Here is a 118,476-nt window from a genome sequence, read left to right as displayed (position 1 = left end):
TTGTAAGATCGCACCCATTGTTGTTGTTAAGCCAAGTTCAGGATAGCTGCATGCTCCTGCAAGTAAAGCTTGATGGAAGGGGAAGGTCTGGTTCACAAGGGAGCAGATACTTTGCAGGTTAATATGATGCAGCACGGGAACCCAGAGATTTGTCTGAGGAATCAGGATGATAAAGGGAAACTCACTGCAGATTAAGATCCAAAATACTAACAAGGTGTGCAATAGTTTAAATTAAAAATTTAAGGGCATTAATTTGAGGAAAAAAGACTGTTAATGTAATGTAAATCATACTAATCTTACTACAGTAAAAGAAGAACTGAAATTATTGGAACTTTTTTTAACTTTGCTGACATACTTCAGTTTTTTGGTGGTTACTGTTGCAGATAGGAAATTAAAAAGCTACTGGTTTTCAGAAATATATTGGTTGCAATTTGATGGTCACAATGTCTTTTCCATTTATTTGTAGAACGACAAATTTCTAAGTTAGATTCATGGCTGTAGATATGAGGGTTTTCAAATTAAGATTAAAGACTACCCAGTTAAGAACTATCAGTAGTAATAGCTACTTGGTTGGTATTAAAGTATGGAAACATGCTTTAAAGTTCCATTCTGTATATTACATTGCAACCAAGGTGAAGACATGCATGGTCCTGTGTATAATGAAATTCTTAACAAGTACTTGTTGCATTTATTTATCAATTATACTAAGTTCCTTCCCCAAATAATTGAATCAAAGAAACTTCACTCCCTGCATTGGTTGCACCCAAGTAAACTTGAGCAAAACATTTTTTTTCCTTGATTGCCATGCTAAATATTGTGGCCAAATGGGCCATCTAAAATGGCGATTTGTAAAGCACTCTGGGACAATTGGGCAAGAACTAAAACGACAGGCTGCAGCCTAAAAGACAGATAAACAGGCTGCAACCCAGGCGAATGAATACACAGGATATGGGTCATCTCCAGGACAGAAGAGACTTTCTGGTCAAACTGGGTTGTTTACCAGACATAGGGGTGCCGTCACCCCTTATTTGGGAGGGGGGTGTGTATTCTACATGCTCCCGGCATATACAGACATGGCTGTTGGGGACACACCCAGAGATTGGTATGGCAGCACCTGATTGGACTCTATCAATCAGGGTGATCAAGTCCTGATCGATTGATTGGCAATGGCCAAAAGGGGCGAGAAACCCAACGGTGTATAAAGGGTGCTGTGCAACCAAGAACCTCTCTCTCTCTGACCCCACAAACAAGCTACAACAACGGTGACCCTCGCCAGCAACGACCAGCACGAGGAGATCCACTACACCCGAGAAGGAAGGAAGACCAGAGCCAGAGTGCCAGACCAGAGCAAAGGACCAGACTACACAGAGAACGACTGAGACCAGCGCACAGATAAAGGCCAATATCTGCTTGGGTACTTGCCAGTCATGCAAAGTTAAGTCAAGGTCTTGTATTGGACTTGAACTTTAGTATTTTCTGTAAGATAACTTATTGTTGGTTGGGTGTGTTATGGTGGAATTAAAGTGATGGACACAAAATGGTTACCTGGCACACAAAATGGTTACCTGGGAAGGGACATTAAAAAGGCACTGGCTTTTAGCACAGAGAGTTACACAAAAAGTTAAAACCTGCAGTATCTGAATTGCTGCAGGAAGTTGTTCAGAGCTTGAGGCACTTTAGATAAGAGCGGACCCAGAACAATGAGTCTGATAATAAGGTCAACTCAGTAAGAAGTCTCACAACGCCAGGTTAAAGTCCAACAGGTTTATTTGGTAGCAAATACCATAAGCTTTCGGAGCACAGCTCCTTCGTCAGATGGAGTGGATATCTGTTCTCCAACAGTGCACAGACAGTTGTCTGTACCCACATTGTCTGTACCTTTAAGACCTGGCTGGCTGTAGAGATTTGCATTCTAATTAGTATTCTGTAACTTGATTTCTGTGTCTGTGCACTGTTGGAGAACAGATATCCACTCCATCTGACGAAGGAGCTGTGCTCTGAAAGCTTATGGTATTTGCTACCAAATAAACCTGTTGGACTTTAACCTGGTGTTATGAGACTTCTTACTGTGCTTACCCCAGTCCAACGCCGGCATCTCCACATAATAAGGTCAGCCACAGGTGGGGACATAAATACATAAATGTAATAAGATCAGCCACTGAATGTATATATCAAAACCAGTCATTGATAGAGGACATAACTGCATAAATGTATCCATCCTATGAACAATGATATGTTAACTGTCCATGTCCGTACCTGTCTGCTTGTAACGATGTGTTAACTATCGATGTCCGTATCCGTCTACTCAACTTGTAACGATGTGTTAACAGCTAATGTCTGTACTGCCTATTGTCTAAAAGGTATAAAAATGATCAACTACCATTGTGTAGTTGAGAAGGTAGCTGCCAAGTACTGCGGAGTACCAATGTTTTCTCCCAAAGCTTTGTGTCCGAAATAAAACTATTATTGAAACCTCCAAGTCTGACTCCGAAATGGTAAATTTCCCACAACAGGTGGGTGATTATTGATTGTGTGTTTTAAATAAATATTGGTTGTACTAACAAGACGTCAACTCGCAGTTCTTTGTCCACCGTATAAGGTTAAAACAGACTGTGCCGGGACATCGACAAGAAGTAACTTTGTTGCTCCGATATCGAATCGCGCAGAATCTATATTGAACGATTATTTCAAGTTCAGAGCTAGCAGGTGTAAACTTCTTATTGGACAAATAACTGCTTTCGAGAAATTGTTTATTGTGCATGCATTGATACTAACAAGCAGGATAGGGTAAACTCCGTAGGTTTACATTAGAATCCGAAGGAATTAGGACTGGAACATAGCCCAAAGCCGTACCCGCAGTCCGATCAACTCCATACCCCTTGTTGTTGAATATAGAATGGCAGGAAACAGCACAGAGACAGAGAAGTGTCCCATATGGGAAACAAAAATCAGAGAATATATTAAGAAAGGGTGGCCCCTATGGCCAGAATCTTGTGCCAATACTGAGATGGGACTGGGATCCCTAGGGTAGAAGTATTGGGATGATCAAAGGAAAGTTCAGGGAAAATGGGCAGACAAATGTGAGAAAGAAATTGCCATTGTGAGCTGCTTAGGACAGCTGCTAGGAACAGAAAAGGAGTTAAACACAGTTCGTAAGGAACTGGAGGAATCGAAGCGGGCACAGGAGGAAAAGGAGGAGGAGATTAAGAAACTAAGGGAACAGCAGTAGGAGAGGATAGAGCAGATAAGAGCCAAAAAGGACAGAGAGGTAGATGAATTAAGGAGAGCCAACCAGACAACTTTATTACATCTGGGCAATTTTCAAACCCAGTATGAGAGAGCCTACCAAGACGCTGTCTTGGCCAAAGGTGAAGCCAGTGGGCAGTAGCACGATTGGAAGCTAAGTGCACTGATCTGCAGGCGACAATAAAAGTGCTACATCAAGCCAGTAAAGAACAGAGACAGGCAACCGCTGACCACTCCAAATGCCAGCGAGACGTTTCATGGCTGGAATCCCTATTATCAGTTCAAAATGGATTTATGTGTACCTTCGGGACAGTAGAGGAAGAGGAGATAGAGAATGCGGATTGGGGAGAGTTAAAGGAGAATTCCCAGACTTTACGTTATGCAAACCGAGGATTGGGGTCCACCACCATCTTTCCCAGGGGAAGTCATACCCACCGGGCCCCCAGATTCACCTCCAGTACCGATGCACCCAGTGATGACTGAATGTCGGGTAGGAGAGTCTCAGGGCCCAGCTGTTACATACACGACCCCATTGATTGTGGCACAATTGACCGAAATCACAAATAAAATCTCAACCTTTGAGCTATCGGCCAATCCACACAGTTTCTTTGAGGATGTTAGGCAGCAGAAGATAATTCATGGGCGATATGAAAGGGAAGAAATTAAGCTGATAGTCATGTGCTTAAGCAAGTCTGTACGGTCTGCCCTGCCAGCAGGAACCTTAACAAAATTAAGGAAGTGATATTGACCGCGATAGGGTTTAATAAAGGGGATCCTGTAGATGGGTTAAATAAATGTAGACAGAGGAAAGGGGAACATCCGACTGCCTTTGCCGGTCGTTTGTGGATCCACTTCACGGGAGTAGATGGGGAATTGGATCGGGCTAGATTAAATGAAACTGATTCATCCAAATGGGCTAGGACATTAGTCTCACACACCCCAGAGGCAAAAAAGCCTGCGCTAATTTTGACCCCGCAGAGACCACACACAATGAAGCATGGGTTCTTCGACATTTAGCTCGAGTCTGGGAACAGGAAGTTCAGGGAGCCTCAATGTCACAGTCAGAAAGGGAGGCGAGAATGCTTCCGATGAGGGCTAACCAGGGTCCAGTATGGAGAAACGAGGGTAGGGGATCACCAATATTAGGGAGGTACAGCTCCACGTTACACAGCAGCCCCGGGAGAGGTAGAGGGACATGTTTTAATTGCGGGCAGCCAGGACACTTTGTCCGAGATTGTAGGAGACCCCCGCCACCATATATACGGTCCCCGAGACTACCAGGACCACCGGCTCCACCAATTAGGCCAGCTCCTAGGTACGAGAAAGAACACCGCCCACCACCGATGGAAGGTCCCGGTCACCCCATGCATACCATAAGCTCAAGCCCATCACTGTATCCAACTGTCCCCGCCAATGGAACTCTAGATTGACGGTACCCGGCCTCCCCAACCTGGGTCTGTAGCACCAGGTGGGACAGCGTAGGGAGGCCCCTAGTTAATGGCGAGGTAAGAGGCCACCTCGTAGAATTCCTTTGAGATACCAGAGGCTCCCGAACTACCCTGAATGTATCAAAATTAAAAACAGACATCCCTTGGCCAACTACGGGCACAATTACACTCAGTGGATTCACAGGGCACATGCAGGAGGGACGCATTACAGCCCCTGTACAGCTCTGCCTAGGTAACCTCGTGTGTGACCATCCAGTGGTGTTAGTTGACCTTCCCCCAAATACTGAACACATCCTTGGGTCCAATTACATGAATAAATGTAATCTTTCATTTGATCCATCTAATCAATGTATTTGGAAGATGGCTACGATTAGCAGAGCGCCATCAACCATTCCAATCGGGACATATGCTAATAGGGTTAGCACAATAGAGGAATTCTGGTTTGATCCCTTAACGATTAGTAGTGATCCAGCCATCAGGGAGGTGCTTCAAAGAAACAATGGGGTGGTTTGCGCGGCATAAACATGATTGTGGCCAGATACCTGGGGAGGTGTTAATTGAAGGGCCGGACCCGAAACTACAGAGACAATACGGTTTCCCCAGACAGGCAGAGGGGGAGGTGGCCAAAGTAATTGATAGTCTATTACAGCAGGGGGTGTTGAGACGAGTGGCTTCCACAAATAATGCGCCGATATGGCCCATGAAGAAGGCAGATGGATCATGGAGGTTAACGGTCGATTATCGGGAATTAAATAAGGTTACCCCACTCACGGCTCCCACAGTAGCCACAAGCCCTGTCACCATGATGAGACAGGGAGCCCAGGCAAAGTTTTTCACGGTACTAGATATCAGTAATGGCTTCTGGTCCAACCCTTTAAATCGGTCTTGCCAGTACAAGTTTGCCTTTACCGTACAAGGACAGCAATACACTTGGACTTGCCTACCACAGGATTTCCATAATTCCCCGTCCATCTTCCACAGGCGACTAGCTACCGGACTAGAAAAGTTTTCCCGACCCGAGTGCTTGGTCCAATATGTAGATGATTTATTGTTACAAACTAACACCAAAGAGGAGCATATAACATTGCTGGATGAGTTATTCGCACTGCTCCACTCATTAGGCTGCAAAGTCAACCCGAAAAAGACCCAGATTTTACAACCCAAGGTTATATACCTAGGCACAGTGATTACCCATGGGAAGAGGGAGATCGAACAGAAAAGGATAGACTCCATAGTGCACCTCCCACTGCCCCGGGATGTGAGTGCCCTCCGATCTTTCCTAGGTCTAGTAGGGTACTGTCGGAACCATATAGACGGCTTCACCACCAAGGCAGCCCCATTGTCCGAATTGATAAAGAAAAACGCAATCTGGAAGTGGACTGTGCAGCACACAGCTGCAGTAACCGATTTAAAGCGCGCCCTCGCCACAGTGCCAGCCTTACTAATCCCTGACCCAGATCTACCATACGCCTTAGAAGTTGCAGCCACCGACCACACACTTTCAGCAGTATTATTACAAGAAAGACATGGCCAGTAGCCTCTGCCTCACGAGTATTGGACCCAGTCGAACAGGGCTTCTCCGGGTGTGAACGACACCTGCTCGCGGTATTTTGGGCTGTGCAGCATTTTGCCTATATCACCGGACTGAACCCAATAACCATTCTCACTGAACACACCCCAACCCAGCTTCTGCTGGATGGCCGCCTTAAAGACGGCTCAGTAAGCCAGGTCCGCACTGCCCGTTGGACACGACTACTGCAGGATAGGGACATCACCGTAAAGCGAACCAAAGTGCCCACGTTCCTGGGGAATTATGGGGGAGATCCGCATGCGTGTCAGGTCATAGCCACAAAGGACCCCACAGGTCCGTTTATCCCAAAACAACAGGAGACACGATCAGGGACAAAACAGACAGCCACCCAACGGACAGACTCAGCCATGAGAATTTATGTAGACGGTTCATCCACCACAGAGGATGGGACCAGAATCACAGGATTTGGCATTTATGTGGAAAATCAACAGGGACAACCACTAATAGAACTCACCCTCAAACTACCCAGCCATTTGAGTGCTCAAGCTGCTGAACTAGCAGCAGTCGCATACGTAGTGAGCCACCCAGACCTATTTCCAACCCCCGCCAACATACACTCCGATAGTATGTACATCTGCAACAGCCTGACTGAGTTCCTACCGTTATGGGAAGCCAGAGGCTTCGTATCTGCGGACGGAAAGCCCCTACCATCAGCCCCCTTATTAAAATACGTTCTGCAGGCCACCAAAGGGCGCACATATGGGATCATTAAGGCTAGAAGCCACCACAGGACCTCCCCACCTGGTAACTGTAAGGCTGATGCACTAGCCAAGGCCGGTGCTCGTACGGGACAGTTTTGGCAGCCACAGCGAGTAGACGCTGTGACCATTTGCCAAACTAATATAGCCGACCTGGTCCAGGCGCAACGCACTGACAGTTCCCTAAAACAAATTTTAGACGGAGTCTACCCAGCCCCATATGAGAAATGGAAAGACAAAATACAGATTCAGGAGGGTTTGATATTAAAGGCAGGCATGTACGTAGTCCCTGCCCAGGACAGAAATCAGCTCATCTACCAGTACCATGATGGACATGGCCATCAGGGCATAGAGACAACAACCGAGCGATTAAAAGAATTATGTTGGTGGCCCGAACTGCACGATGACGTTGCCCATTATATCGACAATTGTTTAATTTGTGCCCAGAACAACCCCGATAAGTATGCCAGAAAAGCGGAGCTAAGACGCACACGCCCAGTAGAAGGCCCCTGGACAAATCTCCAAATTGATTATATCAGCCCACTGCCGCCGTGTAGGAATGGATTTAAATACGTCCTGGTAATAACAGACACTTTCACCAAATGGGTCGAGGCATTCCCCACTAGATCCAACACAGCTAAGGCCACCGCAAAGATATTAGCCCAGCAGGTGCTTACACGATAGGGTCTTCCCCGCAGCATAGAGTCTGACCAAGGGACACATTTCACCGGGCGGGTGATGCAGAACGTTATGGCTATGTTTGGCATCAAGCAGAAATCCCATATCACCTCCCATCCACAATCCAGTGGAATTGTAGAGCACATGAACCGAACGCTAAAAGGGACCATTAGAAAGACAGTGCAGCAAAACAACACAACATGGGATACAGTACTTCCCTTTGCCCTCATGATGGTATGCAACACCTTTTCCAGTTCTACTGGATTCGCCCCCCCCACCCATTAATGACTGGCCGAACTATGAGGGGAGCTGAATATTTATTGGGGTTTGATTTAACTGAGCCTGCTATCACAGCGCTCACCCACGGAAAAACCGTCCAGCAGATAACCGAAAACATTTTAAAATACATTAAAGCAGCCCAGTTAGCCACGGCTGTCCGATTAGGAGTTAAAAAGAAACAGAGCAAGGCATATTTCGATAAAAGGGTACACCCGGTAGAATATACGGTTGGCCAGCAGGTAATGATTTCTCTCTACAACCCCAATTCTTTCTTATCCCCGAGATATGCAGACATCACTGACAAAATAAGCCCCTCTGTGTATAAAGTCCTAATCGCCAATAGGAAAACTGGTTGGTTCCACGTCAATCAACTGAAAGCTTACGGGACTAAGAATAATCACTTCCACCATCTCACATTAGAGATAGGGGAGGATGACACTAGGCGACCGGAATGGCCTCACCCAGGAAATGTATTTCCAAGGACACCTTCTCATCCACTTTCAGGTTCAGACCCGACCCTGACGCCTACCACACTACAGTCCAGAGCCTCGTCCACACCTGGAGTGTCCCTAGGGGTACTGATCGACCCAGACATAACAGGAGACTTGCGCACCCTAGAGGACTGGCGCGACTCGCCAGATATCGGCCCTCGCAGCATTGTGGATTCTCCCATAAACATAAGCCTTAACAGCACCAGACCCAACGGTGAGGTCCTGACTAAACGACACCGGGTTATTTTGATGGGGACACCCGACGCTGCATCCCCCACATGGATAAGGGACCAGACACATAGATTAATTAGACTGGGACACGAGGGTGAAGGACCCCTGAATCCTGATTCAAACGCAGATCCCACAGTGCAGTTCAACGAGCAGACACGGATATGGAAACTAGGTGAGGAGATAATGATGGAGCCCCATGAGACGAATGATTCAGAAGATGAGTCTCTGTTGGGCGACTGGTTAACAGAAATGCTGAATGAAGGAATCTGAGGTGCTCCAAATGATGAAATTCAGCCTACAGTACAGACCAATGCAAGGTACAAGAATCTCTGATGGAAGCACCCACTTAAAATGGGAATGGAGGGATACAAAAGAGTGGTCTAGTTTGGACCAGGGAGCGGCGCGGGCTAATTGTTCCTGGTTTCTCGTTTCAAGGCTTCATTCTATGATCATCTTGCTGGTGCCAGTACAGAGTGAGACTGCGGATAGTTGGGAACCTGTCTCGGGGGCAGGGAATTCATATGGTGTTCGTGGAAGTGGAAATGACTAGGGTTGGGAAGCATTTTCCGATCGGGGCCATTGTGATCTCCTGGACTCGTTTCGATCGCCTCAGGGGGTCGGAGAGGAATTTCCCAGATTTTTTTTCCCCATATTGGCCCTGGGGTTTTTCACTCTGGGTTTTCGCCTCTCCCTGGAGATCACATGGTCTGGAATGGGGGGGTGGGGGTAAGTTAATAGGTTGTAATGAACAAAAGCATCGTAGCTGTGAGGGACAGCTCGGTGGATAGGATATTGGTATGTAGATAGGCTGGAAAATTGGGCGGGGATCCTGGATTCAGGATTCAATCCTGGACCGGGGAGCGGCGCGGGCTTGGAGGGCCGAAGGGCCTGTTCCTGTGCTGTATTGTTCTTTGTTCTTTGTTCTTTGTTAAAAGCATTTGTATACTGCTAGTATGAGTAACCAGGTTATCTATACGATCCGATTATGGATTGCCCCACCTGACGCGGGGGAATGTGAAGAGGGTGTGTTATGGGTGCACCCCGAGAAGAATATAATGTTTGGGTGTAACAACATGCGGCTGGTATACAAAAAACCAAATGGCAGTTCAACTGAATGTTATCTGAGTGTCACCATAGAAGGGGATTGGTGGGGATTTTCAAATAATGGGTGCCCTGAAATTGGATGTCTGGCCAACAGCCCAGAAAAAGGATTAGAGCTCGGGCAGCGGTGCCCCGGGATACTCATAGAGGGGAACTTTACATTGTATGAAATAAGAACTGGGCCGAAGCCAACCCCAGACCCATCCCACTCGATTTGTCCTGAAGCCACCCTCGGATCACAGAATGGATTGATACTAAAACACACAGAGAAAACCCTATATGACAACATTCACCACGAATTGGTATCTGTGGTGGTGGATATAGCTGGGACTCAACTGCCAGAGTGGTGCTCTCCCCAATTTAAGAGACTGTACCTCCACTTAACTCACAGACTGTTAGGATGGAAGATAGGAATGGATGAAAGACAGGAAAGATCCAGAAGGGAGTTAGTCAATGACATGGCCACAGCATACGGGGCAGGGGTAGTGACCATCAGCGTCCTTGATTTAGCTGACCTGGACAATAAACTTGGGGTTCTGACCCAACAGGTTAAACAGACACTAAGTTCGACCAATGGGGCCAATCAGCAAGATGCTGAAGGGGAACTGACTGGGAACACAGCCAGCAGCCAGATGGTAGCTGTGCTAGAAGGACACGCCAAGACAATCAATCAAAATATCAGGGAAAAATTAGAGGATGATGACCGACAACAGAACCGGACTTTATGTAGTGCACATGGACAGTGGATGATAGAACAGCTAAGGGAAAACCTAGAACAGGTACGCACAGTTTCCATCTTGGATTAGTGACGAACAGATGGAACACCTACTTACGGGTAAGAAACACCCCGAGTTATCTGGCTGCCAGATGCGACAGTTGACCCAAGTCTGGTTCAATGACGACTGCAAAGGGACTCCAGGGAAAGCCCTGGGAATGATATTAGGGCTCCCCATAATCACTGACGACCGGGTCGGACTGAGGGTTTTTGAAGTGGAGAATATAGAGACTATCCATGAGGATATCTGGATAGGGCACGACGGCACTTTACCGTACGCAGTGGAGAAAGAAGGGAGTCTCATAGGCACTATTCTGGACAGATGTCAGCAAACTGACGAAATAATCACATGCCCGTACCCAGTTTACTTAAATGAGCATGCACTGTGTGGCTTCAGAACAAACACTAGCCTAAATTGCTCAGTAGAAGCTCGTAGCCTGGAACAAACATAACTCGGGTGGCTTACAAGGGAGCAGGGAGATACTGTCTCACCACCTCCCTGAAACAATATCAGTATGGCGCGACACATTGTAACATTACTAACAGTACATTCTGCATCAAACCAGACATACCAGCCAGGGTGGGCCTCTTCAACTAATAGATATTCATAAGAGGGAGAGGGTAGATTTGAATGCCACTGATCAGCTCCGACAGACTCTCGGGGAGCACCATGAGAAATATGACACAAGCCTAAAGCTCCTGCCAGAGGAATTGAACCTGATTCGGGCAAAATTGGCTACAGCTCACAGAACCTTCACCAAAGTAGTACAACAGACCCAAGAGGTGAAAAGGAGAATTAAAGAAATCAAAGTCACCTCTTGGTGGGATGACCTTTCGAGCTGGGGCTCAAACATCCAAATCCATCCATTTGTTCGCGTAATGTCACACTTGGCGATATTACAGATTTTGTTCACCCTGGTATACCTAATCATCCTCACAGTCCAATTCAGCCGATGGAAAAAGAGGATCACCCGGAGGCAGGATGTAGGGTCCGCTCTTGAACCATGGTCCCCTCTAATTCAGTAGAGCAATGTTTACATGAAGCCTGTCATTTTGCGATTTGTACTAATGAGCCATTGGAAATCCTATTACAAAATGTGCCTCAGATCTGCGAATACTTTATTGTAATGTTTGTTTGAATGTTGGTTTATAATTAGCTTATTGTAATAATGGTGTTTAGAATATGTGATTTTCTGTATTTGTGGGTAATTAGCTAATTGTAATAATGGTGTTTAGAATATGTGGTTGTTTGTATTTGTAGAATGTTGTTGTCTGTAGCTTCTGGAATATGTTGTAGGGATGTATTGTTACTGTGCATGCCAATACCTGGGCCTTACTTGACTGTTGAGTGACTGGGGAATTCCTGATGGGTACTGGTCCTGAGTTTGTGATCCATCACGCTTCGCGTTCAGGATCAAAGGGGGGACGGTAGCCAAACGGACCATCTAAAATGGCGATTTGTAAAGCACTCTGGGACAATTTGGCAAGAACGAAACCGAGCCTAAAAGACAGAGATAAACAGGCTGCAACCCAGACGAATGAATATTCAGGATATGGGTCATCTCCAGGACAAAAGAGACTTTCTGGTCAAACTGGGTTGTTTACCAGACATAGGGGCACCGTAACCCCTTACTTGGGAGGGAGGTGTGTATTCTACGTCCCCCAGCACCTAAAGACATGGCCGTTGGGGACACACTCAGAGATTGGTGTGGCAGCACCCGATTGGACTTTATCGATCAGGGTGATCAAGTCCTGATCGATTGATTGGCAATGGCCAAAAGGGGCGAGAAACCCAACGGGGTATAGAGGGTGCTGCGCAACCAAGAATCTCTCTCTCTCTCTGACCCCACGAACGAGCTACAATAACGGTGACCGTCACCAGCAACAACCAGCACGAGGAGAGCCACCGCACCCGAGAAGGAAGGAAGACCAGAGCCAGAGTGCCAGACCAGACCAAAGGACCAGACTACACAGAGGATGACTGAGACCAGCGCACAGATAAAGGCCAATATCTGCTTGGGTACTTGACAGTCATGCAAAGTTAAGTCAAGGTCTTGTATTGGACCTGAACTTTAGTATTTTCTGTAAGATAACTTATTGTTGGTTGTGTGGGTGATTATTGATTGTGTATTTTAAATAAATATTGGTTGTACTAACAAGACGTCAACTCGCAGTTCTGTGTCCACCGTATAAGGATTAAAACAGACTGTGTAGCAGGCACGACAATATCTTGACTTTTAAACTGAAAACTTCAAATAGTGGTGTGAATGAAACAAATCTTTGTAATATGGAACAGCTGTGGCAAGTTTGTAGCATGAAAATGTTGTTTGAGTTATACGTGAGTTATAATAGCAAAATTAATCCAGCATGAGGGTGAAATAAAAGCAGCTACAGTGGATGCTGAAGATCTGAAGTCTGGTCCAAAGAGGAGTTATATTGACCTCAACATTAACTCTGTTTCTCTTGCCACAGCTGCTGCCACATCTGTTGAGCTTTTCCAGCACTTCTGTTTTTAATTGAAGCAGAAGGGTGATCTGAAGTCCCACATATAACTAGAACCAGAACTAAAGGCTGTGCGTGTTGCGAGAGAAACATGAGCGGGTATAGCTCAATGGACACCAATAAGCACCAAGGATGGCTGGCCAAGAATGTCTTCCACTTGCCATGGGTCTCTTGGAAGCAGGTTAATTATCAATCTGTTTGGCTGTGTCATCGAAGCTTGAGAGTGAGGGATCACACCAGAAACTACACGACTTAAGAGCCAATCTCCAATGCAAATGATAAGCACTTTAATGCGAAAAAATAAGGTATTTCTGTAGCAATCTTTGATGACGGTAAATGGGATTATAATAAAACAAAAATGCACGAGTTGGCCTTTTAGGCTTCTTTGTTAGGAACCTACTCAGGCATCTGAGAATAGTCAGGTTTTGAACCTATTGTTAGTCTACAGATATGTAAATGCATTTAAATTATGCCAGTTAGTAGGAATGGCCTACAATGACTGCTGTTTATCATGGAACTTGTTGGTGCTTTTATTTTGTTGCCAAATGATTGAGTGTTCAAACATTTGATGCTGATCTTTAGTTTAATATTGCATATGTTGGTGGTGAAACTACTTCAAATGAAGTCTAGATTGCTGATCATTAGATTAGGGCATTATTCTATAGTTCTTCCTTATCATTATATTTGACATTGAAGGAGCAGATATATTTGGTTCAGAACAAGTATGTTCTCAAGAAGAAAAAGGGCGGAACTCACAAATCCAGAACACTTAGATGTCAAGAAGCATGCATGGTACAGTAGGGTATAAAAGGAAAATTAATATTAAATACCAAGGACTTAACACTGAAAACAACTTGGTGTCATTCAGGAAATGTTGATTTATTTAAAAAATAAACAGTGAAGGAAAGGAGAGGAAGTGAAAAAATATTAGCAAGTAAAATCAAAGACAACCTGGTGGTGTTTAGTAAATACACAAAGAGCAAAAAGGTAGCTAAGCAACAGGTGTGCCTATTAGAGTCCAAAAAGATAAGCTGTGTGTAGCGACAGAAAATATGAGGATAGTTCCTAATGAAGAATTGGGCCCAGATTTTCACTCTCTAAGTGGGAATTGTAAGTCAACTGTTTCCTCATGTCACAGTCCCACTTCCTGCCTGGTAATGCCCGTGCATGATAGATTTTTGGTGGGGTGAAGGAGATGGGCTAAAGTCAGGGTCACCATCTGCTGATCAGGTGGGAGGTGAAATGGCAGGTGCAGTTGCAAGCCATCTATCCTGTGCATGATTATTAGATAGACGAGCCCTCTTCCTCTACCCACCCTTATGCCTACTCTATACCCCTGTGCCAGCTTATCCATTATGAACATAACCTGTGAGCTTTATTATAACATTGAGAAGTCTTTGAGATGCTCATGAAACTCAAAATAAATAAACAGCTATTCAAATCCTCTTAAAAACAATCTTCACTCATAAAACTGGCATTCAAACTCCGCTTGAAAAATAATTTACTCTTCTAAAGCAGTCATGAAATTGGCAAAATAAAAAAATTGCCAAAATATAATTTTACAAATTGCTCATATACCTGCCAATCACAACCAAAGTTCACAGTTCCCTTGACAGTTGTTGCAACAACGCCTGCTGAATGAATCCATTGTGGGTTTGGAGTTCAGCCAAGCATTCATAACAGGATTCCATTGCATGACTATCTCAACACAGCCTCCAGAGCTGAATGTATTAAGTCTTTAAGCAGTGAAACAGATGGCCAACTGTTCCACCACTTCAAAGGCTCAACAGATGTCCAGACTGTCAATCACAGAAATGGTCAAATCACAGGAGGATGTTGACACATTAAAATCTGAATTCCAATATTGTGAAATGCTGCAGAGCATGTTATCCATTTGGACACTTTCATAATGCTGGTCAATTGAATGGTCATGTATCTTTTCTGAACAAAGCCCTATCATTAATTACTGAATTGAAAGCATATTTATCTTGTGCACTATTATGTTATGACATGTGAAGTCAACACCTTTTGAACTTACCTGTTAAAAGGTTCCTGCTTACAGTCTAGACTTCCTTCATGGTTCATGACTCCTCCTGAAATGCTTTCTACCATATCTACCAATATGGTCCTGACTTTATAGAAATATAGGGATGGGGGAAGGGGATTAAAATGTCCACCCCCTACAATGGCAAAGGCAAGGGTAGGATTGCTGCATGCAGGATCGCTACCCACACCCTCATCCTGCATACTTTAAAAAACTAATATGATGGGAAACATTTTTTTGGCTGGAAGCGATGTAGCAGCTGGACAGGACAACATGGCAATTGGCCGATTAATGTGTGGCACATGATGGGATGGCAGCAAGAAACCAATCTTGGTGTCAGATGACAGGAAGGTGCTAGCACCATTTTGAACAGCAGCCAGATCCAAATGCTGTACTCCTTGCTTCTTCCAGATTGCCAGAACAGCTAGTGTAAAGTCCCCCTGTCTCCAGCAAAACACCTCTCACCCTATCTCTACTGCAGGTCCCTTAGCCCCTTGTCTCTGGTGCAAGACCCCTCATCCAACTCCCACACTGCCTCCAATGCAAGATCCCACAATTCCCCCTTCCTCCGCCTCCAACTCAGAAGACGATCCAAGGAGTTGAGCATGGATGCATCAAACAGCAACCTGTCTGAGGGAAGATGCATGTGACCCCCTTGGTTTAGCAATGCATCCCCTTAAGGCCTCTTCCAGATTCGACAGTAAAGGGCAAAGGTACTCTTCCCTAGGGATGAGATCTTCCTGCCTGAGCAAGGAAGCCTGGATGAAGTTTGCAGTTGAGTTAGCAGCTGTGAGGTCTGGCAACATTCATGGGTCCAATGTCAAGTCAATGACCTCCTCTGCACATGCAAGACTAAGTCTAACTTACTGCTAATGCTGTTATCACTATAAATGCAGATAGATTACCGTATGGGGAGAGATTGCCCAGGTGTGCTCTGGTATTTGGGATCACCAGAACCATCTACCTGATGATGCATTGCTGTTTCTAGATAAGTATCGTTTGTCAATTGGCTGCCCGCTCCATGTCTCATGACAGTAAACAAATAGAGTAGAAGCATCCTGGAGTCCTCACTCTGGACCAAATGGATGCCAGCAGAATATGTGTTCAGCAGATCATTGTGTGCAGAGTCAGGCTAGGCTCACTCCTTCAACATGCAGGAGAAACAAGAAGACAGTTTCCAAAAGGGCTCCACAGGCCTCAGTACTAGGTGCATTGCTTCATGTGGTATAAATATATCCTAATATATATCTCAATGATTTAGATTTAAATGTAGGGTCTGGATTAAGAAATTTGCAGTGTAACAAAAATATGTCAAGTAATTGATAATGAGAAAGACCTATACCGCAAGAAGGCAGCAATGGACAGGACAGCCGGCAGAAAAGTGACAAATGGAATTCAACACGGAAGAGTGAGATAATGCATTTGAGGAGGACAAACATGGCAAGGGCCTACAGAATAAATAGGATACCGAGAGATGTAGTGGAACAGAGGGACCTCGGTGTGTCTGTCCACCGATTGCTGAAAGTAGCAGGGCAGGTTTAAGGTGGTTATTAGATTTGTTAGCCGAGGCATAGTGTACAAAGAGCCCAAGCAAAATGAGTTAATGAGAATTGGGAGGAAACTTTCTGCTAGTTGGAGTCATGCCCACCACAAAAGAAGATGGTTGTGGTGGTTGGAGGTCAATCATCTCAGCTCCAGGACATCACTGCAGGAGTTGCTCAGGGTAGTGTCCTAGGTTCAATCACCTTCGGCTACATCATCACTGACCTTCTTTCCATTATAAGGTCAAAAATGGGATGTTCGCGGATGATTGTACAATGTTCTGCATCATTCATGGTGCCTCCGATACTGATGAAGGGCATGTCCAAATTCAACAAGGCCTGGACAATATTAAAGCTTGGGCCAACAAGTGGCAAATAACATTCACACTACACAACTGTGAGGAATGACAATCTCTAACAGGAAAGAATCTAATCATCTAACCGTTGACATTTAATGGCATTACTCTTGCTGAATCTCCCTCTTATCAACATCCTGGGAGCTACCATTTACCATTTGATGGCATTATCATTGCCAAATCTTCCACTATCAACACCCTGGGAATTGCCACTGACCAGAAACTGAACTGAACTGGCCATTTAAATATTGTGTCTACAAGAGCAGCTCAGAGGCCAGGAATCCTGTGGTGAGTAACTTTCCTCCTGATTCCCCAGAGTCTGTTCACCATCTACATGGTACAAGTTAGGAGTGTATTGAGATACCCTCCATGTGCCTGGATGAGTGCAGCTCCAACAACACTTCAGAAGCTTGACACCATTCAGGGCAAAGCAGCCTGCTGGACTGGATGTTCACTCCCTCCACCACCGATGCACAGTGGTAGCATTACCATCTACAAGGGACTTACTAAGCTTCCTTAGCCAACACCTTCTAAGCCAATGATCACTACCATGTAAAAGGACAAGGGCAACAGATACCTGGGAACACCATCACCTGGAAGTTCCTCTCCAAGCCACTCACCATCCTGACTTGGAAATATATTGCTGTTCCCTCACTGTCGCTGTGTCAAAATCCTGGAACTCCCTCCCTGACAGCACTGTGGTGTACCTACAGCTCATGAACTGCAGCAGTTCAAGAAGTCAGCTCACCCCCACTTCTTCAAAGGGAATGGGATGGGGCGGGCGGGGGGGGCGGGTGGGGTGTGGCAATGAATGCCGGCCTAGCCAATGATGCCCAAATCCCATGAATGAATTTTTAAAAAGACCAGGGAGATCATACTAGAACTGCAAAAGATACTAATTAGACAACAACTAGAGTACCTTTAACAGTTCTGGCTACCATGTTACAGGATGGATGCCAGCATACCAGACAGGGTACAGAGAAAATTTATAGACGTGTAGCCAGAAATGTAGAATTTTAGTTGTAAGGAAATATTGTATGGGTTAGGAATATTTCATTGAAACAGAAGAGGTTGAGAAGAGATGTACTTGACATGTATAAAGTTATGAGGAGCCTAGATAGAATGAATAGGAAATATCTGTTCTCCTTAGCAGTGAGATCAACATCCAGGTAGCAAAGATTTAAAGTGAGCGATAGAGAATTAGAGGAGTCAAGGAGAAACCTTTTCACCCAAGGTACAAGTCAGGAGGGTGATGGAATATTCTCCACTAGCCTGCATGAGTATTGTTCCAACAACGCTCAAGAAGCTTGACACCATCCAGAACAAAGCAGCCTGCTTGATTGGCACCCGATCCACCACTTCCAACATCCACTCCCTCCACCAACGCACATTGGCATGTATACCAGCTACTAGATACATTGTAGCAACTCACTAAGGTTTCTTCAACGGCACCTTCCAAACCTGTGACCTCTACCACCTAGAAGGAAAAGGGCAGCAGATGCAAAGGAACACCACCACCTGCAAGTTCCCCTCCAAGCGACACACCATCCTGACTTGGAACTATATCATTGTTCCATCAGTGTTCCTAGGTCAAAATCCTGCAGTTCCCCTCAAACAGCACTGTGGTTGTACCGACACTACATGGACTGCAGTGGTTCAAGAAAGCAGCTCACCACCACTTTCCCATGGGCAATTAGGGCAATAAGGCCAATAAAATGCTGGCCTCACCAACGAAAGATGGAAATCTTTCCTCATCCTATGAAATATTTTTTTTTTAATCCAGAATCGGTAGGGGCCTAGAGTTCACTGTCTGAAAGGGTGGTAGAGATAGACACCCTCATTGTATTTAAAAAGTACTTGGATATATACTTGAAGCCATTGCCTACAAGGCTACAGAAAGATGGTTGGGTTTTTTGCCAGCACAAAGGGTTGAATAGTTGCCACAGATGTAAAATTCCATGATTCTGTGACATTTGCCTAGCAAATTTGAAAAGTGCGATGTACGTCTGTGAGTCATAGTATTTACATTCTCTGAAATCTGTAGAAAAGGGGATCCAGTTTATAAACTTAGCCCCAGTACTGGAAGGAAAGGTAATTCTAAACAGTGAAATGGCTTGTATATGCACTGTGTTTTGCCACTTTCCAAATATTGTTAAGCCTTAGGAATGAAGGGGTTCATGATAGTAGCACATTTATATAAAGATTAATTATGATAAGAATATGCATTATTGTTTCTTTCAATTTTTGTTTGCTGACCAAATCTCTTGGGGATTTTGAGTTAAGAATAATATGGTTAATAATTAATGGTACTGCTGGTTCACTGGACATTTCCTGTTTCTGTCGAAACGAAACAAAAATACTTTGGAGAAGTACATTTTGCCCACATTAGTTGCAGAGAAGGTAAGCTGATCACGGTAAAAGACAATGCTGTCCTTACTTTGATAGCTGCAGTTTATTTAGATCTATAGTTCATAAAAGTAAGCATCAGAACTGTTTGTGCACTGTTTTTGTACTGTTAGCCTGGCAAGTTTAATGCCTTCAAAAAGTATGCCACATGTTTAGAAAGCAAGTTTCAACTGAAGTTGATCATTTTTAAATTGTTACTTTATCTTGAAAATCTTATTATCTCAGCAAAATGCATGAAATCCTGCAAACCATAGGTTTCTAATACACAAGAAATTATAACTTATGGCAGTCTAATATGGCAGGTGATTGTTGAGACCATCAGTTTTGGATGTTACCAAGCAGAATTTCCTTTGGCAATGTAATCCTGAATATTTTGTTAGTATTGCTGATGCATGTGTGAACTGTAATAAACTTAAATAACATCTAACATAATAACAGGAAATTTTTGTTATTCAATGGAATATTTTGCAGCTGTATCCTGCTGATTCAAACAAAATGTCCATAGCAAAAATGTACCTGTCAACCTGGGTCACTCTTGTTTTGATTGGAACTGCGCTTGGAAAGACTGGCCCCAATCCAGGAATACAAAGTAAAATTACACAAAAAGCTTTGGAATATGGTGCGTATGCTGTGAATACTGTCTCTCAATGTTTCCTGTGGCTTTCACTTTGAGTCAGAGCAGAATTCTCAAAATGTAAAATGGCACAAATTTATAACCTTCCTATTTCAAACTTACATTAGAAATGTATCGTAAAATGGATGCAATGTTTCAGCCAAATCAAATGAACAAGAAAGAGAACAAGCCATGAAAGAAGGTGACAATAAGTTTGTAATGTCATTTTCAAACTCTTGTCAAAGGGTAGGACATTCTAGTTAAGTACCTATGCTGTAGATTTTAAGAAAACCCAGCTCAGGAAATTGGACAGGCACTTTTGTAATATGAGTTTGGTAAATTATGGGTGCTGTGGGATGCTGATGTAGAATCATGGAATGATTACAGTACAGAAAGAGTTTTTTTTGTCACAGAGTTATCGAGCAATACAGCACAGAAACAGGCCCTTCAGCCCAACCAATCTCTGTCGACTATGGTGCCCTCCCAGCTCATCCCAATGCCTGCATTTGGCCCTCTAAGCCTTTCCCATCCATGTATTTATCCAAATGCTTTTTAAATGTTGCTATTGTACCTGCCTCAACCACTTTCTCTGGTGTCCATACTAACACTCTGCAAAAGAGGTTCACTTAGTTCAACTCCATCTTGCCCCATAGATCTGCTAATTTTTTCTCTGCAGATAATTATCAAACTTCCCTTTGAGAGCCATGATGGAATCTGTCTCTACTACACTCTCAACCAGTGTCTTCCAGATCCTAACCACTCGCTACAAAAAAAGGTTTTTTATGTCGCTGTCACTTTGTTGCCAAATACTTTGAATGTGTCCTTAGATTCTTGATCCTTCTGGCACGTTTTTCCCTATCAACTCTATACAAACCCTCATGATTTTGAACACTTTTATCAAATTTCCTCTTAATTGCCTCTTCTCTAAGAAGAACAGCCCTAGCTTCTCTAAAGTTCCTTATCCCTGGAGCCATTCTTCTCAATCTTTTCTGCACCCTCGCTAAGGCCTTCACACCCTGCCAGAAGTGTGGTTCCAGAATTGGACACAATATTCCAATTTAGGACAAACCAGTGTTCATACAGGTTCATCATAACTTCACTGGTTTTCTACTCTGTGCCTTTACTTATAAAGCCCACACTCCATGTGCTTTATTAACTGCTTTCGTTATCTAACTTGTAACCTTCATTGATTGTTTACAAATGCTCACAGGTCATTCTGCTTCAGGATTTAGAATTGGACCTTTGGTTTATAATGTCTCCCCATCATTATCCTGACCAAAATGTATCACCTTACATTTCTCGGCATCAAATTTCATCTGTCCTGTATTCACCCATTCCACCTGTCTGCCTATGTTTCCTTGAAGTCTATCGCTATCCTCTTCGATGTTAACAATACTTCCAAGTTTTGTGTCATCTGCAAATTTTGAAATCGTAACCTGCACACTCAAGTCTCAATCATTAATATCGATTAAGAAAAGCATTGATCCTAACACTTACATACATTAGAGCAAGTGTAGACCATTTGGCCCGTCAAGCTTACTCTGCCATTCAATGAAAACATGGCTGATGATCTCCTGAGGAACCCCACTTTGTGGTACAGTGGTTAGTGCTGCTGTCTCACAGCGCCAGGGATCCGGGTTCAATTCCCAGCTTGGGTCACTGTCTGTGTGGATCTGCATGTTCTCCCTGTGTCTGCGTGGGTTTCCTCCAGGTGCTCCAGTTTCCTCCCACAGTCCGAAAAGACGTGCTGGTTAGGTGCATTGGCCATGCCAAATTCTCCCTCAGTGTACCCAAACAGGTGCCAGAGTGTGGCGACTAGGGGATTTTCACAGTAACTTCATTGTAGTGTTAATGTAAGCCTACTTGTGATACTAATAAATAAACTTTAAACTTTATACCTTCCTGGAAGTTAGTCAAACATGATTTGCCCTTAACAAATCTGTCTTAGAGACATATATACTAAATTGAAGAAATAGATTAAATTAAGGTATAAAAATCAGGAAATTGTCCAACAGGGAAATATCTAACCACTTCTCCTTGACATTCAATGTCATTATCATCATTGAATCCCCACCATCAACTTCCTTAGGGGATGGGATCACCATTGACCACAAGCTTAACTGGACCAATTTAACGTAAATATTGTGGTTACAAGAACAGGTCGGGGCTGGGCATTCTGTGGCAAAGGGCCTGAGTCCCCAAGTCCTTTTCAACATCTACAAGGCACAAGTCATAATTGTGATGGAATACTCGCCACTTGCTTGGATGAGTGCAACCAACATCTCGGACAAAGACACCTGTTTCACAGGCACCTTAAACATTGATTCCCCCACCACCGCTGCACATTGGAAGTAGTGAGTTCCACCTGCAACAAGATGCACAGTAACAACTCATCAAGACTCCTTCAATAGCACCTCCAAATCTTGTGAGTTCAACCAACTAGGAGGGCAGGAGCGGCGGTTGCCTGCAAACACCACCACCACCATGGGGATGATGTTCTGTTGGAGAGTCGATGCAGACGCGATGAGCCAAATGGCCGCCTTCTGCACTGTAGGGATTCTACAGGGTGAAAGTCTAGAACTGGGCTTGATGAGTGAAGCCTATTAAGGCGCCAAATGTAGTAATCTCAATCTGAAAAGCAAGGCACTGACATATTGAAATGAAAGGAGCAGCTTTATAATATTGGGCTGATCCAGTCTTCCACTGTCCATAAATATATACAGACTTAAGCTGAGGTGGTTTCATCACACAAGCACATCAAGGATGATGGACAAAAATCTGATGTTTGATCTCACATTTAATTTTGACGACTAGGTAAAAGAAGGTATTGACTGAGATTTTGCAGTCAGCAGTAATTGAATGACATCAGCCAATTAATGCATTTACATTTGCCCATGAGTGCTTGAACTTCTGTGAATGTTGCATTGGAATGTCCTGCAATTCGGAAGTCAGTGCAGCATGGCAGTCATTAACATAACAACCTGTGTGAACAGACCAAGTACCAATGTATTTAATGAACCATTCAGGTTGTGGAATGTTTACTGGGGCAAACAGAGGCCGGGATTTTACTGGCTCGCCCCGCCTATCGATGGGTGGAGTGAGCCGGTAAAATCGTGTGACAGCCGAGAAATCAGGACCACACCAGTTTTACTTAGAACTTAGAAACCCTACAGTACAGAAAGAGGCCATTCGGCCCATCATGTCTGCACCGACCACAATCCCACCCAGGCCCTACCCCCATATCCCTACATGTTCACCCACTAATCCCTCTAACCTACGCATCCCAGGACACTAAGGGGCAATTTTAGCATGGCCAATCAACCTAACCCGCACATCTTTGGACTATGGGAGGAAACCGGAGCACCCGGAGGAAACCCATGCAGACACGAGGAGAATGTGCAAACTCCACACAGACAGTGACCCAAGCCGGGAATCGAACCCAGATCCCTGGAGCTGTAAAGCAGCAGTGCTAACCACTGTGCTACCGTGCCGTCCAAGGCCCTCGCGATATTACGTGAGCTGTATTTCCGGCGAGGCCAGCCTTTCACCAGAAGTGGGCAAGTGGCTGAATAACTTATTTAAATTTATTTTAATACTTATTTACATTTGTTTAGTTTGCCTTTGACAAGGTACTGCATGGTAGGTTGTTGCATAAAGTTAAATCTCACAGGATCAAGGGTGAGGTATCCAAATGGAGACAAAATTGGCTTCTTGACAGAAGCCAGAGGGTGGTTGTAGAGAGTTGTTTTTCAAACTGGAGGCCTGTGACCAGCGGTGTGCCTCAGGGATCAGTGCTGGGCCCACTGTTATTTGTCATTTATATCAATGATTTGGATGAGAATATAGTGGGCATGGTTAATAAGTTTGCAGATGATACCAAGATTGGTGGCATGGTGGACAGTGAGGAAGGTTATCTCCAATTGCAGTGGGATCTTGATCAATTGGGCCAGTGGGCTGACGAATGGCAGATGGAGTTTAATTTAGACAAATGCGAGGTAATACATTTTGGTAGATTGAACCAGGGCAGGACTTACTCAGTTAATGGTAGGGCGTCGGGGAGAGTTACAGAACAAAGAGATCTAGGGGTACATGTTCATAGCTCCTTGAAAGTGGAGTCACAAGTGGACAGAATGGTGAAGAAGGCATTCGGCATGCTTGGTTTCATCGGTCAGAACATTGAATACAGGAGTTGGGACGTCTTGTTGAAGTTGTACAAGACATTGGTAAGGCCACACTTGGAATACTGTGTGCAATTCTGGTCACCCTATTATAGAAAGGATATTATTAAACTAGAAAGAGTGCAGAAAAGATTTACTGGGATGCTACCGAGACTTGATGGATTGAGTTATAAGGAGAGGCTGAATAGACTGGGACTTTTTTTTCTTGAGCGTAGGAGGCTGAGGGATGACCTTATAGAGGTCTATAAAGTAATGAGGGGTATAGACAAGGTAGATAGTCAATGGGCCTGATTTTACCGAAATTTCGCGCCCGTTTTTGGGCGCGGAATCATGGTAAAGTTGGGCGTCGGGCCTAAAACGTGGTCCAGACCCGACCCAAGGCCAATCGCGCCTTTACCAACGGCCGATCCGGGTGCCGATCCAGCGCACACCCGAATCGGCCAGTGGGCCAATTTAAATGCATTTGCATGCATTTAAATCGGCATAATGAAGCCCGCGCCCAACTTACCCAAGGATTCCCACTTTACGAGGCTCCGATCGGCGCCCGCGCATTTACCGTGTTGATGAATTCAAGTCCGATAGGGCTTCAACTCAGCAACTGAACCGCCGAATCGCCCCCGACCACCCTTCATGGACCGCCCCCATGAACCACCCCGGCAGCCCACCTCACCCCCCCGATCAGACCATCCTGGGACGCAGGCCCTGCCAGCAGCCTGCCCCCCCCCCTCCCCCAACCCCAGGATCGGACCCCCCCCCAGGCCCCCGACGTACCTTGATCGCTGGTGTCCGTCAAATGCATCTCTTGCGATCCTGGATCCTGGCCTTGCCCCGGGGGTCCTGATGAGTAGGATGACGTTTCTTCACTGGGAGGGGGGGTAACGGGGGGCGGGGATGTGACATCTCTTCCCTGAAAGGGGGGGGGGGATGTGACGTCTCTTCCCTGAGGAGGGGGGGATGTGACTTCTCTTCCCTGCGGGTGGGGTAGGGGGGTAGGGGAGGATGTGACCTCTTCCCTGAGGGGGGGGGGGGGGGGTGGGGTAGGGGGGGTGGGGATGTGACGTCTCTTCCCTGAGGGGGTGGGGGGGGATGTGACGTCTCTTCCCTGAGGGCAGGGGGGGATGTGACGTCTCTTCCCTGAGGGCAGGGGGGGATGTGACGTCTCTTCCCTGAGGGGAGGGTGGAGGGGGGTGTGGGGGGATGTGACGTCTCTTCCCTGAGGGGGGTGATGTGACATCTCTTCCCTGAAGGGGGGGGTGGTAGGGGGGGGATGTGATGTCTCTTCCCTGAGGGGAGGTAGCGGGGGGGGGATGTGATGTCTCTTCCCTGAGGCGGTGGGGGGGGGGGATGTGACGTCTCCTCCCTTTGACTTTCGCGCTCGGGCGCGCTGAGTGCTGTCGGCCCCGAACTGCGCATGTTCAGTTCGGTGCTCCGACAGATGCAAATGCGCTAGGCCCCGCCCACTGGACCCACACTGAAAAAAGACGTATGGGGGCACTGGAGCGCAGTTGCCGGGCGCGGGTCTGATTTACCACTGCACCCGGCACTTAGAGCCGATTTGGCAAAATCAGCCCCAATATCTTTTCCCAAAGGTAGGGGAGTCTAAAACTAGAGAGCATAGGTTTAAGGTGAGAGGGGAGTGATACAAAAGTGTCCAGAGGGGCAATTGTTTCACACAGAAAGGTGCTGAGTGTCTGGGACAAGCTGCCAGAGGTAGTAGTAGAGGCCGGTACAATTTTATCTTTTAAAAAGCATTTAGATAGTTACATGGGTACGATGGGTATAGAGGGATATGGGCCAAATGCGGGCAATTGGGATTAGCTTAGGGATTTCAAAAAGAAAATAAGGGCGGCATGGACAAATTGGGCCGAAGGGCCTGTTTCCATGCTGTAAATCTCTATGACTCTAGGAGCCCGGCGCTCAATCATCTGGTCTCACTTGCCTTTATGCACTTGCCAGAGAGATGTTCTCTCCAGTGAGGAAGACGCCTGCTCCCCAGGAATGTGGAACAGTCGTGAAATTTCAATGCCAGAGAGGTTGTTTGGTGATTGTTAAGACCTATCAAGCTTTTGAAAATTAATTTACACTGAATTGTGTGAAGTTGCTGTATTTACCTGCTACATGCACAATAAACTCACCACAAAATGTTCCAGTGTAAATTAAGTTTTTTTGTATTTCAATGCTATGTTGTTTGATGAGATGCCCATATAGTATAGCTTCTGGAGAAACAAAGCATTTTGGCCACTAATTTTCTGATTTCCACATTTAACTGTGCATGTATAGCTGCTGCAGATTGCTGTCTGATTAAACTTTAACTGATAACCTCATTGTTACTTTTCGCACAAAATCTGGGCCCATTTGAAAATTACGCTATTGAAACAAGATGAAATATCATACTGTCCAAAAACTTAATTTCAGAAGAAAAAATCTGTTGACATGCTTAACATTTTCTAATAAAACAAAAACTGGTCATTAAAACTTGAAAATGCCCCTTGACCTAAGATAATGCTTGTTTTCAATAAAAATATTAATTGACTGCAATTTAATGTGGATAAACTGTAAGTGATAATTAGGGAAAAATAACAAACTAATTTATTATTGTTCATTAGTATTTTACAGATTAATCTGTGACAGGTTAAAATTATGCGTATCATTGGTAAATAGTGACAATGAATCATATAATCCCTACAGTATAGCTATATAAGACCCTCGTCAGACCCTACTTGGAGTACTGTGCTCAGTTCTGGTCGCCTCACTATAGGAAGGATGTGGAAAAGATTGAAAGGGTGCAGAGGAGATTTACAAGGATGTTGCCTGGATTGAGTGGCATGCCTTATGAGGATAGGCTGAGGGAGCTCGGTCTTTTCTCCTTGGAGAAACGAAGGATGAGAGGAGACCTAATAGAGGTGTATAAGATGTTGAGAGGCATAGATCGGATGGACTCTCAGAGGCTTTTTCCCAGGGTAGAAATGTCTGCTACGAGAGGACACAGGTTTAAGGTGCTGGGGGGGTAGGTACAGGGGAGATGTTAGGGGTAAGTTTTTCACACAGAGGGTGGTGGGCGAGTGGAATCGGCTGCCATCAGGGGTGGTGGAAGCAAACTCAATAGGTTCTTTTAAGAGACTCCTGGATGAGTACATGGAGCTTAATAGGATGGAGGATTATAGGTAGGTCTAGAAGGTAGGGATGTGTTTGGCACAACTTGTGGGCCGAAGGGCCTGTTTGTGCTGTAGTTTTTCTATGTTTCTATGTTTCTTTGTACAGAAGGAGACCATTTGGCCCATCGAGCCTGCACTCACAACAATCTCACCCTGACCTTATTCCTCATAACCCCACCTATTTACCCTGATAATCCCCCTGACACTAAGGGGCAATTTAGCATGGCCAATTAGCCTAACCTGCACATCTTTGGACTGTGTGAGGAGACTGGTGCACCCAGAGGAAACCCACACAGACACGGGAAGAATGTGCAAACTCCACACAGACAGTGACCCAAGGCCAGAATTGAATCTGGATCCCTGGTGCTGTGAGACAGCATTGCTAACCACAATGCTAACCACAGGAAGTTGAGAAGATTTGGAAATGTCACCCAGTATTACGCTTTGAATATATCCAGAGAAAGCTTCTACTATGTTTAATATGTGTAAATTTATAATCTCCAATCAAGTTTATGTTCTCTAGAAATGCCAGTGAATCTCCCTTCTGATTGACCTTATAGCTGGCAGTCTTTACAGTGCTCATTCACATTTTGCAGGGTAGCTTTCTGATGCTATGTCAAATAATAAAATCCACTGCAGAAAGCAAGAAGTTGAAGTTATAATATTTTGCATGTGTTTGACACTCTTTATGTATTGTGCTCCTGTTTCAAAATGATTAGCCAGGCAAATTGCCATCATTGATGCTGAGAAGAAGGTGATGGAGTTTCAACCACCAGATTTAAGTGGGACAATAGACCTACTTGGCTGGCTGCAGTATCGTATCACAGGGTATGTATGATAAGAGGTAAACATGTTTTTATTGTATAAACAACTCTTACTGTATTACAGTCTGCTGAGCTTGAGTCCCTTTGTAAAGTCATGAGGTGGTTACAGAAATGGAAAAATTGCACCCATTATCTCTGTGCTGGATCCAATAGAGTTAATTACCTACCCATTTTCCATCTCTTGGTCCTGTAGGGAATTACACTTCCAAGGGAACTTTCCCATTCCACCTGCCATGAGAATCGTAGTGGGCGGAGGGGGCAAGGACCATGCAAAGGTTCGTTGACCTCGGGTGGAATTTTTCTATTTTGGGCGAGCGTGGCCAGAATATCCCACCCTTCAAGTGCATTATCCAAATATTTCTATACTTTAGCAAATGATGAAGTACTAACTGATTTAATTATATTACCATACGTCTATTACCACATACCAGAAAGTGCCATGAAATCTAAGGAAATAAAAATCTATTTTTGCAAAGAAAAATTCTGCCTGTCCACATCTATTCCTTGGCATAATCACTGTGCCTGTTTGTATCTTGGCTGTGGCATCAATCTCCTTTTCATTGGAAAAATGTTTGCACTCTTTTATCTTCTGCTTTCTAATTGATTATGTCTATTTTTATTATCCCATCAATTAATTCGTTTGCAGAAAATCATTCTTCATAGATTGTTCAAATAAAAACAAAATATTGTGGATGCTTGAAATCCGAAGTAAAATCAGAAAATGTTGGATAAACTCAGCAGGTCTAGCAGCACCTATGGAGAGAGAAATTTCTCCATGGATGGTGCCAGACCTGCTGAGTTTATCCAACATTTTCTGTTTTTATTTCCTAGCATGTTGTTTTTCTGAACACTAAGCAATTTGAGATTAAAGGATGAATTTGGTAAAATAGGAGGAAACCCACGCAGACACGAGGAGAATGTGCAAACTCCACACAGACAGTGACTCGAGGCTGGAATTGAACCCGGGTCCCTCACAGCGCCAGGGATCTGGTTTCAATTCCGGCCTCGGGTCACTGTCAGCGTGGAACAAAGAACAAAGAACAAAGAACAATACAGCACAGGAACAGGCCCTTCGGCCCTCCAAGCCCGCGCCGCTCCCCGGTCCAGGATTGAATCCTGAATCCAGGATCCCCGCCCAATTTTCCAGCCTATCTACATACCAATATCCTATCCACCGAGCTGTCCCTCACAGCTACGATGCTTTTGTTCATTACAACCTATTAACTTACCCCCACCCCCCCATTCCAGACCATGTGATCTCCAGGGAGAGGCGAAAACCCAGAGTGAAAAACCCCAGGGCCAATATGGGGAAAAAAAATCTGGGAAATTCCTCTCCGACCCCCTGAGGCGATCGAAACGAGTCCAGGAGATCACAATGGCCCCGATCGGAAAATGCTTCCCAACCCTAGTCATTTCCACTTCCACGAACACCATATGAATCCCCTGCCCCCGAGACAGGTTCCCAACTATCCGCAGTCTCACTCTGTACTGGCACCAGCAAGATGATCGTAGAATGAAGCCTTGAAACGAGAAACCAGGAACAATTAGCCCGCGCCGCTCCCTGGTCCAAACTAGATCACTCTTTTGTATCCCTCCATTCCCACTCCGTTCATATAGCTGTCTAGATAAGTCTTAAACGTTCCCAGTGTGTCCGCCTCCACCACCTTGCCCGGCAACACATTCCAGGCCCCCACGACCCTCTGTGTGAAATATGTCCTTCTGATATCTGTGTTAAACCTCCCCCCCTTCACCTTGAACCTATGACCCCTCGTGAACGTCACCACCGACCCGGGGAAAAGCTTCCCACCGTTCACCCTATCTATGCCTTTCATAATTTTATACAGTTTGTACGTTCTCCAAGTGGCTGCATGTGTTTCCTCCGGGTGCTCTGGTTTCCTCCCACAGTCCACAGATGTGCGGGTTAGGTTGATTGGTGATGCTAAATTGACCCTAGTGTCAGGGGGATTAGCAGGGTAAGTATGGGAATAGCAACTGGGTGGAATTGTGGTTGGTGCAGACTCGATGGGCTGAGTGGCCTCCTTTTGAAGTGTAAGGATTCTATGATCCTATGATTCTATGACACCTGTTATCAAGCAATCCACTAACCACAGCTGTTCAATGATGTGACAGCTTTTGAGAACAGGAGTCTATTTTGGAGCATGCAGCAGCTCATAGGCAAGCCTTTCTCGATCTGATTCTATGCACTGCTATGAATAATTTTGAAATACTCTAACTAATTCTCTGGACAGTATCCTAGTGTGGGCTTCAACAACTTCATTACAGCACTGCAGTTTTTTCTAATGCAGATCATTGCACTTGCTGAGGGTGCAAACAAAAGCAGTAGTATGAGGAGGATTGGAACAGATCAGTTACTTGCCACTCAAAGCCGATAAAACATCTACATCACTCAGCCAACCCACTCCAATGATTCATGCAAGTATAACCATTCACTCCTAAAGATGACTTAGGCAGGGAATGGCACTATGTCATGATGCTCATTTGGAGAGCTGCTGCAGACATGATGGGCCAAATGGCCTCCTGCACCGTAATGATTCTGTGATGTGATGCATTTGATTTTGAGACCTTTCTATGAACTTACACAAGAAAGTGCATGGCCCCTGCTATCTTCAAGAGCCATCCTTTTTCAATCAACCAGCCTGTCTTCAACCTTCCTCATTCTCTCTTAGATGCAAATCAAACACAAGCAGCATGGGGAAATCATAAGAACACAATAATTAGGAACAGGAGTGAGTCATGTCACCCCACAAGCCTGTGGGTCACCCCCACCTTGCCCTCGACTTTCCCAGAGGGGCCTCAGCGGCCTGCGGTTCCACCAGTGAAGCCAACACAACTACTCCACATCCATGGGGAGCAGGTGTTTTCCTCACCAGAGAGAACCTCTCCCAGCGAGGCCACAAAGGCAAGTGAGCCCGGACGATTGAGTGCTGGGCTCACTAAAAAGATGTAAATAAGTATTTAAATAAATTTAAATAAATTATTCAGCCTCTCGCCAATTTCAAGCGAGAGGCTGACCTCGCTGGAAATCCGACTCACGTAAAATCGCGAGAGCCGAGAGATCGGGGGTGATCCTGATTTCTCGGCTCTGGCACGATATCATAGGTTGCCATCAACCCAACAGATTGCTGCTCAGACAAAAATGATCCCGTTGGTCTCCAAAAAAAAAGATTTTTCATGATTTAACATCTAAGTACTCTGAAGAAGAGTCTTGAAACGTTCAATCTATTTTCTCTCTCCACTAATGCTGCCAGAGCTGCTGAGTTTTTCCAGCATTTTCTATTTTTGTTTGTGATTCCGGTATCTGCAGTATTTTGCTTTAACCTCAATGCTGTCATTGGGTGTCAGTGAAAATAAGAGTGTAGGAAGCATTTGTAATACACTTTTACCATGATCTCCTCGTTCCTGAACTTTGGAATAAATGGAGTATACTGACTTTATTTTCTAACATTGACTATATTTTACAGTCAAATTAAAAAGAAAAGGTTACTTTTCTATAGTTTGAAATGGACTGGTGTTTCTTACTGTTAACTTTTGCAACAGTTGTGTTCTAACAGATAAATAGTCTATTGTGCAACTTAAATCTTCAAGAAAATATTCCTTTGCGCATGCCAGAGACTATCTCTCTCAACTATATAGTGCTTATCAGTGGTGAGTCTTTCATGAGAGTGTCTGAACAAATCATCACCAATGCAGTGTTTTGAGTATGCACTGCGATCTCTTGGTTACAGTTGTGGCTGCGGTCCTAGTACACATTAAAAGTTACAATCTACATTTCGAAGGTATTGAAATATTTTTGATAGTGTATATTGAGCTTGTGGTAATATCTTTTGGAGCCGACTTCAGTGTATCTTGAAATCAATCTACAAATAATATTTTTCCATCTTTATTCATGAAGGTACAAAGTTAATGTTTGTCTGTATTTGCAGGATGTACATAAAGAGTTTTGGATTGCCTAATTCTGACATAGGATTCATCCCCAATTCGGGTGTCAAATTTTCAATGGATAAGGCCCACATTGACATTGGTGGGAAATGGCATGTGACATTTGGACTGATGTATGTTTTCGTTCTATATTCCTTATAGCGTGGTGAAGGATTAAGTATATAATATTCTGTTAAAATAGCAAATGTCCAGTTTCAAATGTTTACCATAGACAAAGGTAGAAAATATACTGTCAAAAGTACAGTATTTTGTACAGTTTTTTTTATACAGTATAATTGCTCCGGCTGAGAAGTATAAGAAAATCAAAGTTGTGCCTCAACTGTGCACCCCAACTCCCATAACTCCAATATGAAAACTGTTTCTGATTTATGCATTTATCTTAACAAATTATATTTTAACAAATCTGTAAATTTATTTGTTAAAAGTAGCACAGAGAGCAAAAGTTTGGGGTTACCTTTGAAGAATATTATTAAATTTGAGAATTTCATCTCCAAAAAGCAGATATTGGATTACAAGTGTCAGCTGTGGCTCAGTGTAGGCACGCTCACCTCTGAGTCTAAAGGTTGTGGAATAATGTTCCAGTGCAGTACTGATGGAATGTTGCACTTCAGACCTGCCATCTTTCAAATAAGACTTTAAACCTAGACCCCATATGTTATCTCAGGTGAACATTAAAAAATCCCATTACGTCATTTTGAAGAAAAGCAGGGGATTGTTCCTAATGTCCTGGCCAATATTGATCCTCCAACCAACATCACTAAAATAAAATGTAACATGACATTACTATTTGTGAGACCTTGCTGTCTGCAAATTGACTGCTGCATTTCCTATACTCCAGGAGTAGCTAAAGAAGTTGATTGACTATAGAGTGTTTTGTGGTGTCCTGAGGTCACACAAGACACAGTCTGAATGCAAATTATTTCCTTCATGCATTGGGATTGTTTGGAGACACACTGGGTAGGGTTCTTGTCTTCTGATGGAAGCGGGAACGCGGTGAGTTAAGTAAAAAGTTCAGAGTTGTTTGAAGTGAAATTCCAATTTTCAGTCCCAACCTCGCCTATTTTTGTGTAGCCTTTCCATGGGCCATGAAGTTCTTGATCTTCTGAGGTTGGACTCGTCTTTATGAGGACAATCAGAAACCTGAATTTCCTTCACCATGCTATTCCACGTGCTGGTCCCGGTCTGATAATTGTTGCCATTCCTCTGAAGATTCAGCCCTGAGTTTTGGTGGCAGCACTTCATTGCTGATTTAAGACTCCAATATCACCCTTGGTACCTTGTTCCAAGCTTGCTTCAGTGCCTTTACCTTCCACAAATATGCAAACCAAAACAGCTCTCAGCACTGCAAGTGAGGTCTCTTTAATTTATGCTCTGTGGTCATGTTTATAAACCCAGATCTCTGCCTATGCTGTCGCTTGTGGCCAATGATTGGTGCAGAAAAATATCTAAGGGCAATTGACCTTTGTCTTTTCAATCACTACATGTGGCAAAGCCCATAATGCGAGCCATAGTGTGAAACGTTATCCAATACTGGAATTAAGAATGGGGACTCTCAAATTAGTAATTTGGTGACAATTGTTTTCATTAGTGATATTTCAGCATTGTAGTTTCACAATGTGTTAACATGCCTAATTAATTTTATGACTATAGTTAAATCTTCTATATTTGACAGTGCTCTAATTTTTAAATAAGTGCTTCAAATTTACTTCCCTGTTTTGTATCTACCACAGAATCCATTCTGTAATATTATGCATTAAATAACAAAACTTGGACTTAATTTCACAAGTAAGGAGGACTTGAATAGTTGTCAACAGTGGCATCGTGCACCTATTATCATTAAACCTATGGACAGGGGTGCAGGAGCAAATGCTGCAAGGGAGATTCCAGTTCAGATGGCAGACAAAAGACTTTTATAACATTTAACAAGTCAGTTAATCATTTTGGTGTAAACAACATTGGGAAGGTAGAGATCTGTCTAAGACAGCAGCCCTGCTCATTACTCCACACATAGTGGTTTTGCACTTTACCCTTGAGTTACTTATAGGACTGTCTCATTTTTCAAGTTCAATTTGTCTAATATTATCAGTCTCTTTCTCCCTGTTTGTCTACACCCTTCTAGTCTTCCTTCAATCTTCTCCTTCAGCTAGTTCTCATGCCCTAGGATACGACCAATCCAACCTGATTGCCTTTTTTTCATGATATCAAGCTTTCCTTCTCCACCATCCTGAGAACTTTTTCATTAACCTTGTGTTCTTTCCAACTGACCCACTCGATCCATCCTTCTCCAGAACTACATTCCATAACTTTCCAGTCCTTGGATATCTATTTTTCTTAAGGTTCAGATCAGTCTTGATAATCCTTTGCTTTCCTACTCTTCCTCTGCTAAGCAATTCTTTATATTTGGAGAGTGAAGTCTTTGCTATTGCTAAATTGGGAGCTAGAACCAGCCATTACATCAACTGCGATTAATTCGGTTTTAAGAAGGGTTGTGGGACTCAGGAGGTTATAACAGTGATGGAATTATTAAGAGAAAGAAGCATAGAATACCAGCAAGAAATATACACTTGCTTTGTGGATTAGGAAAAAACTTTCAAGTGGGTGAATTAACAAAAGCTGAAAGTGCTGGAGGCATTCAGAGTCGACTGGAGAAATAAAAGAACGACTTAGTTCTGTACATGGAACAGACTGCTACAATTGGAATAGTATTTGAAGAACATGTGTAAGATAATACATTCATCATTATATGTGCCAACATTATTAGCTACTCTGTACTGATGCTTTGTTTAGGGCACAAGTAGCAGTTTAGAAAACAATGCTGCACTGACGAGCATTAAGTAATTTATTTGTGATTGTAGCAGATGTATCAGCAATTGTAACGTGTGCATTACTTTCAACAGAAAAGATGGAGGAACCTTTGAGCTGAACATTAACGATCTTTCAGCTGCATTCGTTGTCAATGTTTCTCAGGACAACGCTCGACCAGTTCTGAGTAACGAAGACTGTGGCGCAAGGTTAAACAGTTTTGAGCTTCATCTTCATGGAGGAGGGAGGTAGGCTCACTGGGCAACATGGAAGGTATATAGAATGCAAATTCCTTCTGTAAAGGAATATATGTTGTGAAACACACAAGGTATACATATTGTGAGACATTCGAGCATATGCATTGAGACATGTATAACATTAAAACAATTCTCATGACAGTCAGTTTCACAGTAACTAGATGCTTCAGGTTTCTTCACAATAGGGGGTAATTTTCTTTTACTGTGCAAGCAGTAAACTGGTATTTGTGGATCAACCATCTGTTATAAACCTCTCCTGCTTTTACTTTTCAATGAATGCAACGGAGAGAAATTGGGCAATTTATGTAATGTGTATCTCCTTACTATGTTGAGCAGAGAATATATTGCAGAGAGATTAGAAGTCAAGAAAATAGGTAAATGTGGAAGAGTTACTTTCCCATCCCGAAGGTGTGGAGTCATGTTGTTGTTGGAAATGTCCATTGACCTCAGGAGGGATTTTCCAGTCTCGCTCAAGCAAGGATGTAAAATCCCGCCAAAACTCCTGTCTGGGAGCTGTATTGCCATCCCTTCACTATTGCTGGGAGATGCCGTTGGTATATGCGATCTTCTTGGAGATCCTCTCCACTTGGAGCCGGCAGTTTGTGGATGGTAGCCATGATGTGGAGATGGACTTTAACCTAGTGTTGTGAGACTTCTTACTGTGCTGGGTCAAACAACACAACAACTGTCCTAACAGCACTGTGGGTATATCTACTCTAAATGGACTGCGGTGGTTCAAGAAGATGGCTCATTGCCTCTCAAGGACAATTAGGGATGGGCAATAAATGCTGCCTGAGCCAGCAGTACTCAGATCCCAATGACAAATATAAAAAAGGACATTTGGATTAACCAATCTTTTTACAACCAGCTTAATGTAAAGTCCAAAAACCTGGTTCCAAATTCAGTCACTCTTAGAAGCAAATAATGGATTAGTAAAAAATAATGTAACTGCCTTGATTCATGTTACTGTACTTCTGAAAACATTATTTTTCTTTTCTCAAAGCTGGTTTTACAATATGTTCCTTGCTCAAGTGAAAGATAAAATCAGATATATTGCTCCGCAGAAGGTAAGCTGAGACTATTGTTCTTTTTCTTTTTGAATCCAAATTGGTAGAATAGATATGTTTGTAAAATGCAAGAGATTGTGGCGAGTTAGTCATAGGATCATGTGTGCAATGAGATAGATAGAACTGAATGAAAACGCTTAGAAAGGATTTAGGTTAGGCGGTCAAATATGTGGGGGAAAGAGGAGGCAAACGGGAGGATAAGGAGATCAAGGGGAACATTGTTAATAAGGCAAAAGTTAATAATAATAGACATTATTTGTTGCTGAGATGTGACACTGACAAGATAATACTTGTTGCCCTGAGGATTTCAGTATTTACATTCAGGCCTCCAACAGGACAATTTTGAATTTGTGGATTTTTACAATTATTCAGCAACCTTTAAGTGACCATTATCTAGTGCGAGCCCGCATATTGTTAGATTTGACTCTGGGCAACATGAGACCCAAATCAGTCCAAATGAAACCTCTGGAATCACAGGAAGAAAACGGATTTCTGGCAATTCCTACAGACCACTGACAAGGAGGAGATTGATGCCTATTCGTCTGGATGACTGAAAATTGCATCAGAAACAGGCGTGGGATGAAATTATTCTTCCCATAACACAAAAAACAGCCATAGTGAATTGACAATGTGGCTGGCTCTGAAATGGCTTAGCAAGCCACTCAGTTGTATCAAATCACTACCAATATAGACTGCAGTAGTTTGAGAAGTAGGCCGATGACCAGCTTTTAATATTTAATGGCCTTCTCAGCCCTGAGAAGAAAGGTAAAAGAAGACAAAATTAAAAAAGATGAGGCAATAAAAATATCTAGATATAATAGTTAGTGGGCAGCACAATGGCACAATGGTTAACACTGCTGCCTCACAGCCCCAGGGACCTGGCTTCAATTCCGACCTTGGGTGCCTGTGTAGAGTTTGCACATTCTCTCCATGTCGGCATGGGATTCCCCCAGATGCTCCAGCTGCCTCCCACTGTCCAAAGATGTGCAAGTTAGGTGGATTGGCCATGGTAAATTGCCTCTTAGTATCCCAAGGTATATAGGTTAGGCGATTAGCAGGGTGGAAGTGTGGGGTAAGCCTGGGTAAGAGTTTGTGCATACTCAATAAGCTGAATGGCCTCCTTCTGCACAGTAAGAAGTCTCGCAACACCAGGTTAATGTCCAACAGGTTTATTTGGTAGCAAAAGCCACTAGCTTTCGGAGCGCTGCTCCTTCGTCAGGTAAGTGGGAGTTCTGTTCACAAACAGGGCATATAAAGACACAAACTCAATTTACAAAATAATGGTTGGAATGCGGTAATCAAGTCTTAAAGGTACAGACAATGTGAGTGGAGAGAGGGTTAAGCACAGGTTAAAGAGATGTGTATTGTCTCCAGCCAGGACAGTTAGTGAGATTTTGCAAGCCCAGGCAAGTCATGGGGGTTACAGATAGTGTGACATGAACCCAAGATCCCGGTTGAGGCCGTCCTCATGTGTGCGGAACTTGGCTATCAGTCTCTGCTCAGCGACTCTGCGTTGTCGTGTGTCGTGAAGGCCGCCTTGGAGAACGCTTACCCGAAAATCAGAGGCCGAATGCCCGTGACCGCTGAAGTGTTCCCCAACAGGAAGAGAATACTCTTGCCTGGTGATTGTCGAGCGGTGTTCATTCATCCGTTGTCGTAACGTCTGCATGGTCTCCCCAATGTACCATGCCTCGGGACATCCTTTCCTGCAGCCAGGTTGCAAGAGTATGTACCGTGTACCTGGTGGATGGTGTTCTCACGTGAGATGATGGCATCTGTGTCGATGATCCGGCACGTCTTGCAGAGGTTGTTGTGGCAGGGTTGTGTGGTGTCGTGGTCACTGTTCTCCTGAAGGCTGGGTAGTTTGCTGTGGACAATGGTCTGTTTGATGTTGTGCGGTTGTTTGAAGGCAAGAAGTGGGGGAGTGGGGATGGCCTTGGCGAGATGTTCGTCTTCATCAATGACATGTTGAAGGCTCCAGAGAAGGTGTCGTAGCTTCTCCGCTCTGGGGAAGTACTGGACGACGAAGGGTACTCTGTCCGCCGTGTCCCGTGTTTGTCTTCTGAGGAGGTCGGTGCAGTTTTTCGCTGTGGTGCGACGGAACTGTCGATCGATGAGTCGAGCCCCATATCCTGTTCTTATGAGGGCATCTTTCAGCGTCTGGAGGTGTCTGTTGCGATCCTCCTCATCTGAGCAGATCCTGTTCATACGGAGTGCTTGTCCGTAGGTGATGGCTTCTTTAACGTGTTTAGGGTGGAAGCTGGAGAAGTGGAGCATCCCACGTACTCCCCGCGTTGGTGATCTCTACTGCCTCCCGAAGCTACACAAGGCAAACACACCCGTCCGTCCCATCGTATCGGGCAATGGGACCCTGTGCGAGAACCTCTCAGCTACATCGAGGACATCCTGAGACGCATTGTACAAAGAACCCCCAGCTTCTGTTGCGACACTACGGACTTCCTACAGAAACTCAGCACACATGGAGTAGTTGAACCAGGCGCACTCCTCGTCACAATGGATGTCTCGACAATTTACGCCAGCATCCCCCACGATGATGGCATTGCTGCAACAGCCTCAGTACTCAACGCCGACAACTGCCAGTCTCCAGATGCAATTTTACAACTCATCTGCTTCATCCTGGACCATAATGTCGTCATCTTCAACAACCAGTTCTTCATCCAGACACACGGAACAGCTATGGGGACCAAATTCGCACCTCAATATGCCAACATCTTCATGCGCAGGTTCGAACAAGACCTCTTCACCACACAGGACCTTCAACCGATGCTATACACTAGATACATCGATGACATTTTCTTCCTTTGGACTCATGGTGAACAATCATTGAAACAACTATATGATGACATCAACAAGTTCCATCCCACCATCAGACTCACCATGGACTTCCCTCCGGAATTGGTTGCATTCTTGGACACACGCATCTCCATCATGGACGATCACCTCAGCACTTCACTGTACCGCAAGCCCACGGATAATCTCACGATGCTCCACTTTTCCAGCTTCCACCCTAAACACGTTAAAGAAGCCATCCCCTACGGACAAACCCTCCATATACAGGATCTGTTCAGATGAGGAGGATCGCAGCAGACACCTCCAAACGCTTAAAAGATGCCCTCATAAGAACAGGATATGGCGCTCACCTCATCGACTCACAGTTCCGATGCGCCACAGCGAAAAACTGCACCAACCTCCTCAGAAGACAAACACGGGACACGGCGGACAGAGTACCCTTCGTCCAGTACTTCCCCGGAGCGGAGAAGCTATGACATCTTCTCCGGAGCCTTCAACATGTCATTGATGAAGACGAACATCTCGCAAAGGCCATCCCCACACCCCCACTTCTTGCCTTCAAACAACCGCACAACCTCAAACAGACCATTGTCCGCAGCAAACTACCCAGCCTTCAGGAGAACAGTGACCACGACACCACACAACCCTGCCACAGCAACCTCTGCAAGATGTGCCGGATCATCGACATGGATGCCATCATCTCACGTGAGAACACTATCCACCAGGTACACGATACATGCTCTTGCAACTCAGCCAACGTTGTCTACCTGATACGCTGCAAGAAAGGATGTCCCAAGGCATGGTACATTGGGGAGACCATGCAGACGCTACGACAACGGATGAATGATCATCGCTAGACAATCACCAGGCAAGAATGTTCTCTTCCTGTTGGGGAACACTTCAGCGATCACGGGCATTCAGCCCCTGATCTTCGGGTAAGCGTTCCCCAAGGCGGCCTTCATAACACACGACAACGCAGAGTCGCTGAGCAGAGACTGATAGCCAAGTTCCGCACACATGAGGGCGGCCTCAACCGGGATCTTGAGTTCATGTCACACTATCTGTAACCCCCATGACTTGCCTGGGCTTACAAAATCTCACTAACTATCCAGGCTGGAGACAATACACATCTCTTTAACCTGTGCTTAACCCTCTCTCCACTCACATTGTCTGTACCTTTAAGACTTGATTACCTGTAAAGATTCGCATTCCAACCATTATTTTGTAAATTGAGTTTGTGTCTTTATATGCCCTGTTTGTGAACAGAACTCCCACTTACCTGACGAAGGAGCAGCGCTCTGAAAGCTAGTGGCTTTTGCTACCAAATAAATCTGTTGGACTTTAACCTGGTGTTGTGAGACTTCTTACTGTGTTTACCCCAGTCCAACGCCGGCATCTCCACATCATGACTCCTTCTGCACCACAGGGATTCTATGAAAAACTTAACACAGCTTTGTCGCAGTAAAGCCCAATAAATATTGGGGATTATTATTGGGTCATCAATATAATTGCAAGCAAGTAATATGTTCAATCTGTAAAGTATTGGCATAACCACGCGTAAACTGTTATATCCTACTATCAGGGTCTTTAAGAAAAGCTACAAAGGCATTCGGAAATTCTGAAAGGGTCACAAATGATTAGAGAAGGCTAATTTCCCAATTCTCCTTGCATGACCCAGAGTGCACATCAGAAAATTAACCTTCTGTCCTTGGGGAAAATCATGGGGAGCAATAACAACTTACATTTATATCGTACCACAAATATAAAAGAACATTCCAAGGCACCCAAGGAACTAATTGGACAAAAAATTGATACCAAGCCAAGGAAGCAGACATTAGGGCAGATGACCAAACATTAGTCAAATAGGCAAGTTTGAGTTCAATTCTAAAAAGGCAAGTCAAGTGAAGAGGTAAAGAAGTTTGGAAAGGATTATTCCACAGCTTAGGGCCTGGGTGGCCTAAGGCATAACACCAAGAAAGAAATAGGGATGAAGAAGTCAAATTTGGAGGAATACAATATCTGGGAGTGCTATAGGGTTGGAAGAAGTTAGACATAAGCAAAGGGTGAGGAATTGAAAACAAGGATGGGAATTTTAAAACTGACACATTGGTGGACATGGAGCCCACTTGTAAGTCAATGAGCTCGAAGGTGAATGGGACTAAGATGCAGGTTAAGATACGGGGAGCACAAGTGTGATTTCCTGTGCTGGGAGCATGCATTCACATACCGTTCATCAGATTTAACAAGAAGCTAAGGAACTCAAACTTATCTTAAGGCAGAAGCAAATTAGTGTTATTTCTTGTTCCATACTTTCTTATAAATCCGTGGCAGAATGCTGTTGCACTAAATTCAAAACCTGAAGTTATTTCAAAAAACAGTCCTGGAAGAAATGTTGGTGAATTTCTCCGTCCATCTTTTCTCCTTATGATTTTAGTTTTTCGTTGTATTTATTATGCAGCTGTGCTGGGAGTTTAAAAATATAATTGGAAAGCTTGATACCTTCATTCAGACACTGGGCAGTAAGTACACTTCATAAGGCAATCAGAGGAAATATTCAGCTATTGTGTTGTTGACTTTCGCTGGTTTTACAGCTTGTGTTATTTTATTTCACAGTTTCAAAGCAACTGGATAAGTATGTAGAACTTGATTATTCATTAGTTGCAGAGCTGGAAATCACAACGAATTCCATTGGTTTTCCCATTAAGGTAGGGTTTCTACAACTGACAAAAGTCATAATAATATGCTATCAACATTTGATTAGGAAATAATTTTCTTGAGTCAGGTTCAGTTTTCTCTGACCTATATTTTCAAATGTGCTGCCATTTATTTTAAAACATATTTTTCTGCAGAGCTTCCAGATCATTTAAAATAGCTATAAATGTATTAGCTCCATGGACATAACCTGGACAAAACCAACTGTTTAAAAATTCCATTGTATAATCTTGACATTTTGAAAGTATTTATGGGGCCAAAACTACTTGGTCCTTCTCTTGTTAGAATAGGATCCAGAATAGATGAGGAAATGGTAATCCCTTGCCCTACACTGGAAGTTCCCACTCAATGGAACATCAAGCCACAAGGACAGTAAGGTAAAGAGAGGATTAGATATGGACGAAGGTACCCTCAGGGGGATATAAGTTTGAGAGTCATTACACCTAGTGTGATATGATGTACAATCTTCAGGGGGGATTGTACAAGTGATGGCCACTGAGGGAATCCAAGCCTGACTGCACTATTTTGTAGGGGAGTTAACCCTCAATCAGAATCACAAAAACCAGATGATCTGGTCATTATCACGTTGCTGTTTGTGGGAGTTTGCTGTGTGCAAATTGACTGCTGCATTTCCTACATTATTACAATGATTACAGTTCAAAAGTACTTCTTGGTCACAAAGCTCTTTGGTATGTCTGGTGATTACGACAACCACTATGTGAATGCATGCCCTTCTTTTCTCCTGACTCTCACTCTGATTTCTCTGTTCTTGACCTTCGACAGAGTTCTAATGTGATAGCATCATAAGCCCCTCATCTTGCGATTAAGTACAGACTTCCAGTTCTGGATCATGTCTGTGGCTCCTGAAAACCTGTCTTTTTACGTGATGATAGATTTCCCATAAGAACTGCACTTCTACAATTTATTGTGCATTCCTGCGCAACTGAATCATTTACTGTGCCTTGGATTTGCCTATGACTGCACTCCCACATTTAATACTGGTTTGTGAGCACTCCTCCTAGTTGCCTGTTCTTTTTAGTCTGCCTGGTGGTTGCCCCTTCTTAACTGAACTGTCAGTCGCTGTGGTTGACTACCATGTGAAACCTGTTACCTACAAAACTCTTAACTTCCTGGAGCAAGACCAGCTGAAGTTCAAAAATACTCAATTTGACCTCAAGCAGTTGGGGAACTTCCTGCATTATGTGGTTTTCCAGGATGCACAAGGATGCACACTTCTCACATGGTGCGTGATGTTCACACGACAGCTGTCCTGCTAAGTTAGTTCATTAGTTCTTTATTTTAAACTGCTTTTTTTCAGCTTTAAGGCTATATAACTGTTTACAACAACACTAAAACCCTAACCACTAACACTAAACAAACTAATAAACTAAATACTTGTGTTAACCATCAAAAATATAACCAATACTAACACGATCTCTCAAAAACATGAACCAACCAACAGCAAAATATTTACCTGTAACAAAGTGTGCTGTTCCACATTCTCTGTTGACTGTGACGGCACTTTTTCAGTTTCTGGCTATGTGAATTATCTGCCATTCTGGCTCTTTCAATCTACTCTGCATTTAAAAGGATGGCAGTGCCATAAGTGGTATTGTTGCTAGACTAGTAATCCAGAGACCTGGGGTAATATTTTGGGGATCATTGTTCAAATCCCAGCCATGGCACATAGTGAAATTTGAATTTAATAAAAATCTGGAATGATGACCACGAAACCATTGTCGATTGTCATAAAAACCCATCTGGTTCACTAATGTCCTTTAGGGAATGAAATGTGTCGTCCTTACGGGCTCTGGCCTACATGTGACTCCGGATCTACAGCAATGTGTGTGGTGACCCACTGTAATTACATGTTGTATGCCTGGACACACCCCTGCTGCACCTGACCCGAGACTCCTTCCTTTCCACCTGAACGAGGTATAAAGGTGACAGTTCCTCCCCTCTGCCTCAGTCTGGGCCAGGTTAGCTACAAGGGTGTGTTCCAGTTCTTTGCGGTTAAAAGACTGTTATTTTCACTCACTCACTGGAGTCCTCGTAAATTGATGGTGCATCAATGTGGTTGACTTTTAATTGCCCTCAGGGATTGGCAATAAATGTTGGCCCAGCCAGTGATGCCCTCTATTCAAATTATTATTAGTTTTTGTCTGTGGTAAAATCCAGTTTAAAATCACGAACATGCAATATCAATTATGATTGTTGCTACTGTATTCAGTATTTGCAGTGTAATTTATAAGTGTAATGCAACACATTGCTCTCATGTAAATACTGTTTTGATCTTTTTAGCTTCGAAATACATAAGGTATTTAGAAAGAAAGTCAGAAAATCCCTGCTCTGTGGTGTCACTCCTGCACCCTCTAGTGACTATTGGTTCTAAGTAGCATGAGATGGCTATTCTCCATAAATGACTATGAATTTGTTGACTCCATGTCACTTCTTCCTTTCTATCCATTAATTCCCTGTCCCTCATTTCATCCCCTTCCACCCTTCTTTACCTTCTATTCTCTCCCTCTCACTATCTTATCCCACTTTCCTTTCACTCCTCTTTACTTCACTCCACCCCTACTGTCCTCCTGCCTTTCTAATTGTTCCTTTAAGTCCCATTCCATATTGTTAATCAAGGATAGTTTAACGGCTGCGGAAAAGCACTTTGAGGGGGATATGCACGCTGAGGTAATATGGGCTGCAGTTAGAAACAGGAAAGGAGCGGTCACGTTGTTAGGAGTTTACTATAGGCCCCCAAATAGTAATAGAGATGTGGAGGAAGAAATTGCTAAGCAGATTATGGATACGTGTGGGGGTCACAGGGTAGTTGTCATGGGGGACTTTAACTTTCCAAATATTGATTGGAACCTTTGTAGGTCAAATAGTTTGGATGGGGCACTTTTTGTGCAGTGTGTGCAGGAGGGTTTCCTGACACAATATGTGGATAGGCCGACAAGGGGTGAGGCCACATTGGATTTGGTACTGGGAAATGAACCGGGCCAAGTGTTAGATTTGGTTGTGGGAGAGAACTTTGGAGATAGTGACCACAATTCGGTGTCTTTTGTTATTGCAATGGAGAGGGATAGGGCCGGACGGCAGGGCAAGGCTTACAATTGGGGGAGAGGTAATTATGATGCGATTAGGCAAGAATTAGGGGGCATAAGATGGGAACAGAAACTGTCAGGGAAAGGCACTGATGAAAAGTGGAACTTTTTCAAGGAACAAATACTGGGTGTCCTTGATAGGTATGTCCCTGTCAGGCAGGGAGGAAATGGCCGAGTGAGGGAACCGTGGTTCACAAATGAGGTGGAATGTCTTGTGAAAAGGAAGAGGGAAGCTTATGTAGGGATGAGGAAACAAGGTTCAGATGGCTCGATTGAGGGTTACAAGTTAGCAAGGAATGAGCTGAAAAAGGGGCTGAGGAGAGCTAGGAGGGGACATGAGAAGTCCTTGGCGGGTCGGATCAAGGAAAACCCCAAGGCTTTTTACTCTTATGTGAGGAATAAAAGAATGACCAGGGTGAGGTTAGGGCCGGTCAAGGACAGTGGTGGGAACTTGTGTATGGAATCAGTAGAGATAGGCGAGGTGATGAATGAATACTTTTCTTCAGTGTTCACCAAGGAGAGGGGCCATGTTTTTCAGGAAGAGAAGGTGTTACAGGCTAATAGGCTGGAGGAAATAGATGTTCGGAGGGAGGATGTATTGGCAGTTTTGAATAAACTGAAGGTCGATAAGTCCCCTGGGCCTGATGAAATGTATCCTAGGATTCTTTGGGAGGCGAGGGATAAGATTGCAGAGCCTTTGGCTTTGATCTTTGGGTCCTCAATGTCCACGGGGATGGTGCCAGAGGACTGGAGAGTGGCAAATGTTGTTCCTCTGTTTAAGAAAGGGAATAGAAATGACCCTGGTAATTATAGACCGGTTAGTCTGACTTCGGTGGTTGGTAAATTGATGGAAAAGGTCCTTAGTGATGGGATTTACGACCATTTAGAAAGATGCGGATTAATCCGGGATAGTCAGCACGGATTTGTGAAGGGCAAATCGTGCCTCACAAATTTGATAGAATTTTTTGAGGAGGTAACTAGGTGTGTTGATGAAGGTAGGGCGGTTGATGTCATATACATGGATTTTAGTAAGGCGTTTGATAAGGTCCCCCATGGTCGGCTTATGATGAAAGTAAGGAGGTGTGGGATAGAGGGAAAGTTGGCCGATTGGATAGGTAACTGGCTATCTGATCGAAGACAGAGGGTGGTGGTGGATGGAAAATTTTCGGACTGGAGGCAGGTTGCTAGCGGAGTGCCGCAGGGATCGGTGCTTGGTCCTCTGCTCTTTGTGATTTTTATTAATGACTTAGAGGAGGGGGCTGAAGGGTGGATCAGTAAATTTGCTGATGACACCAAGATTGGTGGAGTAGTGGATGAGGTGGAGGGGTGTTGTAGGCTGCAAAGAGACATAGATAGGATGCAAAGCTGGGCTGAAAAATGGCAAATGGAGTTTAACCCTGATAAATGTGAGGTGATTCATTTTGGTAGGACAAATTTAAATGTGGATTACAGGGTCAAAGGTAGGGTTCTGAAGACTGTGGAGGAACAGAGAGATCTTGGGGTCCATATCCACAGATCTCTAAAGGTTGCCATTCAAGTGGATAGAGCTGTGAAGAAGGCATATAGTGTGTTAGCTTTTATTAACAGGGGGTTGGAGTTTAAGAGCCGTGGGGTTATGCTGCAACTGTACAGGACCTTGGTGAGACCGCATTTGGAATATTGCGTGCAGTTCTGGTCACCTCACTATAAGAAGGATGTGGAAGCGCTGGAAAGAGTGCAGAGGAGATTTACCAGGATGCTGCCTGGTTTGGAGTGTCGGTCTTATGAGGAAAGGTTGAGGGAGCTGGGGCTGTTCTCTCTGGAGCGGAGGAGATTGAGGGGAGACTTAATAGAGGTTTATAAAATGATGAAGGGGATAGATCGAGTGAACGTTCAAAGACTATTTCCTCAGGTGGATGGAGCTATTACAAGGGGGCATAACTATAGGGTTCATGGTGGGAGATATAGGAAGGATATCAGAGGTAGGTTCTTCACGCAGAGAGTGGTTGGGGTGTGGAATGGACTGCCTGCAGTGATAGTGGAGTCAGACACTTTAGGAACATTTAAGCGGTTATTGGATAGGCACATGGAGCACACCAGGATGGTAGGGAGTGGGATAGCTTGATCTTGGTTTCAGATGAAGGTCGGCACAACATCGTGGGCCGAAGGGCCTGTTCTGTGCTGTACTGTTCTATGTTCTATGTTCTATGTTCTATGTTCTATGTTCTCGCTCGTCCAACCTGTCATGGTTCAGTTATCCTCCAACCTGAAAACTAAACTCAAAAATTCCCCTTAGGAGATCAGTTGGTATTTTAAAATTATACAAGTATGAGTTCATCAAAAAGTACAAATATATATTGAATAAGATAGCAGTACATTTAATGATGAAAAACTTTAAATTGTTAAAGTATACTGCAAATTGCCTTGAATATTATGCAATAATTCCATGTCACCTTGTAAAATAGTTCGGTGAGTTCAGTTGCAACCACCATCATTGTAGCATTATATTTGGGGACTCAATTATTTGGTTGTTTGGGGATTCAGTTATTTGGTAAAAAAGTAAAGTTCCCATCGTTCCAGATGAAAAAGGCTGCTCTCCCCTTTAAGGGAGAGACTGACTGGTGGTGATTTAACCTGAGGCTCACCACATCTCAGACAAGGGGCACAGTTGAGAAGGCAGGGCCTTCACAAATAACCTCAGCTAGTACAGGAATTGACTGCGCACTGTTGGCATCGCTCTGCATCACGAATCGGTCATCCAGCCAACTGGGCTAACCGATTATTTGGTACAGGCTAGCCTGAAAACTTCTCATGTCTTTCTGCTGAGTTTATAATCAATCAATTCTGGAATTACAGAGAATCTTATGTGATGTTCCTTAGGGTGAATTGTATGATGTCGAACACCACTTGAAGTCTCCATTTACTGCACAATCATTTAACCTCCCAAATTCCACCAACTATATGTTGATCCTTGGACTGTCGGAGTATTTTGTTAACACGGGAGGATTTGCATATTTTGCAGCTGGAGCTTTGCATTTCAACATCACAGATGATATGGTAAGTGATTTATTCTTTTGGAGAATACTGGTTGCAAAGAAAATCTGCAATGGTCAAACAACCCTTCCCCCTCCAGGAAATACAAGTTACACTCCCAGCCCATGCTTTGTCATTGGAAATCGCTTGCCCTCTTTTGACGCCAAGGGCAGATGCAGCTCACCTTTAGCTGCCAGTGGGATCTTGTGGTCCCCCAATAGCTACAGTATTTTGCATGACCCATCCCACCGTGGGGAAGGTTCATCTTCAACCTTGGAAGATCCTGCCGGCGGGAAGAACTGTAAAATTCTGCCCGAACATTGAGATGTATTTTTCGTAATGCTGGCTGAGATTGTACTCCAGCCAGTGTGAAACTCTTCTCCAGGTAATCTCATGCCACTGGCCAGAATTTGGTGCAACACTGGGAGTTTGTACCCCTGATTTTATGTCAACGTAACATGCAGATCACGGGCCTGCAATTTCCCACACTTCTCCACTATAGTGTAACTGTGTCAATAAACTACACAACATTGAACAACAAGAACCACCTGAAGTGAGTTACGCAGTAATTCTTCAACTCACACAGTTCTTCCTGTAACATTCTTTTTTTTTGGTTGGATTATGGTCTGCCCTGTAATCCTCTTGCTGGCATCCATTCTAACTGCACCAATCACACATAGAAAATGTATTAGTGAGACAATAGCCACTTTGGTTAAGAATTGGGGAAAATTAAGATTTAAAAAATGAAATTGGTATAAAAGAAGATAAAACATGGGAGTTGATCAAGATGGATGTTTGAAGAGATATTGAGATGCAAATTGGCATATCAGTGAGAAAAGCATGTGTTTACCTAAGTGACTAGATGAAAACAATGAGGGCATGGAAAAGACAACTTCAAAGTGGAGAGATAAGGAAATTGACATGTTTATGTCAAAAATCAACTCCAGAGAGGGAATAGCATCAAAGGGGAAGAATAATACATCCATAGCCCAGTGACTGGGGAAAGAGGCACTTAATTTTAACTCACACACCTCCTCACTTGGTTCTACTTAGAGTCAGAGAGGTTTACAACATGGAAACAGGCCCTTCGGCCCAACTTGTCCATGCCACCCTTTTTTTAAACCCTTAAGCTAGTCCCAATTGCCCGCATTTGGCCCATATCTCTCGACCCATCTCAACCATGTAACTGTCTAAATGCTTTTTAAAAGACAAAATTGTACCCGCCTCTACTACTACCACTGGCAGATTGTTCCAGACACTCACCACCCTCTGTATGAAAACATTGCCCCTCTGGACCCTTTTGTATCTCTCCCCTCTCACCTTAATGGAGAGAAGGTTCATGTCACACTATCTGTAACCCCCACGACTTGCCTGGGCTTGCAAAATCTCACTAACTGTCCTGGCTGGAGACAATACACATCTCTTTAACCTGTGCTTGACGCTCTCTCCACTCACATTGTCTGTACCTTTAAGATTTGATTACCTGTAAAGTCTCGCATTCCAACCATTATTTTGTAAATTGAGTTTGTGTCTTTATATGCCCTGTTTGTGAATAGAACTCCCACTCCACCTGATGAAGGGGCAGTGCTCTGAAAGCTTGTGGCGTGAGCTACCAAATAAATCTATTGGACTTTAACCTGGTGTTGTGAGACTTCTTACTGTGTTTACCCCAGTCCAACGCCGGCATCTCCACATTCTGTCATCAAGCCAATTTGACTACCTCACCCTGGATTCTATGAGATTTAACTTTATGCAACAATCTACCATGTGGTACCTTGTCAAAGGCCTTGCTAAAGTCCATGTCGATAACATCAACTGCACTCTCACTCTCCTCACTCTCATTTGTTTAAAAGTCACAAATTCCCCTACACCCAAGGACATCTGCTTTTCAAAATCCCACTAGTTCTTAGTGGTGTATATCTTCAATGTGGTTTACTTTGAGAAAGATATGTGAGCCTGGGAGAAATAGTTCAGTCATTGTGTGAACAATTAATAATGAATATTTATCAATATAAAAAAATACACACACACACCAAGGACTATAATACACTACAATATTTAAGTACACTGATGGCTGTATATACAGAGTATTACATGAAACTGCCACTTTGTTCCCAACTACCTACATTCCCGAACTCTGAGACCCTACCCCCCCACCCCCCCGACCCCCCTTGTTCCTAAACAACATCCAATATTACGTAACTCTCTGAGTTAAATTCAGCAAATAATTACCACGACAGGTTATATGGCCATATTACTCCCCTCCAACCACCCCACCCCTTCAACACCCCCCGCCCTCAGTAGGGCACCCTCTGATGCGCAGTTTGTCGGAGATTCATTCTGGAAAGCCTGCTAAAAAAAGCCGGTGGGATATACTCCAATTTCCCGTTCATTCGGAACTTAGAATCTTTTGGGGAGAATCCTGACCCATATCAGAGAACCTATTGAACCAGAGGAGAGCCCATAGCGTATTAAGGACATGTGCAGAAATACTTTTTCCCCAATCGAGAGTCCCAAAACCCAAAATAAAACCTGAGGAAGTGATACAACCGCCAGAATTCTACCAACCCGCCTGCCACGGGGATCAGAGTGGGCGAGGGGCGGACAATGGGAAGGTCCGTTGACCTTGGGCGGGATTTTCCAGTCTCAGGACTTCCGAGGCCGTAAAGTTCCACCCAACATTTATTGTACGTAAATAATGTGCCAAACAAATCTTGATGCAGTGTGACTTCACATGCTCTTAACAACTGAATGAATCAAATGTTAAAAATGTGCGCCATCCATCAGGACGATTGATAGCTAAAACATCAGGGTCAGAATCCTAACCCAACTGCACAGTGGGAAGAATTCCTCATCCATTCTCAGACTGTATCGATACCTCAATTGGATGTTACATTTTTCTATCTCTTTGCAGATTCCAAAGGACATACCATTTCGGCTCAACACATCCAATCTGGCATCTTTGATTCCCAAGGTACCAATTAAATATTTTGATTTCCACGAGCAGTAATGTAAAATATTTGTGTTTGTATCTATTCAAATTATACTAATGAATATTAACGCTTTTCTGGATGTATGAGTCCTTTCTACAAATCTATACATTACATTTTTCAAATTATTATATATTACAAATATTTTTGCACTCTTTGAAGTTATTTATTCTTCACGTTGTGAAAACAACTGTTTTCTTGCTCATTCCTCCCTCACACTTGGAAAGTTCACAAAAGCTAACGACCTAAAATTATAAACATAGGCAGTACCTCTCACCATCGTTTTCTAATACGCTTTGAAACATCTTTCTTCCATGTTCAGGACTGCACCATAGTTTCACTGGTCACTGTGTAATCCCGAAAACAGCATCATTGACTGCTGGGCTGCAATCAATTCATCAACATTTTGCTTTTGCTATCAAATGATGTTTAATAGCAAAAAAATGACTTTAATTACTGACTGGGCTGAACTACAGGATAGGCTTCAAAGAGACTGACAATAGTATTCTTCAGTGACCTAAACAGCAGTTGTAAAAGTGGTTGAAAATTTACATTACATCATCTTGCAAATTACAAAGCTATCAGAAAGGAGTGCCTGGAAATAGCCCACCAAGGCAAATCAACTTAAATGAATGTGAATGGCCCATCCCCGAAGCTTCTCACAGAAACCCATATGTAATCTGTTGTTACAAACCCCACTGATGCCCAGTGCGAGGACTTCCCAAATCTCAGAAGGGAAATTTGGAACGCTGGTTTTTAACTACTTTTGTGATTTGGAAAATAAATGTTAGAAAAGAGATGAAATCTGGTGAGGAAAAGGGTTCAGTCTTATTGTAAGTTATGGTGGCCCAGTGGTTAACACTGCTGCCTCGCAGTACCAGGGATCTGGGTTCGATTCCAGCCTAGGGTCACTGTCTGTGTGGAGTCTGCACATTCTCCCTGTGTCCGTGTGGATGTCCTCCAGGTGCTCTAATTTCCTCCCAAAGTCCGAAAGATATACTGGTTAGTGCATTGGCCACGCTAAATTCTCCCTCAGCGTAACCAAACAGGCACCGTAGTGTGGCGACGAGGGGATTTTCACAGTAACTTCATTGCAGTGTTAATGTAAGCCTACTTGTGACATTATTAAATAAAAAAAGTAACAAAATGGTTATTAGACTTTAAAACACACAAGAATAAAGGCAACAGTAAAGTACAATATTTTCAATTAAATAAATAATGGTTACCCAGAAACTATAATCCACCCCTACCCTCCCCCAATCTAAATCAAATTTCACTGTGGGCACAGGCAATTGGCTAAAATGCACTTCTGCTTAGTCACCCAAATTTTGGCATTGCCAGAAGTTGCTATGACCATACATTTAACAGGAGTGATTGTATTTAATTGTATGTGACACACTTAGGAATACTTTCAAGGAAGACAGTAAACAGTGAACATACTTTATAATGGCAGTGAATTGGATAGGTTCCAGCCATCACAAGGCTACTTGCCTACTTTGCTTTTCATATCTGGAAATCTCTCCAACTTTTTCCAATCTCTCCTGAGCAGTGACAACCTTCAAATTCGCACCTTAAATATATAAATAGCAATGTCCTGGAATGTCATCACCGTAAACAAAATCTTTACAATCGAAACAAGCAATTAGTGTCTTAGATTTACCCAGCTTATAATCGCTCCGCCAGCATGTTACTTAGCAGTTTGGCTTTGAGCTTATTCACACTTCATAAAAAAGCTCCATGCACTTTTAACCTTTTCACCCAAACAAATCCATATTCCTCTTTCAACAAATTCAAACCTGCAAAGCATTAATCTGTGAAGTAGCTCACCAGCTGACTGCCTCCCACTCCCCACGTCGAATTAGTATTGGGCAGAATTTTAAGGTCTCCTCCTATTGGTGAGAATTTCCTGTCCCCATGAAGTCAATGGACATTTGAAAGGCTCGCCACATTTTACAGCCCCACCCCTGTCACAATGGGACAGTAAAGGTCCACACATTGTGTTTGAAACTTGACCACTGATGATGTAGGAAATCAAACCCTTACAGTTAGGCTCTTTCCCTCATTTGTAATCCCTTGGAGATGGTGAAACAGGTATTTTAAAATGAATCTCGAGAGAAATCTTCCAATTTCTGAAGATATTTTGGGACCAAGATGAATGAAGATTTGAGCCACCGTACGTGGCTCAGGTGTACAAAACCTTTTGTCTGGATAAATGGATTTGCAAAAGGAGAGTTTGTGAACAGCAGGAGTTTACTGTATAAGTTACTATGCGGGTGGGGGGATGGGGGGAGTAGATTTTCTATCGCCATTTTTGGTGAGCAGAATAGCCAGAAAGAGCAACAATCCAATGGCAGTCCTCAAATGGCTTTATGCCGATGGGCTTTTCCATTGACATTGTCTCTGCCCCTGCCAATGACGCAATGGGGTCCCTGCCATGAAAGGGCGGGAACCCTATTAACATACATTTAAATGCCATTAGCAGGCTTTCCCGCTGTACCACTCCCCATGTAAAGAATTCCCCCCTTGCCAGCATGACATCCCGTTGGTGGGTTTACAACAAGCCTTGACCAATGGTCACCACCGGGGGCACACAAGTAAGTACAGCTCCCGGGGCGAGAGAGTTAGGCTTGACGCTGCCCCCTGGAACTTTCCCCATAGGTGTTGGACCCCGGGGGTTTCCTTGTGTCTTGAGGGAGGGGGTTTCTGTATTTGGGGGCAGGATTTTGTTTTTACACATTGGGGCGTCCTTTGAAAATGCTCCCGATCTGTCAGGGGCTAAGGCTGCTAGTGTGCCACCAGCATGGTGTCGTGGGACCCATCTCCAGGATCTTTAATCTCTCCACCAGCCAATGGCGGCCACCTTGACCACCGCAAAACACATCATGGGGGTGGGTAAAGGGTTTGGAAAATCCACCCATTGTTAAAATAAGAGAAAATTCTGCCCTATTTGTATCTCACTTCCTTTCCTGCTTTGGAATGCAGTCCTGAACAAGGGTAAATTCTCAGATTGCCTTACTGGCATTTTTTAGTAAATGGTTGTGTCTCAGATCTGATTTGCTTCCCCTAAGGTATGCTTAACAGCAACCAATCTGAAGACAAAAACCCACCCATCACGCCTTTTGTGAGTCAATCACAGCAAGTTATTATTAATAATTCATTATTTTAGACATACAGAAATGACTCTTTTGCACAAAGATGAAAAACTGTGACCTCAATGTGCAGACTTATGGAGCTGGAACTGTCTGAGAAACATTCAGAAAGGAAACAAGTGCATTAATTTGCTCTTTGCCACTTTCGTTTGAGATGCTGAACAAATAGATATTGCCATAAATTCTACCAATATCAATTTTTAAGCTGGTGTAAGGTGATTTTGGCTCCTTCCAGGTTGCAATGCTGTACCCCAACCTGCTGATGAAAATCGCGATGAGCGCTTCGAAGCAACCAATAGTGAGGCTTGTTCCGGGAAAACTCAGAGCTGATGTGTTTGCTGCAACTGAAGTATTTGCAATCCTTCCGAACAAATCCCTCGCGGAACTATTTGTGCTGGGCATTGTGAGTGTTGTTACCTTTGCTCAATTTTCCTATTAAAAGAAAAATAAATAGCAGTGAAAGATTATAAGAGAAAAATACAGTGGTCAATCAAGCTTTTTATGTATATTCATGTTTGTACAGACCTAGTTTCATTTATGATTTGGACCCCGTTTAAAACCAAAACACGCCAGCTTAGTTTCCTTCTAAGTTTGAGGTATGATATTTATTTCACAGAAAATTATACTATATTTGAAGCAGAAAAATAATTTTAGGGTAGAATAGCAACATTTAAAAAGCATTTGGATAAGTACAAAGGATTAGAGGGACATGGGCCAATCAGGGGCAATTGGGACTAGCTGGGAGGGCACCATGGTCAGCATGGACCAGTTGGGCCAAAGGGCCTGATTAGCTGACCACAATTTTCTTTCAAGCTGCTAGCCATTGTCTGGGGTTGGCATGGTGGCACAGTGGTTAGTACTGCTGCCTCAAAGCACCAGGGGTCCGGTTTCGATTCCAGCCTTGGGTGACTGTCTGTGTGGAGTTTGCACGTTCTCCCCGTGTGTGTGTAGGTTTCCTCCAGGTGCTCCAGTATCCTCCCACAGTTCAAAGGTGTGCAGGTTGCGTGCATTGACCATGCTAAATTGCCCATTAGTGCTCCAAGATGTGTAAATTAGGTGGCTTCGACATGGGAAATGTCCAGGGTTAGGGGGATTGGGCAGAGGGGTGCACCTGGGTGGGGTGCTGTTTCGGAGATTCGGTGCAGACTCGATGAGCCGAATGGTCTCTTTCTGCACTGCAGGGATTCTATCATTCTATGGTCTGGCTTGACCACATCACAATCTACCAGGCCTGACACTCCCCTTCCAAAATAACCCACATCTCTAGGATTTTCCATGATAACAAGAATAGCCTCAGGCTCCTTTTCTCTACCCTTAATTACCTCTTTAATCCTTTTTTCCTGATGTACAGAAGAAATAGTAAACTGTATCAAAATGTTCACAGATAATAACCCCTTCTCACCCTCCTGCCCATCCCTCACCCCACCACCATACAATTTCACAAATGCCAAAAGTGTTTTTTGTTTTGTCAGCATTACTAATATTTAACTTTGCCACAGGAAGTGGTGGCAAATCTGGCCGTCAGGTAAATAGTATGCTTTTGTGATCTCTTAAAATAGGATTGTGAAACCAGTAACAAATGTAGTATATTTTCTATTTACAGATGCCTGTTTACGAGAAAACACCCCAGTTCATTTTACTTCAACAATTTTATTCCAATAAGAGTTGTCTAAAGGTGTAAACTTGTCTGAACTTAATTAAGTCCAGCACTGTAATTGCAACAACGACTTTACAATCTACTTCACTGTTTCCTTCAATCTATTCGATTACTTCAAAGTTGTGGATTTCTGTTTTAAGTCATTTGCAAGACAATTTTAGAAGAGCTTGATCTTGTAATATTCAGCAAGTTTGGCCCATTCCTTGAATAATGAATGTAAGACCATAAGACATTGGAGCAGAAGTGTGCTCCGCCACTCAATGGGATCATGGCTGATCTGATATGGCGATGTGGAGATGCTGGCGTTAGACTGGGGTAAACACAGTAAGAAGTCTCACAATGCCAGGTTAAAGTCCGACAGGTTTATTTGGTAGCAAAAGCCGCTAGCTTTCAGAGCGCTGCCCCTTCGTCAGGTAAGTGAGACCACTTATCTGACGAAGGGGCAGCGCTCCGAAAGCTAGCAGCCTTTGCTGCCAAATAAATCTGTCGGACTTTAACCTGGTGTTGTGAGACTTCTTACTGATATGACGAGCCAGATTTTATGGCTTTGTTCATCCCGAAACAGTAAAGTCCCACCTGAGGTCAATGGATCTGCCAATGCTCCGCCCCTCGCCTGCTCCGATTCCCAGGCCGGGCGGCCAATAAAATTCCAACTTTCCGCTTTCCCTCCTTATCCCCATAACCCTTGATTCCCTGACTGATTAAAAATCTGTCTATCTCAGTCTTGAACATACTTAATGATGCAACCTCTACAGCCCTTTGCGGGGAAAGAATTCCACAGATATATAACCCTCTGAAAGAATAAATTCCTCCTCATCTCTGTCTTAAGTGGACAATCTCTTACTCCTGAGATTATGCCCTCTGGTTCTAGACTTCTAGACTCTCCCTCTCAGTATTTACCTGTCAAGCCCCCTGAGAATCCTATGTGTCTCAATAAGGTCAATAATATGTAAGATCATGGGCGGCACGGTAGCGCAGTGGTTAGCACTGCTGCTTCACAGCTCCAGGGTCCCGGGTTCGATTCCTGGCTCGGGTCACTGTCTGTGTGGAGTTTGCACATTCTCCTCGTGTCTGCGTGGGTTTCCTCCGGGTGCTCCGGTTTCCTCCCACAGTCCAAAGATGTGTGGGTTAGGTTGATTGGCCAGGTTAAAAATTGCCCCTTAGAATCCTAAAATGTGTAGGTTAGAGGGATTAGTGGGTAAAATATGTGGGGGTAGGGCCTGGGTGGGATTGTGGTCGGTGCAGACTCGATGGGCCGAATGGCCTCCTTCTGCACTGTAGGGTTTCTATGATTTCTCTATGATCATAGATATCAGCAAGAACTTTGCTCAGTAAAAAGTGCCTTGGTTCAATACAGAAAAGTAAAGACAGGACGGTTCAAATTGTTTTTCTTGTGAACAGGCATCATATGTTAACATTATTAAAATAAATTGTGTTGATCACAGACAGTCAGCATGTGTGGACAGATCTTCACTTCAGACATGAAACTTTATGGATCAATATCTTTGAACAGGTAAGAATTAAATAAGAAGAACATTTTTATTTCTTTATAAATAGATTCCAGCTTTATTATTTCAGGCTACAAACTACATTATTTTGTTCCATGCAGAAAACAGTAGTGATAATTGACAAATAGCAAGGATTTAGTACTCTATTCCAATTAGTACTTTGCTCCTTTGCCTCAGATAGCGCAACGCATATGTATAAAGCTTCAAAGATCCGTCTGTTTTTGAAGTAAGCTGCACTTCAATTTATCTGTATGAATGGAATCTTCACAGCAAAAATATGTTGGCCGTTTTCACCAGGAGTACAGTGAGAAAGAGGTGATGTTAATTATTCCCACACATTGGAGATCTCAATCACAAGAGAAATCCTCCACAAATCATATTTGTTGAATATAAATTGCTTAAAGTAATAAATGGGGACAACTCGGGGATTGTACTGTTCTGATTCATTCTTGGAATATAGACATTTCTGGCAAGGTTAACATTTATTGCCCATCTCTAGCTGCCCTTGAGAAAATGGTGGTGAGCCACTATCTTGAACTGCTCCCACTGCACTGTTAGGTAGGGCATTCCAATATTTCAACCAAGGAACAATGAAGAACAGCAATATAGATCCAAGTCAGGATGGTGAATCAACTAGTTTGAATCATGATGGAAGAAAGAGGCATATGGAAAGACATGAGGTTACTGATTGTAATAGTTTACTATTCTTCTGATGCTAATGGTCCAAAGCGTCTTAAGATTGCCCCACTGCTGGAATGGTTTTTAATCTATCCCAATTTTCATTTTGGTCGTACCACACAGTACAGTGGAGGATAGCTTGAGTGTGAAAGTGGAACTTGCTCTCTACAGCAGTGGTCACTTTTAACAATGCTGTTGGGTTTGTAAGGAAGAGGAAAAACTGATTATTCCCTCATGTTAGAACATAGAACAGTACAGCACAGAACAGGCCCTTCGGCCCACGATGTTGTGCCGAGCTTTATCTGAAACCAAGATCAAGCTATCCCACTCCCTATCATCCTGGTGTGCTCCATGTGCCTATCCAATAACCGCTTAAATGTTCCTAAAGTGTCTGACTCCACTATTACTGCAGGCAGTCCATTCCACACCCCAACCACTCTCTGCGTAAAGAACCTACCTCTGATATCCTTCCTATATCTCCCACCACGAACCCTATAGTTATGCCCCCTTGTAATAGCTCCATCCACCCGAGGAAATAGTCTTTGAACGTTCACTCTATCTATCCCCTTCATCATTTTATAAACCTCTATTAAGTCTCCCCTCAGCCTCCTCCGCTCCAGAGAGAACAGCCCTAGCTCCCTCAACCTTTCCTTATAAGACCTACCCTCCAAACCAGGCAGCATCCTGGTAAATCTCCTCTGCACTCTTTCCAGCGCTTCCACATTCTTCTTATAGTGAGGTGACCAGAACTGCACACAATATTCCAAATGTGGTCTCACCAAGGTCCTGTACAGTTGCAGCATAACCCCACGGCTCTTAAACTCCAACCCCCTGTTAATAAAAGCTAACACACTATAGGCCTTCTTCACAGCTCTATCCAGCTGAGTGGCAACCTTTAGAGATCTGTGGATATGGACCCCAAGGTTTCTCTGTTCCTCCACAGTCTTCAGAACCCTACCTTTGACCCTGTAATCCACATTTAAATTAGTCCTACCAAAATGAATCACCTCACATTTATCAGGGTTAAACTCCATTTGCCATTTTCCAGCCCAGCTTTGCATCCTATCTATGTCTCTTGATTTTTTTCACCACCTACCATAACCCAGTTCTTAAGGATTGCTTCAGATCAGACAGTATAAACATTATGCTACTGTATCCTTATGGAGTTGTGTGGTAAGGTGTGGTAAGGTATGTGTTATAAAGATAGATTTGTGAGTAAACAATTTAGAATGGTCAGGTTCTATTGTCATGATCTCCATACAACATAAATTACTGTCTACATTCTCCTAGCCCTTCATCAATTCCTGAAGGGAGAAAGTGAGTATGAAACTTATCTCTAGAATGCTGTTAATGCAGCTACAGAAGAGGTGTCCTTGTAGGCAAGTGTTGGACTTTGAATGAGGGCTTTTTTTCCTCAGAAGCCCAGCTGAGATTTGATAGTTTCATCATGTAAAACATCCATAACCAGCCATTCCATCAGTCCCAGTATGATTTGTCAAGGTTTTCCCTTTGTTTGTTGCAATTCATTTGTTTATGTGACTTCTGTGGTTTATCCATATAAAACAGGATAATTAAAAACAACTTTCTAACTTTTAAATCAGCATGCACCTAACTGTGGAAGAATCCAAAGTGGGGGGAATCCCAGTAAGTCTTTTTATTTCTTTTATGTCCATGGACACTTTAAACTGACTGTTAATATTTTACAGTGAAATGTCAAATATTTTTGGGGAATATTGTGTTATTGTACAAGAGTGTGTGTGTGTGTATACATGCATGTGTGTGTGTGTACATGCGTGCATGTGTACATGCGTGCGTGTATGTGCATGTGTGTGGGGTCTGGGAGAGTTGAGAGATGAAAAGGTAAATGTTCTAAATACATACAATTGTAATATGCCATGGTGAAGTGGATCTATAAGTAAATAGATTAAGTGTAAAAATTTGCATTAGAGGAAATTTCAAAGGAGAATAAGGAACATTTATAACTTGCAAAGGTTTTGTAAGGAAACAAGTGAATCTTTTAAATTTTATTTGACTCGTAAAAGGGTGCGGGGGTGGGGGGGAGGCATTTGGAAGGCTTGATTTTCTTTGTTTTTGGTAAAGCTGAGTTCAAAGAGGTGCTGAGGATATTGGAATTCAAGATGAAAGGGATATTTAAGGAGAGATGTTGAGTTGAATTTTGTTGGTTGTGTGAGGAAGAGTGGAAATGAGTATGAAGCCTTTACTGAAGTGACAGCAGTTTTGCCTTGGGAACATTACTGCACTTTGAGTTAAAAATCTGTAAGGGAATGTTCCAAGAAGATGTTTACTTTTGTGTTCTGGCTAAGTGTGCTTTTTTGGCTGTTTTAGCTGTTTAATTTCAATTTTGTGTGTTTAAGTTTTTTTCATTTTTCAGGGCATACATTCCAGGGGATACAATGTTCCAAAACAATAGGTCAAAGGGTAAAGGAGGTGTGGTGCCGTCGTTTATCAAGGAAGGTTTCAGAGCAGTGCTGAGTCGTGATACAAAGGCAGTAGATAGTGATGGAGAATTGGTTTGGGTTGAACCCATGGATAGCAGGGGAAGGAAGACAAGGGTGGGAATAGTCTATAGACCCTCAAAGTGTGACCTCTGAGAGCATAAATGGGGAAATATCAAGGGCATGTTCGAACCTACCCGGGAATGGGCTATTTTAGATTTGGTTTTGTGTAATGAGGGGGGATTAATAAGGGTTCTTGTGGTTAAGGATCTCCGAGGGGATTGAATTCCAGATGGTCCATTATCAGTGTCTTCAACTTATGGTATGAGGAAAGAGTTGTCTAAGGTGAACTGGGTAAACAAGCTAAGATACAGATCAGTAGATGAGCAGCAGCAGCTATTCAAACAGCAAGTCTAAAATGCTCGGCAGGAGTTTATCTCAATCAAAAAGAGGGATTCCATGAGAAAGAGGCAAAATCCGTGATTCACACAGGAGGTCAAGGATAATGTTGAAGTTGGGAGTTGGCGGTAGGGTGTTAGCGTGGATTGGGGATTGGCTATCCGACAGGAAGCAGAGAGTCGGAATAAATGGGTGCTTTTCTGGTTGGCAGATGGTAACCAGTGGCGTGCCGCAGGGATTGGTACTGGGGCCTCAACTATTTACCATTTATATAGATGATCTGGAGGAGGGGACTGAGTGTAGAGTAACAAAGTTTGCAGACGACACAAAGATAAGTGGAAAAGTGAATCGTGTGGAGGGCGTAGAAGGTCTGCAGAGAGATTTGGACAGGCTGAGTGAGTGGGCGAGGATCTGGCAGATGGAGTATAACGTTAACAAATGCGAGGTTATTCACTTTGGAAGAAATAATAGCAAAATGGATTATTATCTAAATGGAAAGAAATTACAACATGCTGCTGTGCAGAGGGACCTGGGGGTCCTTGTGCATGAGACGCAATAACCCAGTCTGCAGGTGCAACCGGTGATCAAGAAGGCAAGTGGGATGTTGGCCTATATCGCAAGGGGGATAGAATATAAAAGCAGAGATGTCTTGCTGCATTTGTACAGGGCACTGGTGAGGCCGCAGCTGGAATACTGTGTGCAGTATTGGTCCCCTTATTTGCGGAAGGATATATTGGCCTTGGAGGGAGTGCAGAGAAGGTTCACCAGGTTGATACCAGAGATGAGGGGTATTGATTATGAGGAGAGACTGAGCAGATTGGGTTTGTATTCGTTGGAATTTAGAAGGCTGAGGGGAGATCTTATAGAGACCTATAAGATAATGAAGGGGCTGGATAGGGTAGAGATGGAGAGATTCTTTCCACTTAGAAAGGAAACTAGAACTAGAGGGCACAGCCTCAAAATAAAGGGGGGTCAGTTTAGGACAGGGTTGAGGAGGAACTGCTTCACTCAGAGGGTGGTGAATCTCTGGAATTCTCTGCCCACTGAAGTGGTGGAGGCTACCTCGTTGAATATGTTTAAATCACGGATAGATGGATTCCTGATTGTTAAGGGAATTAGGGGTTATAGGGATCAGGCGGGTAAGTGGAACTGATCCACTTCAGATCAACCATGATCTTATTGAATGGCGGGGCAGGCTCGAGGGGCTAGATGGCCTACTCCTGCTCCTATTTCTTATGTTCTTATGTTCTTATGAAAAGCAAATATACAAAGTGGCAAGGAATAGTGGTAGCCAAGAGGACTGGGAAGTTTTTAGGATCCAGCTGCAACAGACTAAAAAGCTTATAAAGAGGGAGAATATGAATTTTGAGAAAAAACTTGCATGCAGCATAAAAACGAACAGTACGAGTTTCTATGGATCTATAAATAGGAAGCGGGTGGCTAAGGTAAATGTGGGACTACTACTGAATGAGGCAGGCGGATTGATGGAAGCAAACAAAGAAATGGCAGATATGCTAAATAATGTTTTTGCACCAGTCTTTACTGTGGAAGATACTGCAAATATCAGATGGGCTGACTTCAAAGAACTTACAAAAATCCCAATCACAAGGGATTCAAAAGGCGGACAAGTCGCCAGCACCCAATGAACTACAAGCTAGGGTTTTGATGGAAGTGGTTGCAGTGATAGTGGACCCACTGATTGAAATTTTTTATAACTCGCAACATTCCAGGAAGGTACCAGAAGATTGGAAAACAGCTAATGTGATCCCTTGCTCAAAAAGGGAGAAAGGCAGGCAACTATAGGCCAATTAGTTTAACATCTATTATTGGCAAAATGCTGGAGTCAATAGTCTAAGAGGAAATAGCTATTTCATTTAGGAAAGCTGAATATAATCAAAGCTAGTCAACATGGTTTTATGAAAGGTAAATCATGTTTGACAAATTTGCTTAAATCTTTTGAAGATGCAACAGGGAGAATAGATAGAGGGGTCCTGTAGATGTAGTGTATTTATCTTTCCAAAAGACTTTTGGCAAGATGCCGCATAAGAGGCTGGTGCATAAAATAAAAGCCCATGGAATCAGAGAAAGTATGTTAGCATGGATTTAAAACTGACTGTCATATAGAGTTGGATAAATGGTTCCTTTCAGAGTGGAAAGATGTAACTCGTGAAGTACCGCAGGGCTCAGTTCTTGACCGCAATTGTTCATTATTTACATGATTGACTTGGAGGAAGGAACAGAATGTAAGGTTCCCAAATTTGCCGATGGTACGTAGGTTGGTGGAAGGGCATGTTGTAATGAGGATATTGTGATTCTACAATGGGATATGGATAGATTGGGTGACTGGGCGAAAACCTGGCAAATTGAGTTTAATGTGACGAAGTGTGAGGTCATGCATTTTGATAAGAGGAATCAAAAGGCAGAGTATTATCTAAATGAAGAGAGGCTGCAGGTGAGTGAAGTACAGACGGATCTGGGTTCTAGTGCATGAATCACAAAAGTCCAACAAGTAGTTAAGAAGGTAAACAGATTTTGGCCTTTATTGCAAAGGGATTAGAGTTTTAAAGTAGGGAGGTTTTGTTGCAATTGTACAGGGTGTTGGTGAGGCCTCAACTGGAATACTGCATACAGTTTTGGTCCCCTTACCTTAAAAAGGATATAATAATATTGAAGGCAGTGTAAAGGAGATTCACCAGGCTAATTCCAGGGATGAGGGAGTTGTCCTATCAAGAGAGACTAAATAGTTTGGGTCTGTATTCCTTGGAGTCTAGAAGAGCGAGGCTTGAACTTATTCAAACATATAAGATTCTGAGGGGGCTTGACAGGGTAGATGGTGAGATGTTTTCACTAGTGGCAGAGTCTCAAATAAGGTGACATAGCTACAAGATAAAGGTCCGCTCATTTAAAACTGAGGTGCGTAGAAATGTCTTTTCACAGAGGGTGGTGAATTTCTGGAATTTTCTGCCCTAAAGGGTAGTGGAGGTTGGATCATTAGAAATTGATCATTAGAAATGGAGGTGGTTAAATATTGATCGATCTCGGAATAGAGGGTTAAGGGGAAATGACACAGAAAAGGATTTGAGGCCGGAATGAATCAGCCATGATTGTATTGAATGGTGGGGCAGGCTTGAAGGGCCTGGTGGCCCTCTACTGCTTCTAATTCTTATGTTCTTGTATGAATAAATCTTTTAATTTTTAAAATCCCAAAGGTGTTACTGGAATTCTATGCCTCTGGGACCAGTAGGTTTCTCCTCATTTTCAGCATACATAAAAAAGGATTATGATCAGTAAGACAAGTTTCCCTCTGGGATATGTCTTGCTCAGCAAATTACATCTGCTGTGGCCATAACAAATGTAAATGCTGCAAAGTACAGCTTTTTTGTTTACACAGAAATGTTTACTGTTTAGAGTGACTCCTGATTTTATTACTCATTCTAGAACTGGCAGTTGCTCACTCTTAAGAGCCTAAAAACTTACCACAGACTAAATGTTGTGTAAAATTAATTGTTACTATAATGACATTTGTTATATCAAAGACACAAACAGTGGAAGACATGCTGAATCTTGGGTTACGGACGATGGTGATTCCAAAGATAAATGGTAGGTCTGTCTAAAGATAACAAACTACTGTTTAAACTGCATTTGTACAGTCAAAATGTCACATTACAGTCTCTCTTATTTATTCAAGTGGCCCAATGTCTCTGCTGTCATTTGTTTTTTTTATTCATTCATGGAATGTGGGAATTTATTGCCCATGCATAATTGCCTTTGAGAAGGTGGTGGTGAGAGGCCTTCTAGAATAGCTGCAGTCCATGAGGTGTAGGTGTACCCACAGTGCTTTTAGCAAGGGAGTTCCAGGATTTTGACCCAGTGATAGTGAAGGAACGGCAACATGTTTCCCAAGTCAAGATCGTATGTGGCTTGCTGAGGATCTTGCAGATGGTGGTGTTCCCATACATCTGTTGCCCTTGTCCTTCTAGATGGTAGTGGTCATGGACTTAGAAGATGTTGTCTAAGGAGTACTGGTGATTTCCTGCTGTGCATCTTGTAGATGGTATACACTGCTGCTAATGTGCGTCAGTGATAGAGGGTGTGAATGTTTATGGATGGGATCTCAAACATGTATGGTGTCAACTTTTTGAGCTGCACTCATCCAGGCAGGTGGATATGCGTGCAGAAGCATTAGTAATTATTAGTGAGTAATTTAGATTCAAAATATGAGAGAAATTACTGGATGATGATGCGATATTGTAATGTAAAACACTGTAGGGTTGATCATGTGAAGCTGAGGTTAGTCTGTTGCAAGGAGTTGGGGTAGGGTGGGGTTAAGTCTAAATATTCCACTTTGGACAATGTCAGCAAATGACCTCCTCAGAAACCATCATTTAGGGCGGGATTCTCTGATCTCGTATGTCCCGCCACAGCTGCCAACAAGAACGGAGAATTTGGCACTCAGCTGCAATGGGACTGGAGAATCCCAGTCACAGGTGAGATTGGAGAGGGTTCCCACAGAAATCCTACCCATAGAGACCTTACATGCCACAACGTTGGAAAATGGCTAGGGGATATCTTCAGTCCCATATTAATATTAAAATTGAGCTGCTACCATTTGTTAGGTGGTTGCATTTATTCCCCTTACTTCATAAAATACCATGCAATGTGTAATTGGATCTTGAGTAATTCATTTTGCAAAATTGCCCCTCCAAAATCAGATTATGCAGTTGGAAAAACTATGGCTGACATCTCCAAATTCTTCTCTGCGTACATCCCATTCTGAGAAAATGGCAGCCTTGCAAAGCCTACCACGAGAGACATGGGAAACACTGAACCACTAAATTCCCATCGTATCTTGTGGTTCAGACCCTCAGGGAAATGTGTAGATCACATTAAGACCAATGTCATTATGCAAATAATCCTTCAAGCATTCTTTAACAATTTGTTGGACTGCATGAGGTTTTTTGAACTCCATCCAAAATATTGAAATTGAGAATTTTTCATTTTCCAAGATCCTATTAAATATATGTTATTGTGTTATTATATGTTATTATATGTTATTAAATATATGTTATTGTGACTTTACCAGTGTAATCAATTCAAAAGCGGCTGCTGACCCCAGTATGATTACAACATTGATAAAATAGTTTAGCTTGTAAATGGGACATATATTCAAACTATCTCCTAATGATTAAGGTGTGCCAGTTATTTGCAGAAACTAATTTTAATAGTTTGGCCTCACATTCTGGACATTGTGCTGTGGGACTAATCTTTATATAGGGCTGAACTGAGGGCAAATTACTGTAATGGCTGGGAAATTGGTTGAGTGGCAGGTGACAGAAAGTAGGGATAATAGGTAGGTACTCAAATTGGATGGATGTGACAAGTGGTGTCCCACTGTGATCTGTGTTGGAGCCTTGATCGTTCACATTATTTATTAACAATGGCATAGAAAATCACGTATCTAAATTTGCTGATGACACAAAGTTAGGCAGCATTGTGGACATTGTAGATGATAATGTAAAATTATCAAGATAGACTAGGTGAATGGGCAAAACTGTGGCAGTTAGATTTCAATCGAAGCAAGTGTGAGGTTATTCATTTTGGACTGAAAAATGATATATTAGGGTACTTTCTGGATGGTATAATGTTAAATACAGTAGATGGCCAAACATCTGGGTGTTCAGGTGCACAGATTTTTAAAATGCCACAAATAGAAAATAATGCAGGAAATAATCAAGAAGGCGTATGGAATGCTGGCCTATATATCTAGAGGACTGGAATGTAAGGACACAGAGGTTATGCTGTAGCTATACAGAACCCTGGTTAGACCCCATTTGAAGTACTGTGAGCAGATTTGGGCACCACACCTTAGAAAGGATATATTGGGAGTGCAGTGTAGGTTCAGAATCATAGAAATCATAGAAACCCTACAGTACAGAAGGAGGCCATTCGGCCCATTGAGTCTGCACTGACAACAATCCCACCGAGGCCCTATTCCCATCACCCCACATATTTACCCCGCTAATCCCTCTAACCTACGCATCCCGGGACACTAAGGGGCAATTTAGCATGACTAATCAACCTAACCCGCACATCTTTGGAATGTGGGAGGAAACCGGAGCACCCAGAGGAAACCCACGCAGACACAGGGAGAATGTGCAAACTCCACACTGTCAGTCACCCGAGCCAGGAATTGAAGCCAAGTCCCTGGAGCTGTGAGACAGCAGTGCTAACCACCGTGCCACCGTGCCGCCTACAATGATACCTGGACTTCAGGGATTTAATTATGGAGGCCTGTTTTCTCTTGAATTTAGAAGACTAAGGGGTGATCTGATTGAAGTCTTCAAGATACTAACAGCAAAAGACAGGGTACATAAAGGTAAACTATTTTCACTAGTTGGAGATTCTAGAACTAGGGAACATAGTCTAATAATTAGGGACAGACCATTCAGGAAAGATGTTAGGAAGCACTTCTATACATGAAGGGTGGTAGAGGTTTGTAACTCTCTTCCACAAACAGCAGTTGATGCTAGATCAGTTGCTATCTTTAAATCTGAGATAGGTAAATACTCACTAAGCAAAGATGTTAAGGGATATGGGCAAAGGCCATAGATCAGCCATGATCTATGGCAGCACGGTAGCATAGTGGTTAGCACTGCTGCTTCACAGCTCCAGGGACCTGGGTTCAATTCCCGGCTTAGGTCACTGTCTGTGCGGAGTTTGCACATTCTCCTCGTGTCTGCGTGGGTTTCCTCTGGGTGCTCCAGTTTCCTCCCACATTCCAAAGATGTGCGGGTGAGGTTGATTGGCCATGATTAAAATTGCCCCTTAGTGTCCTGAGATGTGTAGGTTAGAGGGATTAGTGGGTAAAATATGTAGGATATGGGGGTAGGGCCTGGGTGGGATTATGGTCGGTGCAGACTTGATGGGCCGAATGGCCTCTTTCTGTACTGTAGGGTTTCTATGATTCTATGATTTCTATGATCTCATTAAATGGCGGAATAGGCTCAATAGGCTGAATGGCCTACTCTTGTTCCTATGAACTTAAATTCCCAAAAACAGGATGGTTTAGGGTTGTGAGATTTACATTGCTTTTTTTTCACCCAATCCCTATCTGCTCACTTCCAGGTAGAGTAGGAGAAGGGGCTGAAAGCCAACTTTTCCCCAAGAGGCAGGTTGGAACTGTCATTATTATATTGAGACTGCCCTTATAGATTTAACCCTGGCCAGCTGAGTTTCCCAAGTCTCAAGGTATTCAGCAGCTCAAGGGAGAAAGTTAGGTGTTGCTACAATGCTGCTTGTGGGCCTGAAGAGACAGCAGCACCCTCCGGGCTTACTGTTTGGATTGGATCCTCTGATCCCACCAGCCTCACTCCCCCCACATCTCCCAACCCATTCCCACCAAGCATGGCTTCTGCCCTCCCCTCTCAATGGGGGACTAGTACAATGGGGGAAGTGCTCCCAATCATCAAAGGGGTAAATATATCCTTAAAATATCTTTTTTTTTTAAAGCAGTTAACAAATGTGTTTCTCATTCTAAATGTCATCTAGCAAAGCTGAAAAAGGGATTCATCATACCAACATTGGACAAAGTATCGCTGACTGCTCCAGTTCTTAAAATTGAACAGGTAACAGATTCACATTTATAATGTTCTGTGGAAAGAGAAAGTGCTGATTATTCTTTTTTTCTCATTTACTCAAGCAAAAGATTTAATTGTATAAACCAACACAGATGCATAAAAATGTACAGTGGAGTACAGATTAACTTTTTGCCCAGAATTATGCAGTTGTAGTGATGGTGAAACTATTCGCTGTCCCTACAACTGTGAAACTAACAACAACTTCTGGCAAATACACAGAAACAGTTCATCACACAAGTTCAGTCCTGACAGTGATTCCCTGCTCCTCCACTAGGTGCAATATTGACGCCCCACAGATCTTTATGATTACTTAAATTGAAATGAACTGAGACTTTTACACTACGGGTGGGATTTTCCAGCTGCGTTCGCCCCAAAACCGGAAGAATCCCGTCCAAGGTCAATGGACCGTTGCATGGTCCATCCCCCTGCCCGCTACGATTCCTGTGGCGGGTGGGACGGGAAAACTCACACGTATTAGTCTTGATATAAAATCTTTCTAAAGGTTACACCTTGCTAAATGAGGTTTAAGTGAATGTTAATGGCCCACCGAGTCATGACTACCGCTAAATATCCTCTCTAGCTCTGAAAAATTGATTTTATATTTGGGGAATGTTCAATGTTTCCATTACAATAAATGTTTGATATAAAAACATTTTTTTAAATTTTCTTTGGTATTTCAGCTTCTGCTTTATTTCCATGTCTATGCTCCAATCTTTATTTTGCTGCCTGTAAAGTATTTAAATGTGAATGATAGTCAGTGCATTTTACTTCCTGGTTTGCTGTCCCTAAGAATTCTTCACTATGATTGGCTAGTTAGCCTATTTGATGACATCACCATTACTGGATACTAGACATCGCCTAAAGTTCCCACCCACCAGAATCAGATTAATGCTGGGATAGATGGAATCTACTCTACTCCAAATAGGCTGGGGGTGACCTTATAGAAGTCTATAAAATAATGAGGGGCACAGATCAGCTATATAGTCAATATCTTTACCCAAATGTAGGGCAGTCCAAAACTAGGGGGCAAGGTTTAAGGTGAGGCATTTTGGTGGGAATAATGTAGGGAGGAGCTACACGATAAATGGAAGAACCATAAAGGGTGTAGAGACGCAGAGGGACCTGGGTGTGCAAGTCCACAGATCTTTGAAGGTGACGTCACAGGTGGAGAAGGTGGTGAAGAAGGCATATGGCATGCTTGCCTTTATAGGACGGGGCATAGAGTATAAAAGTTGGGGTCTGATGTTGCAGATGTATAGAACGTTGGTTTGGCCACATTTGGAATACTGCGTCCAGTTCTGGTCGCCACACTACCAGAAGGACGTGGAGGCTTTGGAGAGAGTACAGAGGAGGTTTACCAGGATGTTGCCTGGTATGGAGGGGCTTGGTTATGAGGAGAGATTGGGGAAACTGGGGTTGTTCTCCTTGGAAAGACGGAGGATGAGGGGAGCCCTAATAGAGGTGTATAAAATTATGAAAGGCATAGATAGGGTGAACGGTGGGAAGCTTTTCCCCGGGTCGGTGGTGACATTCACGAGGGGTCATAGGTTCAAGGTGAAGGGGGGGAGGTTTAACACAGATATCAGAAGGACATATTTTACACAGAGGGTCGTGGGGGCCTGGAATGTGTTGCCGGGCAAGGTGGTGGAGGCGGACACACTGGGAACGTTTAAGACTTATCTAGACAGCTATATGAACGGAGTGGGAATGGAGGGATACAAAAGAGTGGTCTAGTTTGGACCAGGGAGCGGCGCGGGCTAATTGTTCTTTGTTTCTCGTTTCAAGGCTTCATTCTATGATCATCTTGCTGGTGCCAGTACAGAGCGAGACTGCGGATAGTTGGGAACCTGTCTCGGGGGCAGGGAATTCAGATGGTGTTCGTAAAGCAGAAGTGGAAATGAATAGGGTTGGGAAGCGTTTTCTGATCAGGGCCAGTGTGATCTCCTGGACTCGTTTCGATCGCCTCAGGGGGTCGGAGAGGAATTTCCCAGATTTTTTTTTCCCCATATTGGCCCTGGGGTTTTCACTCTGGGTTTTCGCCTCTCCCTGGAGATCACATGGTCTGGATTGGGGGGGTGGGGGTGAGTTAATAGGTTGTGATGAACAAAGCATCGTAGCTGTGAGGGACAGCTCGGTGGATAGGATATTAGGATGTAGATAGGCTGGAAAATTGGGCGGGGATCCTGGATTCAGGATTCAATCCTGGACCGGGGAGCGGCGCGGGCTTGGAGGGCCGAAGGGCCTGTTCCTGTGCTGTATTGTTCTTTGTTCTTTGTGAGAGGGGAGAGATACAAAAGTGTCCAGAGGGACAATTTTTTCACACAGAGGGTGGTGAGTGTCTGGAACAAGCTGCCAGAGGTAGTTGTAGAGGCGGGTACAATTCTGTCTTTTAAAAAACATTTGGACAGTTACATGAGTAAGATAGTTATAGAGGGATATGGCCAAATGCGGGCAATTGGGATTAGTTTAGGGGTCTAATAAAAAAGGGTGTCATGGACAAGTTGGGTCGAAGGGTCTGTTTCCATGCTGTAAACCTCTGTGACTCTATGAATGAATATAGATCAGTAGATCTTTGAGGGTTGCTTTCTTCAAGATCAGAAGTGCCTTCATGTTGTCACTAACTGGGCTTTTAGAGCAACAACAGCCTCATTTATATAGTGCATTAAATGTAGAACAACATTTCAAGGCATTTAGCAAGAGTGATATAAACAGAAAACGTTTTTGACATATTTTGACACTGAGGCATAAAAGGAGAAATCAGGAAAGATGATGATAAAGCTTGATCATTGAGATTATTTTTTAGCAGCATCTGAGGAGAGAGAATTACTTTTTCTGGACACAATATTGGATGTCCGAGAAGCAGTGTGACAAAGCAGAGAGGGTTGATAGGATCCAAAGAGTGGGTGATGTGATAGAGCTGAGTGTCGTCAGCATATATGTTGAACCTGATGTCGTGTTTTTAAATGATAGCGCCAAAAGAAAGCATCTAGGTGAGAAATAAAAGGGTAGTTGCTTGGGGAATTCCAGAGTTCGCAGAGCAAGAGTGGACAGAGATCAGGAAATTCTCTCAGATAGCTAAGAAGGGAACCAAATTAGTGCAGTTTTAATGATCAAGCTGACAGGGATATACAAGGGAAGATTATCTGAGGTCAGAGTAAAGAAAGGAGGCTTAATGGTGGGAAAGGGTAAAGGGGAATGGAAGCACAGAGGGGAATTAGAAATGATGGACTCAGGTTTGGTTATGAAATTCAATAACATATTAAATGTTGAATTAATTTAAAAATATAATTGAACCTGAGATCACCACTTGAAAGAGTTTTAAGATAAAATTCTGAAGTAACAGTGTAATTAAGCTTAATTATTTTTCTATTAGTCATTAGTTTGTGAATTTAGCTGTCATATGGCCTTCATATGTCCAAATACTTGTATAATGGAAGTGTGCCTTAACCAAAAATAATCAAAATAATTCGAGAATAAAATCAATATGTTCTTGCATTTAAAAATACATTGGAAGAATTTGTATCTAAGGTACTTGAGAAAAATAAGAAGGCTCATATGCATGAGTAATAAATTCCTTTACATTGAAGTACAAACAGAAATGCAGCATATTCAATAAGTATCATCAATAAATGAAGCCAGTTTATTGCCAACACAAGCCTTGAGCAAAACATTCAGCAGTAAGATCCAATTTTCCTGACCAGAAAGCATAATATTCTACTTAACGCTCCCTGCAAGTGCTGTTTCTTGATGCACCAGTCACTCGAGGAATCAGCCCTGTCATTTTACAGCCTAATCCATCTACTTTGTAGGAGGATTAATGCCAATAATCAAGTTGATTTTACAAATCCACACCATTGGCAAGGAGATTCACCCTTGATTTTATCGCCTTCACATGTGATCAATATTTGAGGTCTCGTCTGTGCTGCCAACTCCGGTTGGATGAAGCTTTCATAGAAACATAGAAAAACTACAGCACAAACAGGCCCTTCGGCCCACAAGTTGTGCCGAACACATCCCTACCTCTAGACCTACCTATAACCCTCCATCCTATTAAGCTCCATGTACTCATCCAGGAGTCTCTTAAAAGACCCTATTGAGTTCGCCTCCACCACCCCTGACGGCAGCCGATTCCACTCGCCCACCACCCTCTGTGTGAAAAACTTACCCCTAACATCTCCCCTGTACCTACCCACCAGCACCTTAAACCTGTGTCCTCTCGTAGCAGACATTTCCACCCTGGGAAAAAGCCTCTGAGAGTCCACCCGCTCTATGCCTCTCAACATCTTATGCACCTCTATTAGGTCTCCTCTCATCCTTCGTCTCTCCAAGGAGAAAAGACCGAGCTCCCTCAGCCTATCCTCATAAGGCATGCCACTCAATCCAGGCAACATCCTTGTAAATCTCCTCTGCACCCTTTCAATCTTTTCCACATCCTTCCTATAGTGAGGCGACCAGAACTGAGCACAGTACTCCAAGTGGGGTCTGACGAGGGTCTTATATAGCTTCATCGCATGACCTCTGACCTCTCCCACCTCATGTTTCACCATCAAATCTGCCATGATTTTGTTGAATAGCTGAGCATTCAAGGGGCCAGATAACCTTGTTCCTATTCCATATATTTTTATCAAGCATCTAAAACACCCATCTTTGTGGCTTACTGTCTTCCCCCACTAACAGGAAGGCAAACAGACTCTTCATTGGTTGATTAATTGACTGATCCTGACTCTGGTTAGCTGCCTTTTTTTCCAATGTTTTTATAACTAACAAAGGAAAATGTTCAAAGAAAATGAAAAGTAATCACGTTCTTTTTTACTACCACTAGGAATTTTCTCTTGATTGCTTGCATAGTCATGGAGATGTGCCTGATATCCCCAGGACAATGCTGGGGGATTGGCAACCCTAAGTTTCCTACCTGTAATATGCATTCATCAACTCATCAGGTGTTTTATAATTGTAGAAGCATAAGTAATGTTGGACACTATGGCCAGGATTTTCTGGTTCCCTGTGGCGAGTTTTCTGGTGGTGGAGGTGGCTCGCCCTGGACCGCTGGCGGGACTTGAAGTCAGTGGCCATTTGTGTTATTCACTGGCTATTCTGAACCCACTTAAGGGGGTCACCTTTGGCAAAACTGGAAGATCCTGCCAGTAGAAAGGGCTGGAAAAACTGCCCTATGTTTTGGGTTATGCAAGCACAAACTGGCTGGTAATTTGCCTGTTGCCAAGGGATACAATCTGCTAGTTACTGGGTGTATGGCCTACATACCTGGCATCAAACTGGCACTGAAATTCACGTACCACATTAGTCATTTGTGTGGCAGAACATCTTTTTGGTTTGACCGCGGTATCCTGTTGGTGGAGAAGACCACTTGTATTGCCAATGCATAGTTATAGGGTGCATTGGCAGCTTCACCTGTTGCTCAAATGTTTGAGACACCGTACCCTCCTGATGTAGACTGGACACGCGCCATTTTCTCAGCATGTAAGCTTGATGCTGAAGTAGGCTGTACCAAAGTTATCTCGCAGGATAATGGCTAACCCCAAACAGCACTCATGCTCTGCTACTTGTCTCTTTTATCAGCAGTAATTTAGTTTTTAGTTTATTTATTAGTCACATGTAGTCTTACATTAACATCGCAATGAAGCTACTGTGAAAATCCCCTAGTCGCAACACTCTGACGCCTGTTCGAGTACACTGAGGGAGAATTTAGCATGGCCAAGGCACCTAACTAGCACGTCTTTTGGACTGTGGGAGGAAACCAGAGCACCCGGAGGAAACCCACGCAGACACAAGGAGAACGTGCAGATTCCGCACAGACAGTGACCCAAGCCGGGAATCGAACCCGGGTCCCTTGCGCTGTGTGAGACAGCAGTGCTAACCACTGTGCCACCTTGCCGTACTCAAGTACTGTACTACCAAATGACTATTATGTTAATTAAAGTGTATTTTTTTAATTTTAGTTTATTTTGTAAAGAGGTTGCATATTGCAAGAACCAAAAGAAAACTGCTGAAGATGTATGGGGTGAGCTGATGCTCAAGAATCTGGGATATAGCAAACATTGAGTCACCGTTTTCACTGTGGCTGTGAAAACCAATCTATCATAATTGAAGTGAGGAGCTTCCACACACTGGGACTGGAAGGAATTGGGAAAGTGGCGCATGTCTCTCCCAAGCTACTTTTTAACACACATTAAAAAATAACTTCAGTAGAGACCTAGCAAATGTTTGCCCAGTCTAGCTTTCCTATTTTAAAAGCTGGGCGAGGGAATGAGAGGAAAAAAAAGATACAACAGATAGTACCCTCAAAGTCTACAGCTGCATTCAGCACCTAACAATGTTGGGTATGAAAATGTGAACATAATTTTAACCTCATTATTCATTTGTCTATCTTTCAGGGTTTAATTCTGATCACAACTGATGTTCAATATGGAAACTGAAAACAAATATGCTTCAAAATGTAACAACAAACTGCTGAAAACCTGTTACATTCATCTGTAATGAATAGGCAACAACTGCACATTTCTTACAGTACTCTAAGGTGCTTCATCTGAATGACAACAGAAATTGAAATAGCTTTGCACCATTGTGAAGCTAGGATGAGAAATGTGTCTCTTTGGACTAATGCTATTAATCAGAGCTTCGCTAATGGCTCAACAGACGGAAACAATAAGCAGATGCAGAATGCAGACCGGGAAGGGACCAGATTCAGTCTTAGGTTCACTGGCTGCACAATAATAACGAGTCTACAATTGGCTTCCTTGAGATAGGGAAATAAAAATTGCTCCGATTTATGATCACTCTGGAAGCAAATGTTCACAGACAGCACACGAGGGCAGAATCGAGCTTGCCTGTGATGCGCTCACTGAAGACAAACTACAAGCTGGCACAACCTCAAACAGACCATTGTCCGCAGCAAACTATCCTATCCAGCCTTTAAGACCATAAGACCATAAGACATAGGAGCGGAAGTAAGGCCATTCGGCCCATCGAGTCCACTCCACCATTCAATCATGGTTGATTTCAACTCCATTTACCCGCTCTCTCCCCATAGCCCTTAATTCCTCGAGAAATCAAGAATTTATCAATTTCTGTCTTGAAGACGCTCAACGTCTCGGCCTCCACAGCCCTCTGTGGCAATGAATTCCACAGACCCACCACTCTCTGGCTGAAGAAATTTCTCCTCATCTCTGTTCTAAAGTGACTCCCTTTTATTCTAAGGCTGTGCCCCCGCGTCCTAGTCTCCCCTGTTAATGGAAACAACTTCCCTACGTCCATCCTATCTAAGCCGTTCATTATCTTGTAAGTTTCTATCAGATCTCCCCTCAACCTCCTAAACTCCAATGAATATAATCCCACGATCCTCAGACGTTCATCGTATGTCAGGCCTACCATTCCTGGGATCATCCGTGTGAATCTCCGCTGGACCCGCTCCAGTGCCAGTATGTCCTTCCTGAGGTGTGGGGCCCAAAATTGCTCACAGTACTCCAAATGGGGCCTAACCAGTGCTTTATAAAGCCTCAGAAGTACATCCCTGCTTTTGTATTCCAAGCCTCTTGAGATAAATGACAACATTACATTTGCTTTCTTAATTACGGACTCAACCTGCAAGTTTACCTTTAGAGAATCCTGGACTAGGACTCCCAAGTCCCTTAAAAAGTCCCTTTAGAAGAACAGTGATCACGACACGACACAACCCTGCCACAGCAACCTCTGCGAGACGTGCCGGATCATCGACACGGATGCCATCATCTCACGTGAGAACACCATCCACCAGGTACACGGTACATACGCTTGCGACTCAGCCAACATTGTCTACCTGATACGCTGCAGGAAGGAATGTCCTGAGGCATGGTACATTGGAGAGACCATGCAGATGCTACGACTACGGATGAATGAACACCGCTCGACAATCACCAGGCAGGAGTGTTCTCTTCCTGTCAGGGAACACTTGTCGTGAATGCAGTCACGGACATTCAGCCTCTGATCTTCGGGTAAGAATTCTACAAGGCGGCCTTCACAACACACAACGCAGAATCGCTGAGCAGAAATTGATAACCAAGTTCCGCACACATGACGACAGCCTCAACTGGGATCTTGGATTCATGTCACACTATCTGTAACCCCCACGACTTGCCTGGGCTTGCAAAATCTCACTGAAGACAAACTACAAGCTGGCACAACCTCAAACAGACTATTGTCCGCAGCAAATTATCCAGCCTTTAGTAGAACAGTGACCACGACACGACACAACCTGGCTGGAGACAATACATACTTCTTTAACCTGTGCTTAACCCTCTCTCCACTCACATTGTCTGTACCTTTAAGATTTGATTACCTGTAAAGACTCGCATTCCAACCATTATCTTGTAAATTGAGTTTGTGTCTGTATATGACCTGTTTGTGAACACAACTCCTCACTCACCTGAAGATGGAGCGACACTCCGAAAGCTTGTGCTACTAATAAACTTGTTGGACTTTAACCTGGTGTTGTTAGACTTCTTACTGTGCTTACCCCAGTGCAACGTCCGCATCTCCACATCATGAGAATCATGTTGTCATCATTCAAGCAGCTGAAGTTTGTAAGGCGGTCTGGAGAAGCAATTACCTGATTTTCCAGGGATATACACACATTCCTGGAGAGGGAAACTCATCCCCTGGCTGGTGTGTCTAGAACCCAGGGACACTGTCTCAGAATAAGGGGTAGGCCATGTATAACTGAGACTGAGGAATTTCTTCACTCAGGGAGTGGTGAATCTCTCGAATTCTCTAAACTGAGAACTATGGAAGCTCAATCATTGATCAGATTAAAAACAGAAATGGACGAATTTCTGGAGACTAATGATACCGAGGGATATGGAGATAGTGCTGGAATGTGGCATTGGGTAGATGATCAGCCATGATCTAATTGAATGATGGAGCAGACTCGATTGGTCGAATGGCCTGCTCCTATTCCTATATTCTTATGTTAAAAAACTTGAGGTTATGAAGAGGCTTGACAGGGTAGACAGTGAAACATTGTTCCCCCTGCCTGTGGTATCTGGAAAGTGGGGGCATAATTTCAGGATAAGGAGAAGATGATTTAGGACTGATATGAAGAGACTTTTCTTCAAAAGGTGATGGATCTTTGGAATTCTCTACCCCAGAGGATTTTGGATGTGCCATCACTGAATATTCTTAAGGCAGATTTGGACGATTTTTGGTCTCTCGGGGAATCAAAGGATATGAGGTGTGAGTGGAAAAGGGGGGTTGAGGCCCAAATAAACTATGATCATATTGAATGGTGGAGAAGGCTCTTTTTTCTTATTTTTGTTTGACTAGTCACTCCACCAGCAAGCTCCTATCAACATAAAATGGAATAGAAAGGGAAGCTGACATGAGGTGGATAAAATAGAAGGTATCTAGTGTGGATTATAAACACCAGGACAGACTAGTTGGGCTACATGACCTTCAGCTTCTATGCTGCAGATTCTATGACTGGAATTTTCCCAAAAAATGACTACCGGACCCCAATTTTCCAAAACATAGTCATTTTTTGGGAGAGTGGTGAGCTGTGTGCTGTTTCTGGGAGAAGCGAGTCCTAACCAAAGCATTCAGGTGCCATTTTTGAAGGGGCAGCCGAATCGCACAGTGCACTAGGAGACCCCCTCTCTTCCCCACACACATCGGGGAGGCATGGTGGCACAGTGGTTAGCACCGCTGCCTCACAGCACCAGGGTGCTCCGGTTTCCTCCCATAGTCCAAAAGACATGCTGGTTAGGTGCGTTGGCCACGCTAAATTCTCCCTCAGTGTACCCAAACAGACGCCGGAGTGTGGCAACTAGTAATTTCATTGCAGTGTTAATGTACGCCTACTTGTGACAAATAAATAAACTTTTTTTTAAAATTTAAACATCGGTAGAGCCCCTACACCCCCCCACCCCCCCCCCCCCCCCCTCATCGGCAGCATGTTTCCCTAACCCCCCTCCCTGCAACACGGATCACTGGTACTGGGGCACTGGGGCCCTCCCAATAGGTCCCTCGTCATGATCCCCAACATGCTCCATTCCTCCGCGACTCCTTCCCCCACATGGGTCAGGTTCATGCCAGTAGAAAGAGACCAGGATGATTGTAGACTGTTTGGTGCCGGGCGCGGAACCCATTTTTAAGCCCGCACTCAATTTTCCAGTATTGTCCCAATCTATGCCAGGCTTGGTGAGGCAGGAAAATCACCCCCTATGGAATTTTTTTCTAGGCTGCAGTTCACACAATGTGGGCAGAAATTTACCCCACACCAATACTCAGTAACTTTCAAATGGTTTTGACTAAAACCTCTGCTGTGGAAAGGGAAGAATACAGTAATACAAGAAGAATACAAAATTTTACTCAGTTTCCAGAAAAAATACCAGTAACAAGAGCACAAACCAAAGATTCTTTCTACATAATATACAAAACTAAAAACTGATAATGTGTTTAATTTTGTTTTCAAAATTAAAGATCAGCAAAATAATGTTCGGTGTGGAGAAAGTGGAACAAGGAAGAGTATAAGGATAATGCTCCAATTGCAGTTTAACCTAACTTGCCCTTTGGAAAACCTACGGGATTGCTCACAATGTTGGTTTTACACTTGCCGAATTTCATTCCCCATTGCAGTCACTAGAGGGTGACATTGAGCTGGATGTAAAACTGTGTTCCATGTGATCTTGTGGCTTTCCTATCCAGGGAGCTGGGTTCACAATATCCCAGGAGATTAAAACAATTGTAATTGTTAATGCACTTCATACAACTCCCCTCTGATATTTTAACAGAAATATTAACTAGTTCAAAATAAATGGATTAGAGTTATAGAAGACATCCTAAAAGCTACATGTAAATTTCTATAGTTAATGGGAACAATTCCAAAAACTCAATGGGAATGAGAACTAATACCAGACCGAATATTCTGATGTAATGAATGCAAAATGATTTAAAACTTATTATTTCAATATAATTTGTGACTAAAAAAAAATTGAACAGTAAACTTTAAAGTGACAAATTTAAAGTGATTTTAAGCTCGGCTTAATTTAAAGCTCGGCACAACATCGTGGGCCGAAGGGCCTGTTCTGTGCTGTACTGTTCTATGTTCTATGTAAAACAAATGATATGTAAGAAAAAACTGTTTTAGGTCTGGAATGCACTGCTTGAAATTATGGTGCAGGCAGATTCAATCGAGGATTTCAAGAGGGTATTGGATGATTTTTGGAATGGAAAAAGTGTGCAAGGGTATGAGGAAAAGGTGGGAGAATGGCACTAAGTGGAGGGAAAAAGATGGAAAGAGAGATGTTTTTTAAAAAGGGTGGAAAAATGAAACAATGGAAAAAATGAAAATAAAAAATAAATAAATAATCACTTGTTAAGGCGTCGGCTGAGTCGATGAATGAAATGAAACTGAGGATAAGGACAGAAACATAGAAATAGCAGGATGAGGCCTTTGAGCTCTGCCAATCATTATGATCATGGCTGATCATCCAACTCAGTAGTCTGATCCCGCCTTCCCCCCATATCCTTTGATCCTCTTCACCTCATGTGCTATATCTAACAACAGTCCAAGGAACATTGTATGTACTGGAGATAACTGTAATCCTGGGTGGATTCAAAACACCTGTCACATGTTTCATCTTGTCCTTTGACACTCTGCTTACCTTTGTTCTGCCATTTACACATTCTGATCTCTTAATGGCTGCTATTAGCACCCTTCTTAGCCACGATCACCACCATTTACATTTCATTGTCTTTCTGCCTATGACTTTTTTGTCAATGCCCACCATCTCCCCTACTCGCCCTAACAGTATAAATATCATCCTATATTCTATTGTCTTCAGCTCTGACGAAGGGTCAGCCAAATTCAAAACGTTGGCTCTAATTTCTCTCCACAGATGTCGTCAGACCTGCTGAGATTTTCTAGCATTTTCTGTTTTTCCTTTAAATTCCAGCATCTGCATTAATTTGTTTTTATCTAATGGTAAGTGCAGTCTAAAAGCAAAATAGCAGAATGTGTTATTAATAGAATAAAGGTCAGTGCTGTCTGAAAGCAAAGTAGCAGGATCTGTTACCAATAGAATAAAGGTCAACACTGTTTGAGGACAGCATGGTAGCGCAGTGACAGAAAATGCTGGAAAACCTCTGCAGGTCGGTCAGCATCCGTGGGGAGAGAATAGAGCTCCAACAAAGGGTCATGTAGACTCAAAACATTGGCTGTATTCTCTCCCCACAGATGCTGTCAGACCTGCTGAGATTTTCCAGCATTTTCTGTTTTTGTTTCAGATTCCAGCATCCGCAGTATTTTATTTTTATATTATGGTAGCACAGTGGTAGCAACAGTTAACACTGCTGCTTCACAGGGCAAAGCAGCCAGCATAATTGAGAACCCCATGCATCCTGGACATTCTCTTTTCCACCTTCTTCCGTCGGGAAAAAAAAAGTATGAGGTCAGAGTGGGGAATCACCCCAGGGCGAGGAGTTCTCCCAGTGCAGAGGCATTTTAGAATTAGCTGCAAACACGCTCTATATACCAACCGACTCAAGAACAGCTTCTTCCCTGCTGCCATCAGACTTTTGAATGGACCTACCTTACACCCTAACTATGACTGTAACACTACATTCTGCACTCTCTTATTTTCTTCTCTATGAACGGTATGCTTTGTCTGTATAGCGCGCAAGAAACAATACTTTTCACTGTATACCAATACATGTGACAATAATAAATCAAATCAAATCAAAGAAAGAATTCAGTCAAAGGAGCGGTTCTGATTTTACTAAGCTCTTACTTGCCCATTGTTTAATCAGGAGGATGTCTGGAGAACACAGGTAGCAATTGTGAGAAGGTGAGTGACAATGGCCTGACGGGACATAAAAGTTGATTTAGAACAAAAAATGCAAACGGACTGGAAACATTTACATTGTTTCTCGTCCCACCATGCTGCCGGACTTGTTGAGATATTCCAGCATTCCCTGTTTTTATTTCAGATATCCGCAGTACTTTTACTTGACTGTTGATTTTTCTTCTTACCCAGAGAAAGAGGGGGCAGAGAATTATGGCCACAATGTAATGGCAAAGCAGAGGGGTGCAATATTTCTATTTGGGCCTCTTTTGAAAACGAGACCAAGTGTTTTTCAGCAAATTGTGGTGTTGCAGTTTTTTTTAATAAGACACAAGAGGAGCACAAGAATTCGCAGAGCAATGTTCAGAAGTGACGGGCAGGAAAAGACAACCAAGCCTCCAAATCGAACACCTCCCACAACAGCCATGACATTTCCTGGGTGGGTGAGACAGAAACAATGTCCTGTTAACAACTCGGAGAAATTCTCTCAGGCCCCTCTCAGTGATCACAAACTAGTCCAGGGGAACACATTAGCCACGCTTACGCTGCCTGAGAATTTGCCTGTCTTTTATAGGACGATTAACACAAATAGAAAGGTCTCTGTTCCAAACATTCATTCGACACAGCGCACGGGTCATTGTTTCATTCGTCATCGCGTCTGTGCTAAAACTACCACAGATTCCATAGTGATACAAAATGCCCTGTGGCAATCCACAACCTCAAATCATGAAATTTACCTTTAAGTGAATGTCAAACTGGAAATTAACATTCAAAAACCGCCCTTGCATTGTAATTCACACGCGTTGCTTATAGGATGGCCATTTCCAAATTTCCAAAAAGGAGAACATTGCATACGTGGTCATCCGCCCCAGCACCCGCCAACAACAACAACAGCAACATCCGCTCAGCCAGCCTCCCCGTGTTGCGTCATCATCGGAAACCGTCCAGAAACAGCCGAATGCACCATTGCGTCATCCTCGGCAGCCTCTACACCCCCCCCCCCCCCCCCCCCCCACGTCAGCTTCGGCCACCCGCCGGAAATAGCCGAAGATCTCCGGGAGAGTCGCTCCGACCAATTCCACCCACCCCCAACACGTCATCTTCGGCAGTCTCCCCCTCCCCGAGTCAGCTTTGGCCAGCCGCCAGAAATAGCCGAAGATCTCTGGGAGAGCCGCTCGGCAACGTGCCGGCTCAGATCAGAACGTCATCGCGTCACCATCCGAGCTCCCCCCGACTCATCTTCGGATCCCTCCGGAAACAACCGAGTGCTTGGACACTCGCCCATTGCGTCAGCTTCGGCAAGCGCCTCCACACAGCCGAGAATGTCACCACCCAACCAAGCACTCCCGACTCATCTTCGGCCACCGATCGGAATGAGCCGAGAGCGCTGCGTTCCGACCGAGCATTGCGTCATCTTCGGAGGCGCGGAGGTTGCGTCACCGGCCTTCGGGCACTCCACGGAACGAAGCTGACTTCGGAAATTCTCCAGAAAGAGCCGAGCGCCTGCCCTTTTTTAGTCAGACCCAAAAAAGAGGACAAATTAACGCCCGGCTCGAGGTGGCGCCGGACGGAGGACGGAATGCTCAAAAGCCGGACTGTCCGGCCTAAAGCCGGACGTCTGGCCTCCCTAATTGCTAACTGGGGGTTTCCTCACTTTGAGGCCAGTCTGACCTCACTGCTCCGACTAACAGCAGCACATCCGACACATCCACACTCACCCAGTGCAGAATTCTCAATCCCCAGTCCAAGTGGACTTCGCTTTTCCTGAAACTTCCTGTTGCGGATCAATACCGAATAAGGGAATAACACACACACCCTTTATCTCATATGAAATTGATGTGTGACAATGACTCACACATGAAACACACACACAAAATAAATTCTGTGAGGTGGAAAAATCCTCAACATTGCTTTAGGTAAGATCAGGATCGCTCATGTCAATGATGTTTTTCCAACCTTAATTAAGCTCCCTCACCCCGCTTCTCACTCAATAGTGATAGATGGAGAGTTAAATAGAATGTCCATTCTGCCCACAGTCTGATGAAATGAAATTGAATCCTGAGTGAGGCTTAGCTTTGATCCTTCCCCCGATTAAATCAAATGAAGACACTCAGTCCTGGGCTCTCATTGAGAAATGCCCGCTTGGTGAGGTGATAGCAGTGTGGGATGAGATACCCAGCACACAGCCTGGGCAAAGCAAAGTAGAAAAAATTGAAACTGAGGGAGCCGGAAATATTTTAGACATGTGACGATTTGAAATTGTGTATTTTATTTTGTCCTTAACCTCAGGTACAAATTGGAGTGGGGCACTTGAAGAAGCAGGTGGGGATTTCCAGCCTTGTTGGCGCAAGTCCGAGTCTTTTGGTGATTATTCATTCATGGGATGTGGGCATCACTGGCAAGGCCGAATTGCCCTTGAGCCTGGTTTAGCCAGCGCTCTGCATATAAACACTGGCAGAGTTCTGAAATCTGAAATAGAAAGATAAAATGCTGGAACAACTCAGCAGATCTGGCAGATTCTGTGGAGAGAGAAAAACAGAGGGCGGAATCCTACGAGAATTTGGCACATTGTCGATTCTGCTGCGAAAAATGGTGTGATTCCTGCCGACAGTGCCAATGTGATTTTGGACCAAATCTTATCCCTCATTAGTTATAATTTTTATGCCCACCCAGAATCACGCCCCTCTTGCAGCGCGTTTCCTCTGTTTCCGTCACACAACTTCACCGAGACAATCAATGGGGAACTCCATATAAATGGCTCCCCAGCACTTGATCCACAGCAACAGCAGGGGGTGGCAGCGAGGAAGCCAGCACCTCGATTCTCAGAGGGAGCCCTGACCAGATTTTCTGATGGTGTGTAGCAGAAGCAGGCTGCACTTTACCCCACTCCTGGAAAAAACCTTTCAGCAAGGTCACCACCCCTGCCTGGGATGCAGTGGCAGCCCTGGTAAGTGCCAGCTCACTGCAGAACAAGATGGGGCACAGGTACCACAAGAAGATGAACTATCTTCCCACCTCCACATTTGTCTGTCACTTAGCCACTTCAGCCTTGCCAACACCTGTAAGGAGGGCCTCCTTCTCCCTCCCCCAATCAACATGTTCCCCCCTCCACTTGCTTCCATGCTCCTCACACTCCAGGTCCCACTCAAGACTCACGCCTGACACACTTCATCACCATCTTAAATGTCAACACTCCCACCTACACTCTCCCTATCTGTGTCGCTGCAGGACAAACTCAACTACAACTAGCACCAGCAAGCACGCCCACCCTGAGTAATGCCAGAGCTCAGAACCCTCATGCCATTTGAGGAGAGAGCCCTCGAGCTGGCCAGGGAGGAGGAAGAGTGCGCCCGGGTTGATGGTGAAGTGGGGCAGCAGACAAACATGCAAATCCTCAAGACATGCTGTCATTCCTCAAGTCTCAAATGAGAGTCACGAACATCAGGAAGGGATGACAGCATCCCTCCTTGGACTGCAAGTCCAACTGGAGGAGTCCCATCGCCTTCTATCCAAGGGGATGGTGCCATTATTTCAGTGCAATGAGGCCAATATTGCGAGGTTTGTGTCCATAGTAGGAGACCTTGGTGCAGAATATGCACTTCATGGCAGGAGATGTCCGCATCAGAAGATGTCACTCCATGACCACCATGTCTGAGGGCTTCAACTGCATGGTGCAGGCACTGGTGGGAATCCACGAGTGTCACTGCCAGAGGACTTCTGGTCCTCACTCCCTCTATGCTGTGGAGGACAACCTGGCCCATCAGGCACCCAAAGGGATGAGGATTGTGTGGTGCACAGCCCAAGGCCTTCCACCCAGGAGACCCTGGGGATGTCCAGCCTATCTCAGTCGCCCCTTCCTGTGAACATTACTCCTCCAGTCCCACACACCGATGAGGACAGCATTGCAACATCCATGTTGCCCAAAAGCAGGCCTGGGCGCTCAAGGTCCAGGCCTTTCATGGGGCACCTGCCAAGGATTTCTCAGGCAACAGGGCATGGAAGTCAGTAGGCCTCCTCAACCTCAGCCGCGGATCCTGGGGAAGCACCTGGAAGTAGTGGGAGCGTGAGGATTAAGGCACCTAGATGGCATGGCTGAAAATGGGCACTAATGTATAGAGGTCATTGTATTGCTAGAAATAATAAATCACGCTGTTCAATTGAGGGCGGCACAGTGACACATTGACGCTGACTCTCAGCGCCAGGGACCCGGGTTCAATTCCCGACTTGGGTCACTGTCTGTGCGGAGTTTGCACGTTTTCCCCATGTCTCGTGGGTTTCCGCCGGGTGCTCTGGTTTCCCACAGTCCGAAAGATGTGCTGGTTAGGTGCACTGGCCATGGTAAACGCTACCTCAGTGTACCCGAACAGGCGCCGGAGTGTGGCGACTAGGGGATTTTCACAATAACTTCATTGCAGTGTTAATGTAAGCCTACTTGTGACACTAATAAATAAACTTAAAATTTAAACTTAAACTTAAATTTAAACTTGCTAACAGAGCCTCCACCCTGCCATGTCATGCTGACAAACTCGGTCTGCGCTGACATTGGCTGATCTGACTGTGACCTTAATTCCATTTCTTATCTGCTCTCACTCCCCAACTCACATAACGCTTCACTCCCCGTTGATCAAAAATCTGTCTACCTCAGCCTTGAATGTACTCAATGGCCCAACGTCCATTGCTCCCTCTGAATCAGAATTCCAAACGCTGATGACTCTTAGAGAATAAATTCCTCCTCTCTCCATTTTCAATGGGAACCCTTATTTTTAAACTGTGCTCATGAAAGAAAACCTCTGCCCAGCACCTACCCTTGGAAAGAGCCAAGCAAGACATTCACCCTAACCCTTAAACTCAATTGCCAAAATAGCAGTTTGCCAGCACATTCTCAAAGACAACTAGGGCAATAAAATCTGGAATAAAAATGGAAAATGCTGGTAAAACTCAGCTGCTCTGGCAGAAACTGGAGTGCTCCCCAACAGGAAGAGAACAGTCTTGCCTGGTGATTGTCGAGCGGTGTTCATTCATCCGTTGTCACAGCGTCTGCATAGTTTCCCCAATGTACCGTGCCTCGGGACATCCTTTCTTCCAGCGTATCAGGTAGACAACGTTGGCCGAATTGCAAGAGTATGTACCGTGTACCTGGTGGATGGTGTTCTCACGTGAGATGATGGCATCTGTGTTGATGATCCGGCACGTCTTGCAGAGGTTGCTGTGGCAGGGTTGTGTGGTGTCATGGTCACTGTTCTCCTGAAGGCTGGGTAGTTTGCTGCAGACAATGGTCTGTTTGAGGTTGTGCGGTTGTTTGAAGGCAAGAAGTGGGGGTGTGGGGATGGCCTTGGCGAGATGTTCGTCTTCATCAATGACATGTTGAAGGCTCCGGAGGAGATGCCGTAGCTTCTCCGCTCCGGGGAAGCACTGGACAACGAAGGGTACTCTGTCCACTGTGTCCCGTGTTTGTCTTCTGAGGAGGTCGGTGCGGTTTTTCGCTGTGGCGCATTGGAACTGTTGATCAATGAGTCGAGCGCCATATCCTGTTCTTATGAGGGCATCTTTCAGCATCTGGAGGTGTCTGTTGCGATCCTCCTCATCCGAGCAGATCCTGTGTATACGGAGGGCTTGTCCGTAGGGGATGGCTTCTTTTACGTGTTTAGGGTGGAAGCTGGAGAAGTGGAGCATCGTGAGGTTATCCGTGGGCTTGCGGTACAGTGAGGTGCTGAGGTGACCGTCCTTAATGGAGATGCGTGTGTCCAAGAATGCAACCGATTCCTAAAAGATACCCAACCGAATTTCTAAAAGATACCCAACAGACACTTGATCCTCTTGTCCCATCTCGTTCTCTGAACCATATCCAGCAATGTCCCCTTCCATATTGGGTCAGAAACACACTAATCAAGAAAAATCTCCTGAACACATTCTTCCCCCTGTATGTCCTTTGAACTGTCACTGTTCCAGTCTATATTGGAATAATCAAGTCCCCCATTATAATTACTGTATAGATATAATTTCCCTCCAAATGTGCTTCTCATTATCTCACCTTTTAATTAGCCCCATAGTGTAGTTCCTGGTACCTTGTTAAAGTGTCCCTTATTCATGTGAGTAAAGGTGTGCAGTCAGTGAGGGGAGACTTTGTCCCGAGAGAGACAAAGACTAAGTGAAGATATTTGGGAATTTGGTTTAAAGTCGCAATTCGCTTCATAGGCAGAAAGAGGTGCCTTAGGGTTTATTGCAAGAAGTTAAGGATGCTGAGTGCAGAGTTCAGTGAATGATGGGAAGGAGGTGCTTTCTCCTTCTGCTCATCTTGATCCTCCAATATTTGATTTCTATGTTGGTGCAGCTGAAGGAGCAGGTAAATCAGTAACTATTATTAGAACCTATACATTTTGTCAATATTCTTAGGACTGTATTGTTTTATCAAGTATTGTAAAGTGTCAATATCTATAGAGAGGTGCAGGCTTTATTAACAATAAATTAATTAAGTAGCAATTAATTAATGAACACATATTGGAGATGGCAGGGCAGCTGATATCCTGTGATTGCTGGATATGGGAGTTTCTGGACGCCAGTATATTCCAAGGCAAACGCAATGGGAGTAAGTGTTTGTAGCAACAGAAACTTCAGCTTGGAGTTACTGAGCTGAAGGTTGGGCAACAGACACTGCGGCACAACAGGGAGGGGGAAAGTTATCTGAACACTTTCTTCCAGGAGGTTGTCACATTGCTTAGAATAGGGTCTTTTGATTTGGTCAGTGGTCAGGGACAGGAGGGCATAACCGCAAGTGAGGCAGGTAGGGACCCAGAGGGTGGGAATGCAGGAGCCTCGACCTTTGCAATTGTCCAACAGGTTTGAGGCTTTTTCAGCTTGTTTGGATGAGAGCAGAGGGTCGCAGGGTGGATGAGCTAACTGACCTTGGCACTATGGTACAGGAAACCACTTAAACAGGGGGAGCAACAAGGATGTAGTGGTAGTGGGGAACAATATAGTCAGAGGGATTGACACCTTTCTAGGCCTCTCAGTATTCTAGTAAGTTTCAATTGATCCCCCCTCATCCTTCTAAACTCCATTGAGTTTAGGCCCAGAATATTCCAGAAGACAACTTCCAACAGCAATTTCATTCCATGAGGGATAGAAATTGGGAGAGAGGGAGGTCCTTCAATGAAAAATAAAAAGTAGATCACACTGGGAACAGTTTATCACGTGTGGAAAAAGAAACCCAAGAGAGTGGGAAAGAGGTGAAAGACTTCAGGTGTTTTCACTGTCATTAAGGTGGGACACACACAAAGTCACAGGCTGGTGCCTTAAGAAAGGCACTGGGAAAAGAGATGTGGTAAAAGAGGTTCAACCAGTGGGACTAGTTGAGGTTGTGAAGGAAATCTCAAGAGAAGTCGAGGAGCTGAAGGATAGTGCACAGCTTAGGCACAGGCTGGATAGTAAGATAAGATCTTTTCAAAGACTTCACCTGTGTGGATAAGATTTACTCAGGTAGAACAGGGGGAGCAGGTAAAGAAGTTAAAATAGTGAGAGATGTGGGAGCTAGTCTGTCTCTAATGGTAAGAGCTGAAAATATTTGCACTCCTTCTGAAATATTGCCCGAGAGAGTGGTAATCTGTGGAATAAATGGAGAGAGGAGTAGTGTTTCCCTGTGAAAGATAAGGCTAGAAAGTCCAATCAAGACTGGGGAAGTGATAGTGGGAGTGATGGAAAACTTGGCTATCCCAGGAATACAGTTTATTCTTGGAAATGATATAGCTGGAGCACAGGTCAGAGTGTCAATCCCTCTGACTATATTGTAGTGGAAAAGCCAAAAGAAAACAAGGGAACTGAAGAGTTACAAGAAAAATACCCTGGAATTTTTCCAGACTTTGTGGTGATAAGATCCCACAGGTGTAAGTTAAAACAGGTAGGGAGAACAAAAGAGAAAGGAGTTGATGTTCAGTTAGCTGACACTCTGTTTGATGAGATGATAAAGGAAAAACCTAAGCAGGTAGAGGATCGGGCAGAGATGTTTAGTTCTGAAAGGTTAAGGGAATTACAACGGAAAGATGAGATGATAAAGGATTTATGTCATAAAGCCTATATGGAAAAGAAATCAGAGTGTATTCCAGAATGCTATTACCTTAAGGATAAAATCTTAAGGTGGAAATGGAGACCATGGCAGGTTAGTGCAGATGGGAAATGGGTGGAAGTTCACCAGAATGTGTTGCCGGTAGAATACAGACAGGAAGTATAGCGGGTAGCACACCAATTACCTGTGGGAGGTCATCTAGGAGTGAGGAAGACTCAGGCTAAGATACAGAAGCATTTTTATTGGCCTGGATTACATGAAGATGTGCCGTGCCTGTCATACGTGTCAGATGGCAGGAAAGCCACAGGCACTGATAAAACTAGCACCTTTGATGCCAATTCCTGCGTTTGAAGAACCTTTTACCGACCTTTGTGTCGGTCCCCACCCTAAAACTAAAAGTGGGAACCGGTATTTGCTAACCATAATAGATGTGTCTATCAGGTTTTCAGAGGCAATTCCATTACAGAATGTCGAGGCAAAAAAAGGTTGTGGAGGAGTTGCTTGCTTTCTTTGCCCATTAGGACAAGCCACTTACATCACAAAGTTGGACTTACTTTGCAGTTACTGGCAAGTACCTTTGTCAGAGAGAGCAAAAGAAGTTTCTGCCTTTGTAACCCCAAATGGGCTATATCAATTTAAAGTAATGCACTTTGGGATAAAAAACGCACCAGCCACTTTTCAAAGGCTTATGAGCAGAGTTGTTGCAGGATTGACTAATTGTGCTGTCTGCATAGATGACTCAGTGATCTTTAGCCATTCATGAAAAGATCGCATGAAGCATTTGGCAGAGCTCTTTGAGAGATTACGGAAGGCAAAGTTGATCATAAACTTGGCAAAAACAGAATTTGCAAAAGCAGAAGTGACATTCTTGGGGCATGACATTGGATACGGACGAATGACACCAAGAAACGTGAAGATGAAGGCCATCGAGGAATTTCCATCCACGAAGAAGGAAGTGCTACCATTTTTAGGATTAAGTGGACTCTAAAGGAAATTTGTACCAAACTTTAGTAGCGTAGTGGCACCATTGATGGATTTGTTAAAGAAGAGCATGACATTTCAATGGACAAAACAATGCCAGAAGGCATTTGAGAATTTAAAAGCAGTGTTAACCACAGCACCCATTTTAGCCATGCTAAACGTTTTGAAACACTTCAAAGTCACTCATCAATGCCAGTGATGTAGCTGTTGGAGCTGTGTTGTTACAGGAGCATGATTGTGGAATTGAAAGGCCAATCGGTTATTTTTCAAAAAAACTCAATATCCACCGGAAAAAATATTCAACAATTGAAAAAGAGTTATTGAGTTTGGTAATGGCTTTACAATATTTTTATGTTTACATTGCAAACAATGCATCAGAGACGATAGAGTACAATGGAAAAATACACAATGAAGAATACACAGGACTGAGGGTTTTTGGAATAAGCTAGCATCATCACATCTGGAAAATTAGCTGTAGTTAGGAGAACAAACAAACTGACAATGCTGTCTTCTGGAGTGCTGAAATATGGGTCGAATGAATTGGTAGAAAACAAATAAAACCCCAAGATGGCAAAAATGACCATGAAGAAAAGTAGTAACGATTGTCTCAATCCTGTGACATTTCTGGAAAGATTTAAGAATAGGAACACCGGATTATTTAATTGAAGTCTCATGTTACAAGCATTTAATTGACAGATTGTACATGTTGCAGGTCATGAAAATGTTATTGTGGATGCTTTATTGCAAGTTTAGAAGAGAAAGAAATTGAAGCCTTTTATTACGATGATGGTTCATTTTTTTCTTAAGGGGAGAGCTGTTGCGAAGTTGAGTAGGGTAATTGTAGATTAGTATTAGTAAAATTGTAAAATGCTAGGGAAAATGTATTGCATGGTCCCTTCAAAAGGTGATGCTTTTTCTGGGCTCAGAAAGTTAAAAAAAAAATGCAAGTACATATAGAATGCCTAAAATGAAACATTTGAATTGGAAGGCCAAGCAGCAGTGTTACCAAGGCAACAGGCTTTCAGGCAATTGAATTATTTGAATTCAGCCTATCAACTAAGATACCAAGAACCTATTAAATTTAAATCTGTTTTGGTAACCTAGGACCAATCCTATTATGGGGGATATTGATATGTCTTCACAGGTACAAAAAGAAGGAGGCGGTGGAACAAAAGGAGAGAGCAACTGCCACCTGTTGGAGTAACAGTTCTTAGTTCAGCTCTCAGCTCTAGAGAGAGAGAGAGAAAAGCTGGCTCTCGTAGCTTCATTTATGTCTTAAGAGAAAGCACCATCTCGATACCAAAGGTATCAAAGAAGAAAGAAGAATCAACAGAGAAGGCCCAGAATATTTTGGAAGACACAAAACCTGGTTGTAATTTAGAGAGTGACTAAAATTCTACTTGTTTGTAAATTAATGGGAATTGTATTTATCTGAACAGTATTCCATTAGAATTGTGTTTTATTCGGTTTGTTAATAGTTTAGTTAACTCGTTCACTGTTAGTTAGATAAATAAATTGTTACTTGTTGATTTTAGAGAGAGTGTCAGGGAGCTATTTTGATTTAACCACTAAAAGTTGCTGAAGAGCAACTTCACAATCACTTTTTTCAGATTACAGGGAGAGGTGCTCCTCTTTAAGTGGTTAGGTGCTAGTTCTCGGAGGGGGGATCCATCTCTGCTTTATAACAGTATCCTGAATGAGAAAATAGAAGGTCTACACCAAAAAGGTTAACATTAACAACAGCAAAGTGAATGGTACAAATGTGTCCCTGAACTATCTGACCTTTCTCCTAGGGTGGTACCTTTAAACATACTGGTCTAAACATTGACTTTAATAACATTCAGCTTTAGTTATTCTTCTTATTTTAATTGCACTGCTGTCAGTAGAATAGTTGGCAAAGGAATATCAGCTGAGCTTTTTGAAGTCATCCGCTTTTGTCACTGTTTCAAAGCTACATTTCCCTTTGGATATTTTCCCTGGCCAGGCAAAATAGTTCATTAATGACAGTCAGTTTTTCTGCTTTTTATTTTATTTGAAAAAATGCACACAGAGCACATATTTGCTGCTAACAGTTCTCACTCTCTCATGTTTTCAGTAAAATTAAACTGCTCTCATATGAAAACATCCTGATATCTAACTAAGACCATCAGTGTCAGCTGAGGCAGTGATCAGAACTATACAGTCCACTCCCTTTAATTCATTTTAATTTAAATCATACTATCTGTTCAATTACTTTGATTAGTCCAAAATTTAATTTGAATTAATAAGGGTTAAACTGTTTTTCTATTGTTATATCAGAATATTCTGCCAGGCATTAATTTTTGGCAACAGACCCATTGAGTTTATCTAATTGTTCCCCATGGATAGAAATTCATATGTAGCTTTTAGAATGTAATTGTGTGGAACGTATTTGTGCAGACTCTGTCTCCTAAAACTTTAACCCATTTCTTTTAAGCTCGTCAATATCTCTATTAAAATATTTGAGAGTTGTATGAAATTTAAAGTTTATTAGTGTCACAAGTATACTTACCTTAACACTGCAGTGAAGTTATTGTGAAAATCCCCTAGTCGCCACATTCCAGCACTTGTTCGGGTACACTGAGGGAGAATTTAGCATGGCCAATGTACCTAACCAGCACATCTTTCGGACTGTGGAAGGAAACCAGTGCACCTGGAGGAAACTAATGCAGCACAGGGAGAACGTGCAGACTCTGCACAGACAGTGACCCAAGCCAGGAATCGAACCCAGGTCCATGGCGCTGTGAGGCAGCAGTGCTAACTGCTGTGCCACCATGCTGCCCCATTAGTACATTAACGGTTACAGATGCTTTGATCTTCTGGAATATTGTGAACCTAACTCCCTGGATAGGAAATTCACAAGATCAGCTGGAACACAGTTTTATATCCAGCTCAATGTTACCCTCCAGTGACTGCAGTGGGGAATGAAATTCGGGAAGTATAAAACAAACATTGCAAGCAATCCCATAAGTTTCCTCAAGGGAAAATTAAGTTAAACTGTGCAATTGGAATGTTATCCTTATTCTTCCTTGTACCACTTTCTCCATACCGAACATTATTTTACACTGGAACTCACACTCCAGCTCTGGATCTTTAATTATTTTAACTCAATTAAACCTATTACTTGTTGTCTGTTTTTCATTTAAGAATCTTTGATTTGTGTACTTGTTGCTGGTATTTTTTCTGCAAATTGGATAAAATTACTATCTTATGTTGTATTTTTCCTTCTATAAAACAATCTTTTTTTAGCCCCCACAATTTCAATTTAACTGAGTGCTGGTGTGGAGTGAAGTTTGCTCCATCAAATTCTGGAATCTAACATTGAGTTCAGTTCACATTCATTCGTTTGAAAAGGGACTCATTTTGCAATTGGCTGCCCCTGGTAGTAATTGGAGGGGGCATATCTCAACAAATCATAGAGATCATGAACTGTGTGTAAAATAGTAGTTAAATGCATCAGGTTAAGAGCTGACCTCTGCATTATGACTTTGGCTAGCTGGCTATCTCACCCTGTTGTTCCAGCTCATTCACACTCCAGTCTGACACAAAATACCATTGAAGCTGCAGCACAGAGACTGCTGGTCACTTGGTCCAACTAGTCTGTCCTGGTGTTTGTAATCCATACCAGATTTCTGCCATTATATTCAACTCAACTCAGCTTTTCAGCTTCTTTCCATTTCCTTATTTGTCATTGTGAACTTGTGCCTGTGAGGACTGGCTTGTGTCAATGTGAACTCACTGCCTTATATCAAAATGGGACATAACTGGGCATAAGATTCTTTGGATGTAACTGGACATAAATAATGTTAAACATATGGGAAAAGAAAAGGGGATGATAATAAATCCCATCAAGCCTGCTCTGCCATTCAGTATGGTCATGGCTGATCTTCCCCTTCTTCGATTACACTTTCCTACCTGCTTTCCAAACTCATGAGCTCTCAGTTTTCTGGGACCTGTCCTTGTTGTTTTCATGAGCAAGAGGCCATCTACATGTCACTCCTCACCATCTCACCACCTACTTCCCATTCCCATACATGCCTCACGCACCCCATGGCCGTTCTATGCCAACTTAGTACCAACCCAGGCCTCCCTCCCACCACCCTTTTCCCTTTCATCCTCCATGCCAGTGTGATTTACAAATAAGGAATCACTGCCACATGGAGCATGGTAACTGGTGCAAGGTATATCCAGGTGGGGAAGCTTTATTAAGGGGAAAGGTGCCATTAACCCTCAGTCTCTGTCAATGTGATGATAAGTTCATGGATAACAAGGGCGTAATTCACAATTAAACGCACATTCTGGAGGGGAAAGTGGATAGAAACTGTTGACAGCCGATCTACACGCAGAATCCATCGGAGCAGAGTACTAAGTGGGATGAGATTTTAAAAATTCTTTCTTGTGATGTGTATGTCACTGGCAAGGCCAGCATTTGTTGCCTGCCCCTAATTACCCTTGAACCAAATGGCTTGCTAGACCATTTCAGTGGGTGGTTATAAGTCAACCACATTTCTGTGGGTCAGGAGTCACACGTAGCCGGACCAGCTAATGATGACATATTTCCTTCCCCAAAGGACATTAGTGAACTTGGGTTTTTGCCACAATCAATGATTGTTTCATGGTCACCATTAGTAAGACTGGCTTTCAAATCAGATTTTAATCATTAATTGTATTTAAATTCTGCCAGCTTCCCTGGTGAGATTTGAACATGTGCCCCTGCAGAATTAACCTAGCTTAGAGACATTTCTAGTCCAGTGAATTTACCGCTAGGCCACCAGCAGGTAGGCAGGTAAGAAGAGCAGGGAAATAGGATGAGGATAATTGGATTAAGGTGTTAGGCGTACATACCCCCATTTGCTCTTACTGCCAGTTCTTGACATTAGGAATTTATAAAGAACAGTATTAGACACAAGTTTTAGGCTCAACCACAGAGGTTTTTAACAGAAAAAAGATATTCAAAACCTAATATAATAACTTTAAACCAGTATAATGATGCCACATAAACCTTGAAACAATGACTTATTAATAAAATGCCTTCCCAAAAAAAATCACAGGCGAAACCCCAAGTTTCTGGCTATCCCTCAACTCAAACCCTCTCAGCATTTAGTTGCTATCTTTTAAACTTTCTTTAAACCTCAGCCCCAACATCCCTTGGATCTATCTGATAGTTATAACTCTCCACATGGCTGGTTATTAAGGTATGGGCTGTAGGCCTTGAATCAGGATGACCTTTCCTGACCCTCCTTCATGACTGCAGACCAAGACTCAACTGTCTCGGTTGTTTTATTACAAAGCTTTATCAAAAATATCAAAGCATATTCTGGAAAACTCGCAAATGGCTCAATCACAAATGATGAACGTGCTTTTCAATGGGAGTAAATTAGATAGGTTCCAGCAATGGGAGGGCAGCATTTGTTTGTAGTACCTGCAGAAGACAGACGGGGGAGCTTCTGAGCAATACAAGATGTATTGAACTTTTTTTTTTCATCCTCATTTAAGGAAAAAACACATGATCTCAAAACTGGCAGACAAAATCGATGAACATTTGAAAATCGAAAGCCATTATTACAGCTCTGCGCCAAGAGATTCAGACCATTCCAGGTTAATCTCTCCATTCGGGCTACACTTCAACAGCACCCACTCCAAGCACAGCTTCTCACCTCTGCTGGAAAGATGCTTAAAAAGGAGAATTAAATGTCCATGCCCAGGATTAATGGAAGGAGTCCACTCCAACAGACTTCAACACAATTCCCCCGTTAAAACATGTCAATGGGGGAGGGGGGGTTCACGTGACATAGGTGCAGGAACGGCTACGTTTTCATGAGCTCTGGCACTACTCATCTTTTAATTATTTTATTTTTCCTCATGCACAACCCATAATGATCTAATCCTGAAGTTTATACTCCGTGCTATGTTCCTGGAAGATTCTGGTTACATTTCTGATGACGAGAGGCCGAGCTAAGTCAAGAAAATCCAAGTTTGATTGAGGCGGTCAGAGATGGCCAAGGTGGGGCCTTGTTCACGGTGGCAGTCTTTGCTGGTGTGCTACCTTCAGTACTTGGAAATCTTGCTGCATGGTATGCCAAATATCCTGGTTAATTCAGGGAGATAGGTCCGGAAAAGGAGTGCCATGTGCCCGATCTCCCGAGGGGAGCTGAGGATGAATTCCCAGCTGAATTTGAGATGTGGCTGCCATGTTTTCACAATCTCGATTTGAGGACTGGATGTTTCAAGTTCGATGGGGGCCTATTGACTCTGATCTTCAAAGCCTGGAGTTGGTGTAGGATACCAATCATGGGTCTTATGTGGTCTTGACCTCTTTGTTCATTAAGAAGGGCTGGAGGCGACCAGACGCGATGAGACTTCATCACCTGCTGGGGCCCAGATTTCTCTTCAACGAAACTTCTGGGCAATGACATAGCAGAGGTGCAGAGGCTTTTGTGTATTTTTGGATGGATCTTTGATGTTTTTGGCTTGCCTGTTATGGCATTGGCCTTTTCAAGCTCCACGGATGGCTATGTAATTCTGCACTTCATCAGTAATCCTGAATTTGTCGCTTGTGATTGTACTCCTGGTTTTATGATGTTTTAACCCTTTTTTTTGTGTTGTAATCCTTCCATTTTCAGTGAAGGAGTTTTTTTTGGTGCAGGTTGGTTTAGCCCTCAGTTGGCTGGATTGCTGGATAGTAAAGTAGAGTGACGCCAACAGTGTGAGTTCAATCCCCAAACTGGCTAAGGGGTATGTGTGAGAGTGAGGTACTTACTCTTTACCTGAGATGTGGTGATCATCAGGTTAAATCACCACCAGTCAGCCCTCCACCTCAAAGGGGAGAGTAGCCCATGGTCATCTGGGATTATGGCGACCTTACCTTTACAGTAGAGTCCTGCATTTCTCAACTTCCTTGTTTACACATTTTCTGTCCGCACCCTTGCTGAAGGCTATCAAGGATTCTTTAACCCCAAAATGACAAAAGTACAAAAATAATATGGAACACCATAGATCTAACATAGGGTTTTCCTCACCCACTATGAGGACTTAGATGGCCATACCCACCACCTCTGTATCATACCACCTGCCCACCATGATCTGCAAGACGTGCCGGATCATCGACACGGATGCCATCATCTCACGTGAGAACACCATCTACCAGGTACACGGTACCTACTCTTGCAACTCGGCCAACGTTGTCTACCTGATACGCTGCAAGAAAGGATGTCCTGAGGCATGGTACATTGGGGAAACCATGCAGACGCTACGACAATGGATGAATGAACACCGCTCGACAATCACCAGGCAAGACTGTTCTCTTCCTGTGGGGGAGCACTTCAGCAGTCACGGGCATTCAGCCTTGGTTCTTCAGGTAAGCGTTCTCCAAGGCGGCCTTCACGACACACGACAGCGCAGAGTCGCTGAGCAGAAACTGATAGCCAAGTTCCGCACACATGAGGACGGCCTAAACCGGGATGTTGGATTTAAGTCACATTATCAGTAACCCCCACAGCTTGCCTCCTTGGCTTGCAGAATTTCACTGGCTGTTCTGTCTGGAGACAATACACATCTCTTTAACCTGTGTTGAATGCTCCCTCCACCCACATTGTCTGTACATTTAAGACCTAGCTGGCTGTAGAGATTTGCATTCTAATCAGTATTCTGTAATTTGATTTGTGTGTCTGTTTGCACTGTTTGAGAACAGATAACCACTCCATCTGACGAAGGGGCAGCGCTCCGAAAGCTTATGGTATTTGCTACCAAATAAACCTGGTGTTGTGAGACTTTTAACTGTGCTTACCCCAGTCCAACGCCGGCATCTCCACATCATGACTTCCAGTGATGTCCGCAGGGATCAGTGTTGGGGCTTTTGCTGTTTGTGGTTTATATAAATGATTTAAACTTGAATATAGGAGGGTTAATCGGTAAGTTTGTGAATGATATGAAAATTGGTGAGGTGGTAGTGAGGAGGATAGCCTCAGATTATAGGAGGATATAGACAGGTCGGTCAGATGGATTGATCAGTCGTAAATGGAATTCAATCCAGGTAAGTGTGAGGTGATGCACTTAGGCGGGCCAAACAAGACAAGGAAATACATTATGAAATGGGAAGCACTGAGGATCAGAGAGACCTTGGTGCGCATATACACCGGTCCCTGAAGGTAGATAAAGATAAGGTGGATAAAGTAGTTAAGAAGGCATATGGTATACTTGCCTTTATTTGCTGAGGGATAGAGTTTAATAGCAGAAAGATTATGCTGGAACTATATAAAGCATTGGTTAGGCCATAGCTGGAATATTGTGCACAGTTCTGGATCCACATTATAGGAGGGATGTGATAGCGCTGGAAAGGATGCAGAGGAGATTGACCAGGATGTTGCCTGAGCTGGAGAGTTTTAGTTTATGAAGAGAGATTCGATGGACAGGGATTGTTTTCCTTGGAGAAGAGGAGACTGAGGGGGAACATGATTGAGATGTATAAAGTTATGAAAGGCATAGATAGAGTAGACAGGAAGACTTTTTTCCCCTTGGTAGAGGGTTCAATGACTTGGATTTAAGGGAAGGGGTAGTAGAGGGGATGTGAGGAAATACATTTTCACCCAAAGGGTGGTGGGAGTCTGGAACTCACTGCCTGAAAGGGTGCTGGAGGCAGAGACCTTCATAACATTTAAGAAGTATTTAGACTTGCAATGCCAAGGCATATGAGGCTATGAGCCAAGTGCTGGAAAATAGATTAAAATAGTTAGGTGGTTCTTTTTGACTGGCTCAGACGTAATGGGCCAATAGGCCTTTTCTGTGCTGTAGACGTCTATGACTCTATGACTCTATGGCAAAGCCTGGATGGCTCCCAGTTCCGTGTATCCCATCTCCATTATCTATTGCTTATAGAATCTTAAAACCAACAATCATATCACTTCGCAATCTTTTTATTCCCAGTGAGAACCTGCTCAGTTTATATTATCACTCCCGTTCCCTCAATCGTTGTGCTTCTTATTATCTGAAAGTGTTGCTATTGTGCTTGCACCTCCCAGCTCCAGATCACTTGTAAAGATATGAAACAAAAGAGTTCCCTAAACACATGCCTGTGAGAACTCACTATGGACTCCCAAGGATAATGACAATCCCTGTGCCACCATCCTTTAATCAGCCAATCACATTTCATCTACAAATACTTTTGCTGATTTGCATTTCCTCTATTTTCAGTGCCAGCCTTTCCAGTTGAATTGTATCAAAGGCCAGACTGAAATTGAAGATCCCCACCGCCATTGTCAGCTCCTCTGTCACAGCCTCAAAGAAAAGCAGTGAGTCGGATTGTTAACAATGATACTGTCAGTGATAATAAGGAAATGGGGGACATGTTAAAGAATTGCTCTGTACCAGTGTATATAGTGGAAGAAGTGGTTAGCCTGCCTTACCTCCCAAAGAAAGGGAAAACTGAATCACAAGCAGGCAATTAATGTAACAATAATGAAGAAAACAATATCATTAAAGGGTGACAGGATTCTAGGAGTAGATAGATTAAATCCTGGAGATTTAAATGAAATAGGTGAGAACATTGCAGATGCCCCAACTATAATCTTCCAAAGATTATTGGCGGCAAGGTGGCACAGTGGTTAGTACCTCTGCCTCACAGCACCAGGGACCTAAGTTCAATTCTGGCCTCGGGTGACTGTCTGTATGGGGTTTGCACGTTCTCCCTGTCTCTGCGTGGATTTCCTCCAGGTGTTCCGGTTTCTTCCCACAGTCTAAATATGTGCGGCTTAGGTTGATTGGCTATGCTAAATTGCCCCTTAGTGTCAGGGGGATTAACAGGGTAAATACATGGGGGTACGACCTGGGTGGTATTGTTATCAATGCAGGCTCAATGGGTCGAATGGCCTCCTTCTGTACTGCAGGAATTTTATGATTCTCCCGATTCAGAAGTCATACCTTTCGAATAAAATATTGCACAGCTTATTCGGCTATATAAAAAAGCTGAGAGAGGGAAACCGGGAAATTAGAAACCAGTTAGCTGAATACCTGTTATCGAAAAATTACTGCAATCTATAAATCAGGCTCAAGGGACAGTATATCTTCACTTATTTACCAATTTTGTAGACTTTGTTATCACATCCGCCCCCAAACACACTTTCCAATGTTCCAGCCAGCATTTTTATTTTTTATCTTCATATAATTAAAAATCATTATTATTACCCTTCACTTCACTTGCCATGTTCAACCTAATTTTATTCTTTTCCATTTGGAAGTCCATTATGCATTTGAGAACATTCCTTTGGTTTTTAATGTATCCTGATACTTCTTTCATGAACTCTAACGCATTTTAAAATTTTCTATACAAAGTTGCTTTGTGGACTTGATCAACCTCGATACAGTAGCTTTTTGTCGGCACAAATTGAAGAAACTCAAATAGTTCATCCACTATTCCTGTCATAAATAAACATCCATTGCCCAGGGTGGGGATGGCGCTGAGAATCCGAGCCTCAGTGGGAGGGATGGCAGGGCTAGGAGGAGATCAGAAACCTGAGGAAAGGCTGCTGGGGAAGATCAGGTGAGCGGAGAGGCAAAGTTGTCCGACCACAGGGATTTCCCTGGCAGGCAAGCAGCGTCCAGCAGAAAAGTGAAAAGGTAGTCACCTGGAGACGTCATGAGTGTTGTGGAAGGTGATTCTTTAATCCCAATGCTTTGCACATTCTGATTGTGTATGGAAGACTCCATGGTATTTTCCTCCCTCCCAGTTTTGTATGTCCCTGTGCAAATTCCCCTGGGTGCTGATATTTGCTGCAGTTATGTCAAACTTGTAACACTTTAGGATTCATTACGTATTAAGGTAACAACACAGGACAGCAATTTATTGAAAATCACTTGGCCCAGTGACTAAAAGTGACCCACAAATTAATTTCAGTCCCAGTGTTTACACAGCCTCACCCAACTACATTGTGGTTCTGAGTTGAGGCCATGACTCTCTGACTCCTCCCCTTTCCCTGGGAGACGAGGAAAATCAATAGTCAAGTATTACCAGGCTATTATCCCTCACCTCCTCACAACTCCTCCTGATCCTGTGGGCCCTGTCCTCCAAGCAGCTTCCTGAACAGACAAAGATCAAGCGAGACTATAGAAAAAACAGAATTCCTCCTTTGTCTCATGTACCAAGTTGCTTTTTAGTCTCAATCCCACCACCTCCACACTGATCTACCTCTGTCCTTTCATTGTTCCTTCCTCACTTCTCAGTCATTTTCTCTCAAACAAAAAAAATACAAAGCTTAATGTCATCAATAATTATATTAATACTTACACCTGTTTTTTAACCTCATTCAGCAAATTAAGTCAATATGGGAGGCAGCACTAGCCAGCAAGAAGAAAGACCAAGGCAAAATAACAATACAATGAGGACTGCAGGCAGAAGTGGAAAGAAGAAGCAGAGGAAATCTGGAGCGCACAACTGTTGTTGCCCTTGCTTAAAATTATGTTTCCGTATCTGTTGTGAAGACTGTGAAGATTGTGATTTCGGAGATCTCGATTCAGATGGCCTAGATTCAGGAGGCCTCGATTCAGGAGGCTTCAATTCAGGAGGCTTTGAGTCAGGATGCCTCAATTCAGGAGGGCTGGGTTTAGGAGGCCTCTACTCAGGAAGCCTCGATACAGGAGGCATCTATTCAGGAGGCCTCGATTCGGGAGGCCTCTGTCCAGGAAGCCTCTGTTCAGGAGGCATTGATTTAGGAGCTATTAATTCAGGAGGCTACTGTTCAGAAGGCCTCTATCTGGGAGGCATCGATTTAGGAGGTCTCAATTCAGGAGCCTTCAATTTAGGAGACCCTTATTCAGGAGGCATTGATTTAGAACATAGAACATAGAACATAGAACATTACAGCGCAGAACAGGCCCTTCGGCCCACGATGTTGCACCGACCAGTTAAAAAAAAAACTGTGACCCTCCAACCTAAACCAATTTCTTTTCGTCCATGAACCTATCTACGGATCTCTTAAACGCCCCCAAACTAGGCGCATTTACTACTGATGCTGGCAGGGCATTCCAATCCCTCACCACCCTCTGGGTAAAGAACCTACCCCTGACATCGGTTCTATAACTACCCCCCCTCAATTTAAAGCCATGCCCCCTCGTGCTGGATTTCTCCATCAGAGGAAAAAGGCTATCACTATCCACCCTATCTAAACCTCTAATCATCTTATATGTTTCAATAAGATCCCTTCTTAGCCGCCGCCTTTCCAGCGAAAACAATCCCAAATCCCTCAGCCTCTCCTCATAGGATCTCCCCTCCATACCAGGCAACATCCTGGTAAACCTCCTCTGCACCCTCTCCAAAGCCTCCACATCCTTCCTGTAATGTGGGGACCAGAACTGCACACAGTACTCCAAGTGCGGCCGCACCAGAGTTGTGTACAGTTGCAACATAACGCTACGACTCCTAAATTCAATCCCCCTACCAATAAACGCCAAGACACCATATGCCTTCTTAACAACCTTATCTACTTGATTCCCAACTTTCAGGGATCTATGCACACATACACCTAGATCCCTCTGCTCCTCCACACTATTCAAAGTCCTCCCGTTAGCCCTATACTCAACACATCTGTTATTCCTACCAAAGTGAATTACCTCACACTTCTCCGCATTAAACTCCATCCGCCACCTCTCGGCCCAACTTTGCAACCTGTCTAAGTCTTCCTGCAAACTACGACACCCTTCCTCACTGTCTACCACGCCACCGACTTTGGTGTCATCAGCAAATTTGCTAATCCACCCAACTATACCCTCATCCAGATCATTAATAAATATTACAAACAGCAGTGGCCCCAAAACAGATCCCTGAGGTACACCACTTGTAACCGCACTCCATGATGGAGCACTCCATTTAGGAGCTATTAATTCAGGAGGCTACTGTTTAGAAGGCCTTTATCCGGGAGGCATTGATTTTGGAGCCCTTCATTCAGGAGGTATCGATTTAGGAGCACTTAATTCAGGAGGTATTGATTTTGGAGCCTTTAATTCAGGAGGTATCGATTTTGGGGGTCTCTGTTCAGGAGGCATGGATTTAGGAGGCATGGATTTAGGCGGCATGGATTTAGGAGGCTTCGATTTCGGAGGCTTTGATTTTGGTGGATTTTAACTGGCTACGGCTGAGGCCAATGGACATTGAAGGATTCCAACTGCTCTAAATCATAACAGCAGAAGGAACTTTACACCCATCCCAACGCAACAACAGCTGCACAAATCTAAGCACAGTACTAAACGATGCAGATCAATCACAGATTTTGTTGGGGACGGGTGAAGCATGTACTGGGAGAGATTTTAGCAGCCGGATCCCTGACACATGCACCCATTTTGGATAACATTATGTTACGTGCTCTAACAGAAATTAGGCTGGAATTCTCTACCTCGCCTGCGGTTGGGATTCTCCAGTCCCGCTGCAGTGAACGGAGATTTGGCTGAGCACCAAATTCTCCATTCTCACTGGCAGCAGCGGCAGGACATCCTGAAACAATTTACATCCAATGAAGTATTTTTGAAGTGGCTTGGCCTAAAGGTGTAATGAATGAGAAAATGGATGATTTACAACAAAAAAAATGAATAAGAACAACAGCAGATGATTCAAGTGTGAATCAATATTTTGCCTCCCCCTCCCATTACCACACTGACGTCACCATCATTGGCATCACACAGCGTTCAAGTAAAGCTCAACATATATTTTCAGTGCAATATAATCATCACTCAACTTTCGAAACATTTATTTTAATAACATGGGGCTCCAGTTATTCTGTCCATTTATTTTAATTGCACTGCTACTCACAGTAGAAATCTGACGAAGCAACGTCATCCAAGCAGTTTGAACAGTCACCCATTTATTGTCACCAGTTCAAAGCTATATTTCCCTTTAGACATCATCTCAAGCCAGGCTGAAACATCAATTAATGACAGTCATTTTTACTTTTATTATTTTGTTACACCAGAGGGCCCGATTTTACCAAAACCTCGCGCCTGTTTTCGGGCGCGAAATCGCGGTAAAGTTGGGCGTTGGGCCTATACTGCGATCCGCACCCGAATCCAAGCAGATCACGCCTTTACCGACACCCGATTCTGGCACAGGTCCGGCCGGCACCCGAATCGGGCGGCGCGATGATTTAAATGCATTTGCATGCATTTAAATCGACTTAATGAACCGCGCGCCCAACTCTACCGCCAAATCCCACTTTACCATCTTCTGGTCCGATCCGCGTCCGCGCTGTAACCGACCTGCAAAGTAAAACTCTGAAGTCGCCGCTGCAGCCTCCGAAGAGCGGGGTCAGAGACTGCAACGGCTCCCTGACCCAGGTCATCCTCTGGTCAGGGCAGGAGGGGGTGGGAGGAGGAGAGGGGGTGTGACGTCTCATCCCCTGGGGTGGGGGGGGGGGCAGAGAAGAGGGGGTGTGACCGATCATCCCCTGGGGGGGTGGGGGGGGGGGGGGGTGTGACGTCTCATCCTCTGGTCGGGGGAGTTCCGCTGCCTGTCTGCGGCCGATCCCTCCTGGCACCATCACTGGTTCACTACCAGCCACAGATTACTCTTCCCTGCAGGTGTGAGAGAGCGGGAGAGATGGCTGTGGCTGGTAGTGTACCAGTGACGGTGCCGGGAGGGATCGGCCGCAGACAGGCAGCGGAACCTCCCCTGACCAGAGGATGATACGTCATACCCTCTCCCCTCCCACGCCCCCCCCCCCCCCGCCAGGGGATGATACATCACACCCCCTCTCCACCCCCCCCCCACCGCCCCCCCACCCGCCCCCCCACCCCCCCTCCCCCGACCAGAGGATGATCATCAGAGAGCCGCTCTCTCCGCTTTCTGCTTTTCCTTTCGCGCCCGGGTGCACTCTATCAGATTTTTTTCGATCTGCGCATGCGCAGTTCAGAGCTCCGATCGATCTGCCAGCGCTCAGCCCCGCCCACAGCGTGGATCGGGCCGGAGCCGGCAAAACACGTATGGGCACGCTGGAAAGAGGATTCCAGGTGCGGATCTATTTGACGCCTGGATCTGGCACTTAGACTCAAAATGGTAAAATTCCCCCCAGAGTACATGCTTGCAGCTGGGGCCTCTCACACTCTGGTGTCCTTCAGTAAAATGGAACCGTCCTTGTATTAAAACATCCCGATCAGCAACTGCAAAGTTATTAACTGAGACCATTGGTGTCAGGGACAGATAACATCTGAGGCAGTGATCTGAATTATCCAATCCACTATCAGAGAGGAGGGTTGTATGGAGTGCATTTACAGTTAAAGTTGTTTTAATCTTCTTTAATCTGGGATACCTAACTTGTGAACCCAACTCCCTAGATAGGAAATCCACAAAATCACCTGGAACACAGTTTTACATCCAGCTCAATGTTACCCTCCAGTGACTGCAATGGGGAATGAAATTCGGCAAGTGTAAAACCAACGTTGCGAGCAATCCCGTAAGTTTCCCAAAGGGCAAGTTAGGATAAACTGTGCTATTGGAATGTTATCCTTATACTCTTCCTTGTTCCATTTTCTCCACACCTAACATGGTTTTGCTCTGGAACTCACACTCCAGCTCTGGAACATGAGCTGGGCTGGAAGCTGAGAGCCAAGACAAAACATGTGGTCATCTCTGGTACGTTACCAGTGCCACGTGATAGCGAGTTGAGGAACAGGGAGAGAGTGCAGTTAAACATGTGGTTGCAGGGATGGTGTAGGAGGGAGGGTTTCAGATACGTGGATAATTGGAACACATTTTGGGGAAGGTGGGACCTATACAAACAGGACGGGGTGCACCTGAACCAGAGGGGCACCAATATCCTGGGAGGGAAATTTGATACGGTTCTTCAGGGGGGTTTAAACTAATTTGTCAGGGGAGTGGGAAAAGGAGTTGTAGTCCAGAAGTCAGTGTTGAGGGTGGTGAGGTATTGGGGAAGGTATCAAGGTCAAGGGTGGGTACCGGTAGACAGGAAGGTGGGTTGAAGTGTGTCTACTTCAATGCAAGGAGCATCCGGAACAAGGTAGATGAACTTGGGGCGTGGATTGGTTCTTGGGACTACGATGTTGTGGCCATTACGGAGACGTGGGTAGAACAAGGACAGGAATGGTTGTTGGACGTTCCAGGGTACAGATGTTTCAGTAAGTGTAGGGAAGCTGGTAAAAGAGGTGGAGGAGTGGCATTGTTAATCAAGGATAGTTTAACGGCTGCGGAAAGGCACTTTGAGGGGGATCTGCACACTGAGGTAATATGGGCTGAGGATAGAAATAGGAAAGGAGCGGTCACGTTGTTAGGAGTTTACTATAGGCCCCCAAATAGTAATAGAAATGTGGAGGAAGAAATTGCTAAGCAGATTATGGATATGTGTGGGGGTCACAGGGTAGTTGTCATGGGGGACTTTAACTTTCCAAATATTGATTGGAACCTTTGTAGGTCAAATAGTTCAGATGGGGCAGTTTTTGTGCAGTGTGTGCAGGAGGGTTTCCTGACACAATATGTGGATAGGCCAACAAGAGGTGAGGCCACATTGGATTTGGTACTGGGAAATGAACCGGGCCAAGTGTTAGATTTGGTTGTGGGAGAGCACTTTGGAGATAGTGACCACAATTCGGTGTCTTTTGTTATTGCAATGGAGAGGGATAGGGCCGTACGGCAGAGCAAGGTTTACAATTGGGGGAGAGGTAATTATGATGCGATTAGGCAAGAATTAGGGGGCATAAGATGGGAACAGAAACTGTCAGGGAAAGGAACTAATGAAAAGTGGAACTTTATCAAGGAACAAATACTGGGTGTCCTTGATAGGTATGTCCCTGTCAGGCAGGGAGGAAATGGCCGAGTGAGGGAACCATGGTTCACGAAAGAGGTGGAATGTCTTGTGAAAAGGAAGAGGGAAGCTTATGTAGGGATGAGGAAACAAGGTTCAGATGGCTCGATTGAGGGTTACAAGTTAGCAAGGAATGAGCTGAAAAAGGGGCTTAGGAGAGCTAGGAGGGGACATGAGAAGTCCTTGGCGGGTCGGATCAAGGAAAACCCCAAGGCTTTTTACTCTTATGTGAGGAATAAAAGAATGACCAGGGTGAGGTTAGGGCCGGTCAAGGAGAGTAGTGGGAACTTGTGTATGGAGTCAGTAGAGATAGGCGAGGTGATGAATGAATACTTTTCTTCAGTGTTCACCAAGGAGAGGGGCCATGTTTTTGAGGAAGAGAAGGTGTTACAGGCTAATAGGCTGGAGGAAATAGATGTTCGGAGGGAGGATGTCCTGGCAGTTTTGAATAAACTGAAGGTCGATAAGTCCCCTGGGCCTGATGAAATATATCCTAGGATTCTTTGGGAGGCAAGGGATGAGATCTTTGGATCCTCACTGTCCACGGGAATGGTGCCAGAGGACTGGAGAGTGGCAAATGTTGTTCCTCTGTTTAAGAAAGGGAATAGAAATGACCCTGGTAATTATAGACCGGTTAGTCTTACTTCGGTGGTTGGTAAATTGATGGAAAAGGTCCTTAGGGATGGGATTTATGACCATTTAGAAAGATGCGGATTAATCCGGGATAGTCAGCACGGATTCGTGAAGGGCAAGTCGTGCCTCACAAATTTGATTGAATTTTTTGAGGAGGTAACTAAGTGTGTTGATGAAGGTAGGGCAGTTGATGTCATATACATGGATTTTAGTAAGGCATTTGATAAGGTCCCCCATGGTCGGCTTATGATGAAAGTAAGGAGGTGTGGGAAAGAGGAAAAGTTGGCCGATTGGATAGGTAACTGGCTATCTGATCGAAGTAAGAAGTCTCACAACACCAGGTTAAAGTCCAACAGGTTTATTTGGTAGCAAATATGATGGTATTTGCTACCAAATAAACCTGTTGGACTTTAACCTGGTGTTGTGAGACTTCTTACTGTGCTTACCCCAGTCCAACACCGGCATCTCCACATCATATCTGATCGAAGACAGAGGGTGGCGGTGGATGGAAAATTTTCGGACTGGAGGCAGGTTGCTAGCGGAGTGCCACAGGGATCAGTGCTTGGTCCTCTGCTCTTTGTGATTTTTATTAATGACTTAGAGGAGGGGGCTGAAGGGTGGATCAGTAAATTTGCTGATGACACCAAGATTGGTGGAGTAGTGGATGAGGTGGAGGGCTGTTGTAGGCTGCAAAGAGACATAGATAGGATGCAAAGCTGGGCTGAAAAATGGCAAATGGAGTTTAACCCTGATAAATGTGAGGTGATTCATTTTGGTAGGACTAATTTAAATGTGGATTACAGGGTCAAAGGTAGGGTTCTGAAGACTGTGGAGGAACAGAGAAATCTTGGGGTCCATATCCACAGATCTCTAAAGGTTGCCACTCAACTGGATAGAGCTGTGAAGAAGGCCTATAGTGTGTTAGCTTTTATTAACAGGGGGTTGGAGTTTAAGAGCCGTGGGGTTATGCTGCAACTGTACAGGACCTTGGTGAGACCACATTTGGAATATTGTGTGCAGTTCTGGTCACCTCACTATAAGAAGGATGTGGAAGCGCTGGAAAGAGTGCAGAGGAGATTTACCAGGATGCTGCCTGGTTTGGAGGGTAGGTCTTATGAGGAAAGGTTGAGGGAGCTAGCGCTGTTCTCTCTGGAACGGAGGAGGTTGAGGGGAGATTTAATAGAGATTTATAAAATGATGAAGGGGATAGATAGAGTGAACGTTCAAAGACTATTTCCTCAGGTGGATGGAGTATTACAAGGGGGCATAACTATAGGGTTCGTGGTGGGAAATATAGGAAGGATATCAGAGGTAGGTTCTTTACGCAGAGAGTGGTTGGGGTGTGGAATGGACTGCCTGCAGTGATAGTGGAGTCAAACACTTTAGGAACATTTAAGCGGTTATTGGGTAGGCACATGGAGCACACCAGGATGATAGGGAGTGGGATAGCCTGATCTTGGTTTCAGATAAAGCTCGGCACAACATCGTGGGCCGAAGGGCCTGTTCTGTGCTGTACTGTTCTATGTTCTATGATCTTTAATGTTTTAAACAGAACTAAAGCCATTATTTTATATCTGTTTTTGACTTGTATATAGGAAGAATCTTTGATTTGTTAATTTGTTGTTGGCACTTTTTCTGGAAGCTGAATAAAATTACTATTTTGGACTGTATTTTCCTTTTTTACAGCAGAGTTTTTTAGTCAAACCATTTGAAAGTTACTGAGTGTTGGTGTGGGGCAGATTTCTGCCCACTGCTGCATCTTCACCTTGTTGTGCAAACTGCAGCCCAGAGAAAATTCCATAGAAGCCGCAAGTCACATGGCCCAACTAGCCTGTCCTGGTGTTTATAATCCACAAAAGACCATTTCTATTTTATCCACCTCACCTCAGCTTCCCTTTTTACTCAATTTTGTGCTGATATGAGCTTGCTGGTAGAGTGACTGGTCAAACAATAATAAGAAATAGGAGCAAGAGAAGACCCCATGATCTGTCAAGCCTTCTCCACCATTCAATATGATCATAGCTATATTGGGCCTCTATCCCACTTTTCCACTCGCCCTTCATATTCTCTGATTCCCCAAGGAACCAAATATCTGTCCAAATCTGCCTTAAGAATATTCAATGATGGCACATCCAAAATCCCTCTGGTGTAGAGAATTCCAAAGATCCATCACCTTTTGAAGAAAAGTCTCTTCATCTCAGTCCTAAATCATCTTCTCCTTACCCTGAATCTATGTCCCCCATCTTCTGGACACCACAGGCAGGGGAAACAATGTTTCACTACCTACCCTGTCAAGCCTCTTCATGACTTCAAGTTTTTTTAACATAGTAATATAGGCCATTTGACCCACCGAGTCTGCCCCATTATTCAATTAGATCAATGACAATAATCTCTCCCTCCATGTCAACAAAACAAAGGAGATTGTCATCGACTTCAGGAAGCGTAGTGGAGAACATGCCCCTATCTACATCAATGGGGACAAAGTAGAAATGGTCAAAAGCTTCAAGTTTTTAGGTGTCCAGATCACAAACAACCTGTCCTGGTCCCCCCCATGCTGACACTATAGTTAAGAAAGCCGACCAACGCCTCTACTTTCTCAGAAGACTAAGGGAATTTGGCATGTCAGCTACGATGCACCATGGATGTATCACAGCTTGGTATGCCTCCTGCTCTGCCCAAGACAGTAAGAAACAACAAAAAGTCGTGAATGTAGCCCAATCCATCACGCAAACAAGCCTCCCATCCATTGACTCTGTCTACACTTCCTGCTGCCTCGGCAAAGCAGCCAACATAATTAAGGACCCCACGCATCACGGACATTCTCTCTTCCACCTTCTTCGGGAAAAAGATACAAAAATCTGAGGTCACATATCAACCGACTCAAGAATAGCTTCTTCCCTGCTGCTGTCAGACTTTTGAATGGACCTACCTTGCATTAAATTGATCTTTCTCTACAATCTAGCTATGACTGTAACACTACAGGCCCAATTTTACCATCAAGTTGCGCTGCGCCCATTTTCAGGTGCAAAAGCTTGGTAAAGTCAGATGTGAGGCGAGTAGCACAATCCACGCCCGCCTCCATGCTGTTTCCCCCTTTACAAGGCCCTAAAATGGCCGCGATCGGGACCACACCCGAAGCAGGCGCGACGGCCATTTAAATGAATTTGCATGCATTTTTAAATTGACTTAATGGGCTGCACGCCCAACCTTACCGGCACTTCCCCCTTTACCATCGTGTTCGCCCATCCCGAATTGGCATGAAGCAGACATGCTCCACAAAAGTCCGATTCGGGCGTTCCAGTTAGTGAGGAGATAAGTGCCGAGCATCCAACGCCTCTCTGCTTGAGACCGGTGGGGGGTGGGGGTGGGGGCGGGGGGGAGGGCAGGGAGGAAGGTGGGTCCGACAGCCCTCTGTTTGAGATAAGTGCGGGGGGAAGGGGGGTCCACTGCCACTCTGCCTGAGATCATTGGGGGGAAGGGGGGGTCCCGTTGCCACTCTGCCTGAGATTAGTGGGGGGAAGGGGAGTCCACTACCACTCTGCCTGAGATCATTGAGGGGGAAGGGGGGGTCCCGTTGCCACTCTGCCTGTGATCAGTGAGGGAGAGAGGCCTGTATTTGATCTGGGTGGGGGGATAATGGGGTCAGTAATGTTGGGGGGATGGGGTAATGTCTGTGGGGGACGGGGGAGGCATTATCCTGCCCAGGAGCAATGTAAGAAGTTTAACAACACCAGGTTAAAGTCCAACAGGTTTATTTGGTAGCAAAAGGAGCAATGTGGCAGGGGAGCTTCATTCTATCATTTTTTTTGCGCATGCGCCAATCGGAGCTGCAGGATTTTGGGCGCACTAAGCCCCACCCACAGACTTGTGCAACATGATTCATAATCACTGATATTTTTGCAGGCAGGGTGTATATGGGGCACCTGAGAACGAGTCTAAAAGTTAGATCTGAAACACTCCCAGTTTCAAGTCCCCCAACACTTAGAATCAAAATGGTAAAATAGGGCCCTACATTCTGCACTCTCTCATTTCCTTCTCTATGAACAGTATGCTTTGTCTGTATAGCATGCAAGAAACAGTACTTTTCACTGTATTTTAATACATGTGACAATAATAAATCAAATCAAATCAAAATCACAGCTGATCATCTCCCTCAATGCCACATTCCAGCACTATCTCCATATCCCTCGGTATTGTTAGTCTCCAGAAATGTCTCTATTTCTCTCTTGAATGTGCTCAATGATTGAGCTTTGTCAGTCCTCGGGTTAGAAAATTCCAAAGATTCACCATCTTCTGGGAGAAGAAATTCCTCCTCATCTTCCTCACTTTGGTAGACAATGCCAAAACATTGATTCTGGCTTTAGGTAGTATGTTAGTTTCCACGTTTCACAAGTTGGTGTTAGAATGTTCAGGATTTATGAATGGCTATACTTCAAAATGTCAATTCCAAAGGGAAGCTAGTTAGCATTTCTACCTGGATACAAGGCCCAAGTGGTTCTTTTAAGTTTCAGCTTTGCAACCATACTCCCCCCGGAACCCAAAGACTTTGGTTTTCATTATATAAGTGTGGGGCTTAGGAGAGAATATTCCATAGCAGACACTATGCATTGAATTGTAAGCTCTTTTGGAGATATCTCTGAATCTTAGACAGTCTATCTGCAAGAATCTGAGACAGAGAGAAGAGAGACATCAGAGAGATAGAGACAGCCAGCCTCTATTGTTCACTACACCAAATGCAGGTGAGGCTCATGCTCAAATTTAAGAGGTCAATTCCATGAGAATTTAAGCAGGGCTGGAAGATTTGCCTAAATTTGGTTTCAGGGATTAGAAGTATCAGACCTTCAAGAAATCAATACCCAACATTTTTTTCTTCATATATCACTTGTTTACTCAACACTCTGTGTTTAACATGTAATCATATACAAATATACCTTTTGTTAGATATTTCTCTTAAGGGAGTCAATTCACAACCAAACACCTCCAGAGGGGCCACGGACAAATCTCAAATCAAACAATCCTATAGGGATAATAAACTAATCTGGCCTTGAATGGGAAATACTATGCCCTGAAGTAGCAACTCTGCTATTTGAACACATACACAATGTCTCCTGTTTTGTTTTGGCAAATACAACACATTTCACCCCACACCCCTCAGGGCAGATGCAACAAATTTTGGCACCGTAGATGGGTCAAGTGATACTTCTTCTCCAGATGAGTTATGATGAAGTGAAGCTGGTGTACAGGGGATACACAATGAAGTAACACTGGTGCAAAACAACAGTGTCATGTCTGATCTCATTGGTGATATCAATGATCAACAATGTAGGAAAGAGAATGTCAAGCTTTTGGACCCAAGTGTGAACTGAACTCAACCTTACAATGAAAGAGGCAATTACTTCACAGAAGACTGAAGGAGTTCAACAAGGATACGGTGACTTTCTCAGACATTCACACATAATGACTTAGATCAACCAATTTTAGAGTCCAGGGAGGCAGAGATTAATTATATTCCCATTCCTCCACATCTGCAAGCTGGTATTCTCTGCAGCAAATATACTTACTCTCTTATAGTTCACAGCAACTTGGTCTCTCGCACTGCCTGCATATAATCCCAGACTCCACACAAGCCAAGTCTCCAGCAGCTTATACCAACAGAAGCATAGAAACATAAATAAAGGGGCAGGATTAGGCCATTCAGCCCTTTAAGCCTGCTCCTCTATTCGACACGATCACGGTTGATCCTCTATCGCAATGCCATGCTTCAGCAATCTTTCAATACCCTTTGACACCTTTAGACTATCTATTTCCTTCTTAAATATATTCAGTAACTTGGATTCCACAGGCTCCTGCGGCAAAGAATTCTACAGGTTTAGCACCCTCCAAGTGAAGTCATTTCTTCTTAGTTCTAAATGGCCTACCCGATATCCCGAAACTGTGATCCATTGTCCTAGACCCCCCAAGCAGAGGAAATACATTCCTACATCCAGTCAGTCCAGCCCTGTCAGAATTTTATATGTTTCAGTTAGATCCCCTTGCATCCTTCTCATTTCCAATGAATAAGTTTTATTTATGAATGTCACAAGTAAGCTTACATTAACACTGTAATGGAGTTACTGTGAAAATCCCCCAGTTGCCACATTCAGGCATCTGTTCAGGTACATTGAGGGAGAATTTAGCAGGGCCAATGCACCTAACCAGCACGTCTTTCAGACTGTGGGAGGAAATCCGGAAAACCTGGAAGAAATCCACACAGACACGGGAAGAACATGCAGACTCCGCACAGGAAGTGACCCAAGCCGGGAATCGAACCTGGGTCCCTGGCGCCGTGAGTCAGCAGTGATAATCACTGTGCCACCATGCCGCCCACAAGCACAGTTGACCCAATATCCTCTCATACGATATTCCTGCCATTCCAGGAATTCACTGCACTCCTTCACTGGCAAGTACATCCTTTCTTAGACAAGGAAAGCAAAACTGCACACAACACTCCACATGTGGTCTCATCAATGTCTTGTAAAGCTACAGCAAGAAATCCTTGCTCCTGTACTCAAGTCCTCTTGCAATGAAGACCAACATGCCATTTGCCTTCCTAACTGCTTGCTGTACCTGTATATTTGATTTCAGTGATTGGTGTACAAGGACACCCAGGTCCTTTTGAATGTCAACATTTCCCAATATACCACCACTTTAATAATACTCTGTCATTCTATTTATCCACCTGGTGAACAACTTTATATTTATCCACAATATACTGCATTTACCCACTCACTTAGCTTGTCTAAATTGCCTAGAAGGTTCTTTACATCCTCTGTACCATTCACGTTCCCACAAGCACCGATCCCTGCTAGACCCCACTAGTCACTTCCTGCCACTTTGAAGAAGATCCACTTATTCCTACTTTTCATTTCCTGTTTGCTAACCAATTCTCAATCCATGCCATTATATTAGTCCCAATCCCATGTGCTTTAATTTTGCACACTAATCTCCTATGTGGGATTTTATCAAAAACTTTTGAAAATCCAAGTACACCTTATCTAACCCTTATCTATTCTACTAGTTACATCCTCAAAAAACTCCAGTAGATTTGTCAAAGATGATGCCACCTAAGAAACAACTGATGCCTACAGAACCCAATCCAGCCGCCTCACACTCTAACTTGTAACCAGCTGAAACCACATTACCTGTCAATAACACAACACCTGCAATATCCAGCAGTCCAACATTTTAAACAGCCATGATGCTCCATCAGCCAATCTGGTGGAAAACACAAGCAGCATCAACTAGCAGCATCCTAGGAAAGCCAACCTAAGCGATTCACCAACCATCCTTTTCCCTTACATCCTCAGCCAATTGTCACCATTGGCAGACTTCCAGAGCCATGCTGAGATTAAATAAAATAAAGATCTAAGTATCTATCACAGATTCTCTGTACAAAAAAAACTTGTGAATGAAAGCCTATTCAATACATTTAAATCCCCTCAAGTACTTAATACTTTACATTTGTATTAATAACCACACATCTCCTTTAACAACCTCTTTCAGCTGTCAATCAAACTGTGAACTTTCAGCCCCATACCCACTACAATGATGATAGGTTGTGGACAGCAATGAATCATTCATTAATCATTAATAATATTATAACAATATTGAGGTTGTACTAACAAGCAGCTATTGAAACTGATAACACAGGTTTTATTCAACCCACACAGTTTATTTTTTCAATTTTTAAAGATCAGGTTATTTAAATAACTTGACAGCCAAACAATTCTATGCACCTTATATGCCCTTTATGAGTATTTATGTTTGGTCTAAAAATTCATAACTCATAAGAATTAATTCATAAGAGGCAGGCCATTTAAGAATGTGATGAGGAGGAATTTCTTCATTCAGAGAGTGATGCATCTTTGGAATTCTCTATTCCAAAGTGGTTTGGAAGGTTAACCATTGAGCATGTTCAAGACAGAAATTGATTGATTTCTGATTATTAATAGTGTCAAGGGATATGGAGATAGTGTAGAAAAATGAGGTAGATGATCCTCGACAGGAATCTCAGTGGAAGTTTGAAGGCGATTATTTTAGATTTCTCTTATTTTAGGCAGAATACAGACACTGACAGAGCTAACAGTAGGGAGATGAATGATAACTTATTAATGCAGTAAGAGACTTTAAACAATAACGATGATTTTAAGACATATATGTTGATATTTTAAATGCATTTTAAAGTATTTTACTGTGATTAACATTTCGGTCAATGCAAGGTACGGAAAGGCATAATGGGAAAGTTCAATAGTTTAGAGCAAAAGGTATGGGAAGCCTTAGTTAGTAGACTCATATCTGGGAGATAATTATAAGGGAACACATTTTGCAATTTTATGAATAAATGGTTCGCAGCCCAGACTTAGATTAGACATGCCCCTGGATGCAGAAAAACATGTCTACTCAACTTGGTGGTGAGCCGATGGGAACCTCAACTTTAACCTTTATAGTGGTATTTACCGTATCCAGGCAATGGGGAAGTAATTTTAGCCAAGGGGGATGTAACGGCCGGTTAGTAATGGACAAATGAGAAACCATTATGCTTGGAAGTACTGAGCAATTGGCTGAAATAACTGACAAAGATTTATATTGATGTATGGACATTAAATGAAATTAGTTTTAAACTAATGAAAGGCGGAGAATCAGATTAAGAAAATGTATAACTGTCCTGTTTTTTACTGATAACATTAGAACTTATTAAAGCGGTCCAGGTATTCTGTATCTGAGACCATCAATATAACTTCTCCTATTGATCACTGGTTTTTTAATAACATTTTACCTTTATACTGTGACATTGGTTTCCTGAGTATATTTGCCACCTTGTCGGAAAACCCCACTAACAAGGTCCATTCTTCTAAGGTAAGTTCCCCATACCTCAGTTCCCTTAGGGATTAGCAGATGGATATGTGTGAGAACACAACTGCTGATGAGTGAGCACCTACCATATTGGTGGCAATGGGATCAGGCTGCAGCATCTCCTATGGAGCTTAGTCAAAGTGTTTGGGTATTCCAGTGGCAATTTTTAAAAGCGGCATCTTGGCCTTTTGGCTAAGATGCAAATGAGATCAAGCCTTGGAGGAGGAAACCACCCCCTCCTCCAATCAGCTTGGCTCATGTAGATCAGGCCCAAGACAGGGGTTGCATACCCTGTCTTGTCAGCTTGGATCGGAAATGTCTCAACTTGTTGAGACTCTGAATTGGACTTGATTTGATTGAATTGGAAAAGTATTTTAAAAAAATCAACTGCTGCTGGAGGGTCATCAACTCGGTGAAGGACGCGCTTTGGTCCGCCCGAAACTTGCTGATCTTCCAGCTGAAAGAATTGTCCTCGACCGAGTGTTGCAGACTGGCACATTCCAAGGTCCAGGACTACGTGCTCAGGGACGCGCTCAAGCTTGGGGCAGTCGCTGCAAAGGCACAATGGAGAAAGGTCACTGTGTAAAGCGTCTCAACCGAGGCAGACCGAGGGCCAGGTAACTGCAGAATACCCTCGGCCTGCGTAACTGTGTGCCAACCTGAAAAATAACGGCACACTGTAAACTCTGATGTATGTACATAGTTTTTAAGTAATGAAATGTAATGAATGTAATGCTTTGTAAATAAGCACTGTATTGTACTGTAAAAATGATTTATTTTTTGCACTGTTTGTAACTTTTGGATCTGTCGTTTGCAATGTCTTATTTGAGAGTTTTTTCTATGAATAAAGTATATTTTTGAAATAAAAAAAATTCCAGTGGCATCTTTTGCAAAACTCACTCCAGAATGGTCTGATGTCACACACGTTCAAATGGCCCAAAGTCAATACCTATGGTTCCAGCTACATAGGCATTGTGCCTGTTCTTTTGGGACAATTGTTGCTGCCTTTGGAATTTATACATGCAACAAAATAAATTGAACTGAAGCAATGACACTGGAGTGCAGTGTAGTGTCAGAACTGAGCTTCTCCACTGCATGGCAGAACCCAGTACTGAACTTCAGACGGACAATTCTCTCTGTGATATCAACTATTATAAAACATACTTTCCAGTATATTGCAGACCAAACTGCAGAGTAAACTACTCACCAGCAGAGGGTGCCATTGCTTACATTTGATTTATTTTGTCACATGTACAAGTTTAAATTTATTTATTAGTGCCACAAATAGGCTTACATTAACGCTGCAATGAAGTTACTGTGAAAATCCCTGAGTCGTGACACTCCGGCACCTGTTCGGGTACACTGAGAGAGAATTTAGCATGGCCAATGCACCTAACCAGGGACCTGGGTTCGATTCCCGGCTTGGGTCACTGTCTGTGTGGAGTTTGCACATTCTCCTCGTGTCTGCGTGGGTTTCCTCCGGGTGCTCCGGTTTCCTCCCACAGTCCAAAGATGTGCGGGTTAGGTTGATTGGCCATGCTAAAATTGCCCTTAGTGTCCTGGGATGCGTAGATTAGAGGGATTAGTGGGTAAAATATGTAGGGATATGCGGGTAGGGCCTGGGTGGGATTGTGGTCGGTGCAGACTCGATGGGCCGAATGGCCTCTTTCTGTACTGTAGGGTTTCTATGATGATTTCTATGGAACCAGTGGGAGGAAACCAGAGCACCCGGAGGAAACCCCTGAGACACAGGGAGAACGTGCAGAGACCGTATCCAGGAATCGAACCTGGGTCCCTGGCGCTGTGAGGCAGCAGTATTAACCACTCTGCCACCATGCCACCTACAAGTTTATATCTGAAAGCTTTATTGATTATTTGTCTCATTATGTTCCAGCTCTGGAGCATCAACTT

General features: G+C 43.7%; 1 protein-coding gene across 1 annotated transcript; it reads left to right on the top strand.

The window, feature by feature from the left end:
• The first annotated feature begins 19,365 nt into the window (after window positions 1-19,365).
• Window positions 19,366-76,831, top strand: LOC144508282 (bactericidal permeability-increasing protein-like). Its single transcript, XM_078236099.1, has 16 exons — window positions 19,366-19,381; window positions 19,859-20,006; window positions 28,053-28,161; window positions 32,102-32,230; window positions 35,015-35,167; window positions 36,180-36,243; window positions 41,513-41,573; window positions 41,668-41,759; window positions 47,730-47,906; window positions 50,797-50,856; window positions 54,257-54,424; window positions 57,124-57,191; window positions 59,466-59,508; window positions 64,256-64,319; window positions 68,268-68,344; window positions 74,749-76,831. Exons 2-16 carry the CDS (start codon window positions 19,883-19,885, stop codon window positions 74,788-74,790), a joined length of 1,431 nt encoding a protein of 476 aa, XP_078092225.1. The 5' UTR covers window positions 19,366-19,381; window positions 19,859-19,882; the 3' UTR covers window positions 74,791-76,831.
• The last annotated feature ends 41,645 nt before the right edge of the window (window positions 76,832-118,476 follow it).

Source organism: Mustelus asterias, chromosome 20 (genome assembly GCF_964213995.1).
Source record: "Mustelus asterias chromosome 20, sMusAst1.hap1.1, whole genome shotgun sequence".
Taxonomy (NCBI): Eukaryota; Metazoa; Chordata; class Chondrichthyes; order Carcharhiniformes; family Triakidae; genus Mustelus; species Mustelus asterias.
The sequence above is the reverse complement of the archived record's forward strand: the minus strand, read 5'-3'. Positions and strand labels throughout refer to the sequence as shown.

Coding starts and splice junctions, on each gene's coding strand:
- LOC144508282 (XM_078236099.1), top strand. CDS start 19,883: ATGTCCATAGCAAAAATGTACCTGTCAACCTGGGTCACTCTTGTTTTG. Junction 32,231..35,014: donor CATGTGACATTTGGACTGAT/GTATGTTTTCGT, acceptor TACTTTCAACAG/AAAAGATGGAGGAACCTTTG. Junction 68,345..74,748: donor CAGTTCTTAAAATTGAACAG/GTAACAGATTCA, acceptor TCTATCTTTCAG/GGTTTAATTCTGATCACAAC.